The sequence below is a fragment of the Mytilus californianus genome, unplaced genomic scaffold (genome assembly GCF_021869535.1).
Source record: "Mytilus californianus isolate M0D057914Y unplaced genomic scaffold, xbMytCali1.0.p SCAF_9, whole genome shotgun sequence".
Classification (NCBI taxonomy): Eukaryota; Metazoa; Mollusca; class Bivalvia; order Mytilida; family Mytilidae; genus Mytilus; species Mytilus californianus.
Window position 1 is genome coordinate 26,169,198 of NW_026262745.1, and position 144,179 is coordinate 26,313,376.

Consider the following 144,179-nt stretch of genomic DNA (forward strand, 5'->3'; position numbering starts at 1 on the left):
TAAGTAAAGAATTGTCGCCGATAAAAATTAAATATGCGGGAAATGGCAACGTTCACGAAGTCTAGTCTGATTAATCATTTTACAAAAAAAAAAAAAAAAAAGTGCAAGCAAAGGGGGGGGGGGGAGGCGTACGCCCCCTCTGGATCCGCCACTGGACCTTGGTCATGAATCTAATCATCTGAGATCAACCTTTCTAAATTTAAAAGTAAAGATCACGCACCCTTATTGTTCAGATTGATAAAGTATTTTGTATCCGTCGACATTATCTTCGATTAAAGATCTGATAACTACAGTGACTGTGCATGTATACTTTAACGACCGGGGTAGTTTTCTTATAAGTTTTTAAAAGTAGTAACCTCCCTTGTTAATGTGATGTTGTAATCAATCTATTTATTTGTACCATCTATATATAATATTATATTGTACAATTTAAATTTATGATTCGTTTAATATTTAAATATAATAATTTATTTTTTATTAAAGATATAAACAAGGTAATTTGAAAGGCTTTGATTCATTTATCACCGTAGTTCAATTCATAAGTCAGGCGGTCTATTTTGTCTACATTAAGTTGAAAGAACACCGGGGTGTTTACATTGGCATTATTTACTATCAATGAATGTGAAACAAGAAAGGAAAACATTGTACATTATAAAACGAGAAATAATTAAAATTGAATACAAAATTCTTGTTTAGTAAAATCAAAAACGAGAAACGGAAACACTTTTGATTTTCATTTTGGTTTTAGAGAAATCAAAAACGAAAAATGAAAACACTTTTGTTTTTCGTTTTGGTTTTTGAGAAATCAAAAACGAAAAATGAAAACACTTTTGTTTTTCGTTTTGGTTTTTGAGAAATCAAAAACGAAAATTGAAAACACTCTCGTTATTTGTTTTTTGTTTTTGATATTTCAAAATGAAAAACGAATGGACGCAAATATACACGGACCGTTAACACCTTTCTAGTTTTCTGTTACTTTAACGATTTCTAATTCGTTTGTCCTTTTTAGTTTTGCCCATGTTATTGCCTGTTTTTATTGGACTTCGATTTTCGTATATCCCCTTTATATATTCATGATACTCACGTTTATTCCTCCTCCTCCAAATTTCCTTGTTTAAAATACACACTTATTCAAACAAACAAACAAAAAAACAAACATGTATCACAGATCAAAGTTATTCGTTCATTGTGTGTTTATTTACGTTTTTTGATTGAGTTAAGCCTTCCAATTGATATTTTATAGTTTGTCTTTCTATGTTGTGATGTTATACTATTGTTTCAGAAGGTTTGGTACAATTAAAACGTTTAATCCCGCTGCAAATGTTTGCACCTGTCCTAAGTCAGGAATCTGATGTACAGTAATTGTCGTCTGTTTATGTCTGTTTATGTAGTTCATACGTGTTTCTCGTTTCTCGTTTTCATATAGATTAGACCGTTGGTTTTCCCGTTTGAAAGGTTTTACACTAGTAATTTTTGGGGCCCTTTATAGCTTGCTGTTCGGTGTGAGCCAATGCTTCGTGTTGAAGGCCGTACCTTGACCTATAATGGTTTACTTTTATAAATTGTTACTTGGATGGAGAGTTGTCTCATTGGCACTCATGCCACATCTTCTTATAAACAAATAAAAAAAACCCCAAAACATATGGAAAATTAAACAAAAAACCCCCAAACATATGGAAAATTACACAAAAAATATATATATCGAATTTATGAAAGATATGAATAGCTACAAAATAATGAAAATACACTTACACCCGAAGCTCTTTTCTGTATTTATCTTTACAGAAACTCTCAAAGCTAATTTGAAACATTTGAAATGTTATACACCTAAAATATGAATACAATACTAGTAATTAAAAGTTTAAATATGAAACAAACAGATGAACATAGTTATCAAAGACAAGGATGTTTTGGTTGCCTGACGGATTCGCACTATCCTAAGCCGTTTGTATGTATGTTGTTTCATGTCTCGCATGTAAACTCGGGAAATAGAAAAATGTTTAATAGTAATGGTATTTCTGTTAGTAGTCTTTTGGGAGATTTTTGTGAATTAGATTTTCTTTATCTGAATGGATAAGTGACCTTCAGTATACTTGAAGACTACGACTAAGTATGTTAATCAAAATGATCTGTTTAAATCTAGATGTAACGTGCCAAATAATACGATCTTCCTAGTGCATTAAAGGTTCAACAATATCTCATGATGAATCAATTTTCTTAAGCTAATAGAAATGACTCTCTCCAGAATTAATGCAATGGAAGTCTTCAATATTTCAATGATCATAAATGTTTTATTGATGCCTGAAGTATTCTGTTTCCAAATGAAACCAAAAAGAGAGAGGAAGATGCCTTTGTTCTTAACTAACTTTTACAGAATCTAAGCTTTTCATACATCTTCCATCTGAGATGAATGTAATTAATTAATAAAGTAGTATTGGTTTGCAGAATACTTTTATTCGAGCGGTACCAACTTTCGTGGATTTCGTATGGTATAGTTTAAACGCGAATTTATATATTTAACAAATTGTAAATTTAATAAATAGGCTTTCAAGCCAAATTTTCTAAAATCACGAAATGAAATATCCATGAATAAACAATTTTCCTTTATTCCACGAAAATTGTTATTATTTATTACTAATTTGTCTATTTTTTGTGATGAATATACCTTAAGAATAAGACGTGCGTCGCTTAAAACGTTATAATTATCGAATTTAGTCATCTATGTTCATACCCGTTAATGTGGAAAATTTAAAATCAATTGCATTTTTGGGGCGAAGTCAAAGGCTACTCAGTTTACTGGAAGATGTTAAAATGTCCACATTTCCAAGATTTCTGAAATCTGCTGTTATCAAAGATAAAAAAACGTACATATACTATGATATAAGTTAAATTTACGTTTCATTTTGCACAAATTATTCATTAGATTTACATTAATCTGATAGTGATGGCTTCACTAGCCATATAAATTGTTCACCACTGACGTAATCGAACACACCGCGAGTTGAAAGTTGACTTATATTAAAGATAACATTCCTACTCTGAACTAATAACCATGAGTTGTAGAGTTGTGTTGATCACCGGGGACCAATAGCGTGGTAAGTTTATTGCTATCTATACATATCATCTGCCTGATTAAATGGTGTCTCTGGAGTAAAGATAAAACGCTGCTCAGCACATAGTCATGTTATTTATTTAATTTATATATTTTAATCAGGGTGCAGAAATATTGTATCCACGATATTTATCTCTTAATAGGCATTAAACTGCATAATTTGATTATCTACATCACATGACTCCAAGGGAATACATTGAAGTATTATTGATTTTCTGCAGCTGTGTTTTGTTGCATATCAAACAGAAATTTCTCGAGGTATTCGAATTATAACTGTAATTGATAATTATGCTTCGAATTTTATTAGTTCACCCAGTATTGGTGACCGACGATTTAATTTGAGTGGGTGGATGGGGGAACTGTAGTAAATTAAGTTATCTAAAAGCATAAGGGTTAATGCCATCACACATCTCAGTTATACCGCAGTGTGTACTAAGGTACTGTGAGATATGAAGTATGTAAATTGAGTAGCTTTGTAAACGGTAGAAAAGTCAAATGTGGTTATACTATTGCTAGAGGAAAGAGACTTAGATTGTATGCACTTCAACAGATCTTTGGATTTATTTAAGTATCTACGTCTGATTCACACCGCCCCTAGAGTAGGGAGTTCCACAATAACTCTGAAGCCCGGCTTTGATTTCTGATACAATTGATGTTAAAGTTAGGAAAGAGGTTTTATGGAACACTTGGAAGACCTAGCAATATAACGTTATGTGTAGGATTCAGTTTTTTATCTTTGGCTAAAAGTCCAAAGGAACATACAACATACCTAATTCCTTTATCAAGCAGTTTATGCATGAATATACAGTGATTTACACACAAAAAGCGTTGGAGTTTACGGCTTTATCTGTGGGGACTAAACAACTGACTGGTCATTTGAACGTCAAAGTTGCCTTGAGAGTAAAAGGTCTTGGAATTAATGTTGTCACTATCATATTAATATACTTTGTTTATGTTTGACAATGCATTTTATAGACAAAAATAGAAATAGTATTTCTAGTATATTAATTTCAACTTTTGTTACAGTTATACATATCCTGCAATTGTGTTAAGAATTCTCTTATAGAGCGTATTTGCTACTGTACCTAGGGTTCTACATGGGAAATTTGGAGTTTAAAGCTGTATGTTATCCGCATGGTTGGCTTTTTCACAATGCCTGTGTCAAAGATGAAATTGCATATGTTTCTTTTGTCTAACCACCAGTCAAGGCATATTTTCTTCATTTTTGATTGATCACCAAATGAGACCTTATTTTCATTCTTTGTTTTGTTGTCCTTATTTCTGTTGGTTATTATGTTATCATTTAAAAAAAAAATCATATCATTTAATGACGCCTTGGTACCTTTTTTACTTTTGAAATAGGTTATCAACATCTCGTCTTTTCCATTGAGCTAAAACTTATGAACACTACATACAAAACAATTGTCTGCTTTTTATTTAAAGCTGTACAGTGGATGCTTTGGAATAATCACGAATACATTACCTTAGCTGTATTTGGAAAAACCTTTCGGACTTTTGGGTCATCAGTGCTCTTCAGCTTCTTACATTTTTGCTGGGTCTTCCAAGTGCTCAACGAAACCTCTTTTTAAATTATCAACATCAATTTTATCAGCAATCAAAGCCTGGCTTCACAGTTTTTTTTTAAACTTGCCTATTCTAGAAGTGGCGTGATTCAGATGTGGATGATAAAAAATTCCAAAGATCTTTTGAAAACATTTGACCTTTCTACATTTTACACAAGTATTCCCCATTCCAAACTAAAACACAAATTGAAAGAGTTGCTTTGTTTTCATAAAAAAAGAATGCCAAAGTCGATCCAAGTATCTAAGGGAGGGATAAATCGTACTTTGTGAAAAATCACTCTGATTCAAACAAAATTCTTTTCTGAAACTGACATTATCAAAAATGCTTGATTTCTTAATTGACAACATATTTGTTTAGCGTTTGGAAGACGTGTTTTTCAGCAAACAATCGGCATTCCCATGGGAACCAGATGATGTCCTCTCACTAAATAATTCAAAGTTTGGTGACTATGTTGAACGCATCATTCCACTCGAACTTGAGAGAAAGGATACAACAGATGCCTCATATCTTGACTTACATCTAGAAATCGACAATGAGGGTCGATCGACAAAAGAGATGATTTCAGCATTTAAATTGTGAAGTTTCCATTTTTTTGTAGCAACATTCCAGCCGCACCTGCATATGGAGTACATATCTCCCAGTTAATCCAACATCCAAGGGCTTGTATTTACTATCATGATTTCGTTGATAGAGGGTACCTGCTCACAAGGAAGCTATTAAACCAAGAGTTCCAAGTCGACAAGTTGAAATCATCCCTTCGTAAATTTTACGGACGCCATCACGATCTGCGAGTTGGTTGACTGTTATAGAATCTGTTTCACAGATGGCGACGGATGTGTTCCAATTGTCGTTACCACAATCCCGTCCTCTTTCCCCCGAATGTGACCTACCGAATAAGACTTATCACCGGGTTCGTACTTACACCAGCAAAACGACGGATGCCACATGTGGAACAGGATCTGCTTTCTCTTCCGTAGCACCTTAGATCACCCCCAGTTTTTGGTGGGGTTCGTATTGCTCAGTCTTTAGTTTTCTATGTTGTTTTGAGTACAGTTGTTTGTCTTTTGTTTCTTTTCTTTTTTTGCCACGGCGTTGACGGTTTATTTTCTACTTATGAGTTTGAATGTCTCTTGTGGTGGGGTTCGTGTTGCTCAGTTTTTAGTTTTCTATGTTGTGTTTTGGGTACAGTTGTTTGTCTTTTGGTTCTGTTCTTTTTTGCCATGGCGTTGTCAGTTTGTTTTTGACTAATGAGTTTGAATGTTGCTTTGGTATCTTTCGTCTCTTTATTTTTTACCGTTTTTGATTTCAGCCTTGCTGATGAGTCTTTTGTTGACGAAACGCACGTCTGGCATATAAAATTTTAATCCTGGAATCTATGATGAGTTTATTGATTACTAAAATCAAGGTTTCATGACTTATTCTACAGAGCAAGTTTCCTCTCACAGAAACCTATCAGTCTACAACATAAACAACATAAGAATTCTGCATCAGCATTATTTTTAGACATCTACGAAACATAAGTCAGCATGCAGGAAGAATGTTACGTACAGACGGAGTCATTGTTGGCATGTAAAATATATAAAACCCCAATGGCGTAGGATTATGGAACACGTTTTTCCGTCAAGTTAAAAAGGATCATCGAAAATTCAGAGAAAATAATATTAAAATAATTTGATTTCATCATTTACTTTGTTTACTTTCTTAGTTTTTACACTAAGAAATAAAAGGGATGGGACAATAACACAGTTATGTCCCTTTTTCATCGTCGATAAATAACACATACCTACACTGAGACCAGATTAAAAACGAAGAACGTGATCATATACTTTATAAATGGTATAAGAAGTGTTTGTTAATTTATACAATACACATTGGATTGGTTCAGATCGGATAATGTACATTTAATGCGTATAACGTGTTCAGCAGGAGTATTCTTTGTCTTCCTAATTCATGCTTTAATTATATCATCACAATTCTGTATCATTTAATGCATTAACTACAGAATGTTGTTATTTGTTTGGTTTATTCCTTATTCCGGAAGAAAAGTGTAGATATTTTTGATAATTATAAAAGAAGCTTACTGACGAGGTTCCAATTAATTGGAATAAAGCTTTCTTAAGACTGCAATAATTGGTTGTATTTGGTCATTGTGCGTCCATCGTTTGGCGGATAAAATTCCAATCGTATCTAAGGAAATTAGCGTTTAGGGATAGTTCTGTTGAAACTTTCAGACAGAATCTAATTATTCAGCAGTTTGTTTCTGACAAGAGAAATAGTAATTGTATTCTTCTGTACCTCTCTATATAGAATGTCCTCTGTAGGTCAATTTCATATATGAGTTCTGCTTGAATTTCTTCTTTTCTCACAGTTTTCAGTATTAAATCATTAAACTATATTAGAAATCAGCGATTTTTCACGAAAATTAAAAAAAAAAAAATTCCAAGACGTACAATACTAATTAACATCGATGAGTTGCAAAAAGGAATCTTCTATCAATTTAGCCGCCAAGACAGTTTAATAAATCTAGACCAGTCATTTAAGTTATCCTCAGACACATATGATGCGAGTGATTCATAAAATTGGATTAATAATCACTTTTCGTGGTTGATGTTTTTTCCAGAATGTTTCTTGATAGAAATTAACAGACATTGAATTCACATTTGTTATAATGATGGGTAACCAGTAGGCTTCTTCGGTGTTTTCGATTTTAAGGTTTGAAATAAAAGTATCAAACAAATATGCGTAAAAACGTTATAAACTCGTCGGAAATTTGGTCATAAACGAATCGCAAATTGTTGCATATTTCATAGGTAAATTTACAGATCATACATACACAACGATCATGTTTGTTTGATATTTTCTTGAATCTTATTCATTATTTAATAATAATAATTGTTTTTTTATTTTTTATGTATCAATATGTTAGTAGCAGCTTTCCATTTAAATGGAGCAGCCATCCAACAGCAAATACATTTGAAGTACACATTGAATATATCTATCTGTTGATACAATATTTTAGAGCTTTCATTTGCCATAAAATGAAAATATCATTTTATACATTTTGGCGCGTCCGAAGTGCTTTTCTGGATTTCCTTTCATCAGGAACGCTCAATTTCAAAATTGTTAGCCAATTATTTACATGTATAAAAACTTGAATACGACGATGTATATGATGAGTGATTGCTACTTGTAAATAAGATACTACAGGATTTGAAATAGTCTGAAATTAAAATAATATTTTCTAAAGATTTAGGTAAGCCATGATTATGTTTTTGTAAATCGTTTCGGGAAATCTGTGTCACAGATGATCGCGGATATGTACCATATGTTACAACTGTGCCCCTCTTCTTGCCGGCTTGTTCTTTTGTTCTTATGAGGCTAACTTCATACAGGAACTTCTTAGGAAGAAAGAAAAGAAGGTAGCAGTGTCCTTTAACTTTTACTTTTACTAATAGATGATGTCTTCTCACTAAATAATTCAAAATTTTGTGACTATGTTAAACGCATCTATCCCATCGAACTAGAGATAAAGGATACAACAGATACCGTTAAGTCTGCCTCATATCTTGACTTACATCTAGAAATTGACAATGAGGGTCGTTTGAAAACAAAACTTTACGACAAAAGAGATGATTTCAGCTTCCCAATTGAGCGCTTTCCATTTCTATGTAGCAACATTCCCGCAGCTCCTGCATACGGAGTATATATCTCCAAATTGATACGATATTCCCGGTCTTGAATTTTCTATTATGATTTCCTTGATAGAGGGTTGCTGCTCACAAGGAAGCTATTAAACCAAAAGTTCCAAATGGTGAAGTTGAAATCATCCTTCGTAAATTTTACGGACGCCATCACGAGTTGGTTGACCGTTATGGAATATCAGTTTCACAGATGATAGTGGATATGCTCCTAATGTTGTTACTACAATCTCGTTCCCTTTTCACGAATGTGACCTACCGAATTAGACTATTTACCGGGTTTGTACTAACATGAGCAACACCACGGGTGCCACATGTGGAGCAGGATCTGCTTACCCTTCCTGAGCACCTGAAATCACCCCCAGTTTTTGGTGGGGTTCGTGTTGCTTAGTCTTTAGTATTCTATGTTGTGTTTTGTGTACTATTGTTTGTCTGTTTGTCTTTTTTTTTAGCCATTGCGTTGTCAGTTTATTTTCGATTTATGAGTTTGAATGTCCCTCTGGTATCTTTCGCCCCACTTTTACGTATATGTAAGATTCAGCCTTCCTTTCCTCAATTATTATTAACAACCACTGAGTGCGACTTGTTATCTAATTTTAAATGCTATGAAGAAAACGACGAATGTCACTAAGCTAAAAAGGTTTACATCCCCGGGCACTAGATTTCATCCCCTAGTTTATCAGTTGGGTGTTGGTTTTGCTTGTTTTCTGTGTAGAATGTTGTATGTTTAATTAGGTATGTCCAGTTTTCCCAAGATGTCGCTTTGATGTTTGGTATATGATATCGTACAGTTAATGCGCCTTTGAAACTTTGAAACTTCCCCTGTTTAACCGAACAATTTTCATTCTAAGAGTTATCTCCCCTAACACTGTTTTACTTGTTCTTACATCTCCTCCGTAACCAAAAAAAGATATCGACAAAATTCTTTTTCTTAATTGTTTGTTACATCCTCATGAATGATTTGGACCGAAGCGATTCACTAACATCTGATGGGATTATTTACTACCCTTCACAATTAAATTTTTCGGTATGTTTTTGAAATTCATAAATTCTGTATAGACCTACGGATTAAAATTTGAGGTCCATAGGTCCTAACTTGCAAAATGAGGTTAAGGTCATAGGTCAAAGTCATGTTCTAAATTTTGACTTGCTTCTTCCGGCATCTCCTCTGAAACGTTTAAATACATATATATATATTAGTGAACTAGTGCAAAACGTTATTTTTGTTGTGATACATTTGATCTGAAACAATCAATTGACATCTTATAGGAGTGCATGAATATGATAATGTCTACGGGTTTGGCAAGACATTTACCAATATACGATAGAATAATAGCTTATCACCAGTGATGACTTGTAGGCGTTAGATTTTACCAAGAGTACCACGGTGTGTGTCACTAGTTGAGTAGGAATAAGTTTCCATCTTTTCCCCCTTTTAGGACAACATTATGCATTATTCACATTATAATGAACATGTTTTGTGATTTGTATCATCGTCTTAATTATATTTGCCATGTGGCTATCAATCTTTTTCGACTGGTAATTTTTCCGCCTTTTTTGCTTCGCATCATGGTGCGAAGCTGAATGTTTCAGCCATTACATATGTCGTCTTAAAATATTACTAAACAAAAATTAGTTCGATTGCTTATTTAATTGTGCGGCTACTCTTGTATTGGATTGAATGAGTCATAAAATCGGGAACACGCCAGGAAGGGGACCGATACTTAAACTATTTCATGTTATCATTTTCTTTCCACTGTCCGTTAGTCGTGACCCTCAAGACGGAGCTTATTCCCTGTTAGGTCGCATTTTGTATCATATTATTTATAATAGTGAACTGGAAAGCAAACCGAAAATAATAATGATAATAAGAAAACACCAAAAAATGTCGTTTACTATTTCATGTTATCATTTTCTTTCCACTGCCCGTTAGTCGTGACCCTCATGACCGAGCTTTTTCCCTGTTAGGTCGCATTTTGTATCATATTATTTATAATAATGAACTGGAAAGCAAACCGAAAATAATAATAATAAGAAGAAAACACCAAAAAATGTCGTTTTATCTAAAAACCACAAAACAGAAGCTGACGTCAATATAAGGTACTGCGAAGCACTCCATACCTTTTTGGAAATGTTAAACTTGTATTACATTAGTTTTGTGTTTATATAAATTCATCAAACGAATACACAGTGATAATACATGGTGGAAGTATAATTGCAAACTATGATAATAAATCATATAAGATCATTGTCTTGCGCCATGGAGGAAACAATCGAGCATTCACCGGAAAATGTCTTTTATTCCTATGCAGTGCTAATGCAGGTAAACAACCTTGATAATTTCTCTATTAAGGAAAGCTTTCGCAAAGATTATCAGTGGAGATACAGAAACAATGGGTATGGATTATTGTTAAATGAAGTTCATTGATGAAAACTAATCCTGATATCAACAATTAATAGTTATTCTAATGCAATGATAAATGCTGGAATGATAATAGTAAGTCTATGGTTTGTCTTACAACGAATATGTATGAATAAAACATGATGTCGTAATCTGCAATTAATTCTTGAAATCTGGGATATTAAGATATATTTTCTGAGTTCATATCTAATTATTGCCTGAAAGACAGAAGGAATATATTGAAGTAATATTCAAACTCATAAGACGAAAACAAACAGAACTAAACGTCGAATATAAAAATGACAGAGAATAAATATAAGCTGGCATATAGGTATGACACACACTCTATTTTGTCGCCTATAAAAAAATAAAAGAACTCTTACATCATTTATAAATATTTAAAGATATTTATCTTTTTATAAGACTTATTTTGTATCGGTAAGCCAAACAAGTTTCCTGAAAGAATGGATAATACTTGCATTTGATCATGGTTTTTAGATACTGTTGCACTCTAAGATACATTGGCTACACTTCTGGTATTTGCTGCAAAATTAAGTAAACTTAATTAATGATATTGCACTTGGTCACACAATAATCAGGAGGATAATAATTGATTTCCAATTTTGGTCCCATTGATAGTTGTATTTTTGTTTGATATCAGTCTGAGGGGTTACACCTTGATAATATGTATTAACAAAGTAGTCGCAATAGTAAATAATCTGGTATTGAAAATGCATTGAATTTCCACAGTTATACTGTTATAAATAAATTAGATTAAATCCATAGCTTGAAATTCATTTATATCAAAATGGTTTAGATGGCGTATTAAGTTAATACAACAGTACTTTATCAATGTTCAAATATCATAAATTGATTAAGAAAACAAATCAAGGTAACAAACAAAAACTGAGAGAATCAGAGCGAGACCATATATGTCTATTTAAACCATTGTTGTGACGTCAGCCTATTCATTTACCGTGGATTCTTTTTCTAGAATCAACGCTTCCTAAATTTGTCGCTGAAATAGACTCACCAAATTATATTCAATTGTTTCCTTTATGTGCCTAATTTCATTAAGTTTGAATTGGCTAATTTACTGATTTCTGTTCACTAATGGAATTAACTTAAAAACTTACCTTTAATTTTTGTAATTTCTATATGCCTTCACTGGGAATCGAACCCGTCCTTGAAATCTGTTATGTGTGACTGACATCAGCATATCGACGAAACCTCTCGGCTACCAATGGGTTACAATTTAAATGTCTATTATATATATATATATATAAATGAACATATGATATACATCGGTACAACGAACACACAGGTCTTGTACCTTTATATATACATAATAGGCAATCGTATAGTATAAGTTGGTAGCCGCACAAACTTATTATAAAACACCAATAAAGTTTTGTATCGCAAGGCATAAATGGTCAATTTACGATTTAGTTCGCTTTTTGGAATTCATATATTTCAAAGACTTTCGACTTTGTAAATTATTTGGTTTCCAAATTTTTGTTTCGATGACCTCTGACGAGTCTTGTGTAAACGAAACTCGTGTCTGGCATACAGAATGAAATCTTCTATGGGCTTTTCAACCACTAGGTCGATTTCGCTGCTGCCAAACGTGTTGATTCTGAGGCTATCACAAGCCCAAAAATCTGAGTGCCTGTGCTAACATGAAAGAGCATTGATGCGTCTATTTCCTGTAAATAAACTGTTCATGAAATGTTACAATATTTCGAAGCTTATTTGATTCGTACTGAATTGAAAGTATCATATCTTTGACGAGCTTTTTAAAACAGCAACTGTGTCACTTCGTACTACTGGAAAACAAATGTCGTATTCCGGACTTGGTACAGGCATTGAACCAACTTGGTCAGGATCATCTGTAGGATTTTTTTCCTGATATTCCTGTGGTTCAAAATCAAAATAGAACATAAGGGTCAAATGCGAGTAATTGTCTAATACTAGTATATTGAAGATATTTAAAAAACAATCAGAGTGAAAATTCTCAGAATGTGAATATCTACCTTCTTTATACCTACACCTAAATTATCAAACAACTCTTTAACGGAATTATTATCTTTTAATGAATATATTTGTCGATTTTAAGTATTTTTGGCATGTTATCTTAAAATATTGCAATTAAAAATTGGTAGAAAATGTAAAATCGAAATTAAAATTGAGAATGGAAATGGGGAATGTGTCAAAGAGACAACAACCCGACCATAGAACAGACAACAGCAGAAGTTCACCAACAGGTCTTCAATGCAGCGAGAAATTCCCGCACCCGGAGGCGTCCTTCAGCTGGCCCCTAAACAAATATATATACTAGTTCAGTGATAATGAACGCCATACTAAACTCCAAATTGTACACAAGAAACTAAAATTAAAAATAATACAAGACTAACAAAGGCTAGAAGCTCCTGACTTGGGACAGGCGCAAAAATGCGGCGGGGTTAAATGTTTATGAGATCTCAACCCTCCCCCTATACCTCTAGCCAATGTAGAAAAGTAAACGCATAACAATACGCACATTAAAATTCAGTTCAAGAGAAGTCCGAGTCTGATGTCAGAAGGTGTAACCAAAGAAAATAAACAAAATGACAATAATACATAAATAACGACAGACTACTAGCAGTTGACTGACATGCCAGCTCCAGACTTCAATTAAACTGATTGAAAGATTATGTCTTCATCATATGAATATCAGGCACAATCCTTCCCGTTAGGGGTTTAGTATCATACCATCATAACATATATGAGAAGAACATAACCCGTGTCATACCAACAACTGGTTTTTAAATAAATGTGTTTAGTGCCGATGCAAAGACCCTATAAGTGAATCAATATTAACGCCAAAATATGCAATCTTTAATGACCTGACAACAGTATCGTAACTATATCCCTTCTTAATAGGTCTATTTAAAGGTTTTGTTAGCTTCAGAGGTTAATACTGACATTTTTGTGCTTTATAAAGAATATTTCCATAAAAAATTGGATGTGAAATACCTGAACGTATAAGAAGTCTGCATGTTGAGCTATATTTACGAATGATTTCCTTATACCGATGATAAAATTTAGTAAATGTTTTGACTAGTTTGTGATATCGAAAACCCTGGTGTAATAATTTTTCAGTAATACATAAATGTCTCTCGTTAAAATCTAAAACATTGTTACATACACGAGCGAATCGTACAAGTTGAGATTGCTTATTCCCCCGAGTTAGGGAAAATCAACTAAATAAATATTTTTTTTTAATTTCACTTAAAACTAATTACCTAATAAACCTATTATTTATTTGCCTTTAAAAAGATCTGAAATGTGAAAATGTTATCAACGTGTCGGTTAAATCTTGCAAAAAGCTCTACAAAGTAAAAAAAGAATTGATCTTGGAACCTACGTCAGTAAAAAATTAAACCAATATTTACATAATTTAAAAGTTTGGTTAAAATGTTTTCCCAAATTGTGTTACATTTGTCATATTATAATTAAGCTTTAAGCTTATTCGCAAAATAACTGTGCTCCCTCTTTGTAATGTTATTGGTGTCGCGACGATAATATTCTCAGTATTATATAATATTAAAGACTTTAACTAGTCATCATGATTAGGTGATTAAAGTATCAACAGGATTCTCCTTTGGGAAAAACATTTTAAAATCGAGAACACATGAAACTGCTGATCAAGTGAACTTCAGAAAACGCATTATCGAAGCGTTCCAGTATTGTAAGCATGGTTTCAGGCTTTATTAAATATCAAACCAACAAATTTAGCAGATTTTTTTTAACATTAATTTTTTTTAATTTACGCTTCGCGAAATTGTTTTAAATGTTTTGAAGATATAAGTTAAACTTCAGTCGTTTTTGGTCCTTAGTTGAACTACATTATTTGTCTTAACCATTCTGTAGTGAATGTTATGTATGTTATACACTTTGAATGTCAACAGATACATACCAAACGCAGCATGTTCGGCCATTTTACTTAATTAGAACTTCAACTGTCAATACTAATTTCATAAATGCAAACATGTAAATAAACAAAATTTTAATAACAAATAAGTTAAAGTACTTCAATTAATCACAAAGTTAAGTTTGCGTCATACAAATTTTATGAAACGCATACACAATGCTAAGAACCACAACACGCAGACAGAGTTCGAATTTGGACAGTAGGTCATTTACCGTTCTAGAGTTATATTCATTTTTAACTTCGAAAATTGCAAAGATCGATCCCTCAGACACATTCTTCTTTGATTTGATTATGTGACGTTACATAACAAAAAACGGAACTCCAGTGAAAAACATATATCAGGGAGCGAAGTTGTAATACAACTAAATCATAGTACGTCACATCCGGTTTCATACGAAAAATGGTCGAAAAAAAATATTCCCTTGAATTTGACTGTTGTAGGAATGTAGTAAAAAAAAATCTGAGTCATAAACATATATCTTGGGTGTTTCAAAGCACAATTCTTTTTTTTATTTGGTGTTTCTATAAACTATTTTGGAAACTTGAGGTTACATGGTTACTAAAGCTTGTAAACAGGAAAAAAGGGGTGAAAATTTGATTCCTTAACTTCCAGTGATGGCTATTATCTTATATGCATTGACATGTTGTGTGAAATTTTGTCTGTAGTACTGGGCAGGATAAAACTTTTACTCATACCAAGTATTTCTTTATTTGAAACAAAGATAAATTCTGCACAATTTTTTTGAAAAATGCCAATTTAACAAAGACTAACAGGGGAAAAACAATGGTGGTATTACAGACAGACAGCAACACATTATGTATGTAACAGAAGTAAATAATCTAGTAATTAGAAATTAAGCTAATCCGGTGATTTTCTTTTTAGAAAACTCGAAATGATATTGAAACGCTTTGGTGTATTACTGTTACAAAATTATGCCACACGGACAATATTATGTGTTCTTGTGTAGAATTAAGGTAAATTGGAATACGTGTAGTGATCAACGATTGTCTCAAGGAGAGTTTTATCAAATAAAGTTACAGGTCAATGGTTTTAATTATATAACTAATATTCTAAAAATATATGTATATAAAATTTCAATCAAAACTTTTATCTTTGTCGAGAATTTTCCAATACCAATAGCAAAATTGACATCCTTTGTATACCTTGTTAATTGAGAAGCTTCTCAATTGTCCTTTCAACGATCAGTTTTAATCTGTTTTCCGTTAAATGACTATGATACCATTGATCGCAGTTCATGATGATAAAAATTCTAATTACTAATGCATATGAAAACATTGATTTAAAAGAACTAATTTTGGAAAATAAACAGTTAAATTGTCATAAAAGAATAATTTAATTTGTTTCATATTTCAATAAACAGATAAATTTAGAATCAATGCATCAAAGACTCATTTAGAACAATTCAACTATTAAATGTACAAAAGGGGTGCATACACTTAGAAATGAGTATTGGAAAACTTGAACCAAAGTCAAAATGTTTTGATAATTTACATAACAATCTATTGATTGGATGATGAAAAATCTATAAGTAATTTTAGTATATTCACAGTACTCAATTTGATAACGTTTTGTAAATGTCATATTTTAAGATTATGTCTTTAAATATGTGTCCAATGAGCACAAAATCTCATTAAGACAATGCATCAAAATAGTAAATTTCCGCGAATACAAAATCTTTATGATAGATGACTGAATTTACGTTGCCAAGAAAATTCCCACTAGCATACGTAATGCCAAATGTTTAATTTGTGTTCTATTCAAAACTTTCAAGCAATAGATGTCAAAAATCTGTATCAAATAGTCCTGTATTACATACACGAAAGCTTTTAATTCAATATTATTGTATATGGAGCAATACCCTTTTGTCAACTTAGTGTGATGTAGCTTTACGTCCCACTCCGTCCATATCTCGAGAGTCCTTTCATCATTACAAACCACACGTCAAGCTCTGACTTGCCTATCACTAAAATTAGTAAATGGACAGACATTTAAGCATGCGAAGACTATGACAAACACTGCCCACATAACCGATCTGACTAACCGTCTTGCTAAGGCGACATGGAAAATATCAAGTAATTTGCGTACATTTATAAAGGGGTATGTGGGATATATGTCAATTAGGCAGCAACTGAAAAACACAAAAACCTCAGAAATATTTATTTTATGACGCATAGTATTTTATTGTTAATTTTATGTATATTGCGATTTACAGAAATCAATGCTTTAACCACAGATATAAGGTGGCAGTTACCAGTTTTGGTGTACCTGAACATGTGTCCCACGCAGAAATTTTGTTATAGTTAAGTAATGAAATATATAATTGCATCATGTGGACTGAAAAAACAAATGAATGTAAATTCTAGGCTATTGTACTACATTAGTAAGTAGTTGCATACACAGGTTGGGGATTTCATTCACAAATGAGACCAATCAGAAGTCAAAATTGGGGTCTCCTCTCTTGATTTCATCCAATCTTAGTGGGGAAAAAATTTAGTTTTATGTAAACAAAAATATCTTGAGACTTTGATGGTTGGGATAGGTACGGACATGGCTCTAACTCATTGAATGTCATTCATCTCTTGAAATTTGCCTAAAATTCTTGTCTGACATTAGCAGGATTCGGAAGATGAGGATTAGATTTGTATCAGAGCATCACATTTTTTGCCTGATTTGCAATGCATTTATGAATTATGAAATCTCCATGCTGGACAGACACCCAAATTTACAGGTTTTGTATATATTCACATAAGTACGCACACATCTTAGTTACTCGAAACCATAAACTTTATTTGCATATAAGCAAAAAAATGAAAGCAACAGTGAAAGATCTACGATCAACATAATATCCCTTAGAGATCATAAACATATTAAGAATATTATTACGCGGTTTCTGACTGTGATTGGCACATACATATGTAGCGGGTTTGATCTACTCGAAAAATGCTCCTGGAACAAGCCAATTTGTTTGTTACTAATCGTTATCAATAAAGGTAGTGTTTGAACTGTGATGATGTCATATATGCTTTGTCCTATATTGACGTGGTATATATCGAGAGATCGAGAGAGAGATCGAGATCGAGATCGAGAGAGAGAGAGAGAGAGAGAGAGAGAGAGAGAGAGAGAGAGAGAGAGAGAGAGTATACCAAGCGGAAATTAAAAAAAAGAAGTCACAGCAAACCAGACAATTTCCCATTGACCAAAAAAAAAAAAAAAAACAACAACAACCAAAAAAAACAACAAAAAAAAACAAAATAAAAACAAAACAAAACAACATGAAAAAGTCCACAAAAGAAAATACAGAAAACTAAAGATTAAGAAACACGATCCGCACAAATAATTCTTGCTCCAATAATGGCATCCGCATATAATAATTTCAGAAGTTCGTTTTATGATGAAAGATTTGTGAATAAGGATTTCTTTTTGGCACTCTTTCATCCGATAGGAATGAATGAATTTCTATTGTCTATATTAAACGGTGTCTCATTGGGCTAAACATAACTTAGACAATCTATCAATTAATAACGGACAATAGAAACGCATCCCATGTGAAAAGTACAGAGTCCCATTGGAAAGCAATACAGAAACAAGAATGTGTCCATAGTACACGGATGCCCCACTCGCACTATCATTTTCTATGTTTAGTGGACCGTAAAATTGGGGTCAAAACTCTAATTTGGCATTAAAATTAGAAAGATCATATCATAGGGAACATGTGTACTAAGTTGCAAGTTGATTGGACTTCAACTTCATCAAAAACTACCTTGACCAAAAACTTTAACCTGAAGCGGGGCAGACGGACGAACGGACGGACGGACGGACGGACGGACGGACGGACTCACAGACCGAAAAACATAATGCCCCTCTACTATCGTAGGTGGGGCATAAAAAATATATTGTGCGAAAACAAAATAATATAGTGTGCACATAAATGATTATATAGTGCGTATATACAATGTATTATTTTATGCGCCCAAATTAATATTAAGTGTCTTATTTCTCACAGGTTTCTAGTGGGCTTCGTCTGTTTTTTCTTCAATTTGTTAAGTAATGGTGGACTTCCTATTTTTATACGCACATTGACATGATTAACATGAACGATAACATGGTCTAGCTTGATTTGCAATTTCTATATACTGTTTTAATACTATTATGTAACTCAATTTAGATAAATAGTCACCAGACTTTGTCAAAATGCTTTTTACGACTGCTCGAATTGCAGAATGATTTCTAAATTCGATTATTTGTCACACACTTACTACACATGTTACAATATGCATAACGTTGTTAATTCATTACACAATATCGATAACTATAAAGGTTAGATGATAGATCTACCAAAAATGCCAGATCAATGCTAAATGTGTCTCTTGTTTCAAATATTTACCGTTTCATTAGCTAGATGATGAATTAATGGTACCAATTTGTCAGAACAATATATATATCACACAAGTGGTATGGTCACTGTTGGTCAATACTAAATGTCAAGGTACACATACAGGTTAATAAAAAAGATTGAATTTTGTCCTTAATCAAACAGTCATACCAAATTCTTACAAAAATCAAACAGACACACGACAAAAAAAAAAAAAAAACAATTGAAAACAAATAATATTAAAAAAAAAAACAACATAAGAGAAAAAAAATTAACACAATCAAACAAGCAATAAATATTGTATACCGATTCAAGAATGTGTCCATAGTTCACGGATGCTCCACTCGCACTATCAATTTGGCTCTGAAATAGAGGGAACATGTGTACTAAGTTTCAAGTTGATTTGACTTCAACTTCATCAAAAACTACCTTGACCAAAAACTTTAACCTGAAGCGGGACAGACGGACGAACGGACGGACGGACGGACGAACGAACGAACGAACGAACGAACGAACGGACGCACAGACTGAAAAACATAATGTCCCTCTACTATCGTAGGTGGGGCATAAAAAGTGATACAAAGTTCCCCTTCCCCTATCTTTATATTCAATGACATCAAAGTACCAGAAACATTTGAATTGAGTTAACATACTCTTGGTAAGATACAGAAGCATCTCGGAATGATTAAAGCTGTGATTAGTTTGGAGGTGCATAATTATGTATATCACTGGATGGAGATCGGAGCAATGATGATAATTAAATACACGTATAACATTTACGACTCTGTTCCTTAAAGTTTGAACATCTTCAAAAAAAAGGGCAAATGTGTTATTGCAGATATGGGTATAAACATAAACATGGACTTAAAAAATATGCGTTTAGGTCAATTTGTGAGAATTAAGTGAAACTTATGGCAATAGTAGTATTTTTGTGTTGTTGGGTTACTGTCCCATTGACGTATGTCCCTCATATCCTAAAATTGAGAATGGAAATAGGGAATGTGTCAAAGAGACAACATCCCGACCAAAGAGCAGAAAACAACCGAAGGCCACCAATGGGTCTTCAACACAGCGAGAAAATCCCGCACCCAGAGGCAGGCTTCAGCTGGCCCCTTAATATAAATGCGTACTAGTTCAGTGAAAATGGACGTCACACTAAACTCCAAAACATAAATGAACTGAAATTAAAAAACATACAAGACTAACAAAGGCCAGAGGGACAGGCGCAAAAATGCGGCGGGGTTAAACATGTTTTGTAAGATCTCAACCCTCCCCTATACTTCTAGCCAATATAAAATAAACAAACACACAGCAATACGTACAGTAAAACTCAGTTTAAAAGAAGTTCGAGTCCGATGTCAAAATAGGTAACAAAAGAAACTAAGCAAAATGACAATGATACATAGATTAACAAAGGACTACTAGCAGTTTTCGACATGCCAGCTCCAGACCTCAAATAAACTGATTGAATGATTATGTCTTCATCATATGAAAATCAAGCACAATCCCTCCCGTTATGGGTTTAGTATCATACCATCATAAAATATATGAGAAGAACTTAACCCGTATCATGCCAACAACTGATTTCAGAATAAATGTGTTTATTTCCGTTGCAAAGACCCTATGAGTGAATCAAAATTAATACCAAAATATGCCATTTTCAATGACCTGACAACAGTATCGTAACTATATCCCTTCTGCATCAGTCTGTTTAAAGGTTTGGTTAGTTTTTGAGGTGAGTGCCGACATTTTTGTGCTTTGTATAGAATATTACCATAAAAGATTGGATGTAAAATACCTGATCGTATAAGATGTCTGCATGTTGATTTATATTTACGAATGATGTCCTTGTACCGATGATAACATTTAGTAAATGTAAATTTCCTTTATTCGTAAGAGACCGACATACAGAAGCTTTGAAAACAAATTAAAAAAAAAAAGCTGTATGTCTTCACTTTATGTATCGCTTAATATAAAGATGATGTCTTTTCACTGAATATTGCAAAGTTTGCAGGTGACACTTTTGATCGCATCTATCCCATTGAAATTGAAATAAAGGAAACTACAGATATAGTTAATTTTGCTTCTGATCTTGATTTACATCTCTAAATTTTTATTGAGGGTACTAAGTTTATTATCAGACTTTACGACAAAAGAGGTGATTTCAATATTCCCATTCTGAACTTTCCGTTTCTATGTATACACATTCCAAGAGCACCTGCATGTGTAATAAAAACCTCCCAGTTGATATGATACTTCAGGGCCTTTGTTTCCAATCATGATTTCCTTGATCGAGGGTTGCTGATTATCATATAGCTATTAAACCAAGGAGTCAAAATGGTAAAGTAGATGTCATCTCATCCAGACGCTTTTATGAACTGTTGATGACCACGAAAATGTTCCGCTTATCGTGTCCACTATATTGTCCTCGTTTCTTCGATTGTTGTTTGTCTTTTCCTGATTTGTTTTTTTTACCCTGGTGTTGTTTGTTTTTCTTTGACTTATGATTTTTGATTGCCCCCTTGGAATCATAGATGATGAAAAATTTTGTCCTGCATTTTTTTTAGTTGTAATCTCTGTCCTGCCTTTTTATTTTTCACTCTATTCGGTCCTGCATTTTTTTTAAAGTTTATCCTGACTTTTTGTTACCTAAATTGTCATCCTGACTTTTTTTTTGCAAGTTTCTCATCCTGCCTTTTTTTTTTACTCAAAACTCCTGTCCTGCCTATTTTTTTCAAATTTCATCCTAGCCCCCCCCATAAAAATCAAATGGTATCTCCCTTAAGCTATCAAACTATTTTCATTCAAGAAAAAAATGAAAAAAATATCCAAAAACTGTATTGTTCTGGGATTTTCTTATTATTGTCTAGATATGATCAGTTGATTTACTCAATTAGATGTTTTATAGACACAATAATATAGAAATAATAAGACTATTTATTAGTCAATTATCGCAGTAATAAAGTCCTAATGATATAACAAATGACATTTTTACGCTATCATTGAATTTCAGTTAATTCAAATTTACGAAGATTTTGAAAAGATTTTGAATCTTAACTTCCAGAAAACCAATCTTAAAGACTTTTTATAAATTGATTTTTTTCCGATGAAATATATATCCATGTCATAACTATACTAGTACTTAATTTTATGCATATATCTATTTTAAGAGGACTGCTCTTAAACGAACATTTGGAAATCTGCAAAATCGGATGGAAAAGAGAGAAAATCCGTTTCTTAATATTGAGGAAGATCAAACTATGGCGAATTGGATTTATTTGATTCAGGAACGTGGATGTAGGCTCTAGAAAGATTTCAGTTATCGTACTCATCAAACTGGAAAACCAATGCTTTTAAAATAATGAAAACAAAACAAGTTCTAATGATTTCTCTGTGTGTTATATAATAACTTATTGGAAGGAGTGAATATGCAGATTGTTTCTGATGCCTCCGAAACAAATGTATAATATTGTTCAACTAAATTATCCTGGCATTGATTTAGGTAGCCAGTGATTGACGTTTACAATTAGTTAATCCTTGTTCTTCACTAAGCAATATTCTCTTTCAGTTTGTCAATACTTTTGTTTGCCATGAAGTCAAATTCACGTGTGTTCGACTGGATTTTTCACAGACTAATCTTACTAAATACACAGCGGGCATCAAACTTTAAAAAAAGCCTCTGGATGCAAGTATTCAAATCAAAATTGTTCAAAGCAATTCTAAACTAAGAGCTGATTAGTACAGTTGAATATATTATATTGAAAGATTCAGAAAATTAGAAATTAAATTTGTAGTTCAAAACATAACAGAAAGAAATTCTACAAACGGTCCATGTGGCATGTAGTTCTTCAATAATGGCATCATATGGGTATTCCGTTTATTTAACGAACAATGTCCACGTGCAATGTCTTTGAAATCCTTAAAAAAAAAAAGAAATGTATCAAAATTTGTTCTCAATTTTCTTTATTTCATATCTTATCTATAACTTGCAATATTAAAATAATTAAATTTTCCGGTCTAGTTCTTAGTAACATTGCGGATGTTGATTTTTACGATAAAAATGCACAGAAAAAAAGTCAGATAAATTCTGTAAATTTGACTAACAGACATTTTAACTGTTGACATAACAGTATAAAAGTTTTAGAAGATAAGCAGAGAAAGAGAGTATATTGATCGCTTTATATCGATCCCTTATCCTCATTCACTGTTACGGAGGTCTATCGGATCACAACAAAATACATTTCTATATTATTATCATCTTAATAATATTCCTACACCGTGATTAATTGATAACTCTTAATAACGATTAAATGGAGATGTAATTAATCTAAAAACTAAACATGGGATAGTGTGTTACAAGTTGTTGAAATATTGTTTGCTTTTTGTACAAATGCTCAAAGTGAACAGGTTTTTTCGATTTTGGAGTATTACAATATCGAATTCGGCGGATGTTACTGAATAATAAACAATTAAGAAAAATATTGACATTTATTTAACTGACGATTAATAGTATATGATGGGTTAGTTAGAGGGTTATTGTTTAATATATGGAGTTATGAAGCTGAGTATAGTGATAACACCAGGCTGATACTGCTGGGGAATTATCTTCAGCCCATACACAATTTAAAACAGTAAACGTTATGTGGTTCATTACTTATATTACAGCATTTCTTATTGTTCATGTAACCTGCGGAAAAGATATTTACAAAGTTGGTGAGTACTTTTTCTTATTTTCATTTGTATTTATAATTCTTCTTCAAACGTGTTGCCACAAACGCAGAAATTCCATCCCCACAGACGCAAATGTTCTTTTCGCAAGCGGTTCTTTAGCAACAGTATGATTTATTAAATTGGGTGATCAAAAGATACCCACATAACGCCTGTAAAATAGACATGATGAACGTTGGTTTTGTTTTTGTCATCAATGATCATACCTTCAATGCATGCAAAAGGTCACAAACCAATGTATCGCAAGTGATTTGAGCAACCCTATACAATTAATTTTGAATTGAAATATTGACATTTTTTTTAGTTGAAGATCTGTAAGATACATGTAAATAAATGATTTTAAAAAGAAAATTATTGATATATGGACTGTTTTCATCTATATTGACATAAACCGAGATCGTCTTCTTTTGGATACTCCATTAATTAAAATATAACATGTTATGTAAACTGAAAAAATATATGAATGCTATCGTGCGTTTGATTATCTTATCAATTTTCTAATCAAGGTTTTTGAAAGAATTTATTGAAAGAAAATGTGAAAGAGACGATTCTGAAAAGCTTGTGACAACCTAACACATTTATAATGGAACACAGATTTTTAATACTAGCAAAGGTCTTGACTTTTCCAAAAATTCAGAAATTAATATTTTTATACAAAAAAAAAAGAAGAAAAATCAATAAAATATTGTCTAGTAACGTTGTTATGGTAAAACTACTAATTAAATTCAAACGTTCTCGGTCTCTCTCATTTGATTTTTACTGTTTGATGATCGTGATTCAAGTAAAATCAAATCTATAATTTTCTGTACGTTTCCCTGAAATTTATCATCTGTTGATATAACAAAAAAATATTACACATCATATCTATGTCATCTCATTAAAACTTTTATCTCATAATCGTCTTACTATTTGTGTAATTATGTTTGTGTTAGACAAATCTATAATGCATATTTTCTTTTCAACCTCCTACCAGGAAACATGTTTGTATTCATATGCAGTAATGATAGGACGGATTAAATAAGCTTATCTTGTTACAATCGCACTTTTGTTCGTACTTTCAAAGCACTCGTATTTGTTTCTTTAGAAGGTTGGGTGTTTTTATTACACCATATGCTTGTGGTATTGGTTGTTATAATTTTAAACCGTTATAGGTAGAGTGTTTTCTTACATTCAGATGTAAAATAATAATGTCATGAAACATCAATAACTGGGGCGTTTGAGTCGATAAAAATAACAAAACTAACCAACCCATTTTTGTACCGTGTAACTTAATCAATGGGTGCTTTACTTATTCACAATAAATAGGGTGTCATGGTAGTTATTTGTTTCCATTATAATAAAGAATTCATTTTAAAAGAAATATGCAAACAAAGTTGAAATGAAAAATTATTAAAACTGAACGAGAAACCACTTAAACCATCAGCTTGTTACAAATCAAGTCATCAATGATGGCTTCAACTTAAAGAAGTACATATATACCAAGGACTTTTAACACCAACAAAGAACAGATTACACCATGACAAACATGAAAGAAAGGCGAAAAGACAAACAACAGTCAACAAAACCGTTCATAGAGTAATTAAGACTAAACAATACAAATATCACGGAAATAAATAAAGGAGATGTGGTATGACAGCTTTCCACGAGACTAGGGCTTACAGTCTTACGTCTTTCGAGTATGATTTTCGTACTCAGACTCAGAAATCAACCAATCAAAATACTGGATTTTCTGTTTCGAGCACAAATTTTTTACGCCGACTACTGAGTAAAGTTTTAAGTCTGCAAGGTCAAATGACGTAACCTATTTAACTCAGGTGTTATGGAAGGATAAGCAGTTCTAGTTCCACTGATATAATAATTGCTAATAACGAGTAAAAAGTAGGTCAAGGTCATAATCGCAGAGAATAAAATTGTATATACTACGACTGGAACATATCCTTGGTCATTTGTTGAACAGATACTAGTATTCCGTTACGGTCAAACAATTCATGATTGCTTCCATATTCTTTAAGTTCCTTATATTAAAAATCAATGGTTACAGCAGCTTCACTGTAATCAACAAAAATTTTGAACTTGATAGAAAACGCAAACTCTGGAAAACTATTTTAATAAAGTTATATTTTTTTCGTACACCCACTCTGTATGAAGCAAAAATTATATTGTATAAATCGAAGTTATTGTTTGCAACACAAACTGATACCTCCCTTTAGAGATTTCAAAACTGCAGACGTCCATCGATTCTTCGTAAGAGGAAAAATAGTGCATGCTATATAGGAAATAACACTAAAGAGTTTAATAGTGTTTTGATGCAAATGCTTTCCTTTATAATTCTTTGATGAAATGTATTTATAAATTTCGTTTTCGTGTGATTTTATTTTCAATTTAACCATGTTTCATCATTAAGTGGATGGAAAAAAAATGATAGCATTGGTCTTAGTTCCCAAGAATTTCAGGTCACTATAGTATATAGGACAATTTATAGTCCTAGACTGTGGTGGTTATCGAACATTTTTATAATTTTTGTCTGAAAAAAAGGTATTTTCAAGTTTTCTTTTCATTGAGGAAATATAAATGAAAAACTGCGCAAGTCATTTACGATAAATGTAAACAACTAGAAAATTATCAAACTAAATAAAAACTTTACTTACTTATAGCAATTGTTTAAAAATTACATTTAAAAAAAAAAATTTGATCGTTCAATTATGAATTTCAAGAACAATACTGGTTTGTCCAAGAATCAGTTAAAGAATTGACAAAAAGGGATGCTTAGTTTTTAAAACAGCAGAAACAGTGAAGTTGCCATCATTAAAGCGAAAAAAGAAAAACCAGAGCACGTTCTTCATGTGTTTATTTGGTGGTAAGGACACAGGTACATAGGTAATTAGTTTTCATTGAAACTGAATCTTTCTAGTTTTCAGTGTATAATTTCATCCCTCTGAAACAAAGAAAAAAACCCACAGTACCTGTAAGATGATGAGACATTGAAAAGCTCTAGAAATTCATACATACACAGTGTTTCATTTTATGTAGAAAGATATATTCTTACAAAATAATAGTCACAACTAATAACCAAACTGTTATGGAGACCGTATGTTGACAATGGATAATGGAGACAACACAACAGATGTTTAATTCACTTAAAGTTAGATTGAAGTACGCAAATGATTGTTCTTGCATAGTCATAACGATTGTTATATTTACAGACTGATAATCAAGACAATTAGCAAACTATCTTCTAGGTAAAACAACCTCATTTATCTAAAATTCAATTATTAAATTTTGTGTAGGAGAATGATGAATTACAGACTGACTGGGAGCATGTGCTTTTACCATATATCATGTTGTATACAAGTACAATGTTCTCCGGTTGTGTAATTTCAAAACGATGCTTGAATTGATCATATCAGAAAATATCTTTCATTCTCTAACCGTTTTTTTGTGTGAATTTCCTGAATACCTTTCGGTTTATTCCATATCCAAGACATAAACTGATCAAATTTAGGAACACCCGAGAAAAAACTTACACAATTTTAAATCAAAGAATGCATGGTAAGCAATAATTGTTATCCTGCAATCGGCCAACTATTGTACAAATAACAGGTACACAATAAAGTATCCTGTTACCCCGCTTCCATGTTGAACAAGCGGTAATGTGAATATTTCTTTTTACGTAACAATTCATTTTGGAATCCTCCTCGCGATCCGCGTTTAAACTAAGTCGATTTTTTTTGGAAAAATCAGAGACAATTACTTTAATTTAAACAGCTAGGTATTTAAGTGCCGGTGGAAATTGCAGGATAAAAACAATATATGTACATTGTCGGAAATATAAAATTTATGTGTACTCGCTTCGAAACAGGGGTTTCAAAAACTTGCACAAAAAAGTTTTATATTTTTCGACAATGTACATATATTGTATATATAATTTTCAATAGGTTTATTGGACATGCTTTGATACTATATATGCCCTTGAATTTTTACTAGATAACATTTTTGTTCGCTTTGGAGATTCCGTATATCGTCAGGTTATCGGAATTCCAATGGGAACTAACTGTGCACCACTTATTGCGGACCTTTTTTTGTATTGCTATGAGTTACAATTTATGACAAAAATCAACAAAGACCCATCGAAGCAACATCTGATACACAAATTTAATAATACTTTTAGATATTTGGATGATATTTTGGCTCTCAATAATGACGACTTCAGTATGTATACTAAAGAAATTTATCCTGTTGAACTTACTTTAAATAAAGCTTATACTAACATTGACCACTGCCCTTTCCTCGATCTTGATATCTATATCATTAACGGAAAGCTTAATACTAAAATATATGATAAAAGAGATGATTTTTCATTTCCTATCGTTAATTATCCATTTTTAGATGGTGACGTTCCCTTGTCACCATCTTACGGTGTTTATATATCTCAACTTGTACGATTCGCTCGTGTATGTAACAATGTTTTAGATTTTAACGAGAGAAATTTACGTATTACTGAAAAATTATTACACCAGGGTTTTCGATATCACAAACTAGTCAAAACATTTACTAAATTTTATCATCGGTATAAGGACATCATTCGTAAATATAGCTCAACATGCAGACTTCTTATACGTTCAGGTATTTCACATCCAATTTTTTATGGAAATATTCTTTATAAAGCACAAAAATGTCAGTATTCACCTCTGAAGCTAACAAAACCTTTAAATATACTTATTAAGAAGGGATATAGTTACGATACTGTTGTCAGGTCATTAAAGATTGCATATTTTGGCGTTAATATTGATTCACTTATAGGGTCTTTGCATCGGCACTAAACACATTTATTTAAAAACCAGTTGTTGGCATGACACGGGTTATGTTCTTCTCATATATGTTATGATGGTATGATACTAAACCCCTAACGGGAAGGATTGTGCCTGATATTCATATGATGAAGACATAATCTTTCAATCAGTTTAATTGAAGTCTGGAGCTGGCATGTCAGTTAACTGCTAGTAGTCTGTTGTTATTTATGTATTATTGTCATTTTGTTTATTTTCTTTTGTTACATCTTCTGACATCAGACTCGGACTTCTCTTGAACTGAATTTTAATGTGCGTATTGTTATGCGTTTACTTTTCTACATTGGCTAGAGGTATAGGGGGAGGGTTGAGATCTCATAAACATGTTTAACCCCGCCGCATTTTTGCGCCTGTCCCAAGTTAGGAGCCTCTAGCCTTTGTTAGTCTTGTATTATTTTTAATTTTAGTTTCTTGTGTACAATTTGGAGTTTAGTATGGCGTTCATTATCACTGAACTAGTATATATATTTGTTTAGGGGCCAGCTGAAGGACGCCTCCGGGTGCGGGAATTTCTCGCTGCATTGAAGACCTGTTGGTGACCTTCTGCTGTTGTCTGTTCTATGGTCGGGTTGTTGTCTCTTTGACACATTCCCCATTTCCATTCTCAATTTTATTAATATATTTGAATTCAAGAACACAATCTAAGCATGAATATGATATTTGTCCTGTTAGTAAGATATACACTCCCAAGAAAGAAACGCAATATTTGATAAAAATAGAATTTACTTCAAACATACAACATAGATTTAAATATAGAAATAAACGGTCTGAATCATGCATATAGCATCAAACTTATGTGAATATCTGTTATGCCCATAATTAGCCTGTAACACAACTAGACATAGACTGAAAAAGGCGTCGAATTCGGCCCTTATTGCGGCGTCGGTTGTCGACTGCGCACACATACATGCTGTATTGGGTTCAAATCTAGTGATTTTGACGGCCAAGGAAGGACTGTTACATTCTTTTTCACCATAAGGTCCACAGAAAGACCGGCAGTGTGCAATCGAGCGTTGACGTGCTTAGGAGGCCAGTAATATGCACTACCTAGTTTATTTTTGGGTGCAGGATATGGCTCCCCACACCATCACACTTACTCTGCCGAAATTTGCCACCTCGACGACCCAATTCCTTGCAAAACGTTTGTTTTGGCGTCTGTGCTATGGATGTGGCTATCCCATTATGCAACACGAATTTCAATTAATCGCTGAACCAGACGCGTCTCCAGTTCCATACCCGTACTGTATTGAATCATCGGACACTTGCTAGAAGGTGATTGCGTCTCAGAACAGAACTAAAGCATGGTCATGTTGCGCGTAAGCCATTTTCTAGTAAGCGGTTCCAGACAGTTTGGGCCGACATTCTTCAAAAAACGGAGAATATTCAAGGCTGTTTTTGTGGCTGCACAGTCCGGTTCTCATGTAGGGAGACAAGGACGTTGACGGGCAGCTGTTGACCCGGACTGTTGGCATCGTTACCAGCGTCGAGTCGACAAATTTTGCTATGGTGAACTCTACAATCTCTAGCAACTGAATTGGTTGGTACGTGTAACCAATTTAGCGACTGCATTTCATAGAACAATCAGCTTTCTTTTAAACCCGTTATACGCATTTACAAAAAAGCCACGATTACCCCAAGCACCTGTTCTCGATTGTCCCTTAGGCCTTCTTCGTACAGCGTTAAAAATGTTGACTCGGAAAGGTCACTTTGATATAAATATGTTACAGTTATCTCCATTTAAATTCCTTTATTGGACATTTGAATTATACAATGATCATGCTCTTATTTCGTTGTTATACGTTTTGAAATAAATTATTGCAAGTTGCGGGTTGATTATTTTTTTTTGGGGGGGGGGGGGGAGGGGGGGTATATATGAATGACTGTTCTTTACTTTCATTTCTAGACCTTTTTTAATCCAATCCAACAAAACTTTTCATTTATGATTAATAAATAAATAATTTTTGCGAATTTGAATATAATGTTTGTACCATATTGGCCATGTGATGATTAAAACCAAGAAACGTAAATAGGTTCATTGGACAAACACAATTTATTATTGTTGAATTTCGAGGAAATTTTCACAAAAATTACCATTTATATGCATTTTCACGTATAGAGATTAAATTGATGAATATTTTTTTTTTAAAAAGTACGCGAAAGGCAAAAGTACAATTAATAAACTTGTTGTTGGTTGCATTACAGTACACGAAGGTTAAAAGTACTATTAATGAGCTTCTTGGTGACTGCTGATAAGTAAGCAAAAAGCAAATGTACTATTATTGAGCTTCTTGTGGACTGCATTGCATATATACATACATTATTTTTTTTGTACGAATTTTGACAGCTACACATGATATAAGTTGATTAAATTGCAAAACAGATGCAATGAAACTAGTTGTAGTTCCATGAATTGCATACTTAAACACGTTCAGAATAGTCTGAAAAAGTTATGAAATTGTTATCATAACCAGTGTTATGTGTTATGTGTTATGTGTTACTCTCAGATCTGTACTAAGTCTCTTTTTGTTGTGGGATGTATAAGTAACCGTCCACGTCTACTCTGTATTTTGTTAGTAGTATTTCTATTTGTATCTATCTGATGAGTTAAGCCTTTTTCAACTGATTTTTATATAGTTTGTTCTTATGTTGTACTGTTACACCACTGTCCCAGGTTAGGGGGAGGGTTGAGCGATCACAAACATGTTTAACCCCGCCACATTCTGTCTGTGCCTGTCCCAAGTCAGGAGCCTGTAGTTCAGTGGTTGTCGTTGGTTCATGTCTGTCATATTTGTTTTTCGTTGATTGTTTTGTTATAAATTAGGCCGTTGGTTTTATCAATTGAATTGTTTCATATTTTTCATGTCGTGGCCTTTTATAGCCGACTATACGGTATGGGTTTTTCTCGTTTTTGAAGGCCGTACGGTTGCCTATAATTGCTTACGTCCACTTTATTTGAACTTTGGTGGATAGTTGTCTCATTGGCAATCATCTCCTTATTTTCATATAATACCTCTAAAGGAAAAAGCCATGCATAAAAAACAGCAACAATAGTCGTGGATCCATATATCTGACTGTTTCTTCATATTGTAAATTGACATTTGATAGCAAATTGCAACTTTATAAATCAATAGCATAGATAAGTGCATTTTCATTGACATATATTACAACCAATTGCATAATTTCTGACATTTCCTCACTAATATGAACTTATCAAGCACAAACTGTCCATGATAAGCATGATATGTCATTTATCAAATATCGCTCATTAGAAACGTTTATAGTTTGGTTTGGCATTCTCTCTCTAAGAGTAATTAAAACCTATACTTTTGCTTTCACCTTAAGCGTATTTTTTTTTAAAGAGATCCAATATATATAAAAATGAGAATTATAACAATGCCATGGGCCTGTGATTAACCTGTGAATTATGATTTTATTTTCTATCTCAAGTTTTTCATAGTTTTCATCCAATATGGGTTGACACATTGTACATGCATGTATGATTTTAGAATCAATAATTTGAAGTTTGTAAATTTGAACTACACAGTAGAAAGTGAGCGTGATGGCATTATCTACAATATTAAGAATCTCATAAAAGTACTAGCCTGTACTTGTCCAGTGAAATGGTAGTTACTTTACCTGAATACACTCATTGCTTAAGCTTTAGGTTATAGTTACATTTAATTTAGAACAATGTGGCTCGTGCATACGCAAGTTGGAAAGAAAAAAAACACATTTTGGGATTTTCCCATTTATCAAGGGTCACAATTCTTTGAAACTCAATATAAACCGATGTTTATTAGTTCCTAACAACATTTCAAAATTTCAAATGGTTTGGTGGAGGCATCTTTAAGGTCTTTTTCGATTTTAATTTCGATTTAAATCAGTCGAATTTATACTGGTTCTGTACTTCATGGTCCCTAACTATATTTCTAATCAATTGATGGAGGTTTGCTCAAGTTATTGTCCACAATCAAATAATTTGGTGGCTATTTCTGTGCTTCACAAAGGGCATGCCTATTCATCGAAAGAGTGAAATCCGTCAAATTTTAAACTGGATCTGTGTTAAAAGAGCCCTAATAATATTTCCAGACTGTAAATAAGTTGGCCGATGCTTACTGAAGTTGACCTTAGGAAATAAAAAAAAATATGCCTATGCTATGCTTTATTTATAAAGGGACATCAACCTCGGATGACAAAAATGAAATCGATCAAATTTGAACAAGATTTGTGAAGAGGCCCGAACAACATTGGATATTTCAAATGATTTGTTACAGTAGTACTCAGGTTTTGTGTGCACACCCCAAATTAGCTATATGTATTGGTATTATTTCCTCATTTGATTGTCAAGTAAGAATTTTTTGTTGGTGTTAGACATGCATTTGCGAGCTCTTGAATTCATTTTCAAAATTTCTTGTCATTTTACGAATGAGAACTTTCCATACATTAATAGATATAAGAAGATGTGGTATGAGTGCCAATGAGACAACTCTCCATCCAAGTCAAAATTTATAAAAGTAAACCATAATAGGTCAAAGTACGGTCTTCAACACGGAGCCTTGGCTCACACCGAACAGCAAGCTATAAAGGGCCCCCAAAATTCAAAATCATTCAAACGGGAAAACCAACGGTCTAATCTATATAAAAAACGAGAAACGAGAAACACTTATGAACCACATCAAAAACGACAACTACTGAACATCAGATTCCTGACTTAGGACAGGTGCAAACAATTACAGCGGGTGTAAACGTTATACTGGTACCAAACCTTCACCCTTATCTGAAAAAAATAGTGTAGCATCACAACATAGAAAGACACACTATAAAATATCAATTGAAATGGCTTAACTCAATCAAAAGACATATTAACACTAGTGAACATACACTGAACAAATAAATTTGATCTATGATACAATGTAAATACAAAATAAATAAACTAAGAGAAGAATAATTAAAGTAACATGTTATACCGCTGTGAAATTTTAAACAATATAAGAAAAACAATATGCTTGAACAAAAATATCCGCCATTTGCAATTACTTTAAACACAGGTAAATGAAAATTATTTTGTTGTTTGGTATACGTGTACAGTTCAAATGGAGAAAGGAAATATTATTACAAAATAAATAATTTTTTGATGTTCATAGTACAAAGAAGTGAAAATTTATCGGAATACCAAACACTTATCAAAGCTGGTATATTAAGCACACTTGTCTATCGATATTGGACGTATTATGCGTTTAAGATGAGCGTCATGGTTACTTGTATGTTAGGTTGCTGTATCACCAGCAAACCAAAATGAAAAGTAAACTAAATGTAGCGTTTCATTGCATATATATATGTGTATATAGATGTACTTTAAAAGTGCAGATTAAATAACTTATATTGGTATCTCTGAGGTTAGTTTGGTACTGCCATTAGAAAATATGTTTGAAGGAAGAACAATGAAGAAACCCGCAATAGTTTGGATTTAGGTCAATTTCACATCCATTTGTAATGCCGATAAGAAAAACCTTTCACAATCAGTAACTTTTCTTATCAAAACAGTCGAGGCTATTATTTTGTTGAATAATTTATGCAGAACATAGTTATGGCGTCATTATGGCACCTTATACAGACAATTGTATGTTCAATAGTTATCCTAAATAGACATTCGGAATTAATAATTTATGATATGTTTCTGAAAATAAAAGACGAGAATGATAATGAAAGGATGACCTTCCAGATAATACATGGAAACTTGTGTACAGAATAGACAATTGGAGGATCATCGGTGCCAGTCAGAGTACTCTTAACTCAAATAAGTATTGATATACAACCATAGTACATAATGGGGAACACAATAAAAAAGTTTGACTATAGAAATATAACACGAAAAGATTGATCAATTAAGGCTGCAACATAATGGCTGGTTGTTTGTTTATGATCACAGTCAGGGTAATTACCTAATAATGTATTTTGTGTCATCGTCAGAAATAAACAAAATAATAGCTTGTTATGCTAAATGACTAATTATGGTTGTCCTGTCATCCGTAGGAATCCCCTCCAAACCCACAAAAACTGTACAACAGATGCCTTCTACTATATGAAAATGCTTAGGCATGTTAAGGTTAGTCGTCCATTTGTATCAAGTGTTATCTCTCATGATTCTCAGAAATTGTGATTAAATCCAAACTGGGCGAGGCTAAATAATTATTATACTGACCAATTTTTAAACTACAAACATACACGAATTCACAGCGACAAGAACATTTGAACATTATAAGATTAAAACAAACATATTTTCAATATTTAACTGCAGTAGCCTATGATAGCAGACTCCATCCGCATTTTTTTTTCTGAAAAAAAACCTCAGCAAAGATACCAGGCTTATAAGTTTGTACGCCAGACGCGCTTTTCATCTACAAAAGACTCATCAGTGAGTTATAAAAGTTATAAGGAAAAATACGAAGTTGAAGAGAAACAAATACGAAACGGTTTTGCCAAGCTACAACTAAGAAATTTCGAATTATGTTCACTAGAAATTACTTTTCATAGCATTTGTTCAGCATTTCATGAAACATACCTGAAAGAGATTCAATAATATGCGCCCGTTTACTACTTTGACGTAAACAATAATCATGATGCTGTATGTATACCTATATGACCAATGATACACAAACAATCATCGGAGAGGCCTCACGGAAACACTTGAAATCCATGGTGTTTCAACAGGGTTAGGATCTCCCGCTATGTTTGCAACACCCACCACGCACTTCAAATGTAAATTCAAATTTTGGCCATTTTACCCATCTGTGAAATGAAATCTGTGGAAATTTTCTCTATCTCAGTATTAACAATTTTATAGACTAGAGATTAACCAGAGCTTGACATATTGTGTGGACACATGTCTTTTACTGATGCTCAATGTGTATTTTGTTTTATTTTTGACGTTGGGTTGCTGTCTCATTGAAGTATATCCCCACAACTCCTTTAATTCATGTGTTTCGTATATGTGGTGTAAGAGTTAGAGCCCTGAAAATACACGCAACAGGTTATAAGGCGGGATATAAGACGCGTTAGTTAAGGAAACTTAAAATTGCAAGAACCTTTGATTACAGAAGAAATATTTCCTTAAATTGATTTATGATATAATATATTGATATTGATATTATTTTTTTAATTATTCATAACACGTATGAAGTAATGATTAGTTAGACTTGTTTGTGCTCGAGGCATGTATGAAAATATAGTGGTGATGTGACAAAAAATGTTTTTGGGGGTATAGATCTATTTCTCTTGATGTTGAAGAAATTTTGTTTCTATTCCCGGATGCAATTACTGAAGTAAATTATAGAAAAAAATACACTTTTGTGCATAGGTTATGTGGTCTTGACGACAACAGTATCTATTTGCAGCTGTTGTAACTGGAGGGAGAAAATTGTATGACGTCCAATTTGTTGTTCTTACAGTGTAAAAAGATAACTGATTTGTTTTTATCAGAGTGTGAAATTATAAATAAAGGGATTAAGATTTTAAAATTCAAAATAATAAGATATTTATGTCTGTTGAGTTTTGTGTCGTTAGGTTGCTGAATCATTGGCGTCTACAAAACTGTCGACCGTCCTTTTTATCATTTTTAAAATTAATAGCATTGGAGAAGAAGGTATTATTTGTTCTTCTATATTTTTATTTTTCCCAAAAGCAATAGTGCTGTAGATGTATATCACTTTCAATTAGATAACATTTTCTTCTTCGGAGGAGGTAACACACATTCTTAAGTGCTTCGGCATGATCTTGATTTGAATCACTTCTTAGGTTTAAATTCTCTTGAGGAAAACTTTATTCAGAGAATTTGGCTGTTCTTGTTGTAACTCATTACGTTTTGACAATGAAGCTCCCTAACTGAAAAGTAAGCATTAAGAGTTTAAAAGTCAAATAAACACGTTTGTTATTTGAGAAAAAAACAACATTGTTCTTTCATTTTTTTACCAGTTGTGCAGTACTTGTACGGCATTTTCAATTACGATATGAAATATTAATGTTCATTTTTTTTTAAATGTGTGATTTTATTTAATTCAAATGGTGCTCCCAATTTACACAAAGATTGTGAGAAAATTATTAAAAAAATATCGTTAATTGATAAAATAATATATATGAATATGTAGGAATGATTTTTTATTTATGCTTTATCTTCAGGTAAATATTGCTCATTTGAAATTAAAAAAAATCCTTCATTTCTTGAAACTAAACATACAGACAACTTATTTTACACCATATTAATGACATTCATTTCAATTTAAATAAAAGAATAATTTCTAACAAATCCGTCAGTCAAATGACACAATAGTTCAATTACCACGCCACGACATATCCCCTAAAGAATTTCTTGATGACTAATCATAACAGAAAAAGTTTGTTAGAATATAGCTATCTTAAGTCCGTAGAGATTTGGGAAAACTTGGTCAATTATCACCAAATACGGTAGTCATTTTATGAATGACAGGCAAGTTAGAAATTATTCGATAACATAAAAGGCGAGAAAGTTATTATTCCTAAGAAAAATGGTAGATTGCATACCCACTGTTCTAAATATCAATGCATGATACATTGATATATTTCTGATGCTAATCCGCAACATCATTAAATACTTGTTTTGGCAAGGTTTGTGCTGTTCAATCTTTAGGTATTTTTCTGTGTAGCGTTTTGTGAACTTGTTTGTTTTTTCGTCCCTTTTCTTTTGGCCTAAGTGTTGTATGTTTTTATTGGATTTAGGGTTTTTGATTGACATTCTTATAACTCCTTACTATGTTTAGATATATATCGACTTTCTATCTCTATTCTAATGACTTTAAGTTTAGTCAAATTGATTACATGTACCAAGCTTTGACTAAATTTCTTGTCAATTGTTAACATGGATGTATACTTTATCATCTTTGTTGAGGGGCCTCGGTGGCCGAGTGGTCTAAGTAGTTACTACTGTAATCACTAGCCAGTCAACACTGAGGTTGTGAGTTCGAACCCCGCTCGTGCGGGTGCACTCGACTCCAATCTTAATTGACTAGGATTGTCAGTTTTCCTATCGAAGGTCGGTGGTTTTCTCCGGGCACTCCGGCTTCCTCCACCAATAAAAACTGGCCGCCACGAAATAGCCCAAAAGCGGAGCTTAAAAGTGGCGTTAAAACACCAAAAATCAATCAATCAATCATCTTTGTTGATTTTGCCAAGCAATTTCTTATACTTGTTCAAATAAATCACATTGCAATTTCTCCGGTAGATTTCAACTTCGTTATCACATATAGTCTCACCACCAACATTGTTAATGTTTATAATCAAGTAAAAAGAAACAATTTTAGAAATGACGTGTGTCAATCCGACATGAAAGCTTCTAATATTATCATGTGTGTTCTTCTTCTTTAAATTAATGTCTAGGGAGAAGTGAGGTCCAGCAACCCAACGACAAAAAGACATGCATCATGCAGTCTTCAACAAAGGAAAGGTGTCTATACAATATGCCAAGCCCTAAATGGTTCCTAGTCTAATGGTTGTGTATAAATCTAACAGCAAAAAAATCAAGGAAATGTCCTTAACACTGAAAAGGTAATCTATTCCTGGGATAGAAAATTCTTAGTATTTTGAAAAATTTAAAGTTTTGTCAACAGTTAGTTAATCATTATGATCCGATATAAATTAAAATTCATGTCAACACTGAAGTACTGACTACTGGGCTGGTGATACTTTATCTAATTCTTGTACGTGGAAACATACATGTACTTCCACAGTAAAACACAATATTTGTGATATAGTTCAGTGAAAGTTTGAACTTATTTATGATATTTATATATCTGCAGTAAAAAAAAATAGTAATGAAAATACTACGTTCATTGAAATCGCGACTTCACACAGCATCATCAGTGGATAAATTTCATTTGTCTATATATTAAGAAAAATCTACAGAGAATATATCATATATCTGCTTGTAATTGTTTGAAATATCTTTTTCAAGTGGTGTTTTCTTGGGTTATTATGTAGCTTGTCATAACGTGGTGTCCATAACACTAAAGGAACAAATCTTCAAGAAGAGAGGCACAGTTAGTTCATATCAGTCTGGTTGGTTATCAAGGCTTAATTCCGAGAGATCAGTAATAATATTTGCCAGAAGTACATTTTAATTTGCTAAATTTATATGAAATTTCGTGTAGTAAAGATATTCCCTCAAACGGCGCTAAAGATTATTCTAAATTGACATAAAAAAAATAAACAAAGGAAAACCATCATCTTGATATATTATTTCTTAAACTCGAGAAAACAACTAAGTTAATTCTTATAACGTCACTGTTACCAAATATACTTTAGTTCCCTTTTAAATCATGCCTTGGAAATAAATAAACCCATGTTCAATAGGTTTTAAGACGAATTAACTAAAATGTCAATTCCTTTTCATTCATAATGCCCTTGTTCTTTGATTTAGAAAACCGACGATTTCTTGTAATTCAATTTAATTTGTCCATTATTCAAATTTCCATTGCATGCAGAAACAATCAAATAATTCTCTGCATTAAACTCTTAAGTAAAATGATCACTCATCCTGTTTTACTCAGATACCGTTACAAAAAAATCACTTCCAACCACACATTGTTGGAAACGATCAGAGTTAGAGAATAGCAAAACGAATAAATGTTTCATGCATTAGCAACTTTGATAGAAAATTATTTTATACTGGTAACTGTTACTTACCTTGATTAGAATACCATTCGAAATGCATTTACGGAGCGTTTATCGTTTCCTCTTAATTCAATGAAACATTGGTCTTTATTAGGATTAAATGGTTTCATTTACAACAAAATGCATTTTTTCAATTAACGTCTCGTAATGTCATAGAAGATAAATGCTGGAATCAAAATCTGCAAAACGATTAACTAAAATATTTAATTCACTTTGGATGGAAATTACAAAACCATGATTCTATTTTCAAAATATCACACTTTTGGAAAAATATTGCTCCAGTTAATTGAAAACATATATCAATGCATCTAGCAACAGAAAAAAAGGGAAATATTATTTTCAATAACTCTATCAAAAGATTAAAAATATAAAATTAAGATATATTACATTGTTTTTCACCATATTTTTATATAATACTACACTCTGGATGATTTATAGAATAGAAAAAATGGTCAAACAATATAGAGAATAGAGATGCTAAATATTAAAGGATAGAGAAAAATGGTCAAAATAAAAGAAAAGAGAAGAATAGCCTAACAAATAGAGAAAAATAAAGAAATTCAGAATCCACCCTTTCCATGAAGAAAAGATCTGGACTCACCAGACCGACACTAACCACAAAAAACAAAACAAAAACAAAAACAAAAAGACACAGAAGTACCTATCAAAGAGTACTAGCCAGTTCCAATCCCAAAATCAACTAATAAATAAATCATGTTCTCCGAAACTAACACGTCAATCAGTACAACCAAACCGTTTTTAGTGTAAAGACGTCATAACAAACTGAGTGTAGAGCCTGTAGATCAGAAATTGTCGTTTGTTGCTGTCTGCCATATTTTGTTTCTAGATTATTGATGCAGCATAAATCTTGCATTTGGTTTTCTCCTTTGAATTGGTTACTGTTTTGTCATTCGTTTGCCTTCATTCATGCTATACGGTATGGGTTTTCTTCATTGTTGAATGTGACTTATTGTTGCTTTTATCCTAGATCTTTGGTCACTGGTCGATAGTTGTCTCATTGGCATTCATACCAATCTCCTTATTGTTATATTACATGTTTAGTTATATATTAAACTATTTTAAAAGAATAAAATCATCATTGTTAGTACCGATAAAGACATTATTTAAAAACCTTTCTACAATGCTAAATTGATACCCTTCAAGAATAATTTTTATTCCCAAAGAAACGACAAGGTTAAGCAGTTAAGTTTGGATTCATAGTTCAAGGATATACAGTCTATTTTCGTTGCTCTCTATCCTACGCATTTTCATACCAACTCCATAATTATGTAGTTGTTACCATAGATTTGCGAAAATGAACGAGCATTTAGGTAGAACGATTAAAGTATATGCGAACTTTTAGTCAATAAGTCTGTTTGTCTTTTCTAGGTTATGTTATCGCCTTCTGTATGATGACCTTTACTATGAATGAATTATACCTTAATAACAGTGGATGTGTAAGTCTCAACAAACAACTGTCTGTTTCAATTGCACTTTATAACAAAGTTACAGCAAATAGTTACATTGTATTTATTATATTTCCCTTGAGTTAACGTTTTCAATGCATAAATCATTAAGTGGTCTTGAGCAATATCTACTTCCGGTTAAGGGAGACAATTGGTTTTGTCATACATTTCTATATGCTAATCCCTGGTCTGTTTGTAAAGATCATTTATATGCACGATGAAAGAAGTCAATTGGTAGGATATGACATAATTGAAATAAAGTACAAATGTCAACTTTTTTCTTAGATGGTTTTGATATTTTGTCTTCTGTGTTTTCTAGAAGATATCGAATCTAACAACAACATTTACCAACTTCATAATCCATCGTTTATTTGTAAAAATGAAGACAACATGCACATTTAACAAGGAATATCCGCTCCAAACCTACCTTTACGATTCTAATATGCCTTTGTGACAAAGTTTGAAGGAACAAACTAGATTTTTTTGTATTAAAATAAACAAAACCAAGTTTACAAACTTTTTTGAGGCTCGTGACTATTTAGAACTTTCAAATTGAATATGGTATAGAAACCTGTATATTGTATGTTGTCCTGTAGATGGATTTTGGTTATTTTGTTGTTTAGCTGCAGTCTCATCGACGCATACCATACAACACCTTTTGTTTAATTTTTATTTGCGGTTGCAATTTATAAGCATGTTAAATTCGATGAATTTTTACTTTAATAACAACATTAAAAAGTCAATTACAGGTGTAATTTTGGTCCTTTTAAAATACTATAGCGACTACATTACGTCATGCCCCCTGCAAAAAGACACTGAAATGGTTCTAAAAAAGATTCAATATCAATCAACACCGATGAGTTGTTGTAGGTACTGAATTACAAGCCTTGTGATATCTTTGATGACCTGCTAGAGTTACACGGTCGATTTCAGTATTGGTGGATGTTTTGATTATGAGGGAAAAACCAGCCATCCGTGCTGACATCACCAATGCTGTCACTTTCTATAAATTGACTGTTCATAAAATGCTGAAATCAATCGAAACACGCAGGTTTTCCTACCCCAGGCTTTGATTGCTTGGGCCAGATTTGGCAGAAATTTTTGAATTCTTGCTTTCATTTTTTTAAATCTTAGTAAATGTTTCCTTTCAACTATTTTATTCGAACGCCATTGATGGGTTTTATAAAGACGAAATGCGCATCTAGTGCACTTTATCATAAGCTACCGATGAGGTGTTTTTTTCAAACAGTGTTAGATACAGAAAATGTTATATGCTTTGTAATAACTGACTTTTAACCTAAAATAATTGCAAAGATTCAGCGAGATGTTAATAAGTGGACATCCGTCTTTATGCCTAACATTGATTTCATTCCACAGAAAATTCGCAATAAGCTTCTTGGCGTGTTATTTAGCTCCGCCATGTTGCATGAATTTGGTATTGTTAAGTAATAGAACAAAGTTACTTTAGAGGAAATAAAGACATTATTATGACAGAAAATCAATCTTTACATTCTCTAACAGAATCTTCATATTTCTGAAAATTATTCTCATATCGTATATTGCGCTTCTGCACTTTATTAAGAAGGAGTGTATTTGTAACCGGGAACATATTGAATAAATAACCAAAGTGGTTTTTGCAAGTTCTGCAATCATCATCATAAATAGCATGACCGTTTTTGTGTCTCTTTGTTTCATCCTACAAGAACAAGTTTATTATTTTAGAAAAAAAGTCAGTTTCTAGATTTAAGTCAAGACCTTACTTTATCTGTGGTACGATTTAGGTGAAGTTCGATGGAATAGATGCGATTAATATAGCCACCAAATGTTTAATTATATTGAAGGGCATCATCAGCATTCTTTATATCGAAATTTAGGATTTTATAGAAGCTGATGCAAAAGCATCGGTAGCGTTTTAGCCTCAAGTGAAGAAATTCGAAATTGATCATATTAGATCTAGAGAATGTTTATTTTGCTGTAGAATCCACATTTATATATTTATACAATATCCATTTTTGTGCATCTTTTTTTTTCCAATTCTGACGTGTTATGTCTTATGATACTTTTAAATGGATTTGAATATGGAACAGCTTAAAGAGTGACGCATTCATAGAAAAATGGGATAATATACCAAGAAGTCAACCAAACCCCATTTTCGAAGTAGAACAAAAATTAAAATGGTCAAAAGATAAAAGATGAATATACAGTTCCAAAACAATTAAAATCTTTATCAAAACGAACCCCGCGAAAAAAACGGCGATGTGTGCTCCTGAAGGTGACAATACTGGCACCTTAATCTCACAGGAAGTCAAAATTCTATGATAAGTAGCATTCGGGGATGTCATAAACGAGTAAAGAGGACGAATAGAACTTCTGGTCATCTGTGGTACTTCCATATCAATCACTAAAATCAAGAATGCGTCCTAACAACTTCAGCTTTGACATTAAAACCATTGGTACAATACGGTAGCTTTCTCATTAGCAGCAACCTTATACCCTAAAATGCACGATAGAAAACACAAGCTCTGTGATATTGAATCAACTGGGAGGTATCTACTACTAAAAGGGTGCTGCTTGAAAGTTATGTTACAAACGTTTGAATAAAAAAAATCTATACAGTGATTTCATCAAATTGAATGATAACACCTATCTATATGTCATTAACATATACTAGTATGTGTTACATCTTAATTTGGATAATGTTTAGCAGCAACAATGAAATTAAAATTCAGAAAGTAAACTGCGTAGTTTTGGACTGTATTCGTTTCTCATCAAATGCCTAAAGTAAATAATTACGTATAGCAGATTTTCACACTATATCATAAATTGTTAGAAGACATTTTTATATAAAAGAATGAACTAAGCATAGTTTTATATGTTCAAGTCTAGACACAAATCAAAGAAGTCATTATTTCTAGATGTAATAAAAAAACTGGACAGCTTTCAAGAAACTGTGCTTAAGTAGTTTTATCGTTCGTAAATTTTTTCTATAAAATCTCTTGATATTCTTATTTAAGATAATGCATAATTTAAATCAAAATATTTGTACTTTAGTAATTATTTATCACGTTCTAATATGTATCTCTTAAGTTTTATAGTTTAAAACATAGTATAGAATTTTTTGCCAATTAGCATCTAGTAATAATTACATTTAACATTAGTGTTCGAAATCCACTTTCGAAATTACAAATCAGTAATGTATCTGAAAGCATTACAAGACGATCATCGAACTACGCATACATCTTTACAAATTCAATCAACGTAAGAAACAAAACGTAACTTTTTTTCTATTTATAAATATTGGTAGTATGCCCTCCCGGAGCACCTAAAATCACCCCCAGTTTTTGGTGGGGTTCTTGTTGCTCAGTCTTTAGTTTTCTATGTTGTGTTTTGTGTACTATTGTTTGTCTGTTGGTCTTTTTTTTTAGCCTTGGCTTTATCAGTTTATTTTCGACTTATGAGTTTGAATGTCTCTTTGTTATCTTTGGCCTCTCATTTTCTTAAATAGTGTACATTGGAATACAGATTGGTGATTGGAACAGTGACATTTTCTGTTCAAGAAAACAGGGATTCAGTTTGCCAATTATTCATTTTAAGGACATTAAACAATTGGCGTATAATAAAAGAGTTCTTCTAGTAATGGAAATGATACGAATCAAACGTTGATGTACTCTCGTATAAGCATGTAGAGCAACACTTTATCAAATGATTGAATTCGATATCAAATCGGCTGAACAAATTCTATAACAAATGAAATAATTTTATTTGATAACACAAAATAATGAAACATTCTGTCTATATTTTCTGTAGCTAACAAAGCTTTTGCAGGTTGCGTGACTAGAATGTAATTTTTTTGTAATCATCATGTATTGATGTTCTTCTGTATGGCTTTGATTTAACCTATTCTGTTGTCTGTTGCAGCAAATGACATCTTCCTATCTTCCTCTTTTATATGAGTGGGTTGAGAGATGAACTCCAAACATCTTTGCATATATGCAATGCATAATATCAGAAGAAACAATGTGAAAGCAATCTTTACAGTTTAGTTTTAATTGTGAGTCAACAAAACTTACTAAAGTTCTTATAAAAATTTAAGGAAAATTAAAAATTCTGTTTCGCCAGTTTAACAATAACATACCTTGTTTTTTCCTTTCATCTTCGATCTTTAATGTAAATGTTCTAATCATTTATTGGTTGCAATAAAATACCGTGATTTCACTGCCAAATTAAAACCGATATTTTACATGAAGAATAATTCCCTTGATATCACTCATCTTACGTCATACAAAAATAGGTTTGTCAAGACGTTGTCAACTAGCTAAAGCAAAGTGATAATCATGTCATACTGCCGATTTGCGTTGCAAAATGTCTTGTTCTTGTTGATGATGTTTCGTGCGTCGGGAAGTAACTTCAAACACAAACAGGTTGCAGACGGAGAAGATTTTGACAAAAAAAGGTATATGAGTGTTGGATAAGTGCTCTTTATGTTGCTGACCTTAACCTTTTAAAAGATTATTCTTATGCAACTATTTCACGTGCTTTTGAAATTGTTCCATTTATGTCGCTTTAGTGCATATTGTATGAGCTTATATTTGGCAATTACTTGTGTTATCAGTTAGTAATCATAATTCCAAATCGGTTATCAGTTAAATTTTAGTTGACCTATATTTGACATAAATACGGCCATCAAGTCTTCCTAACAGATGTTAGATGTTTTTGGCATTCAATTGTTTAATTGCTTGTTTCAAAAGCATTGCAAATAACATAAAAATGAGTCGCACGATTGTTTTCCACCACCATTGTCTGGGAAATGTCAATAGCCAGGGTAGTGAATCAAATCGCAGTAATTTTTAATAGGCGTCCAAAAAAGGCTGTTAGAAAACAATTTATTATAAAGATAACTAAAAAAGTCTGTGTTTTTTTACTTTGCAGTAGTTTTATTTGAGGAAAACTGCGGAGACCAGCAAGATGTTAGGCAGGGTACGAGGAAACCATGTCGAAAGGTTGCTCTGGCATCTTATTATATATAACACTTAAACCACATGTTACCTGTTTTTTTTTTTCTGTTCGCAAATACTGGAAATGAGTTCTCTTGTTTTAACATTACGGTTTGAATATTCAATTAATCTTGAAGTTTTGTGTGTCTTAAATTGTAATAAATAGTGTTCACTAGTTTTTGGTATCAATCAATTTGAAAAGCAGATTAAAATAAAAACCTTATAAAGGTTTATTACATACTGATATTGGTAATGTTTATTTTCATATAACAAAGTCGGTGCTGTCCTTTAGTTTATTTGTAGTCTCAGAGGGATGACTCTTTCCAATAAACGATAATTTGGTCTTGGCACGATTAAAACTATATTCTTGTACTATCAATTTTCAGTTTATGTAATTGAAATAAAAACTCATAAATTTTGTTCGCATACGCCCGTTTCGTCTACGTAAGACTCATAAATGAAAAAGAGAGGCCTAATATACCAAAGAGAAATTCAAACTCATAAGTCGAAAATAAACTGACAATGCCTTGGCTAAAAAAGAAAAATACAAACAGACAAACAACAGTATATAAAACACAACATAGAAAACTAAAGACTGAGCAACACGAACCCCACCAAAAACTGGGGGTGATCTCAGGTGCTTCGGAAGGGTAAACAGATCCTGCTCCATATGTGGCACTCGTCGTGTTACTCGTGTAAGTACAAACGTCACATTCGTTACAGAAATTGAATATATCAATGATATTTCAATAAGTATAAGATTGCAACTCCTTCATGTAAACGTAACCTCAACTCCTTCATGTAAACTTCAACTCAAATGGGTTTGAACTATTTTAGTATGTGAATGAATATTTTCTGAAAAAGCACACACTCTATATATGAAATAGTTAACAAATATGACAACAAGAATAGACAACAGAGAACAATCATACAAAAGGTTTAACCTTACCGAATTTTCATGTGCCTGACCGAATCAGGAACCTTGGCAGGGTTGTCTTATTCTATATCGATATGTTGGTTTTTTACTTTTTTATTTGTTTGTCATTTTGATGATTTTGGAGATGAAGATAGATTACTTATACTTTCTTTTTAATTTATTCACAACTTTTTAAAATTTGAGAGGATTAATTGCTTTCCATATTGTATTGACCACTTTCTATTGTAGAAACCTGTATGTTGACCCATACTAGAGGTGTGCTTTGTAATTTACTTTGGGTTTCTATTTTATTGACCACTTTCTATTGTAGAAACCTGTATGTTGACCTTTACTAGATGTGTGCTTGGTAATTTACTTTGGGTTTCTATTTTATTGACCACTTTCTATTGTAGAAACCTGTATGTTGACCTTTACTAGATGTGTGCTTGGTAATTTACTTTGGGTTCCTATTTCATTGAAGTATACACCGCAACCCTGTTTCTGAATACATATTTTGCTTTTATAATCGAAGAGACGTTCAGACATGAGGGTCTTTTAAAAATAGGTTAACAAAATACCGATGTTTTGATATATATTTCAACACAATGAATTCGAAGGCAAATTACTTTCCAATGTAAATATTTGCGGTACTTATCACTTAAAGATTATTATAGCGCTAATTTGTCAAATTTTGGATTCAATAGAACTAGCCACTAAAATAATAAGAAAGAGTAACATAAACATAAAAGAAAAAAAAACTATAATATGTTATGTTTTCTTCTAGTATGCTGGTGGTGCCACACTGAACTCTTTGCCAAATAAGAAAAAAATATCTAGTCTATAATAATTTTACTATATTTGGAATGATTGTCAAAAATCATCAGAACCGGATTAAGTTAACTTTATTCTTTATTATATAAACACGTCCATTTATACCAACTGGTAGATACATAATTTCAACTGATTTTTTATTTTTCAATTTTATGAAAATTCCACATCCAAAGTAATGATGGTGTTTAATGAGTTGAATAAAACTTCTGTGATATTTGTATGAGTGAAGAGTATTGGTTTTGTATTGAACAATAACTGTAATTACAAAAAATCTTTCGTGAAAGCTTCATCTTGTAATGACATTGTATTCCACTTAAAATTTCAATACATTCTGATTACAACAAAAGGCTGAATTTGAAAAAAAAAAGGAAATTTGCAGGAGGCTTTACTCATTAATCAATTTGTCGGAAATAAGTAACCAAACTCGCCATAGGGATTAAGAGTAAGCAGCAAGCAATTTACGTTGAACTGTGTTTTAAAATAAAATTGAACTGTAATTAATATTATCTATTATATTCACCTATGTTTAAAAGCGTGTTTTGATACAACAAGACAATCCGACAATATATATGATAATATTATATCAATATATATTAGTTGGTATCATGAAAGGAAGTAATAATGACAACATAAAGCCATTACTAGATGTTAGTACTTAAAACTGAAACTGACACCTGCATGGGCCTCAGGAAAATAGTCATAACGTAAAAAATCTAGAAAATTAGGAGGAAATAGAATTATATTCTGAAATATAAATTCATGAAATATAATAACTTGAAATGTACCATACTATATAATCAGTCGTAAAAATCAAATTAATGTACCGTACAATATAATCAGTTCCAAAAATTTAATTCTTTATTTGATTTCTTTCGTAAACAGAAAATCATGGATGCACCTTATTGCTTTTAATGGAAAACGTTATTGAATTTTGTTGTCACAAATATTTGTTAAGAATCCATAAATAAATATTTAGCTTCATGTTTTTTAATTATGAACGTTAGGTGACTACGTAAGTATATATTGCAAAACACAATTGTGAACAATAGCCAATTACGGCGAGGTAAATAATTGTTCACCGGGAGTATTTTTGAACATTTAATTTGCTATTAGACTATTGTCATGATTGTGTATACCTTTTAGAGGGATGTGTTATATCTGGCTGATATTGGCTACTCGGGTTGATACAGCATGTGATACGGATTTTAGCATGTATTATTCTTTTTGTAATAACATGTAACATTAGATCATTAATAATAATTTTTTCGGCCAATAAAGAAAACAAACCTAGAAATTCTAATCCTCAGAAAAGAACACACGAGTAATGTAACGTACGAATTTGGCGCAAATGTTCATAAAGCTATAATTAACGTAAGTTGCTATCTCATGACAGTTTCCTGTAACACTGTTTATATATGTTTAGGTGCATTAGCTTTTCCTTTTATTCCTATTTTGGTAATATAGCTCCTCCTACTTTCAGATAGTTATGCATCCTGGCAAATTCTGGGGTTTGAGCATTCCTAAAGAAGGTAAGGGAGCTACCATTTGATTTTTATGGGGGGGGGGGGGGCTAGGATGAAATTTGAAAAAAATAGGCAGGACAGGAGTTTTGAGTAAAAAAAAGTCAGGATAAAAAAAAAAAAAAATGCAGGACCGAATAGAGTGAAAAATAAAAAAGCAGGACAGAGATTACAACAAAAAAAAAAATGCAGGACAACATTTTTCATCCTAGCCCCCCCCCCCCCCCCCCCCATAAAAATCAAATGGCAGCTCCCAAAATCCTGAAAAGAAATTTGGAAACACAACATTTATTGTCCTTTTGGTAACGTTTTATTTTCATCATTCTATATGTCATTTAAGTACGTATATAAAAACTCAATTAAGGTACCTAGCTTATAATTTTGTACGCCAGGCGCGCGTTTCGTGAACAAAAGACTTATCAGTGACCATCAAATCAAAAAAGTTAAAAGGCCAAATAAAGTACGAAGTTGAAGAGTATTGAGAGTAAACAATTCCGAAAGGCTTTGGCATATTCAGTAATAGAGGACGAGGTGTGTCTGTGTAAGATCATCCCGATGGCCGGCGGCCAGAGGGTGATCTAACACTGACACACCAAGTCCGAATGGGATAACTATTTTACATCCAAGCTGTTAGATTAGATAAAAAACCATTAACGCTTCATAAAATCTAGTTTAGAACGCCACACAATCATTATTTTATACTTTATATATTACTATATGGTATATACCCTTTATGAGCCCCGGACACAATGTTTAAATATGTTAAATTAACATTGATTTTTATCCAGTCGTGCTGGTGTAGGGGTATGACTCGTGTGTCTATATGCTAAAGGTCTTGAGTTAGATTCCCAGCATAGACACTGAATTTTTCAACATAAATTTTGATAGTTAGTCTTTTCCGTATAAATATTTCTAAGTTTTAGTATAAATTTGACATTCCCGCCAAAATGTTACAGAACAAAGGAAAGCATGCAGAACAAAGAAACTCAAGCTAGGGTGATCTGGTAGGGGTGATCCGGCTCAGATCACCCCTGGTAGAACAAAGGAGCTGGGATGTAAACTAATATAATTTATTCCTGGGGTAGAAAATCGTTAGTATTTAGAACAATTCATAGTTTTGTAAACAGTTTATTTATAGATATGACAATATCAATGATATAATGAGCGCTCCCATGGAGGATGAGTAACAGACTGTCACGAAGAATACAGGTTTGAATGTCAATTATGCTAAGCTCTGAAATCAAAAACTTGATGCGAACGTCTTCAATTGCTGCACAGTATTGGAAAAAAATGTGAAATTTTGTCATGTACAGAGTATGGTGGTTTGTACTATGGTCATATTAGTTTTAAAAAAGTATGTACGTTAAACCATAGTTGTGGAAAATTTCAATAGTTGCTTTGCAGATATCTGTTCGCTAGAGATTCTATCAGTATATGCATGTACTACTTCTAAGCAAGCACAATTATTGTCTAGTTCAAAATACATAAGAGTCTCTCGGCAACGTTAAATTGGTATCTTTTTCCATACCAGTTTTGTCGGAAATATCTTTGTATCAACGCATTGTATGAAGAAATTCAACTACATTATGGATTAATCCATATATATATATATATATATATATATGTAGAAACATTCAGCGAAGCTTATTTCTGAAATAAAAACTCATTTTCAGTTTGCTGATCTATAACACAATGCCATATAGTTTTATCAAATGTTCCTCCGTGTCTGATTTTGTAAGTTACTTAAAAGGCTTGCGTATGTTTCAGGGAATAATTTTGCACTTTACGCTAATAATTCATTTCACTCAAAGTCAGACTATAACTCTACAATCACTGCCATATATAGACAGAAGGAAACACAATCTTCTTACAAAATTGAACGTTTGTGATATAGTAATGCATGTTACTTTTAAGATATTTCAGACTAAAAAAATAGTCCATGCAATTAGTTCCTGATAATGTCACCTGCCTTTTTGACATTGTCGGTATTTTGCATGTCTAACATTAACCATACTACCAGATAAATCTCCGACTTTCCTGTTTGTTGTTGTTCCTGTCAAACTGATACCCTGTTATGATTCACCCACGTCGTATGATAAGAATATAAATCTTAACACAACTAAATTCAAACCTCCATTCCTGAGTGCAAAAATAAGACGTGACAATTAAAGATCCTTAGCTTAGATATCGTCTGCGCATACTGAGTTACCACAGTTGATATTTCATAGTTCAATACCACAGTTAACTTGGTAAAGGTTGTGTTACTAATCGCATATGTACAGAAGCTATCAGTATTCTTTAAATTTAGCTATTTACATATATATATGATGTCCTCTCATTAAATACTCCAGAGTTTGGTGACTGTGTCGAACACATCTATCCCATCCAATTTGTAATAAAGAATAACAGAGTAAAGAGTGACTTACATCTAGAAATTGACAATGATGGTCGGTTGAAAACAAAACTTTAGAACAAAAGAGACGACTTCAGCTTCATAATTGTGAATTTTGCATTTCTATTTGTCAACATCCCAGCAGCGCCTGCATATGGAGTATATATATCCCAGTTAATACGATATTCAAGAGCTTGCGTTTTCTATAATTATTCTCTTGATAAAGAATTGCTGCTTACAGGGAATCCATTAAACAAAGGATTCCATGTGGTAACGTTGAATCTATCCCTTCAAATAGTTTCAGTACGAGTTGGTTGACCGTTATGGAATATCTCTTTCACAGATGCGAAAATTATGTTGCTATTGTCGTTATCACAATTCCGTTCCTTGTCCTCGAATATGACAAGTTAAAATGAGATTTACCACCGAGTTTGTACTTGCATGATCAAAACGACGGGTGTCAAATGTTGAGCAGTATCTGTCTATCCTTTTGGAGCACCCAGGTTTAAAAGGTGTTCGTGTTGCTCAGTCTTTAGATGTGTTTTGAAGATTGTTGTATATCTTTTCCTCGCTTTTCTGGTATTTCTTTAAGTTTGTCTTTTACTTATGAGTTTGAATATCTCTTTGGTATCTTCTGCATCTCTATTACGGTGGCCACGTTTAACATAATACTATGATGATGCTATTCCGTCAACTTAAAACTTTAGTATAACACTGACCATTAACCTTAGTGAGGATCCCTTGTTACTAAATATTTTAGTTTATAAGTTAGTCCGGCACGCCATAGTATTTCGAAAAAACAACTATGTCACGCAAGGCAGCAAAAGTAGTACTGTAGATTTCCAAAATTTTATTACACAGCTTCAGAATTGTAAAGAAGTAGTAATACAATAAAAACATTCCACAATTTCTTTAGAACTGTTGTTTCTATAAGAATACTATAGAAAAAGTCTCTGCCTAGACTGATAAAGATGAATACTTAAGATTAAAAAATGGCAATCTAAATGTTATATGTCCATTCGACGTACGTGTATGCCGAGGTAAAGAGGGTTCTCTACGCAAGGAGGTTTTAATATTTAACCATTTCTCCTTATGAGTAGTACTATAATATATCTGATTGCCTGAACAGTACTTAGCAGCTGAATTTATTGTTATTGCAAAGCATGTACCAACGTATTCGAGGATCTTGTATTTCATATTGGGAATACCTGGGGATGTCTTGAGTTTCAATGACTTAACAGCGGAGAGGATTCCATATATAAATATATTTTTTTTTTAACCGACAAGAATGTTTTCTTCAGTGAAGACGAAAATTATATGCATAAAAGAATTATTGATCTTAATCAGTGTTCTTATTCTTCATTTCTACATACTTATAGTGTCGAAAGTATTTAAAAAATATTTAACCGAGTTTAGCTGTGAAATCGTGCGTTTTATGCGTAACTACAAAACAATCAAACTCTAAATACATTGATCAATGTTAATGGTTCTCTGTTTTAAATCTGCCTCATAGTCAAAGACCCTGGTTAGATTGTTATTTTCCATCTCACCGAGAGTATGGTAGATAATTGTTATTAATAGGAATCCATATAAAGAATCAGGTACTAGTATAACATCGTAATATATTGTTACGAACAGGCTCATGATTGTCTTTAGTTCGTTTTTTCGATCTTGGTGTTATTTTAAGGCATTAGTGTTACGTTAAAGACCATAAGCTCTAGATTGTGTTTGTCTTATTGTCATTAGGTTGCTGTCTCATTCTTAATTTGTTCCTTTTAACACTATTTCGTAGTATCTGAAGACCATATGTATCTTTGGTAAGTTTGTACTATACTATAGAAAAGTATATGTTTCTTTCATTTTTTCCGACTATAGCTATATTATCTATTGATACATGTATACGTTATACAACACGACGGGTGCCACATGTGGTGCAGGATCTGCTTACCCTTCCGGAGCACCTGAGATCACCCCCAGTTTTTGGTGGGATTCGTGTTGCTCAATCTTTAGTTTTCTATGTTATGTTTTGTGTACTATTGTTTGTCTGTTGGTCTTTTTCTGTTTTAGCCAAGGCGTTGTCAGTTTATTTTCGACTAAAGAGTTTGAATGTCCCTCTGGTATCTTTCACCTCTCTTTTATAGTATCCAAATATTCAAGTAATTCTAATAGTTCTCATAGCACACTTTTCCAGTGTCTTTTCGACGAAAAGGAAAAATAAATTATAGATTGAAGCAGTAGGCTGTAATGGTCAAATAAATGGCAAGACAGCACAGATTATTTGATTCGTTTTGGACATATTTATTCACACTGCGTGTCAATCAAACAATGTATATAGTCGAGTTCCTCCGAACAACTGTCATTACATAAGTTAATTGTTTTATATTGATGCTGCTCTTATAGTTTCATTTTGAAGTCAATTTACACACGTCCAATCCACATTTAGGTGCAACATGTTTCAATTCAGTTCGTTTTACTAAATATTAAGGTTTATGAAAAACTTCAATGCTGTATTTTGTTTTTGTATATTTGCGAAAAGAATTGTAAGCCCATTTACGTTAACAATGAAAATGTTATATTGGAAAAACAAACAGTAATCGTCAAAAGAGCGTGTTAAAATTAGGAAAGACAGAATTGTATTTCTTTTATGATGTCTGAATGGGGTTTATAGAATAACGGGCAAAAATTGAAGAATAAAGATCAAACAATATAAAGAATACAGAAACATAGGCAAAACAAAAATTGAGAATGATGGGGTCCTGAAATATAGAGAAAAGAGAATGAGAGTCTAAATAAATAAAGAATAAAGAAAACTGATCTATAAAGTTAAAGAATAAAATATTGAAGGACCACCATCCTGACCCTCTTTTAGGTTATGATAACCTTTTTTGTTGTTTAGCGCTGTGTCATTCTTTCCTTTAAAACCTAACAGAATTATTCTGCAACAAGATAAGAAATAACATGTCGATGTTATATTAATATTTAATATATGATTTATATTTTTCAATACCGACTGCTGTGTCAACAGTTACAGCTTGTTACATAACAAAAGTTATATTATAAATTAACCATGACCAATTTGCAATATGTTGCACTGTATAAACCTGAATAATTAAACAATAGTTTGTTGAAAATTTTCAGTCATCGTATGAAGGGAAACAGCATGATACTTTAAAAAAAAATTTAAGCTTACAAAGAGATTATAAAATGTATTCACGTGGACTCAATCGTGCTGAAGACCAACTATTGCATACTATAAATTACCGAACGTTTAAGAACATCAACACAATAACAAGAAGGGCATAAACACCCGACAGTTTGCTATCGAGAGGATACTCTTTACATTTAAATAATGTGTGATTTATCATCAACTAAATAGTTTTTAACCATTTAAACGCCAGACAAAATGATACGCTAATTCAATATACCGGAGTTGCATCCACCTAGTTGTACCAATACAATAACTTCAAGATACTTAATGTATTTTTTTATGTCATCATATTTTGATTTCGAAACAACTTCTCGTTAGTGGCGTTCAAAAGTAAATAAACGGTAGATCTAAACATCCCTTATTGATAACGACTTCCTTTTCTCGATTGTGAAATTGTGTTAGATTCCTCTTGTAGACTTACCAACTTGTATCCCTGATTTTATTGCATATTATTTTTTTATTGAAAAAAATAAGGATCTTTTACAAGCAAATAAGTTATAGAGTTCGGAGTTAGGTCTTTAAATTGGTCTGCAAGCATCCTCTCAAAGGTGTAAATCAGATCATTGTTGATGAGATATCTGATTGACATGACTGAAGAGGAACATAACTATGAGAATTTTTCAATTTTGAATATCAACGAAAGTCACTTTTAAAATTTATTCTCTCAAATTGTTGATAAGTGACTTCGTTATCAATTATAATGGTATGAATTCCATAAATCTGAACGACATATATATTTTGGATTACGTGTTATTCCAATATCTTACATTTGTAATTAACACTATGAAATGAAATGTAAATCATAAGAAGGTGGTGAGTAGTACTACAAAACTGGTCTTCCACTTACCCCGCTCCCACACACACGATACATGTGTTTGTGTACATGTATGAATAAAGGTCATTTGGTACATGAATAATTACTATTCCGACAACAATTAATTACAAAAGCACAACAATAACTATCTTCACTTTAAAACAAAACAAATGGGTCTCAACTATGATCTTACGACGATGTTACATATATGTACACATAAATTTGTATTTCATTGAATACGAATTCTTTTTGCAGCAACAATGTTACTATAATATTATGGATTTGATATCACATATATATGACAAGGCATCTACATCTATCTTCAAATTTCCAAATCGATTAAATAAAATACAATATCTTTGCTAACATTTTTATCAATTGTTGCCGAATTGAAGTCTAGGTAGTGTAGTAATTAATATTAAAAACACATTCTAGATAAACCCTTATCCCTATCAAACCGCAATTACACGAAATGGTAATAATTAAATAAATACAACATTACTGCCGAAAAGGTTTAATATTTTGATGAGTGTTACAAATTAACGGGAATTGGGATCAGTGATATGGATCATTCAATTATTTCTGTAACATTGATATTACACTCGTATTTAACACTGTAATAGTCATTGCCTGGTATCTTTAACCTATCCTGTCTCTTAGGATATTTTAAATGTCATATCATAATTGTGCAGAACTTGGCGAGCACTTGTTAATTGTAACATAGAGAGTTAAAAGTAGGCTACATGAAAGAAAATTACATAGATTAAATAATCACGATAATTTGTAAACGTTATGCACGTTATCTTTATTATCTTGCAAAAAAAAATGTTAAGTAGATAAATAGTATATAAAAATTACTTAAAAATTCCGACATAACCTCACGAACATAGTTAAACATTATCCCATCATGAGACAAATTATAAAGAATATGTACTTCATTATAAACGTGACCTGTTTCTCCTATACTGTCGAAGGTGGAGGCAAGCATTATACATTATTAGTTATATTAAATGTTCTAAATAACAGGTACGATATCACATCAGAGTTTGAACACGATGTTGTATTAATGTGACTTGTGATGATAAGTGATTCTCTCTATCATACTTTGAACGACAAAATTATTTTATATCTACGTGTGTGACGTCAAACGCGCGATTCTACGCCAGTACTTAAAACCTTCCATCCTTTATGGGTGGATTTTACATAGATAAATAAAATCGTATAATAAAAAAGCAAAATGAGGATGTTAAATTTGATGTATGCCTTTTTGTGCTTCTTTTTTGCATTTGTTTGTTCTTATAGTGATTAAGATGATAACACAATGTTGACTGCTGTACCCCTATTTTTGGCATTTTTACCTATTGTGTCTGTTTGTTTTGATCACGCATCGTTGTCAATATCTACAAGTGAGGGGTTTAGCTAGCCATAAAACCAGGTTCAATCTACCATTTTCTACATAAGAAAATGCCTGTACCAAGTCAGGAATATGACAGTTGTTATCCATTCGTTTGGTGTGTTTTAGCTTTTGATTTTGCCATTTGATTAGGGACTTTCCTTTTTCTAATTTCCTCGGAGTTCAGTATTTTTGTGATTTTACTTTTCACTTGCAACTCAATCAACATTCTGACTCAATTGCAATGTGTTTTATCAAATCAAACTGTTCAACTGGTCAGAAATTTCAACCAACTGCTGTAGAAAATCACAGTCAAGTCATCAAAGTGTAAAGTGATAAAATAAAAACACTTATACAAATCAATAAGATTTGAATTCATTTTCATGACGATTTTGAAAATGTTGCCTAAACTTTGTACGGATATACTCATTGTTAAGGATAATCTGAACGGCAAGATAGTAATTTTTGAATAGCTGTAACAAATGTCCAGTTTGAGTTTTTGAATTATGATCTCTTTTGAAATGTTGTTATCTATACATGCCTCAAACTGTCTTCAAATGTAGACTTAAAATGCTCAGTTAAATATATAATTAGCTAAAATATGTTTTCATGAATTTGTAAAGGGAAATAAATCAATAAAATTTCATATCATCAGATATTAGAATATCTCCCCTTGGAAACCTATTAACAACATGTGGTAACTTTACATTTATTTTACTGAATATTACATGTTTTAATTTTAACTGATGTCAAATTTTTATAAATATTTAACAATTTTTAAAACGAATAGTAGGAAAACTTAGTTTGGACATTTTATAGCAATTCAAAAAATAACCATCTTTCACCATTCACATGACTCAATACAAAACAATATGAATCGAAATTTTACTGAGGCAAGTTTTATATTAGCCATGAAATGGAATTTTAGTTTTAATGGTTTGTAAAAGAGAGACGAAGGATACCAACGGGACATTCACAATCATAAGTCGAAAATAAATATGCTTCTTTTTATCACGCTGATGACTTGAATGTGTTCTTCTACAAAAGTTGGTTAAGATTTCTGACCAGTTGAACAGATTGATTTGATAAAACAAATCGTAATTTGGTCAGAATTTTTAATGAACTGCAAAAGGTGAAGAGTAACACTTAAAATCAACTCACAGTTATTTTTCGCAAACAGTATATTTAGATTCTGAAATTGAAATCAAAGTTATTGCTTTACTATCTGTTGTGCTTTGCTTTGAAAACTCAAGGTTCGTGTCGCATGATTCGTTTGTATTTGAATGATTTTATTCCAAAAACACGTGTTATGCACAAAAAAATTTGGTATCATTTGTTTTTATTTAACCACTGGATAATCCAACGGGTTTTGCACGCAAAACAGAATATGTTTTCACTTCCGGGGTGTTGTGGAAGTTTGTATTTAATAATAGAGTTTGTCAGACGTAAATGGCATTACGTACTTGTAAAATGAGTTTTTTTCTTCTCACAAAGTGAAAACTAAATTTACTTCAACCTTTTTTTCAACTCTTACGCAAGGGATTTGGAAGTAATGAAACGATACAGATGAAAAACTTTCCTGAAAAAGAGAGAAATGTACAAATAGGAATCTGCACTAAAACCTTAAGCTTTAAAAATATCTCAGATGATTTGTGTTAAGATAAATAATAAAAAAAAAACCACAAAGGTTGATAACAAAGCTCCTAAGTAAAGTTTCGCTGATGTCTGTTTTCAAATGATGGATTTAAAAAAGAAAGGTTATCACTCGTGAACAAAGCGAAGTACTAACGTGACTCGTATCTTATACAGTTGAAGATCACCACATTCTAAAAGAAGGTTGGAATATATAAGATTAATACCACTGGATCGATGCCACTGCTGCTGGAGGTTTACTTCTTAAGGGTATCACCAGCCTAGTAGTCAGCACTTTTGTGTTGACATCAACTATCATTAAAATGGTCATTATTGTAAATTACTTGTTTATAAAGTTTGAATTTTTCGAAATGCTAAGTATTTTATACCCTAGGAATAGATTACCTTAGTTGTTTTTCGCAAGACCTTTCGGAGTTTTTGGTCCTCAATACTCCTAAACTTCATACTTCATTTGGTCTTTTTAACTTGTATTGATTCATGCGTCACTGATGAGTCTTTTGTAGATGAAACACGCGGTACTATTGTTATCTTATAGTTCGTTTCTGTGTGTGTTGCATTTTAGTGTTTCTGTTGTGTCTTTGTTCTCCTCTTATATTTGATGTGTTTCCCTCAGTTTTAGTTTGTAACCCGGATTTGTTTTTTCTCAATGGATTTATGAATTTCGAACAGCGGTATACTACTGTTGCCTTTATTTGTCGTACACAATTTTAATCCTGGTATCTATGATGAGTTTATATATATATATAGAAATTTGAATTTATTCAGTGTTCCATTTCAATCTTTAAACTTTAACCACTTAAGAGATATTGAAATACAAAGGAGTTGATCTAAACAACATTGTCTACTTGAATTTGTAAGTTCTTGTTTTCATATAGCCGTTTGGGGTTCTGAGTTAAATAAATGAAATAAAAATAAAAGTAGGAAAATTACATCTGTATACCTGACGAGAAACGCTAATTATAATTATATAAGTGATAAATAAAAAAAAATTAAAAAAAATAGTATGATACCTGTCTCGATGGATACTATAACAATGTAACATTTGTAATGTATCGGTATTTCTGTATTTCAGGAATTATTCATGACCAATGTTCAACATGGATAGAATTTGACATATCCTATCATTACAAGTATCCGAATGATAACTCAGAGATAAAATATGAATGTTTAGAAACTCCAGAAGGCGATATGTACTTTGAAAAACTCACAAGTGGTAAGTAAAGAAATTCTTTTATTGGAAATTGTTAACAGTGCAATGTTAGAACAAACGTAATACAAAATATCTTTTTGATGATGTTAATGAGTGTCATTCATCAATTCTGCTCTTTGATGACCTAATAAAGAGAAGGATATCAAGTGCAATGTCTATTCGGATTTTTTGGTTTTAGCTATATAAGATCATGTATAGCTGGTAGTTATAAAAGAACCGTCAACAAACAAGGAAATAACTTTCATTGTGTTTACCAAGATAACTTTGTTACGACGAAACATTAACAATCTACTGTCAATCATTTCATAAAATACATATTTTGTTTTATACATTTTCAATTCAAGTTAAACCATATCCGAGTAAATGGTTCAATCGTTGCGTAATATTGTATTGCGAAACGCAACCAATAATTTTCTGCTTTGAACATTGTCACAAGAGCTACATGTGCATTTTAGTGCTTTTATCTGAGAATTAAATCTCTTATACCAGCATAGGAATTATAGTTTCTCTACAAGAATCAAGTTTTGCTTTCTCACATGATCTGCATTCAATTAATTTAAATTAAGACAGTGGATGTACTTGTGACATACGACGGGTGTCACCAGTGATGCAGGATAGTCCTGAACTCATCTTTGGAATTTGGTAGGGATCTTGTGCTCTATTTATCTTCAAAGAGTTAAATTGACTTTTGAATATCAGTACTTTTTGTTTTCTTCTTTCCATTGTGTAGTCGTATTTACCTAATTTTTAAAATAACCTAAATACAGAAACATATTTTTTTCAACATTGCGTAAACTACCGTTTCCATATTTCAATCATTAATGCAATCATGTAGAAACAAAATAACAGAAAAAGACAAGATGTTAATTGGTGAGATAATAAAAATTATTATAATAGATAAATACCTGTTGACATATCACGAATTCACCAACATTCCAACTGACTCCATTTTCGGAAAATGACATCTGTAACAAACATAAACTTTTAGCTACCTCTTTACAAGCAGAACCAAATACAATGAATGTTCCAACTATGTACTGGCTTCCGAAGCTGCATAAAACTCCATACAAATATAGATTTATTTCGTCTTTAAGCCATTGTTCCACTACTAAACTATCTATTCTACTTACTAGTACACTTGGTACAATCAAAAACCTGGTAATAAATTGTTCAAATAAGGCCTTTGAAAATAGTGGAGTTAATTACTTTTGGAGTGTAAAAAATTCGTTGGGAAGTACTTGATAAATTGCATGCTTATATTGGTGATTTCGAATCTGTTCAAAGTCTTGATTTTTCTACCCTATATACCACGTTGCCTCATAATCTTATTAAGAAAAAATTCACACACCTGATTAAATGGGCATGTAAAAAGTCGGAATGCCAATATATATGTTCAAACTCTTTTAGGTCATTTTTTAGTAACAACAAACAAAAGAGCTATATCAATTGGACCTGCTTTGATACTATAACTGCCCTTGAATTTTTACTAGAGAACATTTTTGTTCGCTATGGAGATTCCGTATATCGTCAGGTTATCGGAATTCCCATGGGGACTTACTGTGCACCACTTATTGCGGACCTGTTTCTGTATTGTTATGAGTTACAATTTATGACTAAAATCAGCAAAGACCCATCGAAACAACATCTGATTCAAAAATTTAATAACACTTTTAGATATTTAGATGATATATTGGCTCTCAATAATGACGACTTCAGTATGTACACTAAAGAGATTTATCCTGCTGAACTGACTTTAAATAAAGCTAATACTAACAATGAACACTGCCCTTTCCTGGATCTTGATATCTTTATCTTTAACGGGAAGCTTAATACCAAAATTTATGATAATAGAGATGATTTTTCATTTCCTATTGTTAATTATCCATTTTTAGATGGTGACGTTCCCTTGTCGCCATCTTATGGTGTTTATATATCTCAACTTGTTCGATTCGCTCGTGTATGTAACAGCGAATTTGATTTCAACGAAAGAAATCTCTGTTTTACTGAAAAATTGTTACACCAGGGTTTTCGATATCACAAACTAGTCAAAACATGTACTACATTTTATCATCGGTACAAGGACATCATTCGTAAATATAAATCAACATGCAGACATCTTATACGTTCAGGTATTTCACATTCAATATTTTATAGTAATATTCTTTACAAAGCACAAAAATGTCGGCATTCACATCAAAAGCTAACCAAACCTTTAAACAGACTTATTCGGAAAGGATATAGTTACGATACTGTTGTCAAGTCATTAAGGATTGCATATTTTGGTATTAATATTGATTCACTCATAGGGTCTTTGCATCGGAAATAAACACATTTATTCTAAAACCAGTTGTTGGCATGATGCGGGTTATGTTCTTCTCATATATTTTATGATGGTATAATACTAAACCCCTAACGAGAGGGACTGTACTTGATTTTCATATGATGAAGACATAATCTTTCAATCAGTTTAATTGAGGGCTGGAGCTGGCATGTCAGTAACTGCTAGTAGTCCTTTGTTCATTTATGTATCATTGTTATTTTGCTTAGTTTCTTTTGTTACCTATTTTCACATCGGAATCGGACTTCTTTTAAACTGAGTTTTACTGTGCGTATTGCTATGTGTTTGTTTATTCTACATTGGTTAGAGGTATAGGGGGAGGGTTGAGATCTCACAAAACATGTTTAACCCCGCCGCATTTTTGCGCCTGTCCCAAGTGAGGAGCCTCTGGCCTTTGTTAGTCTAGTATGTTTTTTAATTTTAGTTCATTTATATGTTTTGGAGTTTAGTGTGACGTTCATTTTTACTGAACTAGCACACAATTTTAGTTTAGCTGAGGACCACCTCCGGGTGCGGGATTTTCTCGCTGCATTGAAGACCTATTGGTGGCCTTCGGCTGTTGTCTGCTCTTTGGTCGGGTTGTTGTCTCTTTGACATATTCCCCATTTCCATTCTCAATTTTAAATGTAAATTATAGTACTTTACATTTTACAAAATTGACATTCATTTTAAATGACAAGTGTCTCATTGTAAATAGATAACGGAGATATACGATTCACATGTTTACTGCATTAGAACTATAGAGATAGTCATATAAGAAGCCCACATAATGCATTACATAATCTGTGTTTTAAAAGTCGAAGATGCATTAAAATGGTTCTATTAAGTGTTGAATCTCAAGTAACTGCAGAATTGTTTTCCAAATGATTTCACTTTTAAACAGATAATAATGAATGAAATACAAAACTTTTCATTTTAAAAGTCGCTGTCGTTAGGTTTTATCTGTAGTGCTGATGATACAGACTCCATTCAAGTACATTATTTATTCCATTTCCTAACGCCAATTCGGAAAATGCAAATATGATATCCCCTTTTCTGTAGATTGTGGTTCAGTGTTGATTATTTTATTCATTTAAATGTAATTTTTATTAACTGGTATTTCTAATTGCTTTCTTGTATTATACATTAGAACTATTGCTAGTATTCATCAGACTTCTATAGGTATATTTTGTAAACAGAATCCCATTGAATTACCAATTTATTATGGCGAATAAGCATCTGTCCACAGAAATGCGTTCTACAATAGAACTACTGAATTCCTACGAGAAAGGTGATTCTGAAAAAATTTCGAAAAATGGCCAATACAGCATTTTAAAAGAAAACACAGCAATTTATTTTAGTCTGCAAAAAAACCAATTATTAATCAATGAATGATAATGAGCAGATATTTTCCATTAGGTTTTATAATGGAGAATATTGGGGAAAATACTTAAAAAGGGGTACCAGGAATCGCCAAAAGTGCTACAGAGCACACAAACATACAGCAAAGATCAACATCAATCACCAGCACCCAAATCCAAAGAAAAAACAACAACGAACAACATATGGTCCCCTTTGACTTATCTAGGTCATGTCGAAAAATAAAATAAAAAGCAGAGAACAAACCATGCAGCTAACAACAGGCACCATTAAGGTAGCAAAAGTTAGTTGGATACTGCAGCTGAAAAAAGAAAAAAATAGGAAAAAAATACATCCAAACATTTCATTAAGTCTCAGCAGAACATTTACCTGAAATCGACAAAAATTGTGAGAGGCCATTAAGTATTGAAAATAGTCAGATAAAAACATTAAGGTTAAAGTACGATTCCACAAGCAGTATATTAATAAGAATATGTATTGCATACCCAACTTTATTCGGTAATATTGATTATAAAGCTAACGAGTTTAAGAGTTGGCCTTTAGTTCTTTCTTTTTGGCTTAATACACTTATTGATAAAAGTTGTAAGTACACAGTGTTGTTGTGCACTATTACGTCTAATGTATTTAGGATGAAAATCAAGTTAGCTATTCTTTAGTTTGAAACCAGATTAATATTCTCCTTTTTATTAACTGCAATAAAAAGAATCTGTTCGGGTTTGTTCTGGGCATTGCACAAGAACATATCTCCCTGTTCTGTTCATGTTTTTGTTGCCGTTAGAAGTACAAACGCCAATAATAGAAAAGGCATGATTTCATATCACTAATTAAGAACGTTGATTTTTCTGAAGGATTATAAGAGTTATCAAAAATATTGGACAGTGCAACATTACAACACCACATATTCCGAGGGTGGACCATGAAGTAAAATTCAGACGCTGTGAAATTATCAATGAATACGAAAATAGTAACATGCTTGATTTCTGTTTTATTGACCTCTTATTGATGGACTGGAGTTGAAACACGGGTCAATTTTAATTTGGTTAACTCAAAAGTTATATCTTGCGAGCCAATGCTGACTAACATTTTCTATGACCAGGTAAAGAAAAACATTGCTTTAGAAACAAAGAGAAATCAATAAATACATAAAAATTCCAAACTATTCATTCTTTCTCTTTTCGCAGTTATAAAAAAAAACCCAGATTATCATATTACAGTCTTAATCTTAAAACAAACTATATCATTGATTACATTTTTACTGAATTTCTCTGGAGAGCTACATTTGTACAATAAAATCATCATTGTTAGTACTGCAGTGGAATAATAAACATACTTACAATCCTATAGTTTTATTATGACAATTTAACTGACGATATGCAACTACACAAGTAAAATTTAAAGAAGAAGAGTAAGAGAGAAAATATTTAGATTTCAATGAAATTGTCCAATCATAAGTGTCATGTTATACTTTTGAAAAATATCTTCGGTTTGAATGAGAGAAAAATTTCATTAGAAAGATAAGTGCAGGTGGTATGTTTAAAAACACAATGACTGCATTAAATTGCATACACTTCAAATTGAATTGGACTAGTTCTTTGACGTTGTAAGCATTTTCTGCTCTGCTAACATCACCAATCATAACATTAGAAAGTCTAATCAAGAAGGAAGTGTCATAGCCAGGAACTTGACAGAACCGGTAATAATGTTTGATTGGCAATTATAGAATATTACATCACCATGTATGATAGACTTACAATGTCTCTCCTTAGTGTAGACACTGCAGCGATCAACCATTCATGGTGTAGCCGAAGCAATTGTAAGGTGCTAATTTCAGTTGTATTCTGCTTTTAGTTTCTGGGTTATTTGTTTTTGGTTTATGGAATACCTAGGATATATATAAGGATATTTAAAGTTCGTTAAGCTTGTTTTCAGTACACTGGCACAGGAAAATTAGTCTGAAACAGTCATTTTGATCTTAAAATCATCTGTAAAGGCTGAAAATTAATTATTCGGAAAGCCGTACGTTGACCTATAGTTGTAAAACAATTCACTTGCGGTCTATTGAGTACTGTTCAGTAGCGTTTCAGACAACTCAGTAATATGTTGATGTGTACAGGTAAATAAAAACAACTGAAACGTCTGAAAATTGACTGAACAAATCTTAATACATTGCAAGCGAATTGTCTGAACAGTACTGAATGTACCGCAAATTCTACGGAAAGATTGAAAATGACTTAATTATTTATTGTTCACTCTTTTAAGGACTGTTCAGATTAAAATTACCGTTTCATATTAGTTTTTGTTCTTATGTTCTTCTAAGTACCTTTTGTTATTTCACTTTTTAAAATTCAATGGGAAATCATAGCATAGTTTATGTTCTAATGTTCTTCAAAGTACCTTTTGTTATTTCACTTTTCAAAATTCAAAGGGAAATCATAGCATAGTTTATGTTCTTCAAAGTACCTTTTGATATTTCACTATTCAAAATTCATATTGGATGAAAGCAACATATGTAACAGGGGCATCTGATTATATTCCACAATGAGAACATGGTCTGTCTTATCGTATCAGTGACTACGAGTTTGGAGAGCCAGTATGTTATTATTAATAAACAAAAGTTGAACACAGGAAACCTGATATCCTGCCATTTTTCTTAGATCTTAGTTTTTAGATTATCACAAGGGAGACATAAAACAATAACTTAGATGAACTTTGTTTTGATAAGGTATCAAAAGAAAGAGAACCTAAAAGACCCTCCATTTGTTTTGTTTTTTTAGAATGAGCTATTTTCAAATAAGTTGGTGGCATGATTATTATTTGTATTTACCTTAGATAATATCTCCCCGATTGCCATAAAATATACATCAATTTTGAGTTTCAGCATATGTATAAGTGGGTATTGCACGATGATCCAACATGATATTTCGTCATTTAAACAAACTATGACACTTGATTTCCTCATCATATCTCCTAACTTCATACTATGGTGAAATAATAACATTCTATGTCCATATAATTACACATTTGTTTTTCGCATGTCCACAACCTGCTATCATGAATATTTAGCCTGTAAGTTAGAATTTATTCCATCAGTTCTTACAACTTTGATGGCTTAATTGTGGCTCTCCCAGGGTAGTGAGATAAAATTCCCTTCCGATTCAACAGTTTTGGTTCGATAATACAAACTGCAATTGATAGACAAATACTAAAAAAAACAGTCAAGTATCTGTCATTTATATGTTTTAAGCAAAACACTTAGTAGACATAACGAAAGTCATTCATTAATTTTCTAAGATGATTTTGCGATTCATATTTATATATATATTTAGAAGTAGTCATTACTTACCGATATTTATTAAGAGAAAGAGCTGCTATTTTTAATGGGAAATCATAGCATTTGTGAAAAGACGTTGTTGCTGGAAATTTTCTGCTTTTTGTGCTTGTATCGCTCCATCGTACTATTTGTTTGTTTACTTTGCTTTCGTAATTAAAGAAATAAAATCAGAAACTTCCATTGGTATTATCTTTGAAACAATACGAATCTAAACATTCATTTGAAGTTGTTTACATTTTCAATCATCATATCTTTTACCTTTTATGCTGTTATGTAGTTGAAAAACAGCAATAAAACAAAAGCGCTGAGAGTGAAAAATATATTCAACTCCCACCCACACACAACCCCAAAAATGGTCGGATCATATGAGAATACGCATATGGTCTAAACACTCATATGGTCCGGATTATATATATTTAACTCCTTTTAACGGAAAACTTATGAAACAAATTTCGAACGTATATTTAACTATATATTCTTATTACTAAAAAAAAAAGTAATTCGGAAATGATGTGGGGATGAAAATTTTAGAATCATATTCTAGCTCTATTTTTATAATGTATTGTATTTATCTTCAGCTTTTAATAAGATAAACCACACAGGAATATCAGCATTGATTGGACCATTTAACGAAGCCTTTGCACATGGTTGTGAGAGTGTCAGAATACCATTTCTTGTTACCTCAATGGTCCCTTATCATTGGACTGAATCTCCTTTTCTTATACGTATAGTTCCAGGTATAGATGTATACGGTTCAGCTTTAAACGATATGTTAATATATCTGAAATGGAAAAAGCTTGGACTTGTTTATGATCATCCACAAGGTGAGTTCGATATTTTTTAGCATTACTTTATCACTGCAGAACGGCTAACAATGGTATGTGGTATAGAAACATACCAAAACGAAAGAAGAAGTTATTTCCTATTTTAAACTCGAAACTCCCTTAAACAAAGTTGATCCTGAATATGTTTTGCTATTCCCTACAGGTTCTATTCGGTTATACTTTCAATATATCTATTCTAGGTTGGTTGCCACAGTGGTTGACTCAACGTGTTCCTCATAAATGATAACTTTCACTGTTGGTAAACACTGGCTGCTTAAAAGGAAGCAATAAGTACAAGGATGCTTAATAAGAGAGTAAAAGTCAACACTTTTATTGCCGCAATCAAGGCTTCATAGACAGTTGTTAAATGTCTATTTCAAAAACGGATTCTGCATTTACTTTTCCTGTTTAAGAAGCTTGTGAAGAACTTGTACGTTTGTTCTTTGAAAATTTCTGCCTACGTACTTCTAATGAATATTTATCCAGAATAGTGTTTTAAACGCATGAAATGAAGTTCTTTTAAATTATTTAATCAAAGAAGGTTGCAATTATCATATCAAAACTGTAAGAGGATATAGCTTGATGCTTTTGTATATGCATGCACAGTTTATAGCCAAAATATATGACTGAATGATGCCTCTCTAAAATGTACCAAACTTTAACTGTAATCTACACATATAAAGCCAAATCTATTTTGAAATTTTTTTTCAGTGCCACATATATTTTCTGGATTAGTGGATAAAGAAACTGCTGACATTAAGACATATAATATACTAAATAATTCCTCTAGTAATAATGTGAAAAGGATTTTAAAAGAGCTTCGTGATAAAAATTTCGGAAATTTTATTTTAATGTGTTCATCTAAGAATGCTGCTATTGTTCTTACTCAGGTAAGTGTACATGTAAATAAGTGTTTTCCAATTTTTGAATAGAACTGCAAAATAAGATATGACAGCTAGAAATAATCTTTAGAATCGTACTAAATAAGAAATGCATTACAAACAAGAAATGATTGTAACAGGATGCTGTTACGAAGTCTCCCAAACGAAGCTCCCATAATTCGTAATTCCCAGGGTCGCCTGACATTGGGCAAAGTCCAATGAAAATTGGTTTGGTCCAGCAAAGTTATATGCATTAGTGATGCCTGGGGACTAACCCTGTATATCATTCAAATCATCTTGGCATGACAAACCAGAATATATATGGTTTAGGGGTGGGGATCTCGACCACTTACAAGATACTAGAACATTGGGGGTAGGGGGGACCCCTGGGGACTGACCCTATACGTCATTCAAATGTTAGAGACATGACGAACAGGAATATATATGGTTTAGGGGTGGGGATCTCGACCATGTACAAGATATTAGAATTTTCTCAAATGGCAGGGGGTCGGGATGACCCCTGGGGACTAACCCTGTATATCATTCAAACCGTCTTGGCATGACAAACCAGAATATATATGGTTTAGGGGTGGGGATCTTGACCACTTACAAGATATAAGAACTTTCTTAAATGGCAGGGGGTGGGGGTGACCCCTGGGGACTAACCCTGTATTTCATTTGATGTGCTTTATCATGATAAACAAGAATATATATGGTTTAGGGGTGGGGATCTCGACCATTTACAAGATATTAGAATTTTCTCAAATGGCAGGGGGTCGGGATGACCCCTGGGGACTAACCCTGTATATCGTTCAAACAATCTTAGCATGACAAACCAGAATATATATGGTTTAGGGGTGGGGATCTTGACCACTTACAAGATATTAGAACTTTCTTAAATGGCATGGGGTGGGGGTGACCCCTGGGGACTAACCCTGTATTTCATTTAATGGGCTTTATCATTTAGAACATTTTCAATTAAAAAGATTGTGTCTATCACAAACGGTTTTCATTTGAAAATTTGAAAATATAAAATCCCGTAGGGTTCTATAGTAAAACCCTCTTTTCTTTTTGCCCCTCAAAGTACCCCTTTATAAATCCCATTGCACAAACAAAACCCTGATTGCACCACTAGACATGTTAGTCTAACATATTGTGAAACCCTAAGTTAATCTGACAAGCGGTTTTGGAGAACGGGTGCGGACAAGTTCAAATTTAAAAGCGGCGGAAGAAGAAGAAGAAGAAGAAGAAGAAGAAGAATAATAATAATAATAATAAGAACTGAGCAAAAACAATAAGTCTTCCCAAACTTCGTTTGGGAGACTTAATTAAATACAACAAATAGTGCATGATAGAGCAAATGAATTAAGAAATGCAACTCTTGCATTAGCTAATGATAATTTTAGTGAGTGTATGAGGTGTCGGTAAGAAGTGTTATACTTTTTTATGGAGTTATTCTCGTCCAATGAAAAGCGAGACTTTTGTCAGAAGAGGGATAAAAGCAGCAGCAACAACATATTCCTTATTCCCAGATTTTGATATTTTTCTATCATGGAAGATAGGAGTGTGCTGATTTAAACAGTAAGGGAAATAAAATTACAGCTTATTTATTTTAAATACGATGTTTCAAAATCTAATTCATTCTGGGTACATGTAATACTTAAAAAAAATACAGCAAAACGCTTTGATTTGCTAACAACGTCACTAACAATGGAAATTCGAACAATGACGTGACTTTATTTTCATTATGGAAATTACTCATAGTTCTTTAGATTCTGAAAAGCTGAAATGACAGAGAAATATTTTTCCTTACCATTTAATTGTGTTTTGCAGGCTTTATACCTGAATATGTTATCCCGTCCAAATGCCTGGTTAGTGGTTAATTTGGTAAGTACCTTTATCCATTGCCCTGGTTAGTTGTTAATTTGGAAAGTACCGTCCGTCTTTGTACTTGTTAGTGGTTAATTTGGTTAATTTGATTATTCATTGTACCAGTAAGGGGCTAATTTGGTAAGTACCTTTATTCATAGCAATGGTGAGTGTACCATTTATAATATCCATTGCCCTGGTTGGTGGTTAATTTGATAAGCACCTTCTTTGAGTTAGTTTTATCCATTGTCATTTACTGGTTAATTTGATAAGAACATTTATCCATTGCCATGGATAGTGGTTAATTTTATAAAACAAAGTACTTTTATCCAGAGAGACTTGTCCCCGAGGTTAGATATATAGTCTGTCATCGTCCACGTGGACCACGTGTTGAAGAGTAGGATAACGTTTTTGAAAGAAATGCACGCAAACAATAACGGGATATATCTCTTGAAAACAAGTTCCTTTACCTTTATCAATTGCCCTTTTGACTGCTTTTTATCATCTTGAATTTCCTATTAACAGAAAACTTATTCTGTATTAGGGAAATCACCAAATAATTGAAGAATTCATGAGTTTACTGATTTTGAAACTTGCATAGGTAAAAATATTCTTAGTTTGACCTGTTTTGATACACGTCTTTGCCGTCAAAAAGATTTTGTTAACAATAAATACCTTATTCTCCTTAACAATACTTGTTTATGTGAAGTTTTGCATTTCTAATAGAATTTTTTTTTGTTCAATCTTAAATAATTTGCAAACAATAAGCAACTATTTGCGCACCCTTGTATTGTGGATTCACATGTTTTATTGATTTAATCATCTTTATGTCAATCATTATTTGGACCCAAAATATCATTTGTCATTTGTCGCATTGAAGTGCGAAGTGCCAGGAAGTCTAAGTCTCAAATTGAAGATTTACAATTTTATATATTGAAAACGCCTAAAAATCAAATAATCTACAGAAAAAGATAATTGATTGACATATAACATGTAGGCAGGGGTCTCGTATTTGAGGATATTGACCTGTTGACTCAGCAGCAAATCATTATCAAAATAGGTCATAGTAAGTGGACTATATTATATATTTTTAGATCCGATATCGCTTTCAATTGAACATCGGATGATTTAAGTTTGCGTGCTGTTTGATAGAGGAAATATAAATCGGTCAATAACGAATCTGTTTCCCGCATGAGAGAGACAAATAATTCAGTATGGAATAAAATATTTTTTATGGACCTAACAGTCCAATGCGTCAAATAATTGATATAAATAAATTTCTGATTAATGTTTCAAAATAATCGAAAAGTGTAAACACAGCTTTTTGAATGGCGTTTGCTGACATTTTTATATACCCAAGTGATTTAGCTTTATACTGATTAATTTTGTTTTTGTTTGAATTGATGCACATTCTGTGGGATAATTAATTATATTTACTTAGTAAAAAGAGACTTAAGTACCTGATAGCGGATTGCGTGCATTAACATATAAATTGTCGTTAACCAAGAGCAACAAAAAAATCGATGAGTAAAATTGCTACTTCCGAGAGTTCTAAACACTTTAACTGCTACTTAACTGCCTCGTCATAATAATTCTTAAGATGATGGAGTGTTTATAACTCTATTAATAATGGCTTTAATATCTTATGTTTTGTTTTGCTTGAAGGCAGGTCACATACTCAAAAAGGAAGCTGTAAAACAAATACCTATTCTAAACATAAAAAGAAGATCGAAAATTACAAATGTGGTCAGTCTTTCGTGTGAATATCTTCTCATTTATTTTCATATCTTGATGAAAGTCAAGATCCAGTTGTTCATAATTTTCAATATTTAATTGCTATATTTTCATCATTTAAAGTATCACCAGTTAATACCAAGTCAGGAATATGACTGTTGTTTTTCGCCCGTTTCGTTGGTTGATAACGTAAGTTTTTATGGACCTCCTCTTTTTGAACTAAACTTGGAGTTCGGTATTTTTTTTTTATACTTTTTTAAAGTAGGATGATCATTTCGTTTTTTACCCATACGCCTTTATTTCTGTTAGTAAGACTTATTTTAGGTACTACACTAAGTTTATACTAAATATTAAAGAATAATAAATAAATTAAGGATTTTCGCTACTCTCCTTCAAAATAACAAGCTTTTTGAAAGACTGTTATATGTTGAAAGTATATAAATAGAGGAACTATAAAAGCAGAAAAAAATTAAGGGTCCGTGTGCTTGTTTTCGAGATATAAGCCACTGAAAATTTGGCGGGAAATGATTCTCTCTAGACTTTTCATACATTTAACATTGGCACCTTTTTTCTTTCAAAAACTATGAAAAAATAACAAGGATTTTATAGGATTTTCAAATATGGCTTTTTAAACTTTAAGTAATAAAATTATGAAAAGAAAAGTAGGGGTTAGCGGGCAAAATTTTTGATGACACTACATGGATAAAACCAGAGGATTCTGAATATCTGGCAAAAATTCAAAAACAAGAGGAGCGAACTTCCTTAATAGATATAAGAAGATGTGGTATGAGTGCCAATGAGACAACTCTCCATCCAAGTCAAAATTTATAAAACTAAACCATTATAGGTCACAAGTATGCATTTGACTCCCCTTTTTGCTGAATTCAGGCAAACCCTTGCAATATTCTTTACATATGATAATTTGCCAAGTACAATAAAAGGTCAGTTAAAGGATTGATGTTTGGAATTGTGAATAAATATAAGGAATTCGTTCGGAAAACAAGACAATCGAAAAAGATCGGACAGAGAAAGAAAATACTCATAAGTCACGGAGTTAATTGATGAGAAAAAACCTTGTAATAAAACGCTGGACGTAGATAATATTATGTTCAATCTTTGAATGTTTTAGAAGGTTATTGTATACTGTCGTTACAAGTTAAACTTAAACCGACTATTGAAAGAAAGGTGAGCGATTGCAAAAATATAACACAAAATTGTCTCAGACTACAAAAATGAATACAGAAGATTCGTTTAAAAAGATAGCCATGATTGAACACAAGGGATCTGACGTTTGTCAGCATATCAAAGGGAGTTGATTCAAGGGTAAATTGAAATAACAAGATGTTTTTTCTTCTCTGTTCACATGCTGAGTGGCTACAAACACTGTATATAAAATACCCTGTATGAATATTTCGATTAATTGTTAAAGATTAATGAGTTGACAATTTATCCCAAATAATTGCTGTAATACATAGAATGTGTAGTTTCTGTCAGCTCATAAGAAGATTTATCAAGGACTGTAGAAACTAAGGTTTAAACGATTATTGAATACGTACATGTTGTATATTTTTTTAATTCTATCCTATGACTTTGTGAATAGCTCTTATGAATTTGAAATTCTGATATTCCGAAGATTAAATGCATCTAATTGAGTGTCTTCCAATGCATTATTGCTAATGTCTTTAATTTTGAACTCAGATCTACGTAATATCGATATAGCGTTTGTTATCTAAGAACCTTACGTAACTATATTAAAAGTTTTATCCGATCTATTCTTTAGTACATTACAGCTTTAGTTATATGTGTGTTTTATGTTAAGGATGTTCGCTACTCTGTTTCAAAATAACAAGCTATTTTTAAAAAAGACTGTTATAAATTGATAGTATATAAATAACGGAACTAAAAAAGTAGAAAAAAATGAAAGGTCCCTGTCCTTGTTTTCGAGATATAAGCCATTGAAAATGTGGCAGGAAATGATTCTCTCTAGATTTTTCATACATTTAACATTGTTCACTTTATTCTTTCAACTACTATGAAAAAATAACAAGAATTTTATAAGATTTCGAATATGTTTTTTTTTAACTATATGTCATAAAATTACAAAAAGAAAAGTAGGAGTTGGTTGGCAAAATATTCATTGGCACTACATGGATAAAACTAGAGGATTTCGAATATCTGACAAAAAGTCAAAAGCAAGAGTATCGAACATCCTTAAAACTGGATCAATAATGTACATAAAATAGTGATGATTCATATCTGCTATCCTATGTACGACAACCGTCCATCTTCTCTCTAGATGATACTTTGCGTGTTTATAGTGATTTGGAATAGGCCTGTCTTTCCAGTATAATGATATTATATCTGAGCAAGGAGATCCGTCAGCGTTAAATATAAAATAATAAGGTAAAACATCCCTATACATCATCTAGGGCCGTTACATCTGTTAATATTAATATATATATATATATATAAAGATTTAAATGGTACAGTTCAGTCAAATTCTCAAGAATTAAAACGGAGATTAAGTTTTGTTTTAAAACTTTACTTTTTGAAGAATCTGTTTTTACATGATAAATATAAACTTAAAAATGTATCCTCAAGTTGGTTAAGATACTCATAACGACATAAGAACACGTTTAAAATTGATAAGATGAATCAATTAAAAGAAGGGGATCAGTTGTATTGAAATATTGAAATAGAATTTCTGGATTCCTCATCTATAGAATTAAAGATTGACATCATATTTAACATGCTTCTAACAGTATTGGACCTACCATCCTACCTAAAATAATATGCGAATAACATTTTTGATTGTGTAAGGCAACGAAATACATTACTGTGTAGTCATGGTAATACAAGCCATCTCGTCTAGATGATTGTCAATTAAACTTGATTTGAGGGCTTCGCAATAAAATTTAATGCAATTGCAGACACGCACAATAATAAAAACAAAGTAATTCTTCATACTACTTATTTTTGAGTTTGGAAGACTTCAGAACATATGTCTATGCTGTTATTCATTATGTTTGATTTAGAATTAGTCCTCATGTTACACAAATCTTTGTGTCTGAGTGTTAATAAAGAATTGAATTAAATTAAATGCAGACCAACAACTTATCTAAAATTAACTTTATGCTCATTAAAATGTTAGCTTGAAGGATTCGGAGCACATACCATGTTGAACCGTCTAAGCTGAATCCAATGTATACGTAATTTGCCGATACTTTGGATTTTGATGCAATTGTGTATATATTTAGAAATCTTTGAACTGCATCTAAACATTTTTAAAAATATATATCAAGCATTTAAACTTACAAAAGTACGATCAAATTAAAATTTGTGAAATATATGTATAATAATTACCTTAACGTTTATGATAGTATAATTTGAGCTTGTAAGTCTTGACACTACGTTTTCTATGCAAACATATAGACCATCTCGCATTAACGTTTATGTTCAATTAGATGTTCAGCTTTGAAAGCTTAGGAATAAATGTTCACGACTTCATATAAACCATTTATCTAATTTTGTAGGTCTTTGAACCGATTTCTATGGAGTCGAGGTCATGCAAACCATCTAAAGTTTTTTAGTTGAGTGCATCGAAACACTTTTTTCACACTCACACAAACCATATATCCTTAATATCGATTTTGAGATAAAGTTTTGGAGTGCTTTGAAGCACTTTTTATACAGTCACACAAATCATTTACCTATACTTTAATATTCATTAAACTTTGGGCTAGATGAAATATTGGACTAAAGAAAGTTTTTATTTTATACTAGTAAAACGATATGTTTGGTTTACGTCAACGAGACAGCAACCCAAACACCTAAGCTATGTTGATATCAACACGGTTTTCAACAACAAGAAAAATCCTTTTACATCCCTCCACATTCGGAAAAAGTGATGATAAAATTTATTTGATGATCTATCAACAACTTATTCTAACAAAGGACAAAAAACATAAATAGAAGTAATAAAGCAACCGACACGGTTCTTGAACTGGGACATGTGCATAAAACGTGGAGAGATTAGACAAGATGTTATGTTACCCAACTCCCAACTTTTTATTTTGTTTGGTAAAAGACTAAAGTAAATGTGCAACGAATTTCAATAATAAAAATTAAAAAAACAAAACAAAACATGTTTCAAACTACATATAATCAATTTGAAGTGCATTCCTCAACGCAGGCGAAGCGATTTAACAGCGTAACTATAATCTCTATGAGCATATTCATGGAGAAAAAAAATTTGAATGAAAATCCCTAAATTATTTTTGTGATCTAAATTTAACTTTCCTTCTTAGTATTAAAGTTTGACATTGACCAAATTTACATGGAAAATTAGTACTCCAGTAATTTAACGGGCAACGTGATGTTGTTTATCTCATACATTTGTAGTGGATTTGTGCATGCAATATTTGCTCATTTTTAACTCAGTTGCATATGTTTCCAATCACTTTTCCTAATTTATTGTTTTAACTGTATTTAATGTGGCAGGTACACAATCAAGCGGACAAATAATTACATTAATTTTTGCGATTAAATCAAAATTAAGTGAATTTGTACAATTACGCAGTAAAATGTTAGTCAAGATAACACATTTTTCTTGTTCGTTCTTTTTTTGTTTCATTATTTAATTTTCTATTGCTTTTAAGCCTGAAAGTGACAGAAAATCGATCAGAGGAAACTGCTTTTGGCATTTTCTCCGACAAAATGTAAACTGAATTTTTGGAAACTGTTTAAGACGTTTGTTTGTACAGACTTCGATTGATTTCTATTTTTATTGCCAAGGTAATGAATGCGTGGGCTTTACGTTATGTGTGCATACTCATACTGTCAAGGCGTTGACATATCCTTAATCGGCAACCCCTTCATATCAGGAAAGATTCACTTGATAATCAATTACAACCTGATTTTCACCCCAATCTCTAAAGCTTGAAGAATCTTTAAAATATATCTTTTGGAACCTTTATACTATTGCTCTATATTTTTAAAATCTTCTATATGTCAATTATGTCACCTGTTTGTTAGTTTGCAGATTTTTGTCCTAGTGGAATTTTTGGACGATAAAAGCTTAAGCAAAACCAGGGATAATACTACTTACCTTACAATATCACAGTATGTTTATCAGAACTGACATCAAGATGATTCCAAAGTCATGACGATACATTATGTCCATGATCCGTAAATAACTTTTTTCCATTTGTTTTAAAAATCTAAATACGAAAATTTCGAATATATTTGGACAAGGAACGTATAAATGTCAGCAACCGTATGATTTATAAAGCTGGAAACAAACGTTCACTTATATTGAAATATAAAAGGAAGATTGGAATGATGTTAAAAATGAAAACAGAAGCTTACATGAAAACATATTTTCATAATGTATATATTTCAAATAACATTATCTTTTCTCTCTCTCTCTCTCTGTCAAATGTTTGATTTTTTTTTTACTCTCAGTCCGTTGTCGTAGACATTAGACATACAATCAATTGTCTTAGCTTTTTTCTATACTAAAAATAATGGGGTTAATTATATCTAGAAGTATTCTCAATATTTACTCTAAAGATCTTAGATAGTTTCTTTCTTTCGTGAGTCAATTTAAATTAAGAAGTCAATATGAAGGGGAAAATCATCAATTGATATAAAGAGTTGTTTAATTCATGTTCTCAAACTATTCCTTCAACAGTCAATACAATACAACGAACGACCTTACAGCTAAAACAACTTATTAACTGCGAACTAAATTAAAAGGTGTGTTAATTTGTTTGCTGTTTTAAATTTCTGTGGAATTATTTTCACTTAACATGTATTTTAACTTGAAACAATTTTGTTTGACATCTTCTTACAACTGAAATCTTCAATGGTAAAGAAACAAGAAAAGCATGTTAATTTGAACCCATAAATAAAAGTCTTCAATTGTAGACATTTCAGACTACATTTTCGTTGATGTATTTCTTTTTGTTTCGTAATTTCATTTGTGAAATTGCTATTTAGTCTGTTACTGGCAGGTAATCGATCACTAGAAAATTCCTTAGGTACTATGTAGTATTTCCCTTGAAAAGAAAATTATCAAATTTGTAATAAAACGTTTTTAAAAAAGGTTCAACTTGGTAGTTTTGCATATACAACAGTACAAATTATAAAACATTTTGACGACTAATCTAATCTTATTTCAATATATATCAATCATACTTAAAACAGTCATAGTTTATCTTAAAATTTAATTGTTTTTTTACATTAAACAACCGAACATCGGACAAGGGATAAAACTGCACACACTTCAAAAAGAAGACCCTTCTCAGCAAACAATTACATTTTAGTTTTCAAAGTAGGTTCAGAACTTTAAGATTAGTATTTATTTGTATAAAAAAAAAACCTAATCCCATTCTATTCCTTACTTAAACTCACATTTATGATCCTCCTCCCTTTTGATAAGTTATTCGTTTACATGTATAACTATATACAATTGGGAATACCTGTAAAAGTGAAAACATTTTTTTAACAGATTTTATACAAATACAATAGAGTATGCACCATAGTTAGTGCTACATTGAATCAAATAAAACATTTTTTGGTAAATTTCAATTTAATACATTTTGTAATTACATTGTATTGTTTGTTCTGTGTTTCATAAAATTTAATGTTATTTGCAATTCTCATGGTCAATTTATTGTCAACTTGGAATCCTTGTTTGAGATAAATTTCAAAGTTTGGCAAGCATCATATAGTGCAGCCACACTGGGTTAATATAAAATATCTTTGTTTCATTACAGGATGCGGATACAGTTGCCTTAGAGCAGTATGAAGACTCCCGTGCCAATCTTACATCATTGCTCATTGTTATGGAGAGAAATTCTCGATCATGTGCCTTACAATCAAACAATCTTACTAACGCTGTCTTCTACGATGCAATGAACGTCTTAACTAAGTTAATAGATCTCAATAAAAACTCATCTCGAGTACAAATGAGAAAAAATTTACGAAAGGTAAGTCCAGATAAATGTACAACTTACATAAACGTGTAAGTTTCTCAAAAGTGTGATCTGATGGGAGTGTTTAACATCCTATACAGCAAGTTAATCCTCTAAATCGTTGCACTGTACTTCTTAAAAGTCAACAGATGAAATCTCAAACGTCATCAAGAAACATTAGGTATTTCATCAAGAAAATATTTCAATATTTTAAGTCTTGTTTTTTTTTGCGTTCTTTTAATTTTTGTTCTTTTTTCCCCATTATGGATTTTGAAATAAGATTTAATCTTTGACAAATTACAACTTCACATAATTACGCTATGCGTTTACTTCAAGTTTACAGTTGAAAACAATGTTAGGATGCTATCACAATATTGTGAAAATGTTTTGGTATATGTTATGTAGCAGGAAACATAAATGTTTTCTTTTTCCTTGTAGCATATAATATCTATTAGAATACAGAAGATTCATTGTTATTGAGATTTTAGTCTTGATCTCTGAATTGTTATAACATAAAACAAAACATAATACATTTTTATTTACATGATGAAACCATGATGTTAATTGTGAAATAAGACCAATTACAATTCTCAGTTCACGCTGAAAAGACATTTAAGAAGTAATCGTTTTCTTTGCGATACCAAAAATATCTTTCACTCTACAAATATTATTGAAAAGAATACTGGGAAAAATTAAAGTGTTTTGTAACATGCTAGATATTGCCAGGAGAACAAACGCTTGTAAATATCAATGACATCAGTCTAGGCCAAACATAATATTGGATTTCAAGAAGAGCTGAACATGATGGTATAAGCGCATCGATGTATGACAAGCCGTTTTTAGATTTCTTCCATTTTCAAGATATATTATAAACTAAATAAGATATCTTATAAACTAAATAATATATCTTATAAACTAAATAATATTTCTTATGAACTAAATAACATATCTTATAAACTAAATAAGATACATTATAAACTATAACATATATCTAACTTAGTTTAAAAAAAGATATCTTATTTAGTTTTAAATATATCTTATAAAGTAAATAAGCTATCTTGTAAGATGTTTTACCAGCTTCAAATTGAATAAGATATATCATAAAGAATATAAGAAATCCTAGATACTTTATAAGACATCTAAATACCTTCTTAAGATATCTTCAAATTGAAAAAATATAAAAACGGCTTGCCATGCAACCCTGCACCGGTACCGTCATGTTCAGCTCTTCTTGAAATCCCATATCATGTTTGGCGTGGACTTAAATTAAGTTGGTAAGATTTCATTTCAAATGCTTTGCATTTTTTTATGCTGGGCCCTTTAATAAACTATACTGTATATTTAGCTCATTGGTGAATGCCGCACTGTGACATGAAGTGGTTTACATCCTTTTCCTTTGGTCTAAGGTTGACAGTTGTCTTATTGTTAATCAAACCACGTCTTCTAATTTGTATATCAATATCTCTAGCCATGTATTATGTATTACTTATTATAATCGACTTCATAATGTTTGGCCCAACGTTGACAAGTTCGACCCAAAATTATCAAATCTACTAGCTTGTTAACAAAAAGTAATACTTTGTTGCCATGATAAAACACAATTCGATAAAGCAACAGGAAAAATTATTTATAATGTCCTTGTTAGTAAATTTAAGGCCATAAAACTCTAAAATCATTCAAAAACCTTAGGTTGTTCTACTCCGGCACAGATTTGGCACAACTATCTAAATTTTACCTTTTCAATGCTGTTCATTTTCGTAGATGATTGGTTCTATTTTGGATAGAGCGGCAAAGATGAATCTTTTGTAGTCGATACAGGCGTCTGGCGTACCAAAGTATAAGCTTGGTATCTTTGATGAGTTTTTGTTATGTTTGCACATTTCTTTGGTATATGTAATACCAAATTAATAAAGGTGGTAACATGGTGATTTCAATATTTTTTCTGCAAAAGTACCAAACATATTTAATATTTAAACTTTCATAAAATGAAAAAAATAATTTTAGATAAGAATAGACGGATGCACTGGTCTTTTAGAATATACCAAGGTTGGTCTCAGAAGAGAGACTTTCTTTCAAATGAACACACTTTCAACAGTACAAAATGGAACGGTACGTAAAAAATGTATTTCATTTATTTCATGTGACCTACACAGTTTGTATTGTTATTGTTTTTATACATTGTTAGATTTAGAAATTCAATATATTCTCATTACAATTTCAAACATATACTCATTTAATGTTCATTATGATTAAGGAAAAACGAAATAGGCTAACGTAGAAGAAAATATTAAGTAGTTTACTTCATGCAATGTTTTTTTAATAGTGCGCTTATTTCAATGGTAGATTATGATGTGGTTTTTTCTCGCTTCTCATTTAGCCATAACACGAAAGAAAAAGAGTGGAATTGCATTTACAGGAACGATTTACCACATACATATACACCTTATCTAGGTATTCACCTATAAAAAAACCCCTCCTTTTAGTTTAGATTGTTACAATAGATTACCACACGAATGAAAGTTTCACCATCGACGTCGTCTCGGTACTTATTTTCCATTCGTACCATAATCGACCACACTCAACAGTATATTGGTAAGGAAAGAAAGTAACGATATTTGCAAATATAGTCAAATCGTAGTACAAATGTCGGTGTTGTTTAGTCTGAAAGGTTGCCATATCACTTGAATTACATGTATGTTAGGTTATTTATGAACTTTACATTTCTCTATATAAAGAAGTTACCCTTGCTTTTACAGTGTACCAAACTTACCCACAATGAAACATTATATTCTTTAAGCTAAATGATTCAACAGAACCTTTCAGAAATAAAGTTGTAAAATGTCTATTATTTAATTCTTAACTTCTTCTAGATTCTAAAGTTTATTGGGAAGCAAGTATGTCCTGCGAGCCAGAACTGTAACATTTCACTCTGCACTCAATTATATAAATATATATATCCTATATTATACTAATAGCACACTTTATAATCACTATGTGGTAGAGGCTAGTCGAAATAACGATTGATTAATGTTTTCTCTGACAGTTTATTTGTGTATTTTGGATTGAGCGATGCCATCATATAAGTCTATTAGAAAAGTCATAAGTCAATCGTTTTAACGATTACCACCTTCCTCATGTGATAATAGTTTATTTTCAAACTTCTCTCAATCGTTGTATGAGATTATGTCACGATAGTATTTCTAATAAAAGCACTTGCATATCATTGCAAATATTGTTATACTTTCAAACTTTTTTAACACATGATGAACAGTTGTTATATACTAAATCTATTACAAGTGATGCTACACTTGTGATTTTTGCATGCAGATTTTAGAGAAGTATTGTTTTTTCTGTTAAATGAAACTTAACTTTATTTTACATATCTTTATGTCTAAAGTCTACTCAGTTGTAAAATGTGAAATAAATCATGAAATAGAGTTCTTAAAAACCGCATTGCAATATAACAGTTACAGGGGGTACGGTTAAGTACTTAATCACATTTTCTAACAGCGTATCAAATCATAATGTCACTGAATGGTGATTTCTTTGTATTAACCTTACCATTTGCAAATGTGTCCGTCTAAAATCAGAAATCTCATCAGCGGTTGGCTGTACTTGTATCTTTTCGTCTTTTAATGAATTTTGTGTTTCTTTTTGTCTTTTTTAGAATTTGGTGTTTCTTTATGCTCTTTCATTAAATTTGGTGTTTCGTTTTGTCTTTTAAAGAATTCTTTTTGCTCTTTAGAATTTTGGTTGAGGGTACATCTTTGTTAGTCTGTGATAAAATTTACAACTTTTCTAGCTAGACCCAGGGATTTATAGACCTTGACATATGTTACATATGTAGAGACAATCGTGTTTTGTTAAAGACAGACTGTTGAACTGTAGATTTATTTTTTTAGATTAATCGTGTGTCTGGAATGATAAAATTCACAACTTGTTTAGCTAGGCTCAGGGATTTATTGGCAATCAAATATGTTCCAAAAGTAAGGACTTCTTGTGTTGTAGACAGACCGTTGAACTGTAGATTTATTTTCTCGGTGTATTGTGTGGCTGGATTGTTTTCTTGTTGACATATATTGTTAATGTATATAACTGAGCTAATATAGTCTATAAATATATTTTGTATTTCAACATGGTGCATTCGAGTTCATTTAATTCATTCATCACGAAAAGTTCATTTTAATTCGGAACTCGCTATAATAAATAAAAATTTGAGATGTTGCAATATTGAACATTTGTTTTTGTTAAAAAATTAAAGAAAGAAGGGAAAGAAGTGCCTGAATATTTCAAAACATTATTCTCCGAGGTGAATCAGTTCTCCCTTATTATTACATTTTTGAGGATATTCTACATTTCATTCTTGCATGTGATTTCCATTTCATGTTATTTTGTTCTCTCACATTTTACTAACTTCTTGATTAAAGACTACCGCATTTTCTTGTTCAACATCGATGTTAACAAGTACACTTATGAAAAAGTTTTAGACAGTAGAAAAATTTAGGGAGTATTTTTATCATTACTAACGTTGCACACACTTGATTTGTACACCTTATGAGTTCAGTGTTTTCAACAATGAAAAAAAAGTTAAGAATAATTTGTTTTAGCTTTTTTTCTGATATAATGAAAGATTTATGTAAAGTGGCACTACTTTACTTATATTTAAGTACATGCATACCCTTCTTGGTATCTAAAATGACTAATAAATTAATGCAGTATGAGAAAACACACTGTCAATAATCTACATTTCAATGAGTGTTTCCATCTCATATTCCTCAGTGACTTGAGATTGAGGATACTACAGAAAGAAAATTTTGATCTTCTCCTTGATATTGACACAGATGGACGACTTCAAACTAGAATCTATGAATCAACCCTCAAATTATTAACTTCTCAATTTCTCAGCAGCAAAATACACTCTGCTCAATCGTATAGTGTTTACATATGTCATTTCAAACGTTACGCTTGTGCATGTTCACACTATACGAACTTCATTAAGACTTACACAAAATACTGCTCCAACAGAGTTATTAGTAAAAACGACTGAAATCGACATCACATAATGTTTGACTGTCATCATATGCATCACGAATTGGTTGACCAATACGATGTGAAGGTGTTTCAACTCACTAGCGACATATTTTCGTGGTCTAGATCTTTAGATATCAGTGTAGTCATTTGATCTATAAATTAACCGATTGTATACTATTCCCGATTGTGATATTTTTACTGAGTGTGAATTCGCATGGCGAGTGATGCATGCATAACAGATGACGCTTACACTGTCGACTCACCCGGTCATACGATTCCCTCAGGTTTTGTAAGTTACCTTGTTACCAGTTGTCTCTGTTTAATCTATTTACGAGATTTGAACATCGGTCAACTACTGTTGGCGTAATTCATAGCGTTCATCCTTACAATTATTTTATATTGCATTGAAAAACATTAGATAATCTATAAAGAAACAACATTTCTGTAATAACGACTCCTCTTCCGGACTGATTTCTTTTTTTTTAAATACGGTTTTTGGTTTTTAGCTTATGGAGATAGGTTTTACATTCATGGTGTTTGAATTGGGATTGCTTAACTTTAAAATTGATACATTGATTGATAGCTTAGTATAATAATTAATTTAAGACAGTTCATAAATCAATATAAAATATTGAGTTAATTATTAAACGCTCGCAACTATATGTTTTGAGTTACAAGATAAAGCAGTTTCTTTTTTAAATATAGTTGAATAAATATAGAAAGCTATGTTGATTATTGTTACGTACTTCATGTAAAATACTAATGAACATACACTGATTTTTTCTTTCTGTTCCTTCGTCTTACAGAGTGCTTTATTTCAGTCAGGAACGTGGCGTAGCGGGAAATATTTTATGAAAGATAGACTATTGCCGTCCAAGTCATATCAGACGATGATGAAAATGAGTAATGACGTCTATGGAGGGAAAACAATGATTGTCACTACAAAAATTGTAAGTTATTTAGCTTGATATATGATGTTTCGTCCCAGCGGGTATTACCAGCCAACGAATCAGTACTTCTGTACTGACATGAAATATATCAAATTTGGATATTCTTTGTAAACTTACTGTTAAGGTTCATTCGAAGGAATTAAAAAAAAATATGGCAAAATTTACTCTGAATACAGATATACCTGTTTAAGTGAGAAAGTTTTTAGACATGACAGGAACTAGATAAACAGATAACAAATGAATTTTAATGTCTATAAAAATTCAAAACTTACCCCGATTTCGTCCCGCAGAAGGTGCCGAAATAAACAAACATCTTTCATTTGATACATTACACTTATTTACACAAACAAACACCTTTCATTTGATACATTACACTCATTTACACATTTGAAATCGACTACTGTTGTACAGGTATCAATTGTCCATCCATTCTCTATGACAAGCAAAACAACTCACCTATATTATTACAGAGAACATCTCAAACATTGTTTTCAAACTTAATTTATTTTGGCACCTTCTGTTGAAAAAAAAAGGATTCTTAAAATCCAAAAAAGTTTCTGAAACAAAAAAATGCATATAAAATTAAATTATCTAGTTACTTCCATGCCTTAATATGTTTGTCTGTACTCAGAGACAATTTTGTTATAAAAGTACAGGGTGTTTGCAATGTCACATTTATATTACATTAATTTATCAGTACAAATGAAAATCAATATACTAAAGATAGATTTACATCCAACTGACGGATTGCAAACATTTTCTTATCTGATGAGTATCTGTTGTTTGAAAATTTCCTGTTCTTTGTCACAGAAATCTTATAATTAATTATTCCAAAAAATAAATAATAAAAAAACAAATGTCTCGAGTCGAGTATTCGCTGTATATGTTTAAAAAGAAACTATGCTATAAAAATCGAATGCACCAAACTTTGACATCTTGTGCGTCAAATTATCTGCGCTTATTAGCCATCAATGCATCTTGGTTGTCAAGCAGACGGGTCAAAGCTATTTTTTTCAAATAATTGCTACAATCACAGATGCAACTAATCTACAAATCAATAGCCAGCAGGGAAATGCATATTGTTCTTAGTACGACGTGAAACCAAACAGTTTGTTTCATCTCACATATTAGAAAAGGGGGTTTAAGTTTATGCATTCAGTGTAAACAGAAATTTATTTACGAAGAGATAAACCATTAATTACTTGTTGTTGCAAGACAGTAGGGCTGTTGAGGGTCAATTGGTTTAAAACCATGAATATTAAAAAATAAATTATTATTTGAATACTACGAAATATGACAAAAAGGAGACGGTAGATACTAAGGAGACATCCAAAACTAAAGACTAATCAACATGAAACCCACAAAAATACCAGGGATAAACTAATGTGTTCTGGAAGGGTAAGCAGTTCGTGCTCCACATGTGGCACCCGTCGTGTTGCCCAAAAGTGAGAACAAGTAGAATTGTTTTCTTCTAAAAAAGATGTTTCTTCTATTTTGTTACGATGAGCTCAACTTAGAGTAAACAATAAGAACTAACTTTTCCTTATATTTTAATGGCGAAGATATATGATACATTCAATATTCAAGAAAAGCAAGCCATTACAAAAGGAAATTAAGAAATCTCTGTGCTCTCATTTAGATAGCTTATTTGCCAGAACTTACTTAATTATTTGTTTATTCTCAACTTGTTTTATTTATTGTCAAGTGGATAAATATAATGCAGAATGCCTTTAAAATGAATGTTTTAACATTACAAAACATATGGATCAAAGGCTGAAATAAAAGAAAAAGACAAACCTCCAGAGAAACAGGTCTTCCAAAATATAAAGGATATGTTAAATTAAATGTAGATATCTTAATACAAATAAATGTTATAACATTGAAACTTATATTGTTACAGGAACCTCCATTTGTTCAATGGAAAAACAAAACAGAAGATAAGAATTTTACTGGTAATTTCAATGACCAACTAGAAGGATTTATCGTAAGCATACTGGATGAAATTGCAAAATTATTAAATTTCAAATACAACATTTCATTAGTTCCAGACGGAAAATTCGGCAGCAAAAAATCATATGGATGGACCGGAATGGTCAATGAATTAATTCAAAAGGTAATTTTTATACTAGAATCTTTACACAGAAGAAAATAATTTTGCACACATGACTACAACTTTGAAAAGGATAACACAATAAAACAATAAAGCAAAAAAAGACATAGTTGTTAACGTCTATGTCATTTGATCTGTTGTGGAGAGTTGTCTTATTGGCAATAATGCCATATCTTCTTCCTATTATATGTGCGGTCATAAAAGATAAACAAGTGTATTGCCAAATACGCCAAGCTTTCAATCGCCAAAAATCGAGAGAATTATGAATTGAGCATAAGATACTAAGAAACTTTTATAAAGCAACGTCAAAAATAATGCATAGAAAAATATCACTGGTATCCAATGAAGCATTTTTTTAAAAGGAACATTGTTTATATGAAAATAAGAACACGTGATATGATTTCCAATTAGATAACTCTGCACCAGAAACCAAATGACATAGAAGTTTACATCTACAGGTCACCGTACGGACTTCCAGAATGAGCAAAACCCATACAGCATAGTCAGCTATAAAAGGCTCCGAAATGGCAAATGCTAAATAATTTAAACGATAAAACTAACGGCCTGATTTGTTTTATGAATTATAGTTCCTTAAGAGCTGGGATGGAAAAAAACACTTTCATCTAAAAGTAAATTCATACTTCCACAATACAAATTAGGTACCTTTATGTATTATGAAACTTACTCAAAGTAAGATATTAGATCTATGCTGAAAATGTTTTTAATCGTGACAAAAATACTTGGATTAAAAGATGTGTACTAGCATTAACACTGTTAGACTGTTTCTAAAATTGGCATTGGATTTTTTTTCAATTCGACATTTTGTCTATCCAATATTGAATAAGTATTAGATTGGAATTATCTCAATTACCATACCTAAAATAATGACAAGAGAGGAAACGAGTCTTATTTCGTTGTTACAAATTAACATACTAGCGTGTCAAACTTGGCATAATTTTTTTAATTTTCCCTTTTCATCTCGAAGCAATGAACCTAGTATTAAGACCAAATTGGGCCCTGACCACAACTACTACTTGTAGCATTACCTTTCTATATTTCTATATTGTAGAGAGCAGATATAGCTCTGGCACCATTCCAGATAACACCTGGAAGATCTGAGGTTGTGGATTTTTCTAAACCATTTATGACTAAGGGAACTAGTGTGGTTGTTCGAAAGCCAGAACGCAGTGTATCCCCATTTCAATTTTTACTACCTTTATCAAAAAATGTGTGGATTTGTATATTCTTTTCATTCATTCTTGCTGCGTTAACATTGCTTTCTACAAGTCGTATGAATTGTGATAGACAAGAAAAGCGAATGGACAATGCGTTGGAAAGCTTTTGGTATATATGGGGAACATTGCTTAGAGGGAACCTTCAAGTGTCACCCAGAGGCATTTCAAGCCGGATAATAAGTTGTGTGTGGTGGTTTTTCTCCCTTATTGTGATATCGATATATACAGCAAATTTAGCCGCTTTTTTGACAATATCTAATGCACACATTCCTATTGAATCAGCTTCGGATTTAGCTGATCAGAGTATATATAAATATGGTACTGTTGAAGGTAGTCAAATTGAAGATTTCTTTATGCAGACTACTATTCCTTATTATGAAAAAATGTGGGCTGAAATGAGTATGTCAGGGATAGTTCGTAGAGTTGATGATGGATTTGAACGTGCTATGAAGCACAAATATGCATTTCTGTGGGATTCGCCTACTGTGAGACATAGAACTGCAGCAAATTGTAGTTTGATGGAGATTGGGAACCCGTTTGACTTAAAAGGGTATGGAATAGCACTTCGGAAAAATTCGCCTTTCACGGAGAGTATTTCATTGGCACTTCTTAAGTTGGACGAAAGAGGGGTCTTATATCGTTTAGAGGGCAAGTAAGTACATTTTTTATTGTTTTTACTTTAATATTCCTTTAGATACTTTCTTATACACTCAAAATATGAAATTATACTGAGGCTAGACATATTTTATATATATATATATATATTGTGGTGTGTATTGTATATATATAAGTCTATAAAAAGGACCAACCAGCAAATTTGATGTACTGGATGGTGTAGAATAGACGATGCTGCGCAGATAAGGAAAAAATTATGCAAATGTAATGATTTGTACAACGGTACTAATATAAGATGATAATATACGAAGATGATGTAATAAAATCGTGTTGACAAATATTTCGACTTAACAAATAGCCTTCGTCAATATCAATATTTTTTACAATACTAATTGTTTGTGTAAAATAGCTCAATAATACAGATAAGTTGTGGTCTATTGATTTAATCCCAAATTTTGAAACTTACCAAATAAAACAAAACTCAATACTTTATAGACGTGTCTGCCGAGTAGTAGTATGTAAGAATGTGTGTAAAATAATAGAAGAGTCCCTCTATGAAACTTGTAGTATTTCTTATTGATGCCGTTTGGATAAAGTACATTAAGTTCCTTTATCCACAAGCTTTCCCGAACCTGTTCGCTAGGCATCACTCCAGTTAATGGTCTGTTCAATCACTAGAATTGTCATGCGGTTAAAGTCATGAAGTTTGTGACCCGACTGTCTGAAATGCTGACTAACTGGGAGGAGTGGCTTCTTAGAGATATCACTACTATGGCCATTGATGCGTTTGTGGAAAGGCTGCTGTGACTCACCAACATATTGGAGGCCACAAACAGAACATTCTAAAATGAAAATAACATTCATACTTTTGCAGGTCACATTGCAAAATATCCTATAGATATTTTCGGTTGCCTTACTGTGAAAAGTTGATGAGTGATGCATCTGTAGGCAGCATTTGCAGCGTTTTTCACCACACGAACGACATTATCCAGAAGTACTTCTCAGATCAGACACTTCAGTCTGTACCAGCAGGTTTCGCAGACTATTGGGTTGCCAAAAAGCTATCATGGGGGGCTCGGGAAGAATCTTTGATAGTTTGACAGCTTCGGTGTCATTTTTGAGCATTGGAAAACAGTTGAAAAGATTTACAAACTATCAAAGATTTTTACAATAAGTATTGTAGAAATTATTGACAATGCCGAATGCTATTTATTAAGCCGAAATATTTGTCAACACGATTTTATAACATCATCTTCGTATAATACCATCTTATATTTGTACCGTTGTGCAAATCTTTAGACTTGGGGTTGGGGGTTATGATCAAATAAGTTATTATTGATTATCAGTTTCCAAAGCATGCAATATAAATAAATAATTTTCTTAATGATAGGTATAGAACAAGATCGAAAACTAGATTTCTAAAAAAACCAAGCTCAAGATACGAAGGGGATATTAAAAACTTATAAGTCGAAAAAAACTGACAACGCAATGACAAAAAACGAAAAACGACGATAAACAAATAAGTTTTTAAAACTCTAAAGAGGAAACTGGCGAATCCCACTAAAAACCGGGGTGAACTAAGGCGCTCCAGAAGGGTTAGCAGTGCCATCTGTTGTTGCTCTTGCAAGTACAAATCATCAGAGTCTCATTCGGTAATGTCACAGTCGAGGAAAAGAGAATAGGATTGTTGTTACGTCAATTGGAACATATTTGTTGTCATCTCTGACACAGATATTCCATAACGGTTAACAAACTCAGGATGGTGTCCGTTAAACTTTCGAAGGGACGGGTGCAATTTTACCAATTGGTGCCCTTGATTCGATAGCTTCCATGTAAGCAGCGACCCTCTTTCAAGAAAATCATCATAGAAAACCTCGGCTCTGATATATCGTATCAACTAGGCGATATATGCTCCAGATGCAGGCGCAGCTAGAATGTTGCAACATATAAATTGAAAGTTCTTAAATGGGAACCAATCATTTTGTCGAAAAATGTTGTTCACAAGCGACGCTCATTGTCAGTTTCCATGTGTGAGTCGAGATAGAAGTCAAACTTAGCAGGAGCTTTATATCGAGTTCGATGGAATAAATGCATCGTCACCACACTTTTGATTATTTTCTGAGCGCACATCATCTATATAGCGGAACGTGAAATTAAAGGATAATGCTCGCTTCGTTTTATTCTTTCTGAAAAATAATCCTGAAAAAAGTCGGTCGCATATGAATAAAGGAACAAGTTGACAAGAAGAGGAACACAATAAGTTCCCATAGGAATGTCGATTATTTTTTTGAAAAACACGTCTATTTAACAGTTTCGTAATATTTAACTAGTACTACTTTGTGATACTATCTGATTATGATGTACATGTATGTGGTTAATATTCAAAGTGGACGACCTAATGACACTTACTAAGATATCACATCGATGCAAATTTACTTGTATCTTGGATATATGTCATGTGTAAATATTTCAATTGAAAGGAGTTTTATTAAAATTGTCAAACTATGTGGAGATTTTGTGTGCTGAAATTTATATATTCCAAAGGGCCATTAACTATTTAAGAATACGTCAGAGATATGACGAGAATAAAATGTTCAAAATCTTAATGTCTGTAAGTCACTTTCATTTCATTGATTTGAGGAAATGCAAGTAAAAAAATCTTAATAGTTGTCCCATTGTCAATCATACCACATCTCCTCATTTATAAATAATTGTTTGTACCTAATAAATTGATGCATTTGTAATCCAAAGTTCGTAAATAAAGGTCCCTACTGCTCCAAAATGAGCACCTCCGTGTTAACATTAACTTACATTAATATTGATTTATAGTTTTTGTGTGATTTTTCGGAGTTTAAACTGCAATGTAAACATGCATTTTAATATCTGTATTTTGGATATATTTTTTATACAAGTAAGAGGTTTAGCTAGCTATAAAATCAGGTTCAATCCACCGTTTTCTACATAAGGAAATGCCTGTACCAAGTCAGGAATATAACAGTTGTTTTCAATTCTTTTGATATGTTTGAGTTTTTAATTTCGCCATTTGATAGGGGACTTTCCGTTTTAAAATTTCCTTGGAGTTCGGTATTTTTGTTATTTTACTTTTCTTTTGTATCACTAACGATAAACGTTAAGAAACGGGAGATCTACTACACGTGTTGTTTATGCTACGTGCATGAAAAATCAGTTCAAATACACTACAAGTGTTGTGTATGCTACGTGCATGAATGATCAGTTCAAATACACTAAGTATAAGTCAAATGAATGCTTTGGTCTTTTTTAGCTTATGAAATAACTGTAGGTATTATCTTTGTAGCAGCATATATCAAATGTAGGTTTATAATAACTTGATCGAATAAAATCGATACCATACTGAAACGTTACAAGACGACACCATCATTCAGTCTGTACACTCTATAAATCAAGATTACAGCATGAAGTACATATCATCCTAAGCAATGAAGAGTTTTGGTGGCTCCATCACGTAACATGCAAAATCACTTCATTGCATAACATTAATAAATCTAATTTTTATCATGACATCTGAACTGTTCACTACTGAAGGTTTATTGTCTATGAATTATTTAAGGAAATAATTCATTACACAGAATAATTAAACAGATGTGTATGTTATATCTATACTACTAAAATAACGAGGTCCAATTTGTTAGCTGGCATGACGTAACAACAACGAATCTAAGAATTCAACTTTATGTATAACTAATATAGGACAATGGTGTTGATTAAAAATTATACCATTCCAGACCCTAATTTTCCACATAATTAATATTACCAATAATTAACAAGTTCCGGGTCGAATCCGATACCGATACCAACAGTATATGTCACATGTAGTTTCCGGTTGAAGTTACCTGTTACCTTCTGAAAATACTAAAAATCAAGGCTAAAAATAAGACAAAGGTACTTTAATTCAGTCACGGACCCGCGATGTCGTGGGTGTGTTCTATTTTTTTTTTAATAACATCTGTCAACGCAAACATAGATAAGTTATATATTCCTTTCGTTACGTTCTGTTTAAAATGTTGCTACACAATAATGACTTTTACTTTGCTTGAACTGATACGAGCAATAGTTCACAGCTATTTACAATGCTTGAACTGATACGAGCAATAGTTCACAACTATTTACAATGCTTGAACTGATACGAGCAATAGTTCACAACTATTTACAATGCTTGAACTGATACGAGCAATAGTTCACAACTATTTACAATGCTTGAACTGATACGAGCAATAGTTCACAACTATTTACAATGCTTGGATTCTGATGCATTTATTCAATTCGAGCGTTCAATATACATATCATTTGACTGTGCATTTAAAAATTTAAAGTCAAGCAGAATTCTTGCTTCAATAAATAACATGTTAGTTTTATGTTTGATATGATGAAAATATCAGGCAGCATATTTTGTTAATTCAGCAGAAAATATATTGACTGTTTTACTAAGAATGATATATTATTATACACTGGCGTTATTCCATCACTAAACTATTGTCAAAGTGATTAAGTATAACTGCCTAAGTCATTTGATAGAACTCAATTTCCCCCGAGTTATTGACAAGAGCTATCTTTCTATAAAATATCTTGACATAACAATAGTTTTTACTTACTAAAACTCTTTACTTTCTAATTATGATTCTCAGCAGGACACTCAACACGCTAACGAAATATATAAAATCATTTTGTTCAGTAACTTAGAAAATGTCTTCTTGTCAAAGTAAACGGGTTTAGCAACTTAACTGGTGTCTGTCTTTTCAAATACATTTTTTTTTCTTATTAGTATTCAGGAACGGAAAATTCACTTTATATGTGCTTTATGGAATTTCATCGAAACACAAAATATGATTAGGACTACTACAAAAGGAACAGCAGAAATGTACATGTGACTGACATACCAATGATATGTCCCTTTGAAATCTTCAAGTTAAGCTTATGTTTTGGTTTACTTGACTAATTGATAAGTTCCTCTTATAATCACATAACTTAGAAGACATACTCTTTACCGTACAACAAATACACTGAAAACTGCATTGATTATATATTATTGATATGTTAAAGCCTTATGATATAAACGTCATTTTGATTTAGGCCATGATATATAAAAATAAGAAGACAACTATTCACCAGAGTTCAAATGACGAAGATAAAACCAATTATAGGCCACCGTACGGCCTTCAACAATGAAAAAACCCAATACGGTATAGTCAAGTATAAAAGCCCTGACATGAAAAATGTAAACCAATTTAACCGAGAAAACCTATAACGGCATAATTTATACAATACAATTTACGAAAAATAAATTTGACATAAATGAACCAACGACAACCACTGAATTACAGACTCCTCTTACAAATTCGGAAATGAATATGTCTAGATTTAACAGAAATCGGTATTGATATAAATTCGTGCTGCATATGTTTTATCCTATCAGTGGAAGCTTACAATATGGGCGCCACTATTCTAATGCATTCGGGAATTCGTATTATTCTAAGTCTTCTTGAAGGGATTGAGCAATATTTTGATTTTCTTATTAATCAAATTTGTGTATATGATTATGTCACTCCATGCATTTAAATGAAAGTAATCTTCATGAAATGGACAGCTCGTTACAAAATGGTATAAATGCAAAATGGTATAAATACACAACAGCTTTCATCTGCTTCAAAAGTATTTGCTTTCAAAAGTTCGTTTGTGACTGGTATATTTTATGCAGCTCTGGTATATCTATTTTGTAGGTGGTGGAGAAGACCAAACTGTCCAGATCCACGACAGAGTGCCAAAAGTAGAGAGATAGAAATCCAAGTTGCTTCAGGGATGTTTATTGTACTGCTTGCTGGTATAGGACTGGCTGGCTTGATGTTTGTTTGCGAAATCTTATATTTTAAATATTTTGCAAAAAGAAGGAAAAAGGTAATAAAAAGACGAAAAATGTAATACTCCTCGAATGAAAAATAATCATTATTTGATTTATATTAAAAAAAAAAATTAATAATCCATTAAAAAAACTGTTAGATAACATCATAAATTAATTGAAAACTAGATTTTCCTTACCCATATATTTTTATCAATTCAAATAAAAGGTGTTACCTACTAGTGTATGAATTGACTAACTGTGTGTAATGATGTGTACGAAAAAATGTTTTACTTCCTCATAAAGATGAAAATTAAATGCATTTATTACATTGGTTGCAATGAATTACCGTGATTTCCCAGTGAAATAAAAGCCGATAATTTCATGTGTCTGACGTCATATAACAATTGGTGTTGTCAAGACGTTGTCGATGACGTCGCATCAAAGCAAATTGTGAATGCGTAGAAAAAGATATAGTTCCTTACATTTTTTACTTTGATTTTACCAAAAAGCTCATTGTCAATGTAATAAAAAGAATAACTAATCGTAGAATTAAAATATCGAAAAATATTCAACTCGTGACCGAACAACACAGTTAATTAACTCATGCGCTACGCGCAATCGTGAATTAATGTGTTGTTCGGTCACTCGTTGAATATTTTTCTATATTTGAATTCTTCGATTAGTTATTATATAAACAGTTAACTGCATTCATTCTGCAGAACGCAAAATTAAGGGATGACATAACTTACTGTCTGTGAAGAGAATATCTTTAAACACGGATATGACATCCTCAACCGAGATATATTAGACAACGTATCGTACAAAAGAACGAAAAAGATGTACATGTAATTATGAATACCAAACGAAACAATATAGCATATAGAATAAAACCTATCTTGACACAGTAATCCGACATTCTGTAGTTAAAGATCATTGCAATACGGTTTTAAACCAGATATATAATTATGTATACAATTTCTTTAACATTTTTGGTCAATTATTAACATGGAATGCATGAACTCGGCAGGATATACATTTATAAATGGTAAGAGAGTTTATAGTATAAAACAGCTTGTTATAGCCGTTTGAGTTGCTCTGGTGTTTACAAATATATCTAAACTTTCGTTTTCGACCTTAACATCACTCATTAAAAAATATAACACCACATTTCTTTCTTTCTATGTCGAAGAAAGTATTTTGCTTTTTACAAAATGAAATACTTTCTGACTGATTGCTTTTTCGTTGTATGTGTTAAGCACAGTAAATGTTGTAATGGTTTCCAAACTTCATTGATAATACATTTTGTTGGACAGTACAATCCACTATGTCAGTAAAGACATTTAATTAATGCACATAAAAGGACGTTAAATCCCACCTTAAGGGTACCCAACACTTTGAGTAAATTAGATTTGGCTCGTGTATTTTTCATAAAATTTGGAAAAAAATGTTTACTTTGGCCTGTTGACAAAAATATAAAAATTTAAAGAAATTTGAACCACACAATTTACCGGAATAATTTCTTTGGATATATAGCAGTTAGACACACACAAATTTCGATCATTGAGAAGCTTGGATTTTTTTTTACTTAAAGTATGTGATTAAAACTATCAGCTTATTTTTAAAGAGTAGACTCCCTTAGGTGTTATATACCCCTTAAAATAACATAAAGCATTCCGGTATGCTTCTTCAAATATCCTGCGCGGTTTTTTGTCATTTATTCCTTTAAATAAAAATCATAAGCTTTATCAATTATTGAAAATTATAATTTTATTTACAACAGCTATGTTAGAAGTTCAAATAGTTAGCTTTTGGTGAACAAATAACATCTACTACTGTTTACACTTTTAGATGTTTATTCCAACATAAATGGTAATGTCTTTTAATTGGTGGTTATCCCTGGAATAGAAAACTGCTTTATTTACATTGTACATAAAAAAACGGGGAAAATGCGCACTTGTTTAGTATTACCATGTCGAAGTTCCGATACATGTATGCAAAGACATAATGTCTATTCCATGATATGAAAAGATGACTATGAAATGTCTTTTTTTTGCTTTTTTCTCCCGACACTGAAGAATGTAATTTGCAATATATGCTCTTTCTCTTGAATATTATAAATTTTAAAATTCTTTGACGAAAAAAGGCACATTTGATGAATCAATAATAAGTCATAAAGTCATTTTGTTGAAATTCTCCTTAGTCGAATAATGTATTGTTTAAAAGCAGGAAAAACTGTAGAGGACTTTTTGAGTACTGATTCCGGCGTTACAAAATATAGTAATGCCCACGATCCTCTCACGTTTGCTAACTCATTGAATTAAATTGTAGTTTCTTATGCACAATTTACTTATTCTATTTTCTATTTTATCGTATTTTGATCTTAAACAAGATAGTCGAGATTATCCCTATATATTTTTTTTTCTGGTCCAGAAGATATCTTTTTCTTGTTAAAAGATATAGTCTTTGCAGACAGTTAACAAAATCCCGTTTAAAATGAAGCATATAATATTTACTCCTACCTGTTTGATTGCTGTGTTTGTGTGTATGTCTGTTGTTTGCGTGGGTTTTATTGTATTTAAGGAATAACATGCACAAAAATGTAGTACTCTAAGTAACTGAAGCTTGATTTTTTGAGTTTTGATGACTCGTCCAGATTTGATATTCGTTTATTTCTAAAACTATACGTTAACCTTTTTTTCAAACAACGGAGAAAGGTGTTGACCTACTTCAAATTATCATAAAATAATGGTGTCATTATTGTATTTTTTGTATGTACAGTTATCGAATACGCAATCGTCTCCTTATCATTTAAGAACAATAGACATGGCCATTGACATCAAATTCTCCAAATGGTAAAAAAATTATTATTGAACAAAAAAGTAACCCCAGACACGGTCCCTGAGTAGGAAAAGTCACATTTAGTTATGATTGGGTCAAACAAGTGTTTTTAATTAGAACTCAATCCTTTCCATTTTAATTTTGATTAATGGATTAACAAAAGGTACACATAATATAAAATCAATACAAGAAAAAACATTGACTCAATAATAATTGTAAAAAAAACCATGTATACACAAAGCAATTATAAACAACATTGTAAGAAGAGTTCATGCAGTTACTGAAACCAAGCTCGAACATAACCTGCTGATATGAAACCAAGGCATTATATACTCTTATATAATTTATTGTACTTCAGAGCAGGTCAATACAGCAGCGTCATAAGTACATATATTTTCCCTTCATTCACAACTTACTCGATAAGATGTTCAAAATAGAATTAAAAACCAGGTAAAAATTCAAAAACTATTACATAACAAAAATGATATTTCCCATTGGTTATACTGCAAATTTTTTTGCTTAAGCCCCGGTCACACCTTACCGGATAGCGCGAACGAACGCCGAACGGATAACTTTTTTTCAATCCGTTCATGTCCGTTAGACTCCGTTCTTATCCGTTAGAAGTCCGTCCATATCCGTTGCATGTCCGTATTATCCGTCGACGTCCGTTCTGTCCGGTGGAAAACTTTGAACGGACATCCAACGGATGAAGTGTCCGTTGAACGTCCGGTAATCGTCCGTTTTTTAAGGTACTCGTCCGTTCCATTTCCGTTTTGGACGAATTCACCAACGGACTTCTACCGGGCGTGTACGGGATAAAATGGATGATGAACGGATGTGAAACTGAAATGAACGGAAGGAAAACGGATAAAACGGATACGTACCGAATGTAAAACGGATAAATGCCAATTGAAAATTTCGCGTCAGAAATACCAATTATCGGTATGTCAGATTTCTTGAGTGTCATGAATGTTTATTATTCATGATGGATCTTGGACATTTTTTTCCTCTTCCTTTTCCACCCCTACCCTTTGGTGGCATTTAGAAGAATAAACTAAAACCAGTTACACGGAAACTTTTTAATTATATTAAGGCCACATGTATGTGATTTACATGTATTATTATTGCCGCCTTTAATTACCGGTTATCTTGTTCATCCGTTTTATCCGGTATGCTTCCGTTAGGTGTCGGTTTTATGCGGTACTCGTCCGTTGGATGTACATTCGACATCCGTTCTGTCCGGTACGTTTCCGTTTCTCGTACGTTGCATATCCTGTGTGTGTCCGTTAGGCATTCGTTACGCGTCCGTTTTATTTGGTCAGTACACCAACGGACTCCTAACGAATTAAAATTTTGTCAACGGAAAACTTTTTTTCATCCGTTCGGCGTTCGTTCGAGCTATCCGGTAAGGTGTGACCACAGCTTTACATATACCGAAAACAAGTGGAACTTTGGGAGGTTTTGATCAAATTCATGAAAAATGTTTCCTTTATTTTCAATGTATAGACGATCAAGCGTATTTGTGATGAACATAACGGTTATCTTAATTATTATCGCATAACTTGCATAGTTTTGTTTTATTTCAGAGTGTTGAAGAACGGGAAGAAAATAATGTATCTAACACACAAAATCACGTGGCATCATCTGCTGCTGATGTCAAAGAAGAAGAAATCCGATGTAAATTAGCAAGAACATTGAGTATTGGTGAAAATTCTATTCATAGTAAATGGGAAAGTTACGATCAATTATAGCATTAATTAAGATAATCGTATGCATCATTACACACAACTGTCATAATCTGAATTAACATCTTATATACATTGTAATTAAGCCAAAAATCACTTTTTGAGCCAAAATTGATATTTGTTTGCAAATATAAATCAAGCTTTTTGACGATTTTCTTTCTAAAACTTTAACAGGTCAACACCTTAATTATATCGGCAATTGTTGTTTAAATATGTCAAAGAAGAAAAAATCCGGTAAATAGATTACTGAATACTAATAAATATAAGTTATGAATACAGAAAGAATTAATGTAAATTTAAATAAATAATACCATGCAAACAATAAGCAACTTCAAAAGAATGTTAAAAAGGATAATTTAAATAAAACAACTCAAAGAAATGCAATGTCTCTGTGACCATTCGATATTTGCCAAACGTTTTCACATTCATTGTGACTTTTTAAAACTATTTGTATTAATTGTAGATTCCTATAGAATGTTTTTTTCAAGATTGCAAAAATATGAAGTTACACAATTAGTTGAATAAGTACTTGTCTTCCAGATATGAAAATTAAATAAAATACAATATATGTAAATAATTATGTCAATTCTACACTTGGTCTCCATATTGCTTTTAGTTTAGTCGTTCGAATAGCTGATTTATCTACAAATTTAATTTAAATTTAAGTCCGGTTGACTCCTTAATACTAATAAATAAAATCAAATCAAATTCGTCTTCAAATAATATTGCATTTATTGATTTATGAACGCATTCATAACACATTGCATATAAACAAAAACGATTATAAAATAAAAAACGATAAAAAAAAATCGCCATGGAGCAAGCGATGAACAAGCCAGCCACCCACCATTTGATTCTTTTGTCACACATGATATAAGTATAAAGCCTCTTTATTCATGTTTTCATAGCAGGGTTGATGAAAGAACAATGTTTCATTTCATTTAATTATAATTGAGATTGTTCTATGAAATTTTAATTCTCTTTTTCTTAGACTGCAACATTTAAACATTTGGCAGTCGTTAACTAATAATGCCTACTTGAATGTTTAGTCGAAATCTATTGATTTTTTTTTAGAATAATATACAATACAAACAATCATGTAGTGGGCAGACAAAATCATGACGCCAGATCAGGTCATGTCGAAGACAAATAATTATCCTTAACATCATAACGTCATAAAAGAACCAATAAAAGCATTAGGAATAATACAATGGAATATATAACGAGCCAAAAATGAAACCACGGATTAAGTTATACCAAATGGAATATTATAGTCAGTCCCTTATCTAGTAACCTTAAATAATCACTGGTATAGTGTTTATATATAGTGCTATATTATGGAGAGATTTTATACAAATATTGCGTGTGACAAAATGATTCTGTTTAAACCGAAGCAAACTCAGAAGTAACTTGGATTGGTGTCCGTCCATTTTTGGTGCACTGGTCGACTACTAGTATTACAAATGAGATGAAGAAATACAACCATGGTAACTTATTTATGGATAAGCAATTTTGCAGCTATTGTCAAAAACAATTTAGTAAAACAGTGTTTACTCTAAGAAATATCATGGATAATATTTTCATGACAATTTGGTTAATATTATGATGTACAAGACAACCTGACTTCCCTTAATGCTTACAAAACGCGTTTTTAATATATGCATTGTTAGTGTAAATAAAAATATCTTGTATAGGTATGCAATATATATGTATATATACATTTTATACTTAATTCAGGTCAATCATTTTCACTATTTGTTTACTGCATCATTACCTTTATTTCAAGTTTGATGTTAGAAAATTAGACTATTGTAAATAATTCAAAAATTACTTCGATTGAAGTAATATAGAATATGTGCACAGGGAATATCTATTTTGTTTTTAATATTCACAGGAACAATATTCCCCTGAGTTGTAGAAGGAAAGGACATAACCGATTGAAACATTGGAAATGAATCTATGTTTTATTTTATACCAAAAAACAACTATTTGCATTGAAGTCCCTTTTTGAAAATCTAGTTTAATACATTTTAATTTGGATTTTCACATCTAATAAAGATTCATATAAAGTATATAAAGTTCACCATAAGGCAACCATACAAATTTGTAAACGAAGCATACAACTGATTAAATATGAAGTTCAAACTATGCTTATAATACCGACTTGGGCGACAATAGTTAGTTTGATGAACACGCAACACACAGATTCGGTACGTTTCTTCACGTATTAACTTTCTCGGTATAGTGTTGGATTGAAAGATGAGTTGGTTATTTCGTTCTTTACGGTGTTACAGTTTTTTAAATAAACAATAGGAATATGAATGTCATCAATACTGGAAGTAAGTAGAGAAGATACCAATCAAAACCCATAAGTCAAAGAAAAATAGGTATCGCCATGATCGAACGATATACGCCCAAAAAGCAAACAACAGTCCATTAAACACTACACAGAAATTAAAGTGTAACAACACAAGCCCTGCAAAAATATGTACCCTGCAAGGTAACATGCTTATAAACATATGGTGTTGTATGATTCAACTGTGACTACTATTAACCAAATGATGAGGATGTTAACAGAAATAGAACATCGTACAACCATAACAAAGAGCAAACACATTTCCGTATGGCAAGCTATAAAGGTCCCGGCAAGACAAAATTGTCGCTCGTGATAAAATAATTGAATATCAATGCCCAACCCATGGTTAAATGAAAACAAATCTACGGCTGCCATGAATTATTTCGATCATAATAGGACAAATTCTGTAATTTTGTCAACCGTGAAAACCCTATACACACGATGCTGGTTTGGCTGTTCCGTTTTACCCCACATATAATAATATTAATGATATGATATTATTCAATAATAAATGAAAAAACTCACATTCTTCACCTAAATTTGTTCTTTTTTCTTTTTTTCTGAGGCGTACAAGAAGCCTTAAAACGCCCGGTGTTTAAATTTGACACCGGAAGCATACATATGACGTCACCTTGTTGAGTTCCAAAGACGATAACATCATTTCGTTTTATAACATTTTACATCGAAATAATAACTTAAATGGACCGATTTTTTATTTTGCATCAGAATAGAAATAACCGTATTGCATTCGAATTTTAGCTTACGTAAATAAAGGCAACAGTAGTATACCGGTGTTCAAAAGTCAAATCGATAGAGAGAAAACAAATCCGGGTTACAAACCAAAACCGAGGGAAACACACCAATGAGAGGAAAACAAAGGAACAACACGAACACCGCAGTGCAATAAAAACAAACGCCAACACACATAGAAACGATTTATTTGATAACAAAGAGCAAACACATTTCCGTATGGTAAGCTATAAAGGCCACGGCAAGACAAAATTGTTGCTCGTGATAAAATAATTGAATATCAATGTCCATCAATAAAACGTGGGATTTACTGTCAAAAATTGAGTTTACCTGGTTGTATAAATAAGATAGGCGTAACGCGGAACAGCCAATTGTGTGTTTCTATGCGTCTGTGCTAAAAGTAGATATACTGGTTGACGATATATAGGTCGTCATATTAGAATGTAAAACAATTCAGAAAAGAAAACCAACAGCCTGTTTTAACTTAGACATTAAATGAAATAAACAAATATGGCTGACTACAATATATGATATTAATCTTGTCTACTTTTTCGATAAATTATACTTCGTACTTTATTTTGCCAGTTAACTTTCTATTCAAGCGTCACTGATGAGTCTTTTTTTAAACGAAACGCGCGTCTGGCGTACAAAATTATAAGTCTGGTATCTTTTTTACATGTATCATTTAATGACATTTAATGAATTTTGCATTGTAGGACTTGGTACCAAAATCTTCTTTGAATATTCAAATATTATAATTATTGTTAACTGCTATAGTATAAAAAGCAACCATCTTAAGGTACATGTAGTAACATATGTTTTTTTAACAATCATATTTATTGCTCCATGAAAACAAAAGTTAAAATATATGTTTCAAGTAATGTTTTACCCATGTATACTTGTGTATAGTGTTTTCCTTATGGTAGATATAGTAGATATTATATAGTTCCAAAAATGTATTAATAATGTGTCCAGAAAAGTGCCGAATAGCGCTGTTCATTTGTAGAATTTCATAGTTTTTCAAATCCTAGTGTTAATATTATGAAGTAGTAAAGGGAGTAGAGTATCTTATATTTTAAATCTAATTCCTATGTTTATCGATATGTCAACGTTTGTTTCTAAGACCTTGTTTAAGACCCATTTTCGGTGTGATACAATTAAAATAATGGAAAATACCTCCTACAAATGACAATCCCAAAGTAGTCAAAATATCTTCCGTTATTTGACGGAACAATACGAAAACGCTTTGTATGTCATAGATCAGAATATCTCATAATGCATTGTTAAACTAATATTTACCGCTTAAATATAGCTTGAACATTTGAACATGTTATTCTGATAACCTCTGTGAGTACAATGGTATACGGAAAACAATAATAACAAAGTAACCCTCTGTCACAGCGATACTGAAACACGTGGTTTACATAGAAACGTCTAAATATGTACCGAATTATCTTTAAAAGTTATAAAAAGTAACGTAATAATTCAAGGAAATAGTATTCCCTTTTCAAATTTAAGTTGAACTTGCTTTTTGTATGAAAACTGTTAATTAAGAGGTTTTTCTTTTACTAACATGCGTTGTTAGCAACGTCTGCATGTTTTTCTATTGAATGAAATCTCGTGTTTGTTACTCACAAGCATTCAATTATTGAACGTTAGAAGCTGTTTTTCATCCATTTTCCTGAATTTTATATTAAAAAAATATAATGTTGTCACTATATAAGAACTTTATTTGGTAAATATGCTTTAAATATAAAAAAAAATCTTTATCGTTTAACCTTTGTTATCATATAGAAAATCAGTCAAAATGATTTTGTTCAAAAACTATATCGACTTTGTGTTGTGTTACAATTTCATGTACATAGAATTTTTGTATTGTATAGTTGATGTATGTGTATGTTAATCTTTTACATTTACCTCATGTTTTAATGATTGTTAAACGTTCTCGTGAACCAATGAACTTGCAAATTTGTTTTTATTTTTCATGCAACCATACGTTCAGGCGAATGTTTACTTCAAGAAACAATCATATCACTCATATTTTAAGACTGTGCCTTACTCACAAATGATTTAATTATGATTCAATGAATAAAGTCTTCATGCAAAATTTGTTGTTTTCAATTCATAATGGTAATACACACATCTTGGTGATCATTATACAATTCTTGATACAAAAGATTGTAACCTGGGATTTTTAAAATCGATACATTTTTGTCCACCAATCTACCATAAAAACAAGAGTTTTGGCGCAATAGCCGTTAAACAGCTATTTTCGAAGTTTTTGCTACAAATGATAAATACATCAAAAGCGAAGTAGATAACCTATTATAAGCATTTAACTCCAATCATTCGAAATTTATCTAGCAATATTATTTCAATTTTACAGTGGAAAAATATGGAATTGCAATAGAAAAATGAAGGAATAAAAAAAAAATTAAGAATATCTTTTACTTACTCTACGTGCTCTCTATACTCATATCCAACTATGGTAATATCATTTTATCGATATTTTTTTCAAAAAAAAAGAGAGATGCATGGACCTTATCTTATAATTTGATTAAAATACCACATAGAAGACCAAAAACAGCTAATGGTCAAACGTCGATTTTTCTTGGAAATTTATAAAAAGTGACCGATTTTTAAAATAGAATATGAGAAATTATGGCGATAGTAGTTTAACGATGTTCAATCATCGGACATCGATAAGAAAGAGACAAATAATGGGAACAAACAGAAATTGGGTAGATTGCACGAACTCCAAAAAGAGCGATACCGGGTGCGTCGACAGGGTTGGCGTCTCCTGCAGGTATCTACTATTGGCGTTTCACCAGTTTCTCATTTTTGTTTTGTATTTCTGACCATCCTTAGATAAATTAGATATACGAAGATGTGGTATGAGTGCCAATGAGACAACTCTCCATCCAAGTCATAATTTGTAAAAGTAAACCATTATAGTTCAAAGTATGACCTTCAACACGGAGCCTTGGCTCACACCGAACAACAAGCTATAAAGGGCCCCAAAATGACTAGTGTAAAATCGTTGAAACAGGAAAACCAACGGTCTAATCTATATAAAAAAACGAGAAAGTGGAAACACTTATGAACCACATCAACAAACGACAACCACTGAACATCAGGTTCCTGACTTAGGACAGGTGCAAACAAATGCAGCGGGTCTAAACGTTTTAATAGGCACCAACCTTCACCCTAACCTGAAACAATAGTGTACATCACAACATAGAAAGACACACTATAAAATATCAACTGAAATGGCTTAACTCAATCAAAAAACATACTAACAAAAACAAGTGAACATACACTGAACGAATAAATTTGATCTATGACACAATGTAAATACAAAATAAATAAAACAAGGGGGTTAGATGTAAAACAATATCAGAAAGACAACCATAACCTTGGACAAAATGCCGCCAAATTAAATAACGTTCGCAGGTAAATAATAACAATGTTCCTGCAAGATATACATGGAGTACGGAAATATTTTTTACAAAATAAATAATTTTGTTGTTTATAGTACGAGAACAGAAGTGAAAATTTATCGTCATACCAAACACTTATCAAAGGTGGTATATATTATAAATAGTGAGACGAGATACATGTATAACACTTAATAAGTAAACATTAAAAATAACAAAAATGCATTACAAATTGTATCAACAGGTCAAATTAACACGAAAGAACGATTTGAGAGTACTCGCAGTTATTGAAAGCTAGTTAAAAGCCAAAAACAATTAATAATAAAAAAATCGTGCATTAGAGACTAAAATCAACTAAAACACATTCTATGGATTTAGTATTTTAACGTCATGGACAGTCAAAGAAGACATGACTTGTGCAATGCCAAAATAAAAGTATCGACAGGCAGTAGTTTTGTTAGGAGTTAACCTTTTAATAAATATGTATAATGTTATATATAGATAGAGTAATCTCTATATAGAAAATAAACGTGGATGTGTATTTATACACCCTCCCCCCTTCCCCCCCCAAAAAAAAAACCGTTTGAAAAGAATACAAATTTAGTTATGTTTTAATTTGCTAATTACAAAATCGATATAAATGCATTTAAAGTAAGTTCCTTTGGGTAAATTTCGGTAGTATATTTAGAGAACTCTGGATTATTTAACGAAATAATATCATCAAGATAACGGTAGGTATTGTTGAATGTATTGACCAAATGTAACAATGACGTGTCTTTACTGAGTTTGGTCATATACTGAGATTCATAGCAATACAGGAATAAATCTGCTATTAAAGGGGCGCAGTTAGTGCCCATAGGAATACTAACTACCTATCGATACACCTTATCAACGAAACGTACATATATATTGTCCAGGAGAAAATTTAAAGCTTCAATCATATCTTCACATTTCCAGGCTATAAACGAGTTACAGCAAATAAATTTGCAATGAGATTTTTCAAAAGACCATCTATTTAAATATGAAAACTTATTCTTGATAAGATTGTGTGGAAGTGTAGTGTAGAGAGTAGAAAAACGATAACTGTCAACAGAATTAAAAGGACTATCAAAAGCACGTATTTTATCTAAAACCTCTAAAGAATTTTTAACACTCCAAAAATAATTAATACCATTATCTTCATAAGCTTTATTACAAAAGTTAATAACAAGTTCTTTGATAGTAGTAAAGGAGGTAGTTAGAAGCACTGACAGATAAGTAGTAGAACACTTACTAGATGCGGAGATAAAACGGAATTTAAATGGTTGTTTTTGTAATTTAGGTAACCAGTACATAGTCGGGACTTTCAAATGTTCGGAAGAGGCTTTAACCTGGGTAGTGGCAGTGATATGCTTGTTTACAATTTGACTCTCTGTTGAGCGTACGGACCTGAATGTAGACGAATTGATAATTTCGTTTTGAAGAACTTCCATGTAGTATAAACTGCTTAATCGAATAAATTTACTGTTTGGATTGAGATCAGGTGCGAAACTAGAAAAAAACGTACTTGATATTTGAATTAAACGTGGTGAAATAAAAAGTATACTCGAACTATAGGAAGGTGGCATACCAGCTTTGTGCCGTGTAATTATGTGTACTTGAAAAGAGAGCAATATGATTATATTTTCTTTGTGCTGTTACTTTAAACGATGATTACCGATGGACGGTTAATTGAAAGACATAATTTGCAAGCAACAGGCAAGTTTCTGAATCAATATGCTTCAAACAAGATATTAATATTTTTCTCAAATATGATTATTGAAAATCTGTCATCTCAAATGTCTTTTGAAGTAACACAGAAATATAAGTTCATAAGAAAATAAACACCCATGTGTCTGATGTGTCTGCAGTACAAGTTTTCTATCAAAACTTGAGTTTGACCAATCTCATCATGCATACAATGATTAAAATGAGGAACTTTAAGATGTAGACGTTAATGTTATATCAAAAGTGCTTCTGGAATTTGCTTTTTATTTAAACAGAAAGTTTTGTACTTTCTTCTCAACAAACTCATCATGTTATATATACATCATGAATATATATGATATAATAAAGAGATGTGTAGGATTGCTAGTGAAACAACTATCAAATAGAGGCCAAATAACGTGAATGTATAAATGTATGAGATTTTGCTCCTTCTTTTTCGGGAGCATTTTAAAAATACAATACAAATTGTCTTACATTGCATCCTCTTCAATGTCTTCCAATTACTAGGATCAGTTGTTAAAATTATCTTTCAAAATCCCAAAATTGGGACAATTAAAATTTTGAACTAATAAATTGTAAATATCTTAATATCCTATATTAAGCTTTTATTTATTTTGATGGAACCGAACATGAGACCTCAATGCTCTTCAAATTCGTACTCTATTTAAGCCTTTTTAACTTTTTTGGTTCGAGCGTCATAGATGAGTCTTTTGAAGACGAAACGCACGTCTGACGTACAAAATTGTAATCCTTGTATCTACGATGAGTTTATTTATATGCATAAACAATTTTCCAATATGATACCCTGTATGTGTATACTGTGCAAATGCATCCATGCTAAATCATGTATAGAAGCCGTAAGCTTTTTTAGATACGTTAATTAAGACGACTGTATTTTAACGATGTTCCAATTTCGTAAATTTATTAGGAAGAGACAAATCAAGGTAACAAATAAAAACTGAGTGAATCGTACGAACTGTAAAAGGAGCAAAACCGGGTGTGTCTCCTGCTATACATGATCACCTTCCATGCGAATTCATACTCAGTCAAAATGTCATATTCGGGAAGAGAACACAATCGGTAAGATTACAGATCAGACGACTTTACTGGTATCTCAGGATCTCAGACTGGTAGTTGAGACACCGATACATCGTATCGTATATGTCAACCTATTCGTGATGGGGAACGTAAAACTTATGTAGTATTGATTTCAGTCGTTCTTCCTCATACTCTTCTGAACATATCCCGATTAGTTAAGGCCGTATAGTGTGAACATGCACGGGCATAACGTAATAACTGATATATATAATCACCATCCAGTGATACTGCTGAGAAATGGGAAACTGGCAATAATAAATTCCTCACGTTTGTCATATATTCTAGTTTGATTGATTTTTGATTTTTGGTGTTTTAACGCCACTTTTAAGCACCGCTTTTGGGCTATTTCGTGGCGGCCAGTTTTTATTGGTGGAGGAAGCCGGAGTGCCCGGAGAAAACCACCGACCTTCGATAGGAAAACTGACAATCCTAGTCAATTAAGATTGGAGTCGAGTGCACCCGCACGAGCGAGGTTCGAACTCACAACCTCAGTGTTGACTGGCTAGTGATTACAGTAGTAACTACTTAGATCACTCGGCCACCGAGGCCCCTATATTCTAGTTTGAAGATGTTAATCTGTGTCAATATTGAGTAAAAGATCGAGATATGAGTCTTTTGTTGACGAACCGCGCGTCTGGTGAACAAAAGTGTTAGCCTGGTATCTATGATAGGATTATTCATATGAAGCAGCAATTCTACTTTCGGTTATATCCTTAATCTGAAGTTCACTATGATAATTGACATGTCAGCATTCATTGAAATATGTGTTAGTGAGTGAACGACAGAACATCATTAATATATCTGAAATTAAAAATAAAGAGCTTTGCAAGATGCTTTATCGTTTTGTCTTTTGCATGAAATATTTTAATGTAGAAAGAATGGTGGTACTGGTCGAACATCTTGACAATCCGACTATGTATCGTTCTTTATAAGGATATTTTTAAGATAAGGTATCCAATAAAAAGAAAGAGACATTTCATCGTCCTTTTTTAAATCTAATAAGATAAGTGCGGATGTGTGATTTTCTAAAATCTATGACGTTGATTCTCTTTGGCGAAAAGCTTGCCGAGTAATTTGATGGCTATTGCCTTACCTAATCGGTTCCAACGTAGTCATTTATATGTTTCTAAAATTGTTCTTGACGTCTCTATAAAGTATACTTTATTGGTTAATCTAATGAACTATTCGTTGATTTCTCATTTTGTCGTCTTGTTGCCCATACATTATATCACTTTTTCTAAAAATGTAATTCTAAATAAGAAAGTTTTCAAGTGACAAACATTAATCCAAGTTTTAACTTGAATTTACCTGTCGTGAAACATCAATTTTGTTTTTTACATGTTCTTGGAATAGCTGACCCTTAGCTGTAAACATTGGTACAACTGTTTACTCTTTATAAGTATTGAAGTCGGCATTCTTTAAACGAAATATTAGTACTTCATCTTCTTATGCATTGTTTATTATTAATGTTTGCAAATAAGTTAATAGTTTTTCTGCAAAACGTATTCATGTCATGTATTGATTTGAAGTAGCGTTTTGATCTGGAAATTTCGCTTAATGGCTCTTATTTTGGACCGTTATACCAAATTCTTGCACACTTTGCTATTCATTTTCATTTTATTTTTACAAAAAAAAAACGATTTGAATTAGCCAAAGGTGGTATTACTCTCCTTTTTTTCCTGATTTAATACTCCCGTGTTGATATCAATACTAGAGATCATAAAGAGCACGAGGGTATCACCTATCAAACAGCAAGCTTTGTTTTAGTATTAACCATGATATGTTTAACGTAGTACCTGCGCAGAAGTTATACCCTTAAAGTATTGACCATTTTGATAATTTTCTTTGGCTGGTAATGATGTTCCTTTTTATGAAGTCACGTGATATATTGCATTCGCGATTGAATTATCTGTGTTTTTCAAGAGGTCAGTAGCCATGTTCGGCCTATATACACTAACATGTCCGTGCTAAGTAGAAATGAACAATTGGCCAATATGAAAGTTATACACCGAATCAAATTAACTTACAATGAAATTGATTTTGATTATGAGTATGTTTTATTTATAAGATCTTTCTGACCTTTCTTGTAAGATAGAGGAAATTAAGATGAATGTTTATGGAGAAAGGTTAAAGTTCATTCAATATATTGATTTTCTCACAAGTACAATAATATTCCCATTAGGAATGAGCAATCTGGTATCTATGATGAGTTTATTTACTAATAACTACGTGCGAGTCATGTAAATAATATTATCACAAAATATAGCCGTAATATACAGAGGACATTATTGAAACAAAATCTGGATTTTTAAGTCAAAACGTACGGATATAAAAATAGCGGGATGTGGTTTGATTGCGGATTAAACTATCATTCAGAAGCCCATTAAGATCCTTTAGAACATATTCATCCCTTCTCGTCCAATGAAAATAAAATTGAGAATGGAAATGGGGAATGTGTCAAAGAGACAACTACCCGACCATAGAGCAGACAACAGCCGAAGGCCACCAATGGGTCTTCAATGCAGCGAGAAACTCCCGCACCCGGAGGCGTCCTTCAGCTGGCTCCTAAACAAATATGTATACTAGTTCAGTGATAATAGACGTCATACTAAACTCTAAATTATACACGGGAAACTAAAATTAAAAATGATACAAGACTAACAAAGGCCAGAGGCTCCTGACTTGGGACAGGCGCAAAAATGCGGCGGGGTTAAACATGTTTTTTGAGATCTCAACCCTCCCCTTTTACCTCTAGCCAATGTAGAAAAAACAAACGCACAACAGTACGCACTGTAAAACTCAGTATAAGAGAAGTCCGAGTCCGATGTCAGAATAGGAAACAAAAGAAAATAAACAAAATGACAATAATACATAAATAACAACAGACTACTAGCAGTTACTGACATGCCAGCTCCAGACCTCAATTAAACTGATTGAAAGATTATGTCTTCATCATATGAATATCAGGCAAAATCCCTCCTGTTAGGGGTTTAGTATTATATCGTCATAAAATATATGAGAAGAACATAACCCGTGTCATGCCAACAACTGGTTTTAGAATATATATAAATGTGTTTAATTCCGATGCAAAGACCCTGTAAGTGAATCAATATTAAAGCCAAAATATGCAATCTTTAATGACCTGACAACAGTATCGTAACTATATCCCTTCTTAATAAGTCTGTTTACAGGTTTTGTTAGCTTTTGAGGTGAATACTGACATTTTTGTGCTTTGTAAAGAATATTATCATAAAAGATTGGATGTGAAATACCCGAACGTATAAGATGTCTGCATGTTGAGTTATATTTACGAATGATGTCCTTATACCGATGATAAAAGCCTGTTTTTTCCCTTCTAGTTTTCATAGTACATGGCTTTCCATGCACTATAAAATGCTAAACATGAATGACTTTTCAATGTAGATTAATTATGAAAGTGAACTCTTAATAACTTCACTAACGAAGTGTACAATCCCCTGAGGCATTTTCCTTGGGAAAATAGCCTACTGATTAAAGATGAAAGAGAAAAGAATTATAAAAAACATTTAGAACATTGCAAATCTTTATATTAATGGAACATATATATAACAAACAAAAAATAAAATGAAATGGGGACAATGATGTAGGTAAAATCATCTTTTATACAATTTTTATACCAGACATTCGAGTCGATTATTTTTTTTCAGGAATACAATGTCAGACTGCTGATATATAAAGCAAAGGATTTTTTTTTTGAGAGAAAAAAAACCCACAATACATGCACATTCATCAATAAAATGTAAGCATTTGATGTTGAATGGTCGTAATTCAATTATTTATAGGTAAGTTTTATAATTATCAAAACATATTCATATTTCAGAAAGCGGATTGATATAACATTGTGTGCTAATTAAAATCAAGATATTTAAGGTATACTTAAAGTATTAAATTTTTACCTGATGCAGAAGAAAAACTCAAATGTTTGAACAATTTATCATTTTTGTCTTCACAAACTATGTCAGTGCTATTTCATTCCATCCATTGTAATGGTTATTACCTATGTTATATACTCACTTCATTACAAAAAGTGAATTCTTATTTAGTTTTGAACATTACAATGGGAAAGGATTATTTTGTAAGGACACTCGAAAGTGTGAATATGTTCTAAATTGGTCAGACAATACTTGGTCATGTTTTATGAAGATTTAAAGCCCTCGGCTACGCCTTGGGTTTTAAATCTTTATAAAATATGACCAAGTATTGTCTAACCTATAATTAAAATCATAATTTGAACTCGAGATCAGGATCTTTTTAAATGGTGATGAAGGATTTAAATGATTACATAGAATTGGATAATTCGTTAGCATGGATTAAAATGTTTGATCACTATTTCTTAAATCTATGAAAACGAATTTATAACTCTTTGTTAAATGTGTAACTTAATAAGGATCGTCACTATTACATTAAAAATAAATAATCTTACATGGTTCATGCTATATTGCAAATATTGTATATGTCATCAATTCTGTTTTGATCAATAAATAAAACAAAGCAACACTAAATCTTCGAAAAAAGACACGATTTTGCTTCAAGTTATGATTCCTAGTGTTTAATAGTCTCATTACTGCTTCAGATTTAGAAAGGCTTCAAGGTTGTTGTAAAGAGTTTCAGGTGGAAAGGTGAGTTGAAGCTAATTATCTTTGGTTTATCTTATTAAAAATGAAAAAAAGAGGTAGTCATTTTCCCGGACACACAACCACCCTTCTATAACCAGACACTGTCCTTTGTAAAAATCCTTTGGTCAAAAAGTACACGGAAGTTAACAAAATCAAAATGTTTGCAAATTTCTTTTCAATATTTTGTGCAAATTGGTAAAGTTTCCCATGTTTTCCTGTGCGAAACAAGATTTTGATGATCAATTATCCTACGCTTTAAAAATTCGTTAGTGTTTGCATCCTTTCGACTCTTTTGTGTATGATGTGAGATTTTTAAGTTTTAATTGTGTTTTATTGTAAATTGGAATATTGGCAGGGGAAATGTATATGTTTAAAAAATAAGCAGATGCTTGGGGTCAAAGGTCAAACAAGAAAATGAAAACTTTTGTCTTATTATATTTCTACTACATATACATATCAAAAAATAAATTGTTTTTGTCTATCTATTTCATTAAAAAAAAACCTTAGCTATTTATGACGTAGATGTATATAAATTGAACGCCGCCGTGCCTTTTTTGTTTTACCTAAGTAAAATAAAAGTTATTTATATATTCTCTGCAGTTTTGTCATTTTATGTCATAGGACAGACTAAATAAGCACATTTATTCTAACACAGCTTCATGGGGCAAGAAGCTCGTATTGTTTGGTTTACAATCACTCAACGTATATATATTTGTGGCATTATATCGTATATGTCTACACAATACGCGCCATATTTGAGATACTGTATCGTACAAAAATCTATACAATTCACGGTCATATTTTGGATATTGTATCGTATAGGCAAGTTATTTTAATAACTATTTTTATGCAGACGAAGGAAACCAATGTACAACATTTAGAGCCATATTTGAGATATTATTTCGTACAAAAAACTACACCATTCACGCTCAGATTTTGGATATTGTATCGTATATATGTACACCATATGTGGTCTTATTTGACAGATTGTTTCGTACAAAACACTACACCATTCACGCTCATATTTTGGATATTGTATCGTATATGTACACCATATGTGGCCATATTTGAGTTATTGTTTCGTACAAAAAACTATATCATTTATTTTATGGTCATATTTTGGATATGATTCTCTCAGTAATTACGATAACTTTAAAGTTCTACCAATACAGAGTATTGTTGACATTCATAATCGTCAACCCTTGATTGGCGAAAGGTCAAAACTACCGGACAATTCAGTGATTCAAATGAATTCATTAACGGTAACATTACACGTGAAGAAACCAGTGACACAGTGATGCACGCTAAGAACAAATCTGCCTGTGGTCATGATCAAATACCTTATATTGTTATCAAAGAATCCCGCAATAATAGACGCCTTGCAAAATCTTTTCCGGTAGATTTTTGATACTAGTACTATTCTGTCGATCTGACGGAAGTCGATTATTTGTCCTATTTTGAAAGACTATGATACAGACGCTAGAGATCCTATGAATTATCGAGGTGTAAGTTTGTTATCATGTATCAGTAAATTATACAGCGCTTTAGTTAATAAGAGGATCGCGAACTATTTAGAGAACAACGACAAATTAGTTGACGAACAAAACGGCTTTAGGAGAAACCGTTCGAGTGAGGACCATATTTTTACATTGAATAGTGCAATTCGAAACAACAATAAACTTTTTGTGGCTTTCATTGACCTAAAAAAATGCTTCGATTTTGTTGACGGAGAAATGATACTTTATAAACTGTTAGTTAATAATATAGATGGTAAAATTTACAACTCTATTAAGAGCATTTACAACAGTTCTAAATAAATCTTGTGTTAAACTGAATGGAAAGTTAACTGACTGGTTCCCCTGTTCAACTGGTATAAGAAAAGGAGACAATTGATCGCCTACATTATTTTCAATTTTCATAAATGACCTAATAGATGAACTGAATGAATTGAATATTGGCATTGACATTTCGGACAGGAAATTATCGGCGTTACTTTATGCAGACTATATTGCTTTATTGGCTAAAAGCGAAGACGATCTACAATTGTTGTTGAATAAGCTCGGGGACTGGTGTTAACGCTGGAGGGTCTTAATCAATACCAATAAATCAAAATGTGTTCACTTTAGGAAGTCAAAATGTAAGCAGACTGATTACAATTTCATGATCGGAGAAATCAACTTAAAGTTGTTGACCAATACAAAAACTTAGGTGTTATATTCACATTTAACGGAATTTTTACCACAACCGCCGAAGCACTGCCAAAAGGGGCTGGTAGAGCACTTGGAAAAATAAATTCTAACATGTACTCATTTAAAGAGATTGGAATAAAGTCATTTGAAAAACTTTTTTATTTCGTGTGTTTTGCCTGTACTAGACTATGCACCCGGAGTTTGGGGGAGCCGAAAGTTTCAAGCCATAGAGAACGTTCAGAACCGATCTTTACGTTACTGTTTAGAAGTTCATCGTTTTGCCCCACTTCTTGGTATTTATGGGGATATCGGATGGATCCCGTGCTAATACAGAAATTGGACTAATATTGTGCGTCTCTGGAATAGACTGGTTCAATTTGATGACAATCGCATTACAAAACAAGCTTTCAATCGTGACTATGAAAGATGTAGAAATAATTGGTGTTCTGATTTCAAAGACATACTCACCAAACTTGGTATAGTGGAATATTTTGAGCACAAGGACGTTATAAGTATGACTTTGTTCGAATCCATCTTGAAGGAATACTATAACTGTTTATGGAAAAACGACATTGTAAAAACCCCAAAGTTGAGAACTAATGTAAAACTAAAGGCAAATTTTGGAATAGAAACTTATGTTAAATTAAATTTGAACAAAACTGAACGATCTTTCTTAAAACAACTGAGATGTGGAATTCTTCCTTTGAGGCTAGAGACGGGTAGATATAACGGCGAGCAACCAAATGAACGCTTATGCAATGTTTGTAACAGCAACTCCACGGAGGATGAGTGTCACTTTATTCTCCACTGCTCCTTATATAATGACTTGAGAGCAAGTACTTATGATAATATCTTTTCTGGCAATGAATTACTAAATATGACCAACGATGAAAAGATTTTCTTTTTGATGATAAACTATCCTAGAGGAAGCTGGTGAAGTATACAGTGAAAGCGTTCCTGCATAGACGTGTAGTGTTATATACATGAAAAGCTTGATAAACAGTATATTGCAATTTCAATTATGATCATGTAGTTGACAGTAATGAGTGTAGTTGACTGTAATATTAAAATGTAGAAAGGTTACTTCATGGTCAATCTGAATATTTTCCGTTTCTTTATTATAAATATTAATTTATGATTCGTCCAACTGAACATTTACGAAGTCGATCTTTTAATTATTTCATTTTTATTTAATTTTCAATTCTTCATTATGAATTAATTATTTTGAATTTACCTTAATCTTTTTTCATTATTTTGTTTGAAAGTCGTGATAAAAGAAATACGTTTTATGATTTTGAAAGTGACTTATAGACCCTATGGGTCGGGTGTACTTTATTGTTTATGTAATATATTTGTATTTTGTTAAACTGTTATTACACATGTCTCTATAATACAAATTTACTTACCTACTTACTTATATCGTATATATGTACACCATATGTGGCCGTTTTTGAGATATTGTTTCGTACAAAACACTACTCCTATCATGGTCATATATTGTATCGTATATATGTAACCAATATGTGGCCATATTTGATATATTATTTCGAACAAAAAACTATACAATTCATGGTTATATTTTGTATATTGTATCGTATATATGTACACCATATGTAACCATATTTGAGATATTGTTCTATACAAAAAATTACACCATTTTATGGACAAATTTTGATATTGTATTTTGTATATATGTACACCATATATGGCCATATTTGAGATATAATTGTTTCGTACAAAAAACTACATCATTCATGGTCATATTTTGTATATTGTATCGTATATATGTACACCATATGTGACCATATTTGAGATATTGTTTCGTGCAAAAAACTACACCATTCATGGTCATATTTTGGATATTGTATCGTATATATCTACACCATATGTGGCCATATTTGAGATATTGTTCGTATAAAAACCTACACCATTTTATGGTCATATTTTGGATGTTGTATCGTATAAATTTACACAATATGTTGTTACAAGTATTTGTATACTTGAATTGAACTTGTCAACTATGTAAGTGTATGCATTTCAATGGCACATAAAACAAAACAAAAAATCCTTGAATATTAATTGAAGCTAAAACATACTGACAAGTGAGTGAAAAGAAGCATCTGGACATTCAGTTATGATCTTAAGATTCTTTCAAACAATTATTCTTACAACTTCCATGTTGTAATATTCTAATTTGTTTTGTTTGATAAAACATTAAATTTTCTTATACTTTTATACTTCGAACCATTAGCAAATGGTAGGCGAATAAAAGCTGTAAATATAATTTGAGTGCATTTACAGTCTCCGATTTGATATGATTTTTCGATAAGTATATAAATACAGGATTAACCTTATTTTATGCACTCTTTGCTGTTAATACATTATAACTCAACACTTCATAAAATGTCTCAATTCTAGCGAAATGAAATTAGTTGGAGAGTTTCTGGTCAAATAAATTAGGATATCGAAGAATTTTTGTATTCACATATACTGTACGGTAACATTACACAATTAATGCAAGTGACTGGATTTTAGCTGATATCTTCTGAACATGTAGACGTAAAGAAACAATAAAAATTAATTTAAAATATAAATTATGTTATCATATGCACTGGCGAACAAATCATTTCAGAGTGTCAAAAGTGTCTATGACTGATTTCCAAAAACATTTACATTTTTTAATTGTTCTTGTACATTTGTATATGGTTAACCTCTCTAATAAAAAGAAAACAGGTGACAAAAGTCGGTTAAGTCTGTTATGAATGTGATTTCAACGTTAAGTGAGGTAAACGTCGATAAGAAAACAAAATGGATACAAAAGTCACCACAAGATATCTCTAAGTATAAAGCTTTTATTTTTAGGTCCTTTTTGGTCATATAGCTCCTATCGATTCTACATATTTGGCTTTCAAATAATTATTTCTGTTTGAGCGTTCCTGGTGAAGCTAAATCCAGAAAAGCGCTTCGGATGAACGAAATTAATAATGTGTTATTTTCATTTCCTAGAACTGAGTCAAAACCGCTGCTGCTGGCTTTTTAGTCTCCTAGGGTATAATCAGCTTAGTTGTCTGTGCTTTGGTACTGGTATAATTTATAACATTATTTAGATGAATTTTGCTTTTTCTTTGTAAGTCGGGCATCGGTAACTGAGTGGTTTAAGTAGTCGAACTACTGTTTCACTACCCTGTCAACACTGAGGTTGTGAGTTCGAATCCCGCACATGATAAGTGAGCTCGACTCCAATCTTAATTGACTTTTTATTGTTGGTTTTCCTACCGGCTTCCTCCACAAATAAAAACTGACCGCCACGAAAAAGCACAATAGTGCTGAAAGTGTCTTTAAACAGCAATAAGTCAATCGATTTTTGTAGTTTCCATTTGGATAGAAGCAACAGCCGCTGCAGAGCATTTTTATTTAGTACGAATGAATAAGAAATATAATGGAGACAACTAGTGGGTTGATTTTTATTTTACCTGAATTAGGAGGGGAGGAGAAATTCGGAAATGAATATAGTGACCTGGTAGTAATTGGAAATGAATAACTTGCAAAGACTGGATGAAATTGACTATTCTGTCCAAAAAAATGCAGGACAATGCAGGAAATAGTTATATACTGCACAAGAATGAAAATAAATAAGCCGTACTAGCAAAATATTCTATCCAGAACACCCCCTCTAAAATAAGATGGGTTTTTTTTTACCATACAATAATTTTAATTGATAATTTGTTTATGAATACACCACCTTTCCCCAATGTAGCAGTAGTAAAATATATGACCCGACAGCACATGGATTGGTTCTCTCCGGGCACTCCGGCTTCCTCCACCTATAAAACTGACCGCCACGAAATAACCAATAGTGCTGAATCTGGCGTTAAACACCTATCAATCAATCAGTCAGTACACAATTATTGTCATAACAACAAGTATTAGGACAAATACGTATTTGTGATAACTGCGATTTCGTTGTTAAATGTGTTTTCCTTTCAATAATATTATCCTGCAAAAAAGAGACAATTTAACACGCAAAAAAAAAAAAAAAATAGATGTAGACCTTGATCAACTTTTTAAGATTAATTCAATTAATTTTTGTATTATTGTAACTAATTTGGTGTAGCACCTTTTTAACTTTTAACATAACCATCAATAGCCTAAATGTATAATGCGACTATCCAGAACATATTTTAATGTTGCTCAGTCTTTAGTTTTCTATGTTGTGTTTGTAGACTGTTATCTGTCTTTTGGTCGGTTTTTTTTTCGTTTTCAGATTGTTTTTTAGATTTTTTTGTGTCTTTCGCCTCTCTTTAAAAAATCTTTCGGGAAATAAACTGTTATTTTTCGATCCCAGTATTCAACCGTCATTAAAACACAATTCATTAATCAGATAACAAGAAAAATCAATGGAAACTGAATGATTCTGAATAACTAACGCATACTGCAAGTTGTAGGGCTATAGAATTATTAAAATATTGATCAATTTTAAAGATATCAACATCAGAGATAAACAAACAGTTATGAATGAAAACCTTATTAACTAGAAATAATAACTCAAACAGTTTTTTATAGACGAGAACCTAACCAGGCAGAAAATAATTTATTACTTTCAGTTTACTTAATACATTAATTTACTGATCATATCTTATCAATTATTGATATTTATTTCTATAATAGGCAGCTATCATGACAAAATCATGTTATCCTTCAACGGTTGTCACTTTTGATTGTGAAACAAAAGAATGTAATCTACTTTTATTATGAATTATAATTGAACACAACTTTGTTAGAATTTATCATCGAATATTTTTCAGCTGAAGCAAGTTGACAGAATAAAGTACTGACGTAAATTACATTATTTGATCTTCTAATCTAAACCAACCCTTACATTCCATAGCCACCAACATCCACGCCTCTCTCTGTATTACATAAATCAAAATTGAACTTTAATTTCATTTAAAATTCGTAACTTAACTTATCTTATTTACTTCAACTATGAGGCAAATAAGATATAATAAAGTCTCTGAAACGCAATATGGGGACATTAGCTGACTTAAATAATTAATAAACCTAAATGCTGTCAACAACAAAAAATCTCAATTAGCTGGAGACAAGAACTTTTTTCAGAACGAATACAATGAAACATAATAAGGTCATATTTTTTTGGTTTACTTTTTACATAAATCAGGTTTTCCCATTTTGTTTTTGTCCACATTTTTTCAAGCCGGGGTCAAATGTATACACATTGTATTACTCTACGTTATAGATTTTATTCATTATTGAAGGTCGTATGATGACCTACTGTTGTTTACATCCTCGTTTGTTTGGTCTATGTTGGATAGTTGTCTCATCGGCAATCAAATTCTTGATTTTGTAAGAACCTTTCATAAGAAGTTCGATGAAAAAAATATCAAAATTCGAATAAATATGAAAAAGAGAAATAATTTGGTATTCATTTTATCTTAATTTGGGTCTTTATAGTCTTCTTGTACTGCATTTACTTAGGTATAGTCTTCTTGTACTGCATAGACTTTGGTATCGTCTTCTTGTATTGCATAAACTTTGGTATCGTCTCATTATACTCCACAGACTAAGTTATAGTCTTCTTGTACTGCATTTACTTAGGTATAGTCTTCTTGTACTGTATAGACTTTGCTATCGTCTCATTATACTCCATAAACTAAGTTATAGTCTTCTTGTACTGCATTTACTTAGGTATAGTCTTCTTGTACTGTATAGACTTTGCTATCGTCTCATTATACTCCATAGACTAAGTTATAGTCTTCTTGTACTGCATTTACTTAGGTATAGTCTTCTTGTACTGTATAGACTTTGCTATCGTCTCATTATACTCCATAGACTAAGTTATAGTCTTCTTGTACTGCATTTACTTAGGTATAGTCTTCTTGTACTGTATAGACTTTGCTATCGTCTCATTATACTCCATAGACTAAGTTATAGTCTTCTTGTACTGCATAAACTGGGGTATAGTCGTCTTATACTACAATGTACATATACTTAGGTCTAGTCTCATTGTACTCCACAGACTAAGTTATAGTCTTCTTGTACTGCATAAACAGGAGCATAGTCTTCTTGTACTGCATAGACGTAGGTACAGTCTTCTTGTACTGTACAGACTAAGGTGTAGATGTCTTGTACTGTATATAATTGGGTATATTCTTCTGGCACTACAAAGACATACGTACAAAGGCACAAAATAATGTCAAATGTTTATCATTGATATCACGAAGTTAAACGTAATTAACGAGAAAAATATAACAATTCTTTTTTTCAATAATAAATAATACAAGTGTTTTGTGTTTATAAAAAACAGAATGTGTGCATTCTTCTTCTTTTCCAAAGATATAACCCTATTATACGTATAAAGCCTATAGCCTTTAGGTAAACTTACGATTATTAGAATGACAATAGAATATCATCTTTATCAAACCCGACAGGAATTGTATTGTGTATGTCTTGTCCTTGTATATATGTTTGTCATTTCTTCTTTAAAATATATAAAAAAAAAGGAAATGTGATATGATTGCCAATGAGACAACTATCCACCAGAGACCAAATCGCGTGGATGTAAGCAACAAAGGGTCACCGTACGGCATTCAACAATGAACAAAATCCATACCGTATAATAAGCTATAAGAGGACATGAGATGACAAAATGTTAAACAATTCAAACAAGAAAGCCAACGATCTGATCAATCATAGAATGATTAATGCAAAACAAATATAACAGATAGCAACCAACAACAACCATTGATCACGAATTTCTGGCTACTGACTTGGGACAGGCAGATACGGAATGTTTCGATGTTAAACATGTAGGCGAACGACCAACCTTCCCTTGCCAAGGTCAGATGTGTGACAGCTCAATATAAGAACAAATTAAACTGTAAATCAGTTGGAAAGGACAAAAGGTTATTACAATGAGATTATCGAGAAAAGGCAGGGTTATGACTTAAAGCCACATTGCATGAATGTTTTATGTTGTTACAGAATATTCCTTGTAGAGCGTAACAAAAAGTTAGTATTATTTCCCCCATACCTTGCCTTGCACTATTAGATTCTTATCAACACCGTATGTAATGTTCCATTCATGGTTGATGTCCAATCATGAGCAGAATATACCATTTATATAAAAAATATGGAGATGAGGTTTGATTGCAAATGAGACAACTATCCACCAAAGTTCACATAAAGTGGATGTAAGCAATTATAGGCAACCGTGCGGCCTTCAACAACGAGAAAAACACATATACTTGGATGAAGCCCTAATATTCTAAAATGTGATTTATCGTGCAGGAAGTTTAACAAGATATGAAACTGCGCGAGACATTAGTTAGAAATTTATAATTGATGTTTATATTAATGTTTCTTTTATTCCCTGTCTGAAATCAGCAATTGTCAAATTCATTAAACTAATGGGGAAAATACACAAATTATATTTAACACCATGTTTTATTTTAATACTGTAACGATTTATGTGTCCTTAGTATGCGTAAAATATTTCCCACTGGACGTTTGCAACAACAATCATTTAATCAACGACTTTACTAATTATATCTATATATTGGTGTCTAATGTGTTGAATCATATCAGGAATTCTGTAATCAATGGTTTGAGGTCAACATACTGAGGTCAGAGTATATTTTATACAATATATATGGAAACATGATATAAGTATTTATATATTGGTAGGAGAAACTAAAGGTTTGCCGAACTGACATAATACTAAATCAAAATGTCCAAATATCCAATCGGGAAAAAACATGACGGTATAATCTCTAGCAGACCCAGAACAACACAGATTAAGTGAAAAACTAAAAAAATTAACACATACACAGTTAAAAACACTGCAAACTGAATCTGACACAATACAAAACAATTTCGATAAAATATCGGATTAAATATTATGTGCACCAGTAAGGTAACCGTATTAACCTGCGTACATATATCATGAAATCAGAAACTGTTTACCCCGAAAATTTATACTGATCTGTTCAAAACTTTTGAAAGTAAACATATTTGCCTTCTTGTTGTAATCATAATAAATAGTATATGCATCAACCGAATACTCACTAGTACCGTGCTCAATAAGGAGGTTTATTGGCAATATTCCTTGAAAAGAGCATATATGTACCTTCGTAAAATATGACACAATGTGGAATGAAGCCGAGGAAAGCAAGGTAACGCTGCTTAAACATGTCTGTAATGGGACTATCTAACATTGTGTAAAATGAATCTCTTCGAATGACACTAGTCTTGTCGGAGACGTAAAATCTGATTTTCGAGTAATTTGCTTTTTACTTGTCTTGTACTGTTATTGTGTGATATTCGAATAGTCTATACATTGGTGAAACTGCTTTTCAAAACTTAGGAATAAATTGTGATGTCCATTACAAATAATTACCACGGCGTATATATTTTAACGGATTCCCATTTTGTGTAGATCAACCAAACAAAACATTTTAGATTCAACATATCATTCTGCAATGGAAGCTTTTTTTTAAAAGAGGGAACAAATTGTCAAGTAAGACGTTATCAAGGAATTCGATTACTTCATCATTAGTTCAGCGTTGCATTTTGATTTGCATTTTAATCGTTAAACTTTCGCATCTCCATGACTCTTCAAAATAAATGTTATCTTACTCCATTACCATATTTTAAATTAAGCAATTAAGGTTGACACTTGAATATTAGTTCCTTGTTTTAGTGTTCATCCACACCTATAACATTCTAAAATCGATTGTTTTATGTCTTTCATTTAAAAATTACTTCCTTTCCATATTACACAGAAAATGTGATCTTCCTAATAGATAGAAAAGTCTTATATAGATAGCAGATATAAAGATAACATAGGTTTTCCATTATGAAAATTACCTCAACACGACAAAGGTGAATGTGGACATATCTCTCCATGAATTGATTTTTACACTGGTAATTTGTTAAACGTATTGCAAGAATTGATACAGCTTGGTGTAATTTGACTTGTGATTAATTTGTCGACTATCCATATACCTAGTTAACGACAAACGATATAAAAAAACATCCGTATGTTTTTAAAGAATTAAAATACATTTTTTGTATATGTAGTGGCTTTCAAAACCAAAATTTATCAACACAAGCACAACCAGAAATTGACTAAAATGTTTACACCTAATACAATATAACAAACTTATATATGCCGGTATTCTGTTTCGGAATCTAAGTCATGATCATTCTTATATTCAATTTCCTTTAAAACGTATACTATACACATCTTCTTAATTGTTATGATTAAGAAAAACAAACAACAAAAACTTTAGGGTACAAAAATTACATTTTTTAAATGAACTGTAATGTAAAATGTCGTTTCCTGGAGAAGCTCACAAATTAACTATGTTACCAGACAGCCTAGTAAAGAATTGGTTATTTTTAATGCATTTGTTTTAAATATATTCAAAGTATAAAAGATAAAATAGAAGCGTGTACATACATATATATAAACATGTATGTTAGGATGCTTTTACATTACAAGTACTAGGGAAACAAATTCATGTATCATTTATTATTACCGTATTATTCTGTAATTAAATTACCAGATTTTTGCTATAAGGAGGATTGCGATTTGTAAAGTGTTTTTTTCGGATTTCTCCCAAAGATGTACATATTGAAAGACAAACTGAAATAATTGGTCTTTCTATGTTCATATAAAACAGAATGGCTGACGTAGATACACCTATCTTGCTTAAGCGAGGGATAAGTCAAATTACGTCAAAAGCCACTTTGATTCAAACAAAAAATTCTCTGGAACTGACATTATGAAGACGCTTGATTTCTTGATTGACAAAATATATTTGTTACGTTCGGAGAAAGTGTTTTAACACTCAATCAACTTTCCTATGGGAACCAACTGTGCTCCTCTTTCTACCAACGTGTTCCTTTGTTCCTATAAGGCAGACTTCGTACAAGAGTTTCTTAGAAAGAATGAAAAAGGAGCTAGTATTATCCTTTAACTTCACGTACCGCTATATAGATGATGTCCTCCCACTAAATAATCCAAAGTTTTGTGACTATATGTTGAAAGCATCTATCCCATCAGATCTCAGATAAAAGATACAACAGATACAGTTAAATCTTCCTCATATCTTGACTAACATATATCAATTGATAATGAAGATAGCTTGAGAACAAATATTTACGACAAAAACAGTGATTTCAGCTATGAACTTTCTTTTTTTATGTAGCAACATTCCTGCTGCACCTGCATATGGATTATATATCTCCCACTTGATACAATATTCAGGAGTTTGCATTTCCTATCATGATTTCTTTAAAAGAGGGTTTGCTGCTTACAAGAAAGCTATTAAACCAAGGGTTCTAAGTGGTGAAGTTGAAGTAATTCCTTCAAAAATGTTACGGAATATCTGTTTCACAGATGACGGAGGTTATGTTCCAATTGTCGTAACCACAATCCTGTCAATTTTTCCTCGCATGTGACATTACCAAATTAGACTTAACACCGAATTTGTACTTAAATGAGCAACACGACGGGTGTCAAATGTGGAGCAGGATCTGCCTACAATTCCGGAGTACCTTAGATCACCTCCGGTTTTTTGTAGACTGTTGTTTTTCTTTTGTAATTTTTCGATTTTTGCAATAGCGTTGTCAGGTTGTCGTCGACTTATAAGTTTGAATATAGCTTTGGTTAATCTTGTTAATCCAACAAATCTTATAAAATATGCAGAATTTGGAAAACACCAATATTGACGTCATCTTCAATTTGAAATTAAATAAAATGCAACTTCCGGTCATGAAGATATTCCAACAGAAAATATGTTTCGGTAAGAGTTTATTGCCAGACAATATGCGTTACCAGGACAAGCACTGTTTACTCATTATGCAAAAATCTTTGAATTTTTACATGTAACCTTTAACCTTTTAACCACAAAAATTCTTTAAAGATAAGAAAGAAGGACATATTTCAAGATACAGTTAAGTCTGCCTCATATCTTGACTTACAAGAAATTGACAATGAGGGTCGGTTGAAAACAAAACTTTACGACAAAAGAGATGATTTCAGCTTCCCAATTGTGAACTTTCCATTTCTATGTAGCAACATTCCAGCAGCGCCTGCATACGGAGTATATATCTCCCGATTGATACGATATTCCCGGGCTTGTGTTTCCTATCATGATTTCCTTGATAGAGGATTGCTACTCACAAGGAAGCTATTAAACCAAGAGTTCCAAATGGTGAAGTTGAAGTCATCCCTTCGTAAATTTTACGGACGCCATCACGAGTTGGTTGACCGTTATGGAATAACCGTTTCACAGATGATATCGGATACGTCCTTATGTCGTAACTACAATACCCTTCCCTTTTCACGAATGTGACTTACCGAATTAGACTATTTACCGGATTTGTAATAACATAAGCAACTCGACGGGTGCCACATGTGGAGCAGGATCTGCTTACCCTTCCGGAGCACCTGAGATCACCCCCAGTTTTTGGTGGGGTTCGTGTTGCTTAGTCTTTAGTTTTCTATGTTGTGTCATCTGTACTATTATTTGTCTGTTTGTCTTTTTATTTTTGGCCATGATGTTGTCAGTTTGTTTTCGATCTATGAGTTTGACTGTCCCTCTGGTATCTTTCGTCCCTCTTTTTCAACAGTTTTGTTAAATCTCAATTATAAATCTTGCAAAAAGTTTGCTCACAATAGAGTTTAAATCTAAATCTTTGTACCAAATGGTCTTCTCCTGTAATATGTTGTAGATCTTTCTCTTTTCTTTTTGACATGTCATGAGGTAGCAGGAACTATTTGTAATATGTTGAAAAAGATTCTTATTTCTCGTCTACGTTCAGTAATCAGTCGCTAAGAAACTCATTTAATGCATTGAAATTCTTGGTAAGAATATTATAAAGTTGAAATGTTTTCTGTCACGCAACTGCAAAGTACACTGAATGAACTAATTGCACCTCACTGCATCATATGTGTCTTGTGCAATATATATATACATTGAATCCCAAATATCATCGAAGTAACACGCACCAACTTTGAAGTTAAATGATTTTAGTTTAGATGCACTAAACATTAGATTAACTCATACAAAAACTACATATTTTGTTTTATTTTTTTCCTCATATTTTATTTGAGATTATCCATTTAGTACTCATCGAAGTGCACTTGTCTGACTGATTTTAGAGGATAGGACGCCATGATTTCGTAGCAGGTTAAGTATACTGTGAGCTTGTTATCAGTAACTACGTGCATTCTTTGATTTGTTTCACTTGCACTATTGGATTTTTGTTTGTTTCATATCATACGATATTATACAGTTACTATGTATGTGCTATTCATATAATAATGTTTGGTGTATTTTCCTAGATGTCCGTTTTGCTATTCGGATGTTCGATGTTCTGTGTGTTCTGCAAGAGTTCACATGCACTTGGGGAAGGGTACATATTCCTTTAATTTAACAATTTGTCTCTCATTACTTGTGGAGGCTGAATTTTTTTAAGCCGTTTAATGCAGTTTTAATGTTAACCTTTTTCTTTAACTTTAGAATAATAGAGTCTAGTTAGAGTGACAATTTTTAAGCAGTACCATGGTCAAACATCATTTTTACATACATTTCAACAGTTCTCGTTGTATAATATAAAAGAAAAGATATGGTATGACTGACAATGAGACAAATATTCACGAGAAAACAACACAAAACGTGGTTGACGCATTTCGAGATCAGATACATGTGTCGCCTTCAAACGTTTATATAATTTGACGCAAACACAAATCAGAAAACACTGACGCATAACATATATTTTAGTAATAATTCACATTTTAGAAAGGCAATTGAATTTGATGAAAAACAGGTGATTATCTTCCTTTTCAAGGGAAACCATTTTCATTTGTTGTATGTCAGAACTAATGTAAAACACTGTAATCTCTAATCAAAACAGGTTTGGTTTTGTAGAGCTTGTTGTATATTTTTCTAAACAGTTGAGATCAGTCTGTGTCAAAATGACTCTCCTTATTTCAACAATGACCAAGAACTTTCCATTGTTGATGAAAGTGAACTTAAACACTGTTTGTGAATTTCCATTTGTTTGTAATCTGATCAATTAGAAGATGGTATCACCAGTGTAAGGAAAACATATTAAAACAAATAGAAACGGATAAAGATATTTGCGATCGCAGGCTCAGTAAGACGATCAGTCTCTTTATTCATCATTCTTTGTAAATTAAATAGAACAAACTGTCTTCTTCTTTCTAACTGTAAATGATACCAATCAGTGTTCCTGTATATGGCTTGATCACGACACATCACATGATAAGATTTCACTACTAAATCCAATTTCGTCAATGTTGTAAAATATATTTAGATATTTGTTTTGAAATGCTAAATAAACAGGTTTTTTTTTCGTGATAAAGCTAAATGTATTCCGCTACTGCATCGTTATGGGACGTCTGTTGAATGTTTGTCTCGTGTGTCTATACGTTACCCTACTTTTGAGACATTGTCGTGAAGAAATAGAGCTAAACCGTTATTTATTTATGTCAAATCTGTAACGTGAACATATGTATGCATTGTTGTTACATACGGTGACCTAAAGTTGTTAATTTCGACGTAGTTGGCAATCATACTTCTTCTTATGTTTATATATGTATAAACAGTTTAATCGTAAGATAATTTCTCAGGCTATTTACGGAATAATGTTATAACAATTTCTTTTATTTCTTTATGTCGTATATATATTGTTTATTTTTTTGTTTGGACCCTCACTAACTAATAAATTATGCTTGTCAACAAAACGAAAGGTATTTAAATTCGTGTGAAACTGCTGAATCCCCAGCTTTCGATACGATAAGCTCACCCAGATGACTACAAGACAACGCGTGAAATACCATGGAATAAATATGTAAACACAGCGCAAATCATAATGATCTCAAACTAAAAAATATATTTCGTCTCTAAACTCTTTTCATGCTGAAATAGTTAGTTCTGCAGTGATGATTTCATAGTTGTCCGAAATTTCTGAGTTTAATTTTGTTTTAAGAGAGGGAGAAAGGAACAGAATGGTTAATCAGAATTAAGGATACTTTGAACAAGTGGAGAACATTCTATTCTTAGCAAACAAATGTGCAAACGTGTTTTGTAGAAAAAAATATTTCCATTGATTTTCCAATTCTTCAATATAGCTGACAAAATACAAATTGACAATATACAAATTTACTACGCACTATTTACTAATGCTTAAGTTTGAACGATGTCTTAAGGAGCACCGTCATAATTAATAATAAACTTCTAGAAAGTAAATACAACAATTCAATTTTACTACTCATTATATAAAGGAAGATAATAACGGAATCGATACATGTTGGATAGCCTCTATGCGATTGAAGATTATCAAATATTTATTCATCTACAATAGAATTAAATGTTGATGTATGGGCTAATTTTCAGAATTATCTGTCTTTACAGGACCTGATTGATCAGCAAAATTGTCTTTAAAAGGTACACTTGACGAAAAGCATAGCTGCATAATACAGTTAAGTTGTTAATAATTCAAAGCCGTTTTTGATATTGCTTTTATAAGTATATATTAAAGCAATATATAAAAATAAAACAAACAGTCAAAGAAATCATGAAATAAATAAATCAAAGAAAACAAAATGTCTATCGTTAATCATTGGTTTAGCTTCTGTCATTCGATGCAGAGAGGACGATCTTAGTTATTCGGTTTAGAAACGGTATTGTACTCCTTTTGGTTTATCCTCTCAAAAAAAATTACCAAAATATTTTCTTAATCAGTTTTGTCAATTACTGAAAAAAGCATAACTGGAGATGTCATATTTGCCATGTTTTACTAGAAATTGTCAAGTTTGAATTTGGTAAAATGATGGATAAACATGAACCACAGTTATTTGACATAACAAACTACTATAAGCTTCGGGGAATCACAAAAAAAAAATAATTTGCAAAAGAAGAATTATAAGTTTTGCAACTGTAAACAAATGATAATTGATTGAAAGAGGAAGAACATATATATCAAGCGCTTAATCAAAACCATAACTTAGGACAACACCGATTTATAACGTAGAAATGGCGGTTGTTGTGGTTTAGCAAGTAATTTAAAAAAACATTTTGCTGCGTTCGAAGCTCGTTTCTGGTTAAACCATCCCTTGATAACTTAAATCCCCCTCCCCACCCCCTATAAAAAAGAGATGTCTTCATACTTTCGAGCTATTTGACAAAAATTAACCGAAACAGAATGCCCAAAACAATGTAAAGTAAAGTTGGGATGAATGTTTTTAGTAATATCTTAATCTACACCCAGTAACGAAGATTTTTAAAAATATATCTGCATGTTATAAATCGAAACACTGACTACTGGGCTGATGATAACATCGGTAACATGTAAAGGTTAGAAGTGTTGTTTTGATTTTCTTGCTTACCTGAGCGGAGTATTTAATCAAAGGCTTTGCATGTATTAAAGAATAAAAGAAATGTGAAGAGACTGTGTTACATAGAGAACGTATAGCACGAATGTGACTTACCGAATTAGACTATTTACCGGATTTGTAATAACATAAGCAACACGACGGGTGCCACATGTGGAGCAGGATCTGCTTACCCTTCCGGAGCACCTGAGATCACCCCCAGTTTTTGGTGGGGTTCGTGTTGCTTAGTCTTTAGTTTTCTATGTTGTGTCATCTGTACTATTATTTGTCTGTTTGTCTTTTTATTTTTGGCCATGACGTTGTCAGTTTGTTTTCGATCTATGAGTTTGACTGTCCCTCTGGTATCTTTCGTCCCTCTTTTATACACAATGAAACAGATACACAATGAAACAAACAGAGGAAGACAGACTAGCAAATCATCCACATAAAAAATGCAGAAGCAAATAAGAGTTGGGATAATATGAATTTTAATTTATATCCTAATACTGTAAACGAGAGTATTTTCCCTTGAAAATTTTATTTGAATCTCTAAATGTGAAAAGACATTTATTGACAAAATGCACATCTAGTGCAGAAACATTGGTAACGTTGATGTTATTCAAAGCAGCGATATACGTCATAAGTTTAGCACAACCGCTGAAGCTTGAACATATTGTAAAGATGTAAACTTCTAGTAAAATGTTATATCTGAATATCGGTTAGACTTTCTTATTACGTTTGCATGCTAAGTTCACGGTTTTGTCAGAGAATGTTGGTAAATGTACTGATAGCCTACTCACTGATTTTCCAGAATTTTCAGGATGCCCTTCCTTTTTGTTTTCTCTTTTTTAACCTCATTAAAAGTTAGCAGGACGAAATATTTCTGGTAATTTTTGCGTCGTCCAGTTGCTGTCTGAATGACATATACCCGCTTCCCTTTTATCCATAATTTGATAGTCTCATTTAAAATAGTAAGAAATCCCTGCCTTTTCTTTATGTTCACATGGACGGTTATGAATATAAATAACTTGTAGAAGATGGTACCTCGATCTATTTGGATCTTTCCTGATTTAATTCCCTTTATGTTTAAACATAATTAAACTTTGTACTTATTGTCTTGGACAAAGCAATAACCTTATACTTCATTTATATCTCAAGCACCATTGAGATGACCATGACCATATGTCACCCGCATCTAATGAATCAGACTTGACAACAAACGTGATTATCTTATTATATTCCATCAACAAAAAGTGAATGTATCAGATAAAATTGCGAATCTAATGAGGCGCTAGGTAGACAACAACGAAGCCATACAGGGAAGCAATTATAAAGGGAACAAAATTGGAGTTATGGAAAGGACTAGTATTTGACTAACGATGATATCATTATAGTTTCCGTGTTCATCAAGAATAGGAAATCACAAATATATCCTGGACTTCAGTGTGATTTCACAGAATTGTAAATCCGATCTCACTGTCGCAAATAGAAGAGGCAACAAAGAAAAAAAGAAGCAACACACTTTATCATGATTTCTGAATAGACAAATATTATGGTTGATAACCATCACATTCCTTATATTCATTGAACATGATAGTCGATACCGAAATAACGTCTAGAACAAATGTTTTTTAAAAATATTTTTCGGCTAATTTTTCTACGTAATAATAATTAGTGAATAATTCATGGGCTTGAAAATTCTTAAAACTTTCAATACGGGAAATATATCTGCTGAACGAAAAATTAATGTTATCGGGGCGGCAGCATTTTAAAAAATCTCTTTCAATAAAGATCTTTGCAACAGTAGCATCTACCATGACAAAACATATCACACTTATTTACATTTATTTTTGCCAGTGCACTTTGAAAAGAAATAATCCTTTCTAAGTTAGAAATCTTAACAATTTTATGGAAAAGGGTTGTAAAAGTGAAGGTATTATCCTTCCAGAAAAAAGTGGCATGACATAAAGGCATACCTTTAACCATGCTGCCTGTACATATGAAAAAATGAAGGTTCTGATATTGTTTAAAATGGTAGTCTCTGTGCATTCTATTTTCAGTCATTATCAAACCAGTTAAAACAGTTGTCTATGTAAAATCAAAAATTAAAAAAACCTTCCCCCTTTCTCATGACAAAAGATATTGACTATTGATTCCTGTATTTATGAAAAGTTGATCACCACAAATTGTTCCCCAAATGATGTATCGAATCTCATAGTTATATACTTTATAACTTGCAACGATCAATCATCGCGGAATACGTGCAGCAGGTGTTTAATAATCAAAAATTGTGGGCAGATCTCACTGACCTTTTTTTTTAAATGACACTTCAACATTTTACCAGACTCGTCAACAACACTACAGAGACGACTGGTAACCATATAATAGGATCGATGTAAAACTTAAGTTAACTATATACACTCTTGTAATAAGTTGGCCAATCAATGGTCGTTGATTGTTTTAACGGAACTGGTTCCACTAATGTGACCATTGGGGAACATTACTTAACAGTCTGGTCACATTTGTTATTCAATGTAAAATCTGTATTGATAATGTCAGCTTATCATTCTTAATCAAAAGACTATCCAGTGTCTTACGTCATATGAATAAGAAATTGCATTCATGAAATGTTTTTTATTTACATTTTGATGAAAGCAATGTGAAATGTTCTACACCAAAGAACAATCACATATTCCAAGTCTAGGACTGTATGATTTCAATATCAGTAGTTTAAGTACTAAGAGCTTGATCAAAGTAACTACGAGCCTTTCTTTGAAAAAGTCATATTTATTTATGTTTTACTTGCACCTGTTTTATTGTTTTCTATAATACTAGAGTTGAGAGTTTTTTCAGAATTTATATTAGTTGTATAATGTATATTAGCCTGTTCCATTAATCAATATCAAATTGAAGGTTGAGAGTTCAAAAGCTAGTTTAACTCAGCTACAAGTGAAATAACTCGAGATGAACATGATTTATGGATTACTAATATAACCAGGAGAAGAGATGACGTTTGTCAATGAGACAACTACATGTATCAACCAAAGTTCAAAGGTCAAAGATGTTAAATACTACAAGAAATTGGTTTATTTCGTGCCATTCAATTACATGAAACATCCAATTACATAAAATAGTTAGAAAAAACTCATCAATGATACCAGGCTTATATTTGTACAACACGCGCCTTTCGTCTTCAAAAGACTTATCCGTGACGCTCAAATTAAAACAATTTAAAAAGCCAAATTAGATACAAAGTTAAAGGCACTGAGGACCCAAAATTCGAAAGGTAATTGCCAAATTCAAAACTAAAACTTACAATGTTTTCCATATATACTATGTTTTACATGTTTTTATTCACACTGCATACCGTAGGAAATTTATAACGAATAAAGGATTGTATACAATTGTTTATGACACACGTATGTATTTTTATATCATGTTCAAAAGGAAACACCATTCTACTAAGAAAGAAAATAAAGATATATATTTCTGTTGGAACATAAACCAACATTAATCCTTTCCATAAAACACTTTGTTCGTCTTTTCGAACAGCATGTATATTTGATGAGTTTTTACAACCTACGGGTCGAAAATGATACGGGCATGTTGTGTACTTTTACTGAAACTTTAGAACCATTCAAATCACTAATTTTAAGGATTATCTTTTGCCAGACATGGATTGCAATAGCCAATAAACATGGTATATTTGGTGAGTTTATAACAAATTAAGGATTCTGCTTACGATCTATAATTATATTTGGACGTCAGTTTTCAAAAATATATTTTGTCATTTTCCTATTATCACTATCATTTGGGGGTTATCAAAATATTAATCTGAGTTATATTTAATGATTGAAGACATCGGTGAAATTAAGTAGTGTATAAACTTGATAATTATGAACTTAAAAAATCAGTAAATCCAATCTATAGTGTATTGGTGAAAAAGTAAGACTCTCAACTTGTGTTTTCAAACTTGTGAAGCTCATGTTAGTCTCTAGTATTTGCATTATAAATAAAATGTATCACCATGAAAAGTTTATAATCATGTTAAAGCTGATTATAAGGCATGCCGACTAGCAAATTTAGCTATATTCCGTGTCAGTACATATTTAATGATGACTATTTTTTTAACTGATTACATTGATTATAATATACTCCATAATGATAAAACTGAAAATATGTTCATTGTTTTATTAGAATTATCAGACGAAAAATGTGTTCTCATATTACCATCTGACGCGAAAACTATTGTAAAACTGTACATAAGTTATTAAAGGAGATAAAACTATTGTAAAACTAAACATACGTTATTAAAGAAAATAAAACTATTGTAAAACTATACATATGTTATTAAAGGAGATAAAAAGTTTGATCAAAGTCTAAATCAATTACTAGTAATAGATTTCTGGAAACAGCTGATTATTGAAAAAGATCGGTGAAATGAACAAAATTTAGACGGAAGATACTTCATACACATCGTCTGAAATTTCATTACTTTTCACGTAATATAAATTTAATTGTTTTTTTTTTGGGGGGTTACAAAACATTTCTCTAAATGTCTACTCAATCAAACAATAGTAGCTTGTAGAAGTGCAGAGGCTTGCAAACATGATTTTGTTTACCCATTTGTTTCTGTGTTGCTACAGAATAAACTTCTCTAACTTTTCAAGCGTTTCAGCTCTTTTTCTTCCCAGTTATTACAGTTATTTATGAGTTGCTGACACAATTGTTAGCATTGCGTAATATACTCTGTAACATCGTTAATATTCATTGTATTGTTTATGAACATATTTCACTCCTTTTCTTTCTCGCGATTTTATAATGATGAATAATTACATCAAATTCTTGGAATGATTAATAGATAATTATGACACGATTCCTTAAAAACATACTTGAATGTCAAAACATTATATCGTTGCATTGGTCAATAAATGTAGAGAGTAAATTTTAAAATGTTTTTTTTTCATAACTTAGTACAAATAAATGCCCTTATAACATCCTATATATTACAGTTTAATTGAAACAAATAATTTAAACATTCAGTTGTTCGATGACAATAATATTGGATCATTACTGCACTGTAGATCCACAGCTCATGAACACGTATAATCTTAATTAAAGATAAATGCTAAGCTGATGTTATTTTTCTGTTTTAGTTTTTCTTTTTCAACCAATGACGTGGATAAGTAACAAATTTATTTTAAAGGTCACCACATATTCTGTCATAAAGAATAAATAAGTTTTCATTTTTCAACCACTGACGCGGATAAGTAACAAATTTATTTTAAAGAGCACCACATATTCTGTCACAAAGAATAAATACTCAAAGCAGGGCGTATTGACGTCAATTATTTATAGTTAACATTCACATTTTATCATTGCTTACTGCATGGGCTGACTATTTGTTATTGACAGCTTATTGATTTCTTTGTGAGTGTTTTGTTGTGATTTTTAATAATCGCTTTTATATGGCTTTGGTTGTACTAAGTTTATAAAAGTTATTCTGCTTCTCAAATTTGCTGAAGCTCCGTCCCATCCATCACATTAAACGCAATAATCCCACGAAGCAGCGATAGACTTAATTGATGAACATATCACGTGCTCCGTTTATTTAGTTTAATGGGTATAAAAGTAATTTGGTATGAACGTTTTTCTTGTTAGCAATTGATCATCCGTTGCGTATAAGGATGCCTAATACAAATTTAGGTTTAAATCTTAAGTACAAAGGAAAATTGAACAAAATGAACATTGCTGCGATTGGATAATATGAAGCGATTTTTTTAATTAGAACAGTTCCAATACATTTAACATTTATGTAAGAACTTAGAATTGTTTTAGTCCTACGCATTACGTATATGTGGGTGTTGAGTTGAATTTAAATTGGTAGCAAATAAGATTATCATATTTGAGTCGATTCTAGAATTGATCAGTTCTAATCGTGTTTCAGGATTTGACAGAATAATTGTATGTGCAAATGTTTTACTTTAGTAAATTCCTATGTAAATTTATCAATTGTTACCATTTGTACCGAAAGCTTCGTTAGATATTTAGACATTTTAAAATAGTTCTATTTGTCAGCACTATAGATCGTGTTACACGATATCACAAATATCTAGGGACAGTTTGACCGCCTAACTGCTTGTTTGGGGAATAAGGTATTAACAATTCACTATGAATCTAACATGAACTCCCACGGCACTTACTAATGAGGATAACATGAACAATCATAGGTTTGTTTTATATTTCTGTGGAATTTTAACGAAAGAAAAAGACCTGGATATTTCTTCTCTCCATTTGATACTGTCGTTACATGTGTATTCTTACAAACAACGTTCCATTGCTTAATTTGTTCCTTGAACCTCTTTCCAAATTGTAAACATATATTTTAGCAGCAACCAAACTAGGGCTTTATAGTAACTGTTAAACTACCCACTCTTGTGGCCGTGTAAATCATATATGAATACTTAAAAGATCTGTTAAGAGTACATACAATCAAAGGCCTACTCCTCGTTCAATAGTATAAAACATTTAACGTCTCTACCTTTCACGCAGGTATTCCTCAGTCTGATCTTGCAAGATTGCAAGAATAAGTTCAACTTTGGTTTGTAATAAAACAAAAACAAAAACAAATGGCCAACGCAGATGCAAATGTCTTGTGTTAGGATGAACAAATCATATTTTGTGAAAAACAAACCTACTGTGATTCTAAAAAAGTCATCAACAACTGACATCATCAAGATGCTAGATTTATGTTGAAAATTTATTTGTTACGTTTAAAAGACTTGTTTTTTTTTTTCAACATATCATCGATCTTCCTAAGGGAGTGAACTGTGCTCTTCTTCTTGCCGACTTGTTCCTTTATTTCTATAAGACAGAGTCAAACTCTTATTCAGGAGTTTCCCAAGAAATTGAGAAGAAGCTGGCTTTAACCATTTATTTCACATTTGCTTTACAGATGATGCCCTTACACTTAATGATTCAAAATGTTGTGGTTATATTGATCGTACCTATCCTATTGAACTGAAAATAAAGGATATTGGCAAGTTAAGTCTGTTTCATCTTGACTTACATATATAGTAGGAGGTGATAACCCTGTCGACGCATCCGGGCTCGCTCATTTTAATGTTCGTGCAGTTCGTTTAACTTTTGTTCTTTACCTTGATTGTTATCTTCTAATGATTTAAGTTATTTGAACATCGATTTATAACTGTTACCTCAAATTAACATCTAGAAATTGATGGTCGGTTGAGCACTAAACTACGACATAAGGAAGGCTTATAATTTTCCCATTGTGTGTTAACTTTCTATTTCAGTGTAGCAACATTCCAGATGAAAAGTTAGCTTTTCGAAAGTATTACCGACGCCATCATGATTTGGTTAATCGTTATGAAATATAGGTGAACACGGCTATTTTTCCACTAATCGTTGTCACATTCCTGTCCTCTTTTGTACTGTGGGACATCACCGATTGTGACTTATCAACGATTTTTTTTTGTACATGTAATAAGAAGCACGTCCGGTGCCACTAGTAGACCAATAACTGATTACTCTTCCGGAGCACCTGAGTTCATCCCTAGGTTTGTTTATAAGGGGTTTGTATTGCTTTTGATAAAGGTTTCAGTGCTGTGTTGTGTGCTATTTCAGTGTAAATGTTGATTATATCGGTAAAATATTGTCTTTGCAATATCTTAGATATTGTGATTTCATTTCAAATATCGTAAATCTATTAAAAAAAACTGTATGACTTAAACATTTTTCTTCTAAACGAAACAAATACTGAATCAATCGTTCCTCTTTTCACAAGTCCTACGTTTTACATACAATGTGGTTGATAGTTGAGTCAGTGATTCATTTTATTGAAAACTACCGGTATTTCAAATTTGTCATTCATTCCACATTGAAAATATTGTCAATCTGCTATTACTACTGGTATCGTCATCATCTTTGCTCTGACTGTCATCACGGGAGAATTGTGAGAAGGGTGCTTACCCTGTCGACCCACTCTCTATTAATCCGTTTGAATTTCTTGCGATTTCGAATATTTTACAGACATGTTTGTTTGTTTTGTATCTGCAGTTGTTTTCTAAACATTTTATTCAACATCTGCATTAGAGATCCGTGAGCAGCAAACAATATCATCTTACTTTATATCTCAACCAAAAGTATATCCTCACATCTCTTGACTAAAGAAATCGACGTTTTATTTCTTAATTAACGATGGATAGAGAAATTTGCACATAACTTAAGCGATTTAATTGGTTATATACTAGTATTACGAATGTCATCTGACATGGCGGGTTTTTCTTTCCTCATCACTGCGTTTCGAAATGAATAATTCTAAAGGTGTTACACGTAAAGTGATTACCATTAATTTTGTAATTACACCGGAGATTTACCTGATATAACTGAATTTATCTTTTATTTCGGTTTATTGTTGTATACTGTTACGGTATATTGTTTTTTATTGTTATTTGTTTTCTATTACTAGAAGTAGTACAATACACATTGTCAGTTTCGTGTTTTATTTACTATTTGTGGTTGTTGTTTGTAAATCTACGAGGCCCTCTTATTTTGAATTGATAAAATTTAATGTGCATTTTTTCTTCATATAACATTTATTGTTTATAACAGATGTTATCTACAACCTTCCTCATCATATAATTTAATATTCACGTCAGGTTAAACGTTTCAGACGCGATATAATTGATTAGCCTCAGCCTTCAAACAAAGGTAAAATTGGAAAATAATATTTTTTTACTGTATATTTTTGTCTTGTAGGAACAAGCTGTTGGGCTATTGAGTTCATTACACAAGCCCACAAGAGCATCACATTATCTTTAAAGTGGTTCTCAAAATACACCAAAAAACTTATAAGTTATCATAGCCCCATCTAATTTAATCCTTTACAAAAATGTGTGTGATTTATGAAAGATGATAGGTAAACTTTAACATTACACGTTTAATAAATAAGATATAATGATATTACAGTTATGACATACTAACCTGATAATGAGCTAACAAGTATTGATATGTATAACATTTCTAAAGGGGACCGTTCTAAAGGAATATAGGTAGACTGCTACGTAGAAAAGATGTGTATGCATCATTTCCATCATAGTTATAAGTTAACTGCTAAAACAACTTGGAATTTTTCGCAATTCTTAGGATTTTCTTCCCCAGGAATAGATTACATTAGCTGTATTTGGCAAAACCTTTCGAAATTTTGGGTCCTCAATGCTCTTCGACCGTTCTTTATTTGGTCTTTTTGACTTTTTTGATTTGAGTCTTTTGTAGACTAAACGGGTTGTCTGGTGTATAAAAAAATTAAAGACTGGTATCTATGCTCAGTTTATTTCCAAGAAATGTAGGTAGGATGCTACATAGAAAAGATGAATATACCATTTCCACGGAATGTAGATAGGCTGCTACGTAGAAAAGACGTATATACAATTTCCAAGGAATATAGATAGGCTGCTTTGTAGAAATGATGCATATATCATTTCCAAGGAATGTAGATAGGCTGCAAGATAGAAAAGATGAATTTACAATTTCCAAGGAATGTAGGTACGCTGCTACGTAGAAAAAGTGTATATACAATTTCCAATGAATATAGATAGGCTGCTTTGTAAAAATGATGTATAAATCATTTCCAAGAAATGTAGATAGGCTGCTACGTAGAAAAGATGTATATACAATTTCCAAGGAATGTAGGTAGGCTGCTACGTAGAAAAAGAAGTATATATCATTTTAACGGAATGTAGATAGGCTGCTACGTAGAAAAGGTGTATATATATCATTTCCAAAAAATGCTGCTGCGTAGAAAAGATTTATATATCATTTCAACGGAAATTAGGTAGGCTGCTACGTAGAAATGATGCATATACCATTTCCAAGAAATGTAGATAGGCTGCTTTGTAGAAATTATTGTATATACCGTTTCCAAAGGGCGTAGAAGGACTGCTACATAGACATTTTGTATATACCGTTCTTAAGGAATGTAGATAGGCTGCTATGTAGAAAAGATGTATATACCATTCCCAATGGATTGAAATAGGCTGCTACGTAGAAAAGATGTACATATATGATTTCTAAGGAATGTAAGTTGGCTGATACATAGAAAAGAAAATTTGACACGTTTGTCTCAACGTTTTGTGTTAAAATGTCTTACATATGAAAATACAGAATGGAATTATTGCCAATGAAAGAACTATGTAGAATATAAAAACAGAGGACAAAGATGTGGACAATTTCAGGGCATCGTTCGGCCTTCAACAGTTAAAAATAAACAAATGCCATATTGTAAATTGTGTAAAAGTATAAAATGAAGATGTGGTATGATTGCCAATGAGACAACTCTCCCCAGAGCATAAATGACATAGAAGTTAACAACTATAGGTCATCGTACGTCCATAAGAAAGAGAAATACCTGTCTTAATCCTTTTGCATTATTACATGCCATTCCTTTGGTTTTTTTTTTTTTTTTTTTTTTTTTACCATAATACGTTTCTTCTTAAAGGATTTATGATATAAGAACATCGCCAAACTACTATTGCCTCTAATCTATACTACAATAATACACAATTATGGCAGACAGTAACCAGCGAGAACCACTGAATTACAAGCTATTTGACATAGAATGTGCCAGGTTTTTTTTATGTTTATTTCTTTACAGATATTAAAGTTTAAGAATAGAGAATGAATGTACTTCTCCAAGGAATATTCCAAATACTAATGTTCATTCATGCAACTGCTCTCGGAAAAGAAAGATCTTCTATGAAGCATACTCTTTTATTTCATTAGATATTTTATGGACTTCCCCTTTTTGAATTTACCTTGGAGTTCGGTATTTTTATTACACTTTTTTGCTTAATCACATGAAAAAAGAAATACTTTCATATTTAATGATGCATAATTGGTGTCAATTGGAATGTCAGCTATAGATTTCTACTGGAATTCAGAGAAGTTGATGTCGAATAAAAACAACAGCATGCAGCTTTAATCGTTTGAACAATTTCTGCTATCGACACGATATTTTTAATCGTTTTTATTTGTCTAGATATTCATTATCTTATTGCATTCTAATAATTTTCAACAACAAAAATTACAATAGATTATTGATTATAAAATAAGTGAATAAAATATGTACAAACTCAAAACGATTGCTTAATTTATCATGACAATTGAACTATAAGATGGAAATAAACTCATTAAGATACCAGGTTTAAACTTTTGTGCACCAGACGCCTTTTGTCTACAAAATATCTCACCAGGGACGCTTGAATCACAGAATTTAAAAGGCCAAATAAAGTACGTAGTTAGAGAGCATTGAGTTGTTAAGAATCCACTTCTGATTCACAATAATGGAGTAGACATAGCCACAGTACCCCATAAGGTTTTTTATTTCCTGATGTCAGGATAGATGTGTTTTATTTCAAAGTCATTGGTTCATTTTCTAATTAATCACTATTATAGCGAAATATTAATAAGTGCCTAAAATTCACCTTAAGAATAGAAAAGGCCAGTAATTAATAGATAACATTTCGAAGCGTGAATCACCAAGATAAATTTTTAAAGTAACTATAATGGGATAAAGATGTATTTACAATAATACATGCAAAACAATAGTATAATGATAATCATAAGTTTATTTAAGCAAATAGAAAAATTAAAAGCATAGCTCTGAAATTTCTTTTATCGAAACTTCCCTAAAATCTTGTATGCGGCTGCAAAATGTTTTTTATGATAGAAACAATTTATAACTATGAGTTGTTTTAAGAGAGAATACGATTTAACTTTTAATTCCAAGTATTTGTGATAAAGATGTGCATGATCTATTCCGTTAGTTAAATTTTGACGACATAACTAGAATTCACACAAATGTGTGTACAATGCATACTTTTCTGAAGAAGAATGGAAAATAACTGAATTAAGCTTATTAGCAATGACCGCCAATGCTTAGTAGTTTCTGGACGGTTAACTTTTCGAATTCCTTAACAAATTAAAACAAAATAAAGATATCTGCAGTTTTAATGCGGTCAATCTTACTCGTTCTTTAGCTTTCCTTGTTGTTTCTTCTGTTTATCATTATTTTTTTCGGTTTATTTTAAAGGATTTTCGGTTGATATCTTCAGATAAAATCTTCCTCTGTTTAATATAATGTAAACATTTTCCGTATTAATCTAAAAGATAGTCAAATGCAAAAGATCCAACTGATCTACACTGATAGATAACGTGTTAATTGACGCATACATTCGATGAAGCTTTTAGATTACAAAGAAAATTTATCATAACAGGTTGTAAGTTGAATATTTTAATAAACATTAACAAATGTGGAATGTCTGTTTTATTTAACAAGAATCTTATGTTTTGTGACTATTATCTTTATTATTATAGTACATGGGTACAAAAAGAGAGTTATAAAATACCAAAGGGACATTCAAACTAATAAGTAGAAAATAAACTGCCAACGCCATGATTAAAAAAGAAAGAGACAAACAGACACAGCACACAAAACACAACAAAGAAGACTGAGCATCACGAACCCCACCAAAAACTGGGGGTGATTTCAGGCGCTCCTAATTACAATTAATGGATTGCAAAAAAATGCATCGTAAAGACTCATCAAAGATACCCTATAATTTATATAACTTTTAATTGATTCCTTAATTTAAATGCTTAGTTGTAGGGTAAGTGCTTACTAGGAAACATATAACAAACAGGGGCCGAAATTAAAATAGAAAGTGTTGATACCACAGGGACATAGTTAATAAATTGAACAAAACAAACGACAACACCGCCATGTAAAAAAACCAAAAGCGACGAAAAGACAAGCAGCAGTCTACAAAACACTACATAGAAAACCAAACAATAAGCAACACGAGCCGGACTACAAAAACAGGGATGATTGTGTTGAAAGGGTAAGTAAACCCTCCTTAAAATGGGCAAATATTTCCTCGTTAAATCAAAATTACAAG

General features: G+C 31.9%; 1 protein-coding gene across 2 annotated transcripts; it reads left to right on the plus strand.

Annotated features, from left to right (window-relative positions):
• The first annotated feature begins 23,402 nt into the window (after positions 1-23,402).
• Positions 23,403-104,760, plus strand: LOC127715270 (probable glutamate receptor). Of its 2 annotated transcripts, XM_052221307.1 has the most exons (13): positions 23,403-23,875; positions 59,698-59,838; positions 67,442-67,687; positions 68,399-68,577; positions 70,402-70,455; positions 78,951-79,163; positions 81,153-81,257; positions 82,019-82,042; positions 85,001-85,129; positions 87,030-87,242; positions 88,309-89,126; positions 94,846-95,020; positions 99,389-104,760. In XM_052221307.1, exons 1-13 carry the CDS (start codon positions 23,803-23,805, stop codon positions 99,551-99,553), a joined length of 2,535 nt encoding a protein of 844 aa, XP_052077267.1. In that variant the 5' UTR covers positions 23,403-23,802; the 3' UTR covers positions 99,554-104,760. The 2 variants fall into 2 exon arrangements, with proteins under 2 accessions (XP_052077267.1, XP_052077268.1); XM_052221308.1 differs by lacking the exon at positions 82,019-82,042 and having other exon boundaries at positions 84,986-85,129.
• Positions 104,761-144,179: the final 39,419 nt, after the last annotated feature.

What these genes read in the sequence shown, in the direction of transcription:
- LOC127715270 (XM_052221307.1), top strand. Translation starts at nt 23,803, where the DNA reads ATGTGGTTCATTACTTATATTACAGCATTTCTTATTGTTCATGTAACC. An exon ending in TAAAGTTTATTGGGAAGCAA is followed by an intron (nt 82,043 to 85,000) that starts GTATGTCCTGCG and finishes GCTTTATTTCAG; the next exon opens with TCAGGAACGTGGCGTAGCGG. An exon ending in TCAATGAATTAATTCAAAAG is followed by an intron (nt 87,243 to 88,308) that starts GTAATTTTTATA and finishes TCTATATTGTAG; the next exon opens with AGAGCAGATATAGCTCTGGC.